Below are 130,585 nucleotides of genomic sequence, written 5' to 3'. Positions count from 1 at the left end.
ATGGATTACATGTCTAAGAGTTTTGAACACAGTTGCTTTCAAACTAGACAGGAGCAGAATTCCAGATCTGAAATTGAATCTAGTAAATACTGTACTTAGTACAGTACTTAAACTTAACACAAACACTTATAAATGCTAGCAACCATGTTTGTTTGTATGGCTAGTGTGTGAAAAGGTAACCTTGTAATCTCTAAAAACAACTTCTTGAGTATATGGAGGCCCAAAGCGTTCATAAAAATGGTCTAGTAGGCCTTGAGCCAGTAAAGCTTTGAATATACCTTTAAGTATACCCCCGTGACCTTAATTGCTTTCTCCAGACTCAAGTGAAGAAAATCTTTTTCATTTATCGTAAGAAAATTTTGCAGTGCTTAGTTTTATACAGTGATTGATCTGTATATGCTTTACGACTTCATTCCACCTCCTCATTGGTGTAAGCAACAGTATGACTACTCCCTCACCCTTTATGCTTACCTCCACAGTAGATTATTAGTTAAATAAACTCACATTGTCTGAGTTTCATGTGTCTAATTTATGCATTAAGGTTGTTTCTGAGAATAGGAAGCAAATGAGGGCAGACACAGGGTTGTCATCAGCCAGACACCTTGGAATTAAATTTGAATTATCAGTATTGCTACATCCCAACTATCATTCACCAAAACTCCTCTTAACTAATGCTCAAGTAGGACACGTGCTCACATCCTAATCATACTTTCCTGCAAGGTATGTCCTGACAAAGCCATTTTAAGTTTTTGTCATAATCAGAATTTATCTCTCATAGTGCCTGTCTTTAAGATAGTAATTAAAGATGTTTATTACATATATTCTGTGTTATATAATGTAATTTTTATTGGAGTAAAATTTCTTATTATCCATACAGAAATAAGCAAATGTAAAAAACCCCTTAAATACAGAAATGCCTTGGTCTTATAAATTGTTACGGGAGACACTGAAAGTATAAGCACATAAATAAAGAAAATACAGTGTGCTGTCTTGTGTTTTAAGAATGTTACATTTTTTATTTCATTATTGTAGCTATCATGTTAAAACAACAGAATATTGCCTCTGGTATTGGGAAGTTCTGTAGGTCTTAGAATATCTTCAGAGATAAGGGTCATATTCCCTTAATTTCCAATAGAAATCCTTAAAACTACTATAAAATAATGCTTTGAATTCTCAATAAGTTTCTACTTTCTGGTTTTCCTTTATGATTATGCTTGCTGTTGCATATTTTATTTTCCGTTTCTGAGAAGTCATAATAGAACCTGAATCCTTTCACTAACACAGAAATGTTTACAACTGTTGTCTAGTGAAATCTAGGACAAAATATGAAGAAAATTAGTTATCCAGTAATGTGATCTGCAGCTAATTCAAATTACTTCCTTTCATCAGATCCCATACCCTCTAAAGAACAAATGCTCACTTCTATAGACATCGTGTGTCTAGTACAAAAGATTTTCTAGTTAATTAGTCCTTTCTCTAATGTTTACATCTGAGATAATTAAAGAATAATGCCATAAAGAGATATCCGTGAAGATGATGGATTTTCTAAAGCAATGTTTTTACAGACAGTAACATAAAATGAAGAATTTTCTGTCCATGTTTGCTTGAAAAGATGCACTTGTATGTAAAGGAATTTACAGCCATGAGGTTTTAAAATGCTGATCATAGGTGTATCATTATAGCAAATGAAACTTCCTTCTTTGTTTTAATGTTTTAAGATAGATCCAGTTTCTCCTATTTATAACATTAAATACTACTAGAATGCAATTTCTACTGGAAATGCAATACTGCTTGTCAGGGACAGAAAACATCATTAGTAATTTGAGTCTCCAGTGCCTCCTCCCTTTGAAGGCCAGGGAGCAAAGATGCAGTCCCACAGTCCCAGTCCTGCAAGCCTTGCTTGGTGCTTTGCTTCTCCCCATCTGTTCTGTGTACAGGAAGAGAAGATGACTGAGCAAAAGCAGACTGGAATTAAGACATTTTAGCAAGTTTCCACAGGCAAGATGCATATAGACATGAGGGCAGGTCCTGGAGAATATTTGAACCATTGCTGTGCTGCTGTAGCCCAGTATTAATGGCCTAAGTGTCCACCACCAGGAACAGCCAGAGTGTAGCAGTAGTCAGGGTATGTTCACCTTAAGCAGCAGTTGGTTTCTGTGGAGTAAGCTGGCAAATATCGGCTACATGATCCTTACAAAGTTATATATGGCCATTTCTACTGACTTTACGTTCTGTTTATAGATCATATCATAATTTATGCCACTGATTGGGCAAAGCAGTGGATTGTGTCAGTGAAGATATTTTTGGAGATTAAAAATAGTATAAATAAGGAAAAACAAAATGTTTAACAACCCAGAAGTATGAGAGAGTAACAAAAAGTATTTCTGCCTAAGGAAAGTTTATTTTTAAAACGGTAATCTAAAAAATCATAATGAACTCTTATGACTGAAGCTAGTGAAACCACTAAAATGTAATCACTGCCTAGGGAGGCACAATTAAGCTGTGCAAAACCAAGGTAGGGTGTTTCTAATTGTCTTTGTGTTGTGTGCCTGGATATATTTTCCATATTATATGATTTACCGTTACCAAAATTTTAGATAAAAACACAAAACATATAATTTAGAATTCTGATCATATGTGTGGTAGAAAGAGATATCATACTGATTAAGATGCTGATTTGAGTTATATATATTATATAAATAGCATTCTTTCTACTAGCTGTAACTATTTACATCATATATAGATTTATAATTTGTAAGATAAATCGGTATGGAGTTGCTTTGAAATAGCACCTTAAGAAACAAGGTGGTATAAAAATAGTATTAGAAGTATATGACTGAAACTGCCTAGTTTTTTAAATGCTCTTTTTCATTAAAATACAAAATACAAAAAATATTTTAACAATATTTATAGTTCTACAGAAGAAAATCTTATTACATCATTTATTATTTTCAAGGAAGGTGGTTCTGTGTCTCAGTTATAATGAAAGGATCATCCCAGGGCTGATTGAACAGCAGAACCATTCTTGAAAGACTCCTACTAGACCCTCCCTAGGCAGGGTTTATATTTGAGTGGTTTCATTAGTTTCAGTCAACGTATATGCTGGGTTTGCCTTTCCTCATCACTTCAGTATAATTTCACTCCCCTACCTCCATCAGCCTCCATATGCTGTTCCTCAACAAGCATCTTCATGACATTCATTTTGCAGCAGGGAAGAGGAGCAGCATATTCTGTGTATTACAGCATTTGGACTCAGAAGTTTATCTTCAGGATCTAGTCCAGATATTGTAAGTAATTTCTAAAGAACAGCAAGGCCTGTTCTATCCTTGCTTGAATACTGCAAACATTACATAGCTTGCAATGCTGTCATTCCCAGAGAACTTGAAACAATGGAAGCTTCTAAGTTACTTCCGTTCAAAGCTGTGTACTGACTCCTAGCTAAAGGGCAGAATGTCATTGCGAAGTATGCTCAGAATATGGTGATCAGGGAGAAATTTTACATCACATTCATAATAGAAGAGCCTTGTCAATCAAACTTGAAGTAATTTGTTTGTTTGTTTGTTTTCTTTTTGCTGTCTTGAGAACACAAAGTGAAATTGTAATATTTTAGAGTTTGGATTGAAATCATGTTGCTTGGAAAAAGACTGCATTAAACCTCAAAGGAGCTTCTGCCTTTAAACACATTGCTGAACTTTGCAGTTTGGCAAAATGTGCTTACTCACTTCAGTTAAAAAAGACAGCTAAAAATAGTTAATACAGTCTGAATATGCATAAAATAGCTTTAAGTTGTCAAGCTATCATCTCTGTTGGATGAGAACTGAAATGTAAGCTAAAAATGTTAAAGGCCAGACTATGATGCCCTTCCTAATTTTGCAAAGTATTGTCGGTTAGTGGTTTCTGAATTCTGGGATTTGTCCCACCTGTGTGTAGCTATATGAAAGTTAGTCTATCTAGTCCAAGAACATTAGCTAGACTCTGTACATACCAACTGAGATGTTTGTCCCATCCCAAGAGATTCACATGAGTACAGGAAGCTGCAAGTTGGATGAATAAAGTCAGGTGGGGAGGAATCACAGCCTACATACTTTTTACTGTGGGTCAATTCACTAACTACAAAAATGTGCACAAAATTGATGTCAGTTCAAATGAAAAATCTGTTGTGAAGTCTTTCAGATGCAGAAATTTCTTTTAGGTAAACAGATGATAGAACACCCCAGATTCCCAGCGAGATGATAATTTGGGAGCCAGGGCATCTGTATAAGATGCAGATGAACAGCATGCAAGTCTGAGGCCCAAGTGCTTGTTAAATATTTATTTGTCTAGGTAAGATCAGAAGCTTGATGCCAGAACCCCTTTATTTTGTGTGAGTACCTTATCTGTTAGGTTAATGACTTTCTGGATGGCAGAATCTTGGAAAAAGAAATCTGGGAGACCCTCGAGGCAGAATAAATTATAGTTGTGTAGTTCCTGACAAATGTTTGTGTAACCTGTTTATAAAATCCTCTAGTGACAGCTATACCATGACTACCCCAGGCAATTAATTTCACTGTTCCTTCGTCGCTACCAGTATGGTTTCTCAATCTCTAAACTGATTTGTTAGTGTAGTTTAAGCCCATTACTCTTTCACTTATCTACTGTAACTATTGAGTTGAAACATTCTCAGTTCTTTCAGTTTTTCCTTTGTTATGTTTCCTAAATCTCTGGTTATCAACCTTGGTTTGTCCAATGTCCTTGCTAACACACAGTTGCCGCAGTTGACAGCTTCATTTGCTTTGCTGAATCAGTAGTAGTCTTGCTAAAGCCTTGGCAATGGTGGCTGGAGTAGAACCATTATGACAAGGATTTTTCACATTATTTATTGTGTGTATGTATAAGTTTATGCTTACATGCTATGGTTTATATGTTAGATATATAGGTTTTTATGTCATATATGCCTATTAAAACAGGCACAAACATTTATAACATTTATTTTGTTATATGTTTGTAATGGCATGATATTACTGTTTCATGCGTCACTTGTGAACAAATTTAAGTCTGTTTTTAAACTTTATCTATTTAGTTTCAGATTGTTTTTCAGTTTGTCAAGATCAGTGTGAATTCTAGACCTCTCCTCCAATGTACACAGGGTCTTTCTTATTTTGGTGTGAGCTGCGTATTTAATAAACGTTTTCTCTTCCTTTATCTAGGGTAATAATGAAAATATTGAATAGAACCAGACCTATGCATAGGCTTCTGTATCTCCAATGAGTATATTTTACGATTTTGGTGGTAGATTATGATTAACAAGCACATTTATCCCAGTAATTTTTGTATGGGATTCCCTGGTGCATCTATTAGAACATGTTTAGTCAGAAGCTCTACTAAAATTGAAATACACAAGATTTCTTCCTCATTCACATGATCTGTTGCTCTGTCAGAGAAGAAAATTAGAAAATTAGTTTGACTTGACTTGTCCTGGACCAATCCGTGTTAGCTCTTAGGCATAACAGTATTATTTTTCAGATGCCTGGTTATTTATGATCAATTTGGGGGTGGGGGGAAAATTAAATTATTTCAATTATACTTCTGTAGCTGACTGGTTTATGTTTCCGGTATTCCCTTTTAATTATAAACACTGAATTTTACCTTTTTGGGTTTCAATTCCTCACAGGTATCTAATGAGCTTTAATATGTCTGAATTGTTGCAGCTAGTTCAGTAAATTAATCGTTCAGTATCATTAGCTGAATTGTTTTAACCTTTTTTCTTTTTATTCCAAGCTGAGATTTTTCTACAGTGTTAATTGTCCTAACCAGGTGCTTGCAGTTAACATTTTAAAGCAAAAACATCATACAGAATGTGAGCAGTTCTGGCATTCTGATAGCTTTCCTTCTCCAAGCAGTACTAGACTGACACTTCACTTATCTTACTGCTAACATCTGCCATGATTTCTTGTTGTCTTTGATTTCCTGGCTGGCTTCTTTCCACCTTATGTTTTGACCTTTATAATTTTCTTTCTACACAATCTTCCTGTATTTTTAGGATAGTTGACCTATTTCCACTTTCTCTGTGCTTCCTTCTTTTGCTTGACAGTGGTGAGGAGCTTCTGACTTAGTTATTTTCAGCTTCTGTATTGGGACAGTTTGTTCTTGTTCTTACACCAGTAATATTGTTTGTGGAACTGCCACTCTTTGTAATTCCTTTTTTCCTGTCATATGAGCTCTTACCTAGGGATTTGTTGAACCTATTGAACTCAGTTTTCTTAAAGTCTATTTGTTTCCATTCTGCTATCCAGCTTCCTTCCTTTCCTAATTTTCATTAAATCTTGCCATACCATGATCATTGTCATCCAAGCTGCATTTCACCATGGCCTATGGAAATTCCTCTCTACTCATTAAACATACAACAACCTTTGCCCTGATTGCTTTTTGCTGCCTCCTGTAGGTACATCTGTAATATTTATCTCTACCATAACTTCTGTATTAATCCATGTTGTACTGCATTAGTTCTCTTTTTAAAGATTGCCTGGGTAGTGTAAATCTCCATTATTACCTTGTGTTGTGCCTTGGATAATTGTGGTATTTGTCCACAAAAGTTCTTTCCACTGCACCCACCCCACCAGTTCTCTCCCCCATTCCCTGGGCAGGGGAGGGTGAGTGAGCGGCTGTGTGGTGCTTGGCTGCTGTCTGGGTTTAAACTGCAAAAATAATTTAATCATCTGAGATGGACACTAACGTCTTTAACACCCATGTTCAAGTTCCCAGACTTCTGGCAAGGATAACTTCCCAAATTTGGATCTCAAAACAAGTGTCATATGTGAACATGATAGCCTTTTTCATTGCAGTAAAGTGTCTACTTTAGTAAACTTCTGTAGTGCTAGTCATTAAGTGCTTATTAAGAATTCTTATTCAGCTTCTCTTGTTTCTTCCCCACACTTCTTGCATTAACATAGAGGTTTCCAAAGCATCGGGAAGATTGAGCCATCACTTGTCTCATTTCCTTCATATAGCATTTCCAAGCTTCTGGGTTTTATGTTTACACGTTTTTATCTTCATTATTGCAATCAGGACTATGGTAACCAAAGATGAATTTGAAAAATTTTCTGGTGAAAATCTCTGTAAGAAGTTTTGATTCCAGCATAAAAAAATATTGTCATAAATCTCCTATTTTCTGTCTTTACTTCTGGACTTCACTAATAAAGGGCAGTGTCCAGAAGCAGGTTCAGTCTTTGTTGAAACATAAAAGAGGGAGAGACTGTTCATGCACAACGGTATTACATGATGTAAGATTACACCTTGTACTAGCTGAATTTACATGGTGGTAGTGGGAGAGAAGAGGGAGTTTTTATTCATCTTTTTTAGACTACTGCTTTAAATCTGTGCCTGCATCCTTGGACTTTCAGAACAGCGCTACTTTTAGTGCTGCTTTGTAGTTACATTATGTTATCATTCAAAGTGAAGTAGACATTTTCCAAAAGGAAGGAGAAATACGTCCCTAGAACCACACAGTGCTCAATTTATCTTTATAGATGTATGCATGAATTTTGATTTTGTATATAATTTTCATTTGCCATATGTGCAAGCCTGGTTAATCATCAGTTCATATTATGTGTTGTCGTAAACAGGTCTCTATTAACATGCTTTTCGTCTTGCAAATATGTGCTTTTCTCTACTGTTTCAGTCCAGAAAAAGTAGTCATCTTAGCACTTTCTTCAGCGAACATCACCAATTTAAAATAGTTAGTTAGTGCACCACAGTGTGACAAATGCAGTATTGCTTTGCTTTAACAAAGACATTAAGTGACTTGGAAAATATAGATACAATATGAACAGCAGAGCTAATTCTGTAATTTTGAAGACATGGAATAAACTTAAACTGCACTGTGTCTGTAAGTATTTACACTCCAGCGTGGTATGAGAGCCAAAAACCAGGCTGGAGTTACAGAAAAGAGAAAAACACTTAGAACTGGAGAATCAAAGCGTGGCTGAGTTCGGTGAGGACCCCTGGGGATCATCTAGTCATAAACCCCTGCTCAAAGCAGGATCAATTAAGCAGGTTGCCCACAATTGTGTCCAGTTGGGTTGTGAATATCTCCAAGAACTGAGAAGCCACAGCCTCTCTGGGCAACCTGTTCCAGTGTGTAATTAACCTCACATATATTTAAAGAGAATTTCTTGTATTTCCATTTGTGCCCATTTCCTCTTGTCCTATCACTGGATATTGCTGGAAAGAATCCATCTCTGCCTCCTTTACACCATCCCACCAGGTATTTACACACACTGATAAGATCCCTCTGAGCCTTCTCTTGCCAGGCTGAACAGTCCCAGCTCTCTCAGCCTCTCCCTGGATGTAACATGCTTCAAGCCCTTCAGGATCTTAATGGTCCTTCGCTGGACTTGCTCTAGTAAGTCCAAGTCTCTCATGTATCAGGGAGCCCCACACTGAACCCAGCACTTCAGCTGTGTCTCAAGTGGTGAGCAGAGGAGGAAGATCACCTCCTTTATCCTGCTGGCAGTTCTAATGCAGCACAAGATGCTGTTGGCCTGCTTTGCTCCAAGGACATCTTCCTAGCTTTTAGTCAACTTGTTGCCCACCAGGACCCCAAGTGTTTTTTACACAGCTGCTTTCAAGGTGTTTGACCCCCAGCCTGTACTGATGCATGGGGTATTCCTCCCCAGGGGCAGGACTTGGCACTTCCCTTTGTTGAACTGCATGAGGTTCCTGTTGGCCAATTTATCCAATCTTTAGAGGTCCCTCTGTATGGCTATGCACACATCTGGTGTATCAACCATTTCTCCCAGTTTTAAATCCTCTAATAAATAGAAAGGGAGCCACATAAGCACAGTGAGATTCATATATATATATATGTTTTCAGACTATGTGTACCAAAGAAAATCCAGCTGCACAGATACTCTGCTGTTTTGACAAGATTCTGGATCTTCTGAAATGGAGAAGACAGTGAAGGTCACTGTCCAGGTGACAAACTCCCCAGGGAAACACTCCCAGTATCTTAAGGGCTCGAGAAGAAACCCCTCTGTGCTCTGCTGTTCTGACTATTAGATCTGGTTGCTTTCAGACAGCACTCTTTTGTCCCTGATCTAGTGAATAATGTCCCTGCCCATAGCAGGGAGGTTGGACTAGATGATCTTTAAAGGTCCTTTCCAACCCAAACCTGTCTACGATTTTATGACTGGGGACAGACTTGTTAGTAGGGCCTGTAGTGATACGACAAGGTGTAATGGCTTTAAACTAAAAGAGGGTAGATTCAGACTAGATATAAGGAAGAAATTTTTTACCATGAGGGTGGTGAAGCACTGGAACAGATTGCCTAGAGAGGCTGTGTATGCCCCATCCCTGGAAACATTCAAGGTCAGGTTGGATGGGGCTTTGAGCAACTTGATCTAGTTCAAGATGTCCCTGCTAACTGCAGGAGGACTCGACTAGATGACCTTTAAAGGTCCATCCCAACCCAAACTATTTTATGATTCCTGTGGGAAATCCTATTAAATGCTTCCTAATAGATAAAATTAAATTTTGCATTGGTTCTCATGCTGAGCATATTTAGATAGCATGGGTTATAATAGGTCCAACATGACACTGTGGTTAAAAATAATCCCAGTTATGATGATGCTGGGTATAGATTTTCCCCGTATCTTCTTTACTGATATTTAATTCTCACCTGGGAGAGAGTATGACATTCCCTGGATATTTCATAGCACATTTTTTGACTTGATGCATACTGTAAACTCAGCAGCTAGTGTTAGAGTCATATGTAGTTCCACCTGAGCGTATCGAGGCCCTTATTCATCAAAAATTGTCTTTCCAGTTAACAACTACAGTGACTGGTGTAAGTGAAATAAGAGAGAAAAAGGGAAAGTATGCTGTGAAGGGGTGTACTTTTTGTCATATGCTTAAATTGGAAAATCCATTTGTAGCTTGTGAGAAATTAAAATTTAAAAAAATAGGGACAGAGTGATACAGTTTTTAGATTACAAATAATTTCTAGGAAGAAATTCACACTAACTCAGATGAACAGTACAGAAGAGAACAAGACAATATTCAAGGACATCTAGGTTTAACAAAGCTTCAGGGTAGGGTTAATTGGTACAGGTGGGAAGTCTTCCTATCAGATTTAAGCACTGAGCACATCTAAATAATGTTGAGAAAATTGAGTTAGAGCGTGTACATGCAATATTTAGGTACCATGACAATTGCGTTTCTGCTTAAATGGGAGATCTAGCTAATAGAAATAATTTTCCCATTTATTCATGTGTGCATGAAGAAAAGGACATCTAGAATTAAACCCAAAGGAAAGTCTGGAGCCTTCAACTTTAATAAGAGAACTGGCCCCTCAGAATTTCTGGGCTGCTTATGGTCCTGGATTATTCTGACTATTAAGAGAATTCTTTGTGGCTTTGCCTGATAAAGCAAAAAATAGAAGCCTTGGTAACTCTGACTTATTAGGGTTGTTTTATTTTATTTTAAATGATCAGTATTTTTATTTACATTAGATTTTTGATAACTGCTTTAACAGCAACCCTTTGACATATATTTTATGAAAATGAATACTTTAAATCATAGCTGTAAAGCACTATTTTATAATTTTTAACTACATATAGCACACAAAACCATCATTATCCAACAATTAAGGTACATGAATTATTAATTTTTAATAAAAAGTAAACTACTTGCTTTCTAATTAACTCTGTAATCAAGATTGTTCCAGTGTATCATTATATCTCTTAAGATTTCAAATCCTAACTGGGTTTAAATTGGCATAGTATTAAAATAAATTGTTTCTCTGGAATGTATAATTAATAAATGTGCAGGTTTTTATTGTGATTGTTTTCCATTAGCTGACTATACAAAAAAGTATATCAAGGTATATGAAGAGCTCAGTCCAAGATATTTTTAGATTTGTAGAACTTTCTCTACTGATTAGTGAAAAACAGACCCTGGATCATCCTTTATTCTCTATTGGTATGCATGAGCTCTTGTGAAGCTTTGAAGAGATTTGCCCCTTGGCCAAGACATTATTAAGCTCACCACTGGGATTTCTTTAGAACAGCCTCATATGAATCATAGCAGAGGGATTTTTCTGTGGAAATTGATGGAGTTAATCCTCTAAACCCCACTGAGTGTCATTGAGTGCAATGGATGCATAAATTCCGTATCTGTTTTTGGAAATTCTCCTGAATAGATTCTAAAAATCTGAGGATAGTAATGAAAAAACTGTGGTGGATGCTGAGATATGTGTTCACATTGATTCCTTTCCATTTTCAAATTCCACTCTGCCAGCCAGTGGTATACAAAATACATGTATGTATATATGTGTGTGTGTGTGTGTGTATGTATATAAAAATACATGCACATGTATGTGTGTGAATCTGTGTATGTATATGCATACAAATATATATATGCACACACACACCCCCCGCCTACATAGTTAACTCCCACCTCACATATCCACAGTCATCAAACAGATGTTTCTTCTACAGGTTTTAGTAGAAAGCTCCTTTGTAAATGGACCGTTTGTAAATAGCAGTCAGGAAAATTTATCAGACATGCAAATAGAGTAACCTAATTACTTGCAGACACTTTGAATTTAACATAAATAATACAATGTTTTTTAATATTATTTTTGGACAGCTCTAGGTAATCTTGAATGGTCAGTTTCTCCAAAAGTTTAAATTAAAAAAATATGTGCTTGTAGCTGTAAAAGTGTTGGTTACTTATTAGACCTGATATAAACATACCATCCAGTGCAAACAGACAAAATACACAACAGGAGGCATCCTAGTGACTATCCATGTGCTTATATCCCACTTATGAGTGTGTATATTTAAGAAAGTAAACAAAATATATGGGGAGTAATGGTTATCAACAGTCTTAATTCCTCCAAAACACGTATCTTGTGCATTATATGTGGCCAAGCAAACACAAAAAATCCCAAATGGGCTTCATATTAAATGTACTAAACAGAACAGAAGGAACTCTGAATTAGAAACTATAACTGGTTAGCCAGACTTTTAAATGCAGAGATTTATGACAATTTCTTAAACATTCAGTATTGTGGATATTGAAATAAAATACATATAAATTCATAATTTATTTTGAATCTACTAAATTAGATTTAAGCTCATATCATACCATCTAGCAGCAAAATTGATCATAGCTCACTGCATACGTATGTACATGCATACATATTTATTTTTTTCCTCTGCTTTCATGGATAGTAAAATTTATTTAATGAAGGTAAACAGAATCTGGCACTTGGAAGCAGGAGGAGTAATATACAGAATTACTGTTCAAACACAGAGTTATACTGTTTTCCCTGGATTCTTTTACATGAATGTCTTGTCCTGATGCCAGTGCCAACTCTTTGCCAAGGGACAGCATATGGCTGGTATTCTGAAGGCTGGCTTCTACACGGACGAGAAAGCAGTGACATGAAGTCTCTGTGTACTTACAATACACAGAGTTTATATTTGAAATATAAATTATTTAATATCTCCTGGGAGAGGACCTTCAAAACTACCCAGAGTATTTTCTTTGAAAAGCTCAGCCCCATAGGATCCCAAGGAGACATTCTTCATTAAGCTGTATATAAGAACAATGCACAATAGTAATTGCAAAGCTGAATATTTGCCACAAATGAAGAAAACAATAATGTGGAAAGAAATGTGCAGCAGCACTGTGCTGGACACCAGCGTTATAACACTACATTATGCAAAGAAATGTGTACAAAGTATGATTTGGAATTAAGTTGTCTTTGAAGAAGGAATAACCACCACACAGTTCTCACTCTCTGGTGCAAACATCTGAGGAAAATCAGGGAACTACGGACTGTTTAGTTCATTTATATCTTATACTTCAGTTGTACCTTCTACCCTGGCTTTTTCCGGTATTAAGGCAGAAATATTAGCCTCGTTATTTTCAAATGGAACCCCAATCCTTATCAGAAATTCTGAAACTGAATTTTATAGGAGTCTCCAGTGTCTCTAAGTGGTTTTGGGGAAATGGCTGTGGATGAACCACAGTTATATGAACCTGTGTCCCCAACCTCATAAGCTGGGTGAGTCAGCTCATGGCTTATCCCAAGGATGAGTTTTGGTATCTGTCATCCTGCCTTCAAGCTGTCTTAAAGTTTTCTACCCCGCTCCTTCTGTTTTATTGCACCAGTTACCTAATAAAAGAATGTAGGGTTTCCCACTGTGAGGAATTTTTGTTATTTTTGTGGATTCATGATTGAGTTTTTTTATGTAACTGCCAGTGCCCCTCTTCAGACTGGCTAATACATAAATTTCTCTTGAGACCAAGTGGAACACCTTTTTTTTGTTTATGGTTTGTACATAGTGTGATGGTAATATTTTTAACACATTATTCAAACGGTGTGGACAAGTTACAGGTATGAACTATCATTATTCTTCTTTGTTGCTTCCATGGTTTGTAAATCTATGTCAGTAGAATATTAAATATATCTGTATCTATATCTCAAAATACTTTCACAGTAGTGGTTGCTACATTATGTTTTGGATTCTCCCACTAGAGTTACACTTTGCAAGATTGTTGGTCTGTACTTCCTGTAATACGGATTTCCTCTACATGCCACTTGACCGCTCTGTTTTAGTACTCACATATCTAACTAGAAATATTCTCCATATAGATGATTTCGTGGAAGGCTAGCTTGAAACCATTAATACTTGAAGAAAGATTGTACTGGCAGTGCCACACTAATTTGTTTATGAAATGCGTAGCCACATAGACAAAAATGAAAACATTATATAATCACTTTTTTTTAGTGAAAGGACATTCTGTTTTACATGTATCTGTACATCATATGCAAAATAGTAAGAAGAACTGCTTAAGAGCTTAAAAGTATTTAAAATTACTCTCTACACTTTCTCTCTTTAAAGTTTAAATTGCACTTTAAGTAAGACCATTCTAATTTAGGAATTTGGAACTAGAACTTTCACTGAAGAATGGATGAATCAATTTTTAATCAGCTCCACTAAGTTCATATTGTGCTGTAATTAAAAAGTAAAATTAATGGAGACAATTTAAAATTCATTAACATTCAGCAAAAAAAATTTCAATATAATCACAAGCAAAATTACCATTTTGTTTGTTTGCCAAGTTGTGCGACACTGCATTTGGAAAAAAACACTTTGCTGGCTAATATGTTAGAAGATCATAAATAAGTCTTTGCATACCCTCTTCCTGCAATGTTGACGAACCAGCGTTAGCATTAAAGTGCTTCCATAATTTTAATTCATGAAAGTAAAAAATGTACGTGAGTATGTTTTGCATAAAACTGAATTGTTTTGACACTGTGTGATCTTGTGTTTGCTTCATTGTCATGGGATTACTATAAATATACATAATATATACCTTTAGATAGTCATGCCTGTGAAAAGATTAGAAAGTTCAGTCCTGAAGTGTAGTACTGACGGTTTGTTATTACAGCTCTTGAGCTGTAATAATATAAGACAATATATTTCATAATTTGCTATTTTTGCCATTATACAATGGATAGAGTTAACAGTGGAACATGTGAAACTCCTGTTATGTCCTCTGTGCTAGAGAAGACTTTGTTCAGGCAACTCAGACTTTAGCTGTACTTTATTAGTTTAGTGTTAATAAGTTAGAAGGTTATCAGAAGCTAAGATATGAAACATTAGCAAGGTTTCTACCTACTTTTCCTTTTTGATTTAAAGAACCCCATAGGGGTAAATGCATGTGATATGACTTCTCTAAGGTCTATGTGAATGGACTGTTTTCTAGGGAAAGTGATGCTAAGCAAAAGGACTAGACATTTTATTATTCTTGGATAATGTCAGTTAGGTCAGATTTAATACATGTCTATAAAAAATCCAAAAGGTAAGTCTTCCTTTTCTCTGCTTTCATGATTAACTCAGACTTTTTAGGTTTGCTGGTGCCTGCTCTTCCATAAGTTCATGTTCTCTTTTGGTTTGAACTTTTAACATCTTTTTCACTAATAAGGTGAGAAACTTTCTCAAAGTTCTTTAGTATTCGGTACTTTTTGACCTTTTAACCATTTCTAAGTCTAGTCAATGCTAAAGGAAGCCAGAATGAAACAGGAAGCTAACATCGTAATTTGTGCTTTACTTTTTGATTGACTGTGTTAAGTCAATATAGATTTTTAAGTTAATAAAATTTTATCTGTTCAGTAGGTACATAAATAATTTTCCATTATACTGAAAATTCAAAGTGGGTTTTAGCAGCTTTTAAACAGAGAATGGTACTGATTCAGCTTACACTGATACTGATGTGCGTACAGAAATCAGTTGGAGTGGGATGTTTGAAGTCTCAGGGAATGTGAAAATTGAAAGTGTAACCAGGGTGTTTAGTGCTTAGTATTTTGAATGCATTGTCAGCCATAGCACATGTTCCAAACATGCTGAAAGCTCTCCTAAGATAGTGTCTCTATAAGATGTATCATGTGTTGACATCTACATGTCCTATATGTAGCTCTGGTTGGAAGTGGAAAAGACTGTCCAGTTTACAAATTCTAATATTTCCCATGGGAAGCACAGTCAGGGCAGTTTATTTCAGCTGTAAGTTTATGAGGACGCAACAGTATCACACTGAACCTGTGATACCAACGTAATAGGGAAATTGAAAGGTGTAACCCTATGGTGTTCAACATAAATCTTCCTTTAATTTGTTCTGTCAGCTCTCTTTTGTACCTTGAAAGGATTCTCTCTCCCACTCTGGATTATTAGTCTCTGTAGCTGTGCTCTTCACTTGGATTCTCATTATCTGCTCGAATTTGGATGCAACAAGTCTGCTTAGATTAAGGCAGTTCTTTATGAACACAAGGGTAAACCCTATCTTGAATGAACGAATGATCCCCTTACAATAAGCATTCAAGACAACAAAGCAATTGGAAGGACATATTAATAAAATGAGTCATTGAGAATGTAATGAACTGCAAAGTCATGGTGCCTTAGAAGCTGAATTTCCCAAATTCATGTTTGGTAATTAGAGAATAAGTCCCTTCTTCTGTTATTATTACCACATGGCATTTCTGATCTCACTAGATTTTTTCATAGTGCTTATATTTCCTGAGTAATGCTCAAAACTCATACCAGATTAGCACTGCCAGCTAATCTATTAAGTACTGCCTTTTGTTCTTGGTAACATTTGTCTCAGCAGGATAATGAATAACCAAAATAATTAGCTCATACTTTTGACTTTGCCAGTAAACCCAGCATGATATCTACCCCATTCAGAGGGAATATGCATAAAAATGAATGAACTTGACTTAATGGGAGGAAAGAGCAACTGCAACCTGGTATGGTCAGCTTTCCTGACCATATGAGCTGCATAGCAAAATAAGTATTTCTGGGAATGGTTCACAGGAGAGGTTACTGTGGCTCCCCAGCCCTCTAGTGCAGGATATGGCCTGGCTGAAGGCACGGCTGGGCTCCCCAGGATGGTGCAGTGCTGCAGGTCTCAGTACTCTGTGTGATTGGGGTTTTGGAGCTACAGCAGCCCCTCACACACAGTACTATGTGAATTAGGAGTGAGAACAATTAACTTCTACCTAAGTGTAGCAACAATTTTTTCCTAACATTAGATAACTATTGTGGCTTGAAGGAAGAAGACAAGAGATGATTCAAGGAGACAAACCACTAAGTGAATAAAAAAAATGGAGGGGGGGAAGATGATCTTTCCAAAAAGTCTGTAACCCTGTACACACAAGTACAGAACAGGGATCTGTCTCTGAAGCATCTGGAATTGGAAAGATATACTGCACTAGATATATTAGATGGTGATGTGTAAGGAGTAATTTCAATGTTAAAGAAATATCTAAAGAAAAAGCAGGAAAAAACCCCAAACCCGAGGCTGTTTTATTAGAAGTTTTTCCTTACGACCCTGCATTCTGGAGTAGATCACTCAAAGAATCTGATATAAATGAAGTACAAGATGAAGTATTGTTGAGCAGGAATCTACGATAAGATTAATACTTCAGAATGGGAGGTAAGTTAGGATTAATTCTTAGAAATTGTCGTAAATGCCTGGATGAATTAGCAAATTCCAAATGACTCATTTTGTGGAAGTGAATGACAAGAAAAATTCAAAAATTTCAAGATCCCCGGTTTCTTTCTTTTCAGTATGGCATTCTTCTTGTAGTAATATCCTCCTGTGTTATATTTAAGGTAGTATTATATACATATTTTGGAACAAATCTAAAGAAAGCCAATTAACTGAGGGATTAATTAGCAGTTAGTGCTAGGGATGAGAGACTTTAGACATGATAAGAGACTTTTAAGTTCTAGTTTCATAGGTAAATCTATGCCTGCATGCAGTATCACTTTCGCAGCAAACGAGCCTATTACTCTCTGTGCACCTGGAACAATTTCTAGTTGTTTATATTATTCATCCATGAATTTCAAATTACCTGAAAAAGCTATAAAGCTTGCTCTGAAAAGACCTGGTTTCTTCCTACAGTTCCCTATTTAGCTGTTTGGGGAATTATTCTTTTGTTGCATCCATCCCTTCAAGGACATTCTTTGAGGAATCTGTGTACCAAAAAATGAAAGCTGTCATGGAGGATTGCTGAGAAGAAACACAGGCAGACGTTTTGCAGCATGAGATCTGGGAAGCAAATGCAGGTGAACAGGCAGGCATTATTGTGCTCCATGCAGATGGCTCCTTCAGGGAGAGCTGTTTTCCTGGGATATGATTGATAATTCCATGTATGAATTAATTAATTCAGTGGGCAATGAGACTATTTCCCATTTGTGCAGTAGTAGAACGGGTCACTTCTCGAACCACCAGATTAGTGGACTATTGGCTGCCTCTGAAATAGTGCTCTAAAACCTTTTTGATCTGAAAAGATGTGCTTATTATTTATGCTTCTCAGCCAGCATATCCATCACTGGTGCCAATGTATTCATGCTTTATTTCATTCACTACTGCTCCTGCCTATTTAATTCACTATGGCTCCTGCTATATATTCCTTCTGTCCACGATTTCTTGCCTGATCACTGAGGGATGGGCTGGTGACCAAACATCTGTGTACATATCTCTTAAAAGCCATTGGCTCAGGTGTGGCAGAAATCAACGTTATTAATATGCACAGTGAGTCACACTACAGTTTGTATGTATAGGACCTGAAAAAAAAAACCTCACAGGCAAAATAGTATCTTGGACAAAGTGCAGATGAGTGGCTACGGTCTTGGGTCTTGTCAATATTAACAGGTAACAGGTTTGTGTAACAACTGTTACAGAAGCAGAGCATAATGAGAACAGCTAAACTGGAAATAACCTCTTTGAAAAGGTGTTGAAAGACATAGTGGTGGCCAAAATCAAGACAACATATCACTAGGCAACAACACTGTGTTAAATGGTGCTTCTGACATAATCCTGGTGCTGAAGAGGTTATGTTGGGAGGTTCTCCATACTTTTCACATAAACTTGAGAATTTTTGTAATGGTATTCTTGTCCTGAAGCTGAGAAGAAAGAGAGCAGTGTAACTGCATCAGTGGGTGATGGATGGATAGCTATAAAGACCAGAGCCTTCAGCCCATACACTCAGATGCTTTGTAGTACTGGTGGCTGAAAAATGTGGGAGTGCCAAGTTTTCAGCAGGTGTTTTCAGCAGTTTTCACCTACTTCTTTTACCCACCATCAGGCATACATGTATCAAGAAATCTTTAGAAAAGCAGCAGGCAATATAATTCCTGAGCAGCAGATATGAGTTCTAATTGGAGACATATAATATGTGTACATCTGAATGCCAGCTTCCACAGAAATGTGCTCGGAGCATTGCAGAGGACAACAGCAAAACCTTCTGAGAATGTATGGAGAAATGAATGGGACCACCCAACTGCTGGGGAGGAGGATTTGTTTCTGTCAGCAGTGAAAAGTTCAAGTTATGTTTGGAAGGTGGCGGCTGTATGCATAGAAGTATCCATTCACCCTTTAATTTTCTTCACTTTCAGTATGGAAGGCAACAGTAAGCTCTTTAACAGGTCTTGGGGTTGGCTTTTGTTTTTGTTTTTTTTTTTTTGTTTGTTTGTTTTTTTTCACTAATATGTTTATGTTTAATACACAGAGTATATATTTCCAGTCAATATTTTCATGGCACACCATTGAAAAAACGTTGACTGCAGAGAAAACACACGTCTTTGTCTCTTCTTATGTTCTTTCCTTCCAAAGTACCTGCGAAAACCAGGACTCAATTGCTCTTTCTGGCACTGCACAGTGTCTCAGGTAGCTTTTCCATATGCAAATTCCCACCCAAAATCAAAGTATTGTGTGCTTTGTTCATGTTGGGTTGAAAAGCTCAGGAAGCCATGAAGAAGCATCCTCCCCTTGCTAGATGTATTCCCTTTATCTTTGCGGAATTCCAAATTATGTCAAAAAGCAAGGTTTTTCTTTCTCTTTTCAGTAGTTTTTGTTTTTTTTTTTTTTTCTTTTTCATTATTGCTGTTAGCATACTAGGCAGAGGGAGTAATTTGGCAGGATAGCATCTTTTTTCTAACCTCAGTACCATGTTCCTTTTTCCAACTTAATAGCAGAAGAATCACTTTCTCTGCTTGACAGCTGTAACTAACTAAGGTGTCATTACTTTTATCTGTGGATATTCAGTCAAGGTACAAGTATTACTACAGACTAAATTTGGGTTTACTTAAGTTTTGGAGGCATTAGGAGTTTTTTTTTAATGTGCGTGTTTGTTTTTCCCTGCGAAAGAAGTCCTTCAAAATAGAGGAGACAATGCACTAACTCAAAAATGATTAGTCAAAATGCCTATTGACCAGCTTCTCCTTCATGGATAAAACTCTTAAACAGCGATGCTAATGTGTTATTAGTGCACAGCTGACTTCTCTCAAATCTATTCTTTCAGCACACTGTCATGTGGTTTTTCTAGTCATGTGGCACTTTTCTAGTTTCCTCTCTCCCCCCAACTCAGGAGTCACAAATGTGCCTTCATTAATTCATCTTAATTTCTGCAGTATTCCTGAGTTTATGATTAGTGTGATTGTTAGAAATTGTAATACTTCTGGCAGAAGTTTTTAATACTTTTCCCCTTAATATCTACAGTTGGCTTTTATCAGAGACAATGTACTCAGGAAGATGTGTCTTTGGACTGATCAGGTATGGCAGTTCTTTTATATTACTTTCTCAAACTTGAAGAATAATTCAGGTTCTGGGGTTTTTTAAGTTGCTTTCCAAATGAACATACTTTCCTTTTGTCTTTCTGTTTCCTAGAAATAAAGCCAAAATCATGTTCATGTTTGAAAAAATATTCTTCTTTCTTGTTATCCATTCGAGGGAAGGGTTTTGTAATTCAAATGGCATGTACCTGTAGACCAGCTGATCCTCTCCTTCTTTGGCTGATGGCAAACCTTTGAGCACCAAACATCATAAACTGTGACAATAATTTCTAAGGTTGTTATTCGGCTAATTACCAATGGCAAGCTATATAGTAATTTCAATATATTATTTTTTAAAGTTCTTTTAATAACAATTTATATTTCGTTTATGTTTTATAGATATCTATATTTTTTAAACTGGTGAATATATTTTTTATCTTCTGTAATTCTCTGTGACTACAAACACATTGTAAAAAGTAAGGTTGATGTAGCATAAAAGATGCAAAATTTGCTTAGAGGTATTGTGAAGCGTGAAAACAAGAATGTCCAATAGAAAACTATTTAATACCTATGAAACACATTTATACTTGATAAGTAGAAAATAATTGTTTCCTCAGTGAGTCACTCTTCTTCACAAGTATGCGGGTGCCAGAAGTTTCACAGTTACAATGTGAAATCCAGAAGCCTTCAAACCATTTGCTACAAAAGAGGAAATTCTGCACCTCAGTTTTTTCCAGTGTAGTTATCAGTAGCACACCATTCAGTTATCATGGGCATTATATAAAATGATTACTTTCTCAGAACTATTTTGAGTACAGATTCAATAAGTTCTCTGGAAAGAAAAGACACATTTTAAAAATTGAATTGTTCAATTTTGTGAATGAGAAGGAAGCCTTGGGGAGTAAAAATACCTGCTTTCAAAGATCTAGTCTCAAATCTACTCGTACAGCTTAGTCTAACCCCTAGTGAAGTCAACAGGAATTCTCTGATTGAGACTTAGGAAGAATTAGATACAACAGTACACAACAGTGTGCATCTCTCAACTAAGTGTTTCTGCAAAAGAGGTAGATAGTGTGGATAAAAAGTAGAATAGGTACTATAGAGGGAAGGCAATGAGGTGCTAAAGAACAAAATGTCATATGACGAAATACCAAAACAACTGCAAAATTTCAGACATATGTTGCAGGTCACTGCATCCTGTCTGTTCCCTTTAGGCTGCCTGGGCTTGACTTCGTCATCTATACCATTTCACTTAGTGGCAAGTGGCATTAGGCATCTTGTATCTTGGTCATTTTTTCATATTGACAATAGCTGAGCAATGTTTTCTTAAGGGTTGGTAGGAGATTTAGAAGTTGAGGCGAGCACAAGATGACTACCTGTCCTTACAGCAGGTATGGGTACTCTCCACAGCACATACTGCGTAACCCCTAAGGGACATCGTAGACATTACATATTGTGGATGGAAAGGACCTCAGACACAGCCTAAACAATGTGTTAACCAAGAGGTACAGAGAATTTTATATAAATTCTGTGTGTTGGCCAAGTGATTTGAGTGACCTGCATGTTGCCCAGTTTACCTGTATGAGTAGGCCTCAGGCTAATCCTGCCTATGTTGAACAGCAGCTTCTAATTAGACATAAAAATTAAATGGTTATATTTTCTGACATTCCTAGGCAAGACAATTAACTCACATCCCTGAGTGGGACTCTATGGAAAACCAGACTATATGCCCTATTTTCTAATTGTTGATCTGAGTGACAGGTAAGATAAAGGTCTGAACTTGCTTGCTCTTATTTCTTACATTGTAATGAAACTGAAAATGCAGATGTTTTCAGTTTTCATCCTTGAAGTTTAAACTAACAGGTCAATAACTTGAACTTCCTCCATCTCCTTTTTCTCTGTTATCACTTAGTCACTTTGAAGACAATCAATTCTTGTAGTAGAAACCCTAGTCTTAGTGTGATGACTGGCACTGAAAAATTTCTTAGGAAAATAATATTACTGAGCTAAATGGTCAACTTGTATTTCTCTTATCCTTTACACAGGCAAATGCTTGCTGACCCACTTAATCTGGCCTTGTATCAGGGAAAACCATGCTCAGTAAAGACAAAGTTGGTTTACATTCCTGGGTACATGTCAGCTTTTTACAATTCTGTCTCCACGAGAGGCTTCCTTTAGAGATGTTTTGAAATAAGTTGCTACTAAAATGGGGTCTAGCTTTGCCTTCAGAAAAGTTGCAGCTTTTAAAATGAAAACTATTGGATCATAAATGTTTAGGACATGAAAGGAAGTTGACACAAAAAGTGTTTTGTGCATTAGAAGTCTAAACCTTTGCAAGCATTTAGTGGAAATTTTTACACACTTTCTTGATTATAATATATGAAAACTCATGCTTTTTAATATATTTGCTGGGACAAAACACTTCTTTAATTAGGATTTTAAGATATAATGCTACACATTTGAGGTTATTAAAAAAAATTCTGGCAAATATTGATCGACTAGAAAATTGAGATAAATGATGTCACCTTTAATGAGTGCATTCCAAAATGTAAAGAAATAGCCATACAATTGATTCAGTCAAGCTTTTCCAATATAATGGTGTTTTTAAAAAGATTTGAGGGCCTAAAATTGACATAGTTGTAATTAAAATTCTGCATGCTGATCTACTGTGGCATGCACACATCTCTCTTATTAAGTCTGCTCTACCAAAAAGCTGAAGAAATACACTCTAAAATGTATTTTTAAAAAAACCTAAGTATATTTATTCCAAGTAGGGATATCAGCACTCAGACAGTTCCTGCAGTGACTGTGACTGGAGTCAGCAAATTAAAGAAAGTACCTAAATTTTTAATTGTTTAATTTGTCAGCCTACTGAAGTGATCATTCACCTGTATGTTTGGTTTTTTCTGTTGCATTTATAAAGCTCTGATTGATGTGGTATAAAATTATATTCTGGAAAATATGGTATCTGAAAAAAAAAATAGTGCTTATAGTTTGATTACATTTCTTTATGTAATCGTTTTACAACTTTCTACCCTCTTATCTCATTCCCTGGTTTGCAGAAACATAGTTTCTGCTCTGTCCCCTTTCATTTCACATTTTCTCTACTATATCTGTTTTCTTATACAGCATAAGTAATCATTTTGATCTACAGTCATCTAACTTAGTTTATATTAGGAATTAATACAATATACCACAGGCTGTCTTTTCACTAGGCAGAACAAAAAAGGAGACTGGCTTCAGCTCCTAATAAATTATTCTTTTTTGGGGGAAATAAAAAGTGCAGTTCACTGAAATTCCATTAAAATCTTAGATATCCATTAAAAGTGCAAGTGTAATATGTTTAAATGCAGAATAGAAGACAAACTGGGCATATGAAAAATGAATGAGCACTTAGAAAAATGATTGTGCTTATTTCAAAAACTCTGAAGATTAGTCTGGAAGAACTCCAAATGTTGTGATCACAACCTCCTCTTAATTTTCAATACTGTGGCCTGTCATGGTCATGAACTTCAAATGGGGAAACTCACTTTTATGATGACACCATTGTAGCCTGAGTATTGCATTGCCATAGATTCTTCTGCATGGTGGTCTTTGTTCCAGTTTTGCCATTTCAGTGTTACCTCTAACTTGCTCTATGTATGTCTGTACTATATATACTATTTTAGTATAATTTTTAAGCTTTAAAGATTATTTTTAGCTGAAAAAAAATCTGAATTATCAGTTCTACATGTTTCCCTGTTTGAAAGCATCAGACCGGTTACTTTTATTTCTCTGCATTCATTTATAGTTTTTTCGCCTTATAATAGATTATGTAATAACTAGCCAAAACTCTCTAGGATGTACTGGTAAGACTTCAGCTTGCCCTTCCATATGGCAATAAATTTGTTCGTTTACAACTGGAATCTTAGTCTTTCATTCAACGTGGAGCTTTTAATATTCTAAGCTATTAATTTAAACAATAACCAGACTGCTAGTCTCTTTCTGAGTCCCTTACAGCTGCTCAGGAAATTTTTGATGACTCTGAGAGAGGAAAATGAAGGGACAAAATGCTGATCAGTTGGGCAGGAATTTGTCTGAAAAGGCAATGAAGAAAAAGATTTGTTTTGTTTTGTTTTGTCTTGTTTTAATTTTGATAGATTTAGTCCAAAAGTATCGAACAAATTTCTTTCTGTCAATCCTGTCAATGACAAGTGTCTGCAAATTACTGTAATTTGGCAGTCGTCATGTCTTCAGGAGTTTTTACAGGATATGTATAATGCAATAAGCTATTCAACATTCATTCGTATAATTTTAAGTTGCAAGATGAAATGCTCTATTTGTCAAAAGAAAGGCTCATCTCTAGTGGTAAAGTAGAAAAGAAGACCAACATTTCTAGGCCCAGATTCATCCCATGCTGACACAGAGGTCTAAAACAGTTCAGATGAATCATGACCACTAGAGCACATGAATTCCTTGTGGTATCTTTCAGTATCAGATTGCATACAACTAAATTTAGATGTCTAAATGTAAGAAAGCAACTAAAATGCCTTGCCATGTCTTCAGCCTTCCTCTCCTTTGCTCCAGAGTGGCAGCAATCTGCTACTGGGCCATATAAATTGTGTTTTCCATCCCTGCTGCCCTAGTACCAGTTCAGAGTTGTAAGAATGAAAGGCTCAAGGCACCACAGCAGCCTTCCCAACGTGCACGTCTCCTACTCAGGGATAAGCCACTGCCAGCTTGGTACGACCCTGCGCTGAGGCATAAACCTCGTGCTTATCCCACAGCACGCACACTTTATTCCCTGTACAGATATTGAATGTGAAGGAAGGTTGACAGGAAGGACAGTGGTTGGCCATGTCACAGTGAGCAGCAGTTGGGCGGCGGCCATGTCACAGCAGGTGGTGGCACCAGAGCAGGTATACAGAGGGCTTTGGGGCAGGGGCAGGTGAAGTGAGTGTAGAGGATGAGAGGGGAGGACAGGAGGGAAAGGGATGCCACCTCCCTTCAGGGGCTGGGCCTGGGCCCTGCTCTAGCCCTACTGAGCTGCAGGGCTGTCGACCCCGTGTCTCCTGGCCATAAGGACCTGTGGGGATCAACAGCCTTTGCCTGTGGCTACACTCACCTCATCCTGCTTCCCCAGGGTCATCTTCAGGAGATACTCCGGTGCTGCTGGAGCCATGGGTTTTGGGAGTGCTTACCATTGACCTGCATTGTGTCCACCATGAAGCAGAAGGTGCCGGACATGAGAGAGGCTGGTGAGAAAGAGCAAAGTACCCACACAGCTGCCTGGCGGGAAGCGAGGAGCCCCAGCGAGAAGGGGGGTAAGTGGAGTAGAAAGGAGAGGGGGAGGCGAGGGCAGGGCCTGGACTCTCCTCATCCATTACTGCCTGAGCTTCCCCCAGAGCTGTGGCCGTGGACAGGCCACTTCTCTGCTACTAGTTGTACACCGAATAATGTGAAATGTTCAAAATCTGTTTAAAGAAAATAATCAGCTTTATCAATGCACAAGAACAGAAAATAATGAAATAATCTCCTTCTTTGTTCTGGAGACAAAATTTGGTTTTTATACAGGACCTTGTTATTTCTACGTGACATTTTAATCAAACATGCTAAAGTTGGAAATGGAAAGATTTCAAATAATCATGTTTAATTACTTAAGCATCATTTAATCAAAATAATCTTCAATGGTAGTAATTACATTGTCAGTCCTTTTCTCACACATACTTAGATATATTAATATCAACCTTGATTACTATACTTATTGAAAACTACATTCTAATTTTCTATTTTAAATCAGCAGTAAACCTCAGGTAAATTCAGAAGCATCTTTAATCCTTTATATTTACGGTTATATCTTCAGTAAATGTTATAAACAACCATAAACCTTCTAGCTTCATAAATCAATTCAGTGTTTCAACGTATTGTTGATGATTTAATGACCAGTAATTGGTCAATACATTAATGTATATGCATTAATCTCTCATACATACTATCTTTTCAGTTAAAGTTTTTAAACCCAACTAAGTCAATGTGTAAGTCTTCAAGGGGTTTGAGACTCCTTTTAAAAGTTGGGTTCATGATGAGCTTATAATAAATACTACCTTTTATCTATAATTCAGCTAATATTTAGATCTGCTAACGATTTATAATACATTAAATTTTATGAATTGGCTCTCTCCAATTACGCCTGCATTGCAGCTGCTGAAACAGTGCTATCTGAACAGCTTGAAATGGGTATTGGAAGCCAGCAAGATGCTGGAAGCATGGTGGTTTGTTTGGGTTAATATAATCTGTTAAGAAGCATGATAAATTAGTCCATGTGGAGTTTTGTGCTATCACAGTTTGACTGCTTTGGGAACCTGAGCTAGTGTGTTTTAAGTTATCCTTGGCTGGTGAGATGCAGAGTTAATATATCTCTGTAATTCCAGGTCTGGAATAATTCCTCAAGAATGAGCAGAGCTGTTTAGATATAAAGACGAAATAAACAGTGGTAGTGAGGAACCCATTCAGTTCAGTCTTAAGGAAGATTGTTGAAACAACTCTCAGACAGCACAGCTGAACACTGTCTTCAAAACAGAAGCAATGTTTGGGTCATGACACTTCCTACATCTCCTAGCTTTGATCCCACTCTGAGCTCTACATCTGGAGTTTGCATGACTTCCAAGGTTCTGAGACCTTCAAGAAAAGGGTAGCACAGACACGAAATTGAATTTTGATTTTGATCATGCTGACACAAATCATTATTAAGATGGCATAGTGATACCAGTTATTGTTTAAAGTTCAGGCTCCTGACAAACAGAACTTGATTTTATATTTTTTCAACGTGGAAAAACAGTGCAAGCAGGGACTAGGCAGAATTACAGGGTGATGTATACAGGAGTGTTAGTCCCTTTTTAATCTTATTCTGGAGTGCACATACAAGATAGATTGCCATGTTCACATCCAGTTTTGAAACATAAGACTTAGATTTAAGGTCAAAAGAAAATAGCACAGCTGAGGCTTTATCCCCTCTTGATTCAAAATGAATCCCAAAACTTTGCTAGAGAAAACTGGAGTTTGGACTTGAAGCATTATTTGTTATTCAACAATACATTCCTTAAGCATGTAAAATTGAAAGCTGTATTTAACTGCATCATCTCGGGTAATGTATTTATTTGTCACTGATGCTGCATTAGACACCTAACAGATATGATCAGCAAGGGAGATAGGACTAATTGGAAATTTAAAGTCCTGGCTATTTCTCTGCAGATAAAAATAATAATAAACACTGACTTTCTCTCAGATATCACATAGTATAAGTTTGTAAAGGTTGTGGCTACTAGTGGAAAAATTGACCCAAAGTATCTGTATTAGTGTCAAAGTTAACTCTCACTGCAGTAAAATAGAACACTGACAGACTACTGATGTCAACAAAATGACCTTCTATGAAAATAGAGTCCAAACAACTTGTATTCTTATTTTCTAAAATTGCAGATATATCTGGTGTGTCATTCTGTGACCTGAAAGTTTCCTCAGAACCTTCCAGAACACAGGCTGCTTCACTGCACTGACTCTTATTTGATTTGTTCTGTCTCCAGTGCACATGTGAAGTGGTTTCCTGATCAACAGTCAGGCCTTCCACTCCATGGAGGATAATTAGTCTGAAGTTTTCACACACAAATCTGATTTTGTATGAATTTTTTGCAAACCTTTATTCACAATTTACATAGTTCTTGATCATTTGCAAATTGTTAGAAATAATAACCCAAGTTTTCACTGAACCCTCTCCCTGGTGCCAGATGTGGTCCATTTACCATACTAATGTCCAGTAACAATAATCAAGTGGTATTTTGAGGGGTAAGGAAAAAGTAAGGGTAAAATTCAGAGTTTATCAAACAGAATTTAAGATACAGTGTCATTTCTACCAATCTGGGTCTCATGCCTGATGACTTTCAGTGTGCTGACCATGCTGTGGATCTCTTTTGTTTATCAAGGCAGTAATACCTCATTGTGAGATATTTGCCTTCCCATTTTCCTTCAGATCTAGTGATTGGTAGAATTTCATCCTGCAGTCTCTATCACAGAAGACAAATTTGCTATTTTGGACTTCAAATATGTTTTGACTTGATCAAGTTTCCCCACAACTACCCTATTTTCTACAGTGACTTCTTTACCTATGTGAAAATACTCTTTATGTGTTGTGTATCCGTTTTCTGATCCTGAATGATATGTCATAGTGCCACAGTGGTATCTCTTCATATCTGCATTTTAAGTTAATAAGAATTGTTGTATAGCTTTTTGCTAGATACCTGTTTACCGATAAATATTTTTAAATGAAGTTTGGAAGTAGTACAAATATAGTCTGGCCTAGTAACATGTATATTAGTATAACATTATCCAAATTATCTTAAACATCAGAAAAGACAATTTTCTGATAATACTATAGACCATATAATTATGCATTAATATTAATCCTCAGCACTTTAATATCAAGCTTTTCAAGAAGTCAAACAGAAGACAAAAGGCTGCAAGTTATGATTTCCCAGATAATGAGAATAATCGGTTTTGATTAGACTCATACAAATAGTTCATATTCAAGTAAGTAATAAAACAGTCATTCAGTTTTCTATGAAATTTTGTTAGCTGAGAAAATGGACAAAAGCAACTACATTTCTGTAGTAGATTGCCATATAAATAGTACATTTCCATAGGGTGACCTTCCTCACTTATTGGAATATAAAATGATGGCATGAGCTCATTTAAAATTATGCAGTGATCCCAAAGAAAAGAAACTTTATTAAGGTGAATTACTAACTTTTTGGAAAACACTGAAAAAGACCATTTCAGTAAATGCATCCTACATTAATTGCCACTTCGAAGAAACATCAGTGACATAAAAGCCTAGAAGTCTAAAGTTAATTTTTTTTCGTAAGGCTAAAAAATGAAATTTTATAGCACATTAAAATAGTCAAAGATAAAATAAGACTGTAAATAACATATTGGCAGTAATGTTTAATACAGTGGAGATCAGTAAAAGGCATGTTCTCCAGCCACATGGCACTGGTAAGGAGCAGCCCAAATCTTGTCACAGTTTACTGGCTGCTTACATGGGCTGGAGGTTGCAGGGCCTCCCTTTATGTGGGAACACCTAAAGTCAATGAGCTAGGGCACTAAACAGGAAATGCTGATAAAAGATTTGGAGATTGGTCTTGATGGTCTCAGGAGGGTCCTGTCCAGCCTAACTGATTCTGTGATGAATGGGGTGGTTGAAGACTTTAGGGCCTGGGCTTTGCTTAGTAAATTTATATGTAGTGATGAGTGCTAGCACAGTGACCATGCTAGCTACACAGACCTGTCAGTGTATCCTCCTCTCAAAATCTGCTATTCCCACTACAGGAGACTGGCAGTCCTTACTTAGAGAGTGAAAACAGAATGATGTGGAAAGGGAGACAGGGTAACAGGAAAGCAGACTGTTGTCTGCTGAAATTGTGATAGCATATGCGTGGAAACATCAAAAAGCACTTCTAAGGTTGCTAAAGCTCAAATGCTTGTGACTATTCAATAGCATAGATAGATTTTAAGATGGGGAACAGCGAATTCTGGACACCATCAAGGTGCTTCAGGAATAAGAATCACTGACTTTTAGGTAGAGGAGGAGGCTGAGGGAAGCAGCTGGCCTCTACTTTGGTGCAAAACAGTCTTGTCCTCTACTGGCTGAGAAGCAGAAAGTTTGGTTTCTGACCTAGGAGCTGTAGCAGATCACCATACGTCCACTCTGTTTCTTTGAGGAGGTGTCCAACTCCCCACCATCTCCCCTTCTCCTGACTGTTTCGTGCATACTCAACCAGCACTAAATCCCCAGTGGTGGGCAGGTTAAGCCTGCATTCCACTCTGCTTCCCAGCAGCTTTACCAGGTTAGTACTTAATTTCAGACAGTTCTCATAAAAATATCACCATAAAAGGGTGTAGTCATTCAACAGAGAAGGAAGAATATACAGTAATTTCCTTGGAGCAGCTTTTTATATTAGAGCTGTCAAGATTCATTGGCATGAATGGAATGATGGTGGTTCAGGTCTCCACTAGATGAGAATAGTAATAGCAGCAGAAAAACAAATTATGCCTCTTTTTTCCTTCGTGTGTATTTTAAAGAAAAGAGGAAAGAAATAACACAAACATCCTGAAATGGTCCTTGCTTCTGAGGATGGCTGAGTTTAGAATACTTAGGTGCTTTTAATCTCTTCCCAGTATGTATTAAGATCAACAAATTCAGAATTAACACTAGTTCAGAGAAATCAAATACCTGATGTAATCTTCCTATCTGTTCCATGACTATGGTTGCTAGTTTATTCTCGTATTTTGTGTACTTTTTTGCTATTTGTATTCTAGAGATTTCCAGCCTCTAAAAGGAAACATTTCTTTAACATTCAGGAAAAGAAGAGGTTAAAAACCAAAAAATACACCCAAGAGATTCATTCATGTACCAACAGTCCTTGTTGATTCCAGTCACGTCAGGTCCCTTTTAGAGTTGCAAGGGTCGTCACTCACTCTGTGCTGCAGCCTGGCTTTTGAAAGCTTCTAGCTTGCCTTTTGACATCTCCCACTCTGTTTGAATTGTTCAGCTTTTTTTCCTTCACACTAGTATGTGGTCCTGAAGAACCCAGTCTTTTTCTACCTCTGTTCAAATTAAGCCATTTAAGCTCTGATTTTCTGTGAAATTTGGTGCATTTTATTCTCTGTGATGAAGCATTATTTTCACATCTGAGGATTTCAACATTATAATAATAATAAACATTTTGAAACATGTTAGTAGAAAACAGTAGGATTCTTTCAGTTTTCCCTACAATGCCATCTTAAATGGGAAGTCTTATTGTACAACCTTGCTTAGATTATGCTAGTGAAAATGGATTCTCCAGTAAAATATGCATTTTCTAAATTACCAGGCAGAAGCATTCTGTATGAAGCAGTTTGTTTTCTTTCATTTTAATGTAATTGGAGCTTGGTCAAAACTGTTTGAAGTTGAAGACTCTCTGCCCAGCAATAACTTAATTAAAAAACAAATTAAGAGTAGGACAATATGGAAGATGCAAAAATGGAAGATGTTTAGTTCTCAGGGAAAAAAAGAGAAACAGGCAAGTACAGTAAGGAGGAGAGAAAAAGAAAATACAGTGTGTGCTGCTGTTTGGATTCTTTGATGAACATTTCCTTTTCTGACTTTTGATGCAAGGGTTGACTTGCATAAAAAACTCTCTGGATTTCCACTGGCCTCTTTTCCTTATCCTTTGAAGGTTAAATGCTTTTGGGTTGTAGCTCTATACCTGTTTGGCAAGGATGCTTCAAGGCAGCAGCTACAGTGGACTCCAATCAAGGAGGGTAACAGGAGGTCATATAAAGGGTATGAGTTGAGAGATCAGGACACAAAGGAAAAATCGTGGATATTTCTGGAGTTTGGCCTCTTCTGTTAACTTCTTAGGGCAAGAACTGATTTGATCCCTCTCACCCCCCAAGATAGGAGAGGTCTGGATGGATAACAAGGAACCTTACGGGGCATCATGGACAGCCAATTTGAATATGTAATTTAGAAGCATAGTTGCCTACACATTTTCAGTATTCAATGAATAAAGACACTTTTCCAGTGGACAATTCAATGTAGGAACTTTATTTTTCTCTCTTTCTGTCTCACATGTAAGAAATCCATAAAGACTCAGAACCTGAGATGAGGTAGGATGGAGAGTTCATCTAATCTCAGCATAGCTATTGGCACTTTGCTTTTCTGAGCCATTTCTATGAATTTTGATACTACTATATTCTTGTGAACATACAGGTAGTCATCAGATTGGTAAACACAAACTGCAATTATTAAGTCACATATGGTTTACTGAGTTTACCAGGATTTAACAGGTCATAGAGAATAAAAGTGAATTGCTAGACAAACAATTAGGAAGTAAATTCTTCTAGATAGTTGACAGCAGAATTGTGCTTTATAGATGCAGAGCCTACTGTGAACCTTATGGACTAGATTTATATTTCAGTGTGAAGTCAAATGAAGTAATTATTTAAATCTATTGGACTGCTTACCATATTAGCATAGATAGCTACTGTATACATTTATGCAGTCTGTTACCCTTCCCAACTGAACAAAAAGGAACTAAAGTTCCTCCTTTGATCACATAAGGAGAGGTGGTTTCCCAGGAGGTCTCATTAGACTGGATTGTTTCAGCATTAGTCACTCATTTCTTTAGCAGGTCTTTTGCTGGTTGTAGAAATGTCAGTGACAACAGACAGACCAAACTAGAGGAGATTTCAGCAATACTTATGCCTACTTAATTAATCTTAGTTGGTGTTCTGGAATTGCATAGCTGCTAGGGTAATAATAAGAATAAGCACAAAGTTTTTGTGCAGAAAATACCCATCCACAAATATCTCAGAATGTCTAATGCAATATAACTAGACTCTGAAAAGGCTATAAATAACATGGTAATTGAGCCAATATGAAAGTGAACAGGAACAATATGAAACCATAAGATAATGATTTTATGCCATCAACTCCAGATTTTTGACATAATACTCTATTTTATAGAGTTATGTTAGCCAGAGAGAACACCAGAGCCTGCAAGGATGCAGATGTGTATGTTAGCTTAAAGTACTCATAGGCATTAGTGCCTGGAAGGCCCGTCTGAGACAGCCTGGCACCGTATAAACACATGTAAGAAATGATCTGTTTCTTTACAAAAGAATATGACCCCAGTTTTTTGAGGATTTCATCAAGAATTTATATTATTATATAAAGGCCTGTAATAGTTTAAAAGCTAATAATTGAAAAAGGAGGATCTGAAGGCACACTTATTTCCTACAGGCAGCAGACTGCAAACCTTTTCCATTCATAAATGCTGTGCCTGTCTGAACAAGATTTCTGGCTTTCTGTAGTTGGGGTAGTGTTTCTTCTACCCACAGCTGGTAAGCTACCAAAAGCAATTTGAATCAATTAGTCTGCTTTTCTGTATGACATATTTGAATTTCATGTGCTAGTTTCTGAACCAAAGCCAATCTATGATTTATTTGAACTAAATCACTGTTCCCTCAACTTCCTTTATAGGCCCTTGAATAGTTTCCAGAGCAGTTGCTGACACTTAAGTAGGAATTTAGGATGTGGCAATGAGATTGTTCTTAGTTTGGAATAAACCACAAAGCTGGGGTTTGAGCTCAAAGGAAGGACATGTTGATTTGTAGAATTTCCTTTACAAATTTTTCAGTTAAATTGCTTATTGGTGTGCTAAAGAGGTAAAGTCTTTTTGTTTCATTTTCCAGGATGCTGTGTGTTGACATACTTACATATGCAGATAATGTGACTCCTTGCATTTAGTGTGTAAGATCACTTAGTGGATCACATCTACTGGGTCAGCCCAGGTGCTCTGAATTTTACGATCTGTGCAAGCCCCTGCACACCAGGTAGCTTTTGCTTTTTCTGTTTATCTGCTATCTGTGAGAGTTCAAGCATGGGTCTGTGTTACTTCAGTATTCACTCTACAGGGCAGAGAAAACCCAGTTGTCCAGTTTAGTTGTTAAGGATGCTTTGCAGAAGTGTGACGAGGGAGCGCAACTAATTTACCTTTTTTCATGAGCAAAAGTAAAAAGATTCTGGTTGTATCATCTTCTAGTATTTCAAAGTCTAAAACATATTGTAATATTAGAATATTACATTCCTTTATTACATGGGCGAATGACAATCTGCTTTAACAGCTGTCATTCAGAACGGTTTTAAGACCTCCCTCATCTTACTAAGATACATAAATACGGGAGCAAAAAAGTAATATATAGACAAAGCTCTTGCACGTCAAGCTAAGAAAGAATTGAAAATAGATCAAAATAGATTTCTCTCAAGCAAAAGGATCAATATGCTTGTGATCTAGACCCTTTCCTTTGTGGCTGTTCAACCCCAACTGACTTTTGTTCTTGACAATTATCTTATAGCAGGAAGAGCTGAGGTGCTTTTATGCACATAGGCGATAAAGTGTACAGGTGCTGACCTGCAAGGACAAATGACGGTTGATTGCTTATGAGTCTCTCAGATGGTACCCCTAGACTTAAGCAGGCAGTGCTGACATAGTTTTGAGCTGAAACTTCTTACTGTGTCCACAGAAACAATTAACAAGTAATGCTTATGGATAGAAAGAGAGGCTCCTCTTCTGGGTCAGGAATTGCCCAGAAGAGGTAAATGTGTTTAATTTTGTGCCTGAAGCCTATGACAATGATATGGTATTAAACATGAAGTTAATAAAAAGAAATCCCTTTAAAATGGGAAGAAAAGGCTATGTGGTATAAATACCTTTTAATTTTAGTTGGGTATGTCTGTGTCCCAAATTAAGGGACTGCTGTTAGTTCAATACCTGTACTAGTTGAAGATGACACCTTTCAGACTGCATCTCAATTGATGCCATTACAGTATGCTGGCTAGCCTGATGTTTCTTGCTGATTGGCACCATTTGAAGCTTCAGTAAGAGCGATTAGGGTCCAGATTCTCTAAAGTGTTTAGCATCTTGCAGGCTTTTATTGTTCCTCTGAGTGGTTTTGGAAGCCTGCTCTCAGTATGCAATTCTGACAGCTTGCTTTCTGTATCTCCACTAGTGGGGCTGTGAAGGCCTAATGAGCAGAAGTGCTATTTTTTCTTGGGGGGGTGGGGATCAAGATTATAATGTTTTGGGGGAATTTCCCCTCTCTGCTTCTAAGATGCTAGTGTAACATTTACTTGCTTTGAGAGAGAAGACAGACCTTCAGGTTATATTTGCACTGTAAATCACTGAGAATATTTGTCAGAATATATCTGACAGAAGCAATCTGTGTTGCTAAGTTAAAGCAAAGAACAGTTTAGGGAATGGCAAGTAGGTAAACTGAAGACTGAGTAAGTGTTTCCAGCTGAGAGTTAATATTAGCTGAAGATCTAGTGCCATGAAAGACTAGAGAAATGCAACATTCAGAGCAGCAAAAGATAACACTTTAATTCATTGAGGTCTGTATTCAGACCTTATCTGATCTGGGAGCATTCTGTCCCCTAAAGAATGTAAACCACTAGAGAGGGATGAAGCCATGGTGGAAAAGCATACAGTGTTAAGGCATATGGTTGGAAGAAAATCTAGTTATACTTCATCTAGCACTGAAACAGCTGCAATAATGAGAAAGAGTGAACAGACTGAAGAATCTTGCAAGATACATGTATATACTCTCTTCTTTTATACCTGTCTATATTGTATATACTTACATATAAAAGATATATAAGATAATATGTATACAATCTGTCACCTTTAAAGGTGACAGACACTATACTACAAGTATGGCTGCTAAGTTTCAATACAACGTTCCTCTTTGTAGAATAGATACTATCCTAAGAACAGGAATTATGATCTAGAGCATGAACATTCATTTGCCTGAAAATAACAGTGTTAGTGGATTTATTAATGATAAATAAAACCATATTACCTTTTTCATTTGCACAGCATCATAAAATATTATTTACTTTGACTACGGTAAGGAGCAACTCATGGATCAACTCATGCAACTCCAGACATAACATATTATTTATTAACATATTTAATAGAACAGTCAGTTTTATTTCTTATATTCCAGAGCCTTGTATCTCAAAGTTTGTCTAAGAAGGAGTGCTATCAACTTCCATTCTGCTATTAATTTGGAGGAAAAAAAACCACCTTTCAGAAATGTCAAGTAGGTTTTAGTAACCATGCATTGATAATGACTAAATAAGTTTGAAAATAACCAAGTGAAAGAGGTCCTTAAAGGGCTTTTCAGAGAATGGCATTATCTTCTTGTTCAAAATGGGGACTCAAATATTCTTGTGTTTCTTCTGCAGAGAGGATTGAGAGGAAACTATTATGATAGTTGTGACTAGCTGGACAAAATGTTTGATTCTGTGAACAGATCTTTGCATGACCATGATTTTAATCTGTCACTGTCAAACGTCTTAAGATATGAACAGGGTGTCCTTAGAAAAGCTTTAGCTGTTGCAGTCAGAATTTACTGTAATGAACTCCAAGAACTTGTAACACTGGTCATCCTTCCTACCTGTCAGTGAGGTTTTCTAAGATTTTATTCCTATTTGATACCATTGAAGGGGTTTTGTCTAATGTGAAAAGAAAAATGAATGCTTTTTCATCTCATGCTCTGAGGAACTTCCCATCATTGATTCCAGCTGTCAAAATTTGGCTGATGTTAGATTATCAGTTTTCTCCAGTGTGTTCATCTCAGTGTATTTTTGAGAAGAATAAAATACTCTTAAGGATAAGCCAACTAGGAAATGTCACTACATTTATAGTTTAGAGAAAAGTTCTCAACACAACTGAGGAATAGGAGGTTAAAAATGTAATGCATTCTTTTTAAGGTTATTATGAGAAATGAGCATTTCAGTAGTGGACAGAAGAGTGCAGTTTTCCCTTTTTCAGACAGGCAATTTAATTCCACAAGGACTCACTGAGTACCAGCTGGTGTTACTGTGATTTTATAACATCTGAGGAACTAGTTCTGTTGGTTTACAGTCAGTCACTGTTTCAATAGTGACTCTCAGCCTTGAAATCATCCCTCAGTTCATATGCTTATTAATTAAGAACGATTTTGAGAGTGCTACCTTCATTGTGGCAGCTCAGCTGGTCAAGGAGGTGTTCTCTCTTCAGTCATATCTCCCTTCCTCAGAAAGACAGGATGAAAAAAGTTTATATTAAAACTGCTTTTGTTTCCTTTCTCTTCCTTCAGAACCAAAGGTGAAAAACTAGTTTTCATTAATGGGTAGGATTGTTCCAGGTAGCTGGAAGACACATGAGTTGCTAGGTGCCTTTGTCAAGCTATTTAACTCCTTTTAATCTCAGCCAGCTAGTCCCCCTCTAAAAGAGCAGGGTAGCGGTCAGGAGCTTTTTTTTTTTTCTTTGTTTTCCTTAATGTGAAATTAAAAAAAATCACGCACATAGAAGATGGCTCAAAGGCAGTGTGGAGTGGAGAGCCTGGGGATGGCTCTGTATGACGACTCAGCATGTGGAAGAAGCTGCTGAACTGTGGTTCTCGGGAAACAATCAGGCTGAAAATTAAGCAACCAAATAGCTTCTCAGCCATGGAACCAGAGAGAGAAAGGGTCAGGCCTCAAATAATACTGAAATTTAATAAGAACATAAAACATGCATCATTTTTCCTGCTGTATCTATCAAGACTTCTTTCCTACTTATTTGCATTTAATGGGCACAGCCTTAGAAATATTACAGCATAAAACCCAAGACACCTTCAGTCCCAAGGTAATTAAATGTTCATTAACAAATCTGTATCTTATCCTAATTCACTGTTGCCATGCATGAGCAGCAGCTGAATGTATCATCTGGCTTGTTATGATACTATTTAAAAGAAATGTCTCATCTACTTTTTAAATAATTTTTCTCATTAGGTTTTGAGTACAAATGAAGTATTATGCTTGGCTGCAACACTTTGTGGGGAGAAGCAGTGGAAGAAGTTAGGTGAATTTTCAAGCCAATTCCAGCTTGCTGCAGGCTCTAAAACTGAACAAAAGGGGGAAGTGAATAAAAATTCCCTTATTTTATGAAGTTCATCAGTCTAGCTGGTGAAGTCAGCATGTAGTAAGTGAGAGGCTGTATTGCATTTTACTTCCTATATTATAGGAATCACGATATGCAGTTGTAGGAACTCCCTGGTTCCTGGAAGTGCTTAGTGTGCACTGTGCATGGGATGTAATTTACTTTGCTTGTAGTGCTCAGACAGCATCACAGTATCACTCATCTCCTTCTCCTGGATGATCCATCATTTACCTGGTACTCACTAAAGATTGATTGAGGTGGATGAGACTGAATAATTGAACTTAGGGCTCTCAGCCACAGAAATCTTAAAATGAGGCTGTTTGTTGTGGGATGTTGCTGCTAATTTGTCTGGTGAGGGTAAGACACCAAGGCAGCAATGGCAGCATCTTGCTGCTTCAGTGCTGGTGGAAGGCTACTTCTTGGACCCTATTAAAATCGTAGGTAGTAACACCTCTGAGGATAGGACAGGTACAAGGAAAGGCCTTGATAGGAAGGTTATTAATTTAAATTGTGTTATAGTGGACCAGATCAAGAAAAGTTGTCCTGGATGGAGGATAAGCAGCTGCAGGTATATGCTGAAAGTTTAAAATAAATGGTGTTCAGCAAATCATAACTGAAAGTGCTGGACTGTGCAGCAGACAAGCTTGGTAACTCAAACTCTTGTCCCTTTACTTCATTCCTACCCCCTACTCAATAGTAACAGCTTTGTTAAATCATCAAAAATCCCAGAGTCCAACAGTAAGGAGGCAAAACCTGGTAAGAGGAATTTTTTCTATGTTCTTTGTGTTAGACTTCAGTAGGCATCCAAATAAAATCCCTGAGGCCCTTACAAGAAAATCTACACATGAATCTTGGCTTTACCAAACCCTTGTGCTGCTAAAACTGATGCAGGCCACAGAGGTCAATGCTTCATCTTTCCTGTTTATATCCAAATTTTTGGCATAATTAAATCCTCAAGTCTCTGTTTTTGCCATGGAACCGTGGCAATTGCCTTTGGTTTATATTGTCTTAGGACCACATATAAAATAAATCATGGAGTATAAGGTAGCATCATAAATTTCAATATCACCAATATATAGTAATGGCATAAAATATGAGTGGCACCAAGGAGATATGTATTCCTCAGTTTGCAAGATGCCCCAGTGCTTAAAGGAAATAGATATGTTGCAGAAATACTGAAATTAATAGGAGAGAGAAAGATTTGAAAAAAATTAGACAAATGTAGAATGAGAATAGAGTATAAGATTATTTTAAATAAATGTTAATCCTTGTAAATTTGTGCAGCAAAAGACTAGATTTAAAAAAAAAAAAAAAAAAAAACAACTCAGCAACAACAAAAAACCCCAAACCTAAATGTTCCTTGGTATGCATAAATTATTATTTGAAAAATCCAAGCAGACATTGGCATATAGGAAACTGACTTCTGAGAATATTGTCTTGGCTTAATTTACTTGTGTTATATCTGTAATTAAAACGAGGAGGATGAACTTCACATACTAATTCCCTGAAGGGCCCATAACAAATGCAATTACTCAGTTTCAAAATTATCCATTAATGTAAGTTTGTAGCACTGTCTTGAGATGACATTGGTTGTTAATTATCTGTCTAGTATAATACAGGTATAAATTTTAACTGTACTGGAAATAATGATCAGTATTCTTCCATTCATTTTTTTGTAATTTCTCTAGACAAAATATTTTAACATGAGCATCTGAAACTTTAAAAGACAATTAAAAAATCATTTTCAAAGATCCTACATTTAGCCTGAAATTTTGGAAACTCACGACACACTTACTGTCCTGAGGCATACAAACTGATTCAGCAATAGAACAGGAAAGTTCTTTAAACATTAGATTTAATTATTATGTATGCACAGAAGACATTTAACAAATTGTTTAATTATGTTTTATTTGTTCCAAGTAGAAAATTTTGACTTTTGCAGTTTTTTACAGAGTCTGTGCTGCTGGAGTTGCAAATAGGTATTGCTGCTGATATAAACCAATGAGCCATGCCAGTTAACGTACTGATAAATCTTCTGTATCTTTACATTTTTTACTACATGTTAACACTTAGAATAATAACTCTTTCTAAAAACAAATACTAATTAATTGTATCCTTGTGGGGGGTTTATCAAAAGTATACTTAATGGAAATATGCCCAAAGTGAATGTAGAAATGCAGAATAACCTAACTTCTGAGTTCCAGGTGATAGTGCATGGAGGCAACCCTTTACGTCTGAGTACTTGCATTCACAAACACAAATTTTCCTCTCTATGCACATAAGAAAGATTCCACTGCTCGCTCTCTTCCAAGTGGTGAAGAGCTCCTTGCGAGCGGGCGCCCTTGTATTGCGTGTTGCAGAGCTGCCGGCCGATGCCCCAGGGCTGCTGGTGGTACCCAAGTCAAAGGTTGATGCTTTACTGGGCGATCTGTGGGGCTGGAAGGTGCAGAGCTGCAGCCAGCAGTGCCATGGCTGGCAGCAGATGGCATCCATGCAGGTGACCTCACTGCTCATCTTTCCCTAGAAGAGAAGGGGAAAAACAAGAAAACTAGAAATTCATATTTATATGCTCTAAAGTGATATCTAAACAGAGCACTTTTTTCTGCATTTGTGAGATCATGTATATTGTTCATGCAGCACATAAACAATCACTTCTTTCACCTGTCATGGTACAATGTCTGGGCAATCTAGGTGCTTTGTCCTGGGACTTAGAGCTACTAAATTGAATACTGAAAGATCTAAAAGGACATACAAATCATTCTTTAAATACTCTGAAATGCTGTCATTTTGTCAACTTATTTGTCAGAAGTTCACATGCAGTCAGCACCTATGGAGAAGATGGGAATTGAACTCTGTCGCACAATTTAACACAATCTGTATGAAAGCAATGTGACTTCACAAATCCCTGCAACAGGCAAATTTTTATCATCTTTTACTTTTATTGATGTCCTAGTGGTGGAGCTCATTCTTTGCAAATTTTTAGATGGAAGCTTTAAACAATCTCTAAGTAATGATGACGTGAACATTTTTCAGTGAGTCCTCTTCCTCCATTGACATGTTTTTATATGTGGTTGTGGGGTTTTTTTGCAGGTGAACTTCTGTGGTATGGTTCCATTTCAGTGGAATTCTCTATTTCACTGGAGAATATAATAATGTTCTCATAATTCTCATATTAATTTCATTTCATTGCTTTCTGTAAGCCTCCTGGAAGCACCTGATAAAACTTGTACTTCCAGGTCTTGTGAGGTCCAGGTTTTCCTTGAGGAGCCATCTGTGCATCTAGAGTACATGTCCCATGACGTATTTATGTTCTTTTATGGCTAAAATCCTGTAGTATATCATGGGAAATGAACTATAAGTAGAGTGTTCAGTCTCTAGGGTGGAAGAGGGCTAAAGATACTGAACGTACAATTCCCACAGATTCATATCCTATTGCTTCCTGATCATATTTAGAAAAACAATCGAAACGAGATGGATTTGAATGAAATTTAAAAACTTGGGTGCAGAATAGGAGCAAGATTTGGGTGCAGAGATGCTTCACTTTGCATCAACCAAAGTACTTACACACTAGGTAGCTAAGTTGCTAGTTCTGTCCAGTCTTTGCTTTCCGTGCAGGCTGTCAAAAAGAAATTGCAATGTCAGATTTCATGAAGCTTTTCTGTGGTTAAATCTCTCTCTCAAAAATGTTTCCTATTCTAAGATTAGGGTAAGATAGGAGCATATCAACCCATCTTTAGGTTATTTGTGTGGTAAATCAAAACAAAGGATGATAGTGGAAGCCATTTGTTTTAAGTTTAAAGCGTGTTTGCTTTTTATACTAGTATGGCATTAGTTGTTATCTTTAAATACGTATCATAATCATTTCTTGCCTAATAATCCCTGATTGCACTTGACTTTTAAACTTACTTTTCCTGATTAGAAAGCCAGCTTCATCAAGTCAAAAATAGGAGCCAGGAACAAAATTATCATAAAGTTAATTTATTTAGAGGAAGGGAGAAGGTGTGGTGCGTGTGGAAAAGAGGAAAACCTGAGACGGTCCTTAATGGATGCTTGTGAAAAGAGCTCCATTTTCCTGATGCCTAACATTTCTCAGAGGCAGTAGGGAGCAAAATTATCTGGTTTGTACTGAGTTTATGTGGCTGAAAAAGGTAAATCTACTTTTTTAGTTGTTTATTTAATAAATTTCTGTAATATGTTCCAAAAATATATGCATATAACTCCTTGAAAGCATTTTAAAATTGAATTAAAACAGAGTCAATACATTATCAAGAGGTAGATATTAAGGGTCAAACTGCCAACTGTGAGAAGTCTTTAAAAAAGCACTAAAAAAAAAAACCCCATCCTGTATTTTTCCTTGGACTTGCAAAAGCTGTTTTGAACAACATCTCCTCTAGCAGATGTTCTGACATTCACATAAAGTTTGTTCATATTAAGTGAGTAGAGTTATTTAACTAAAATGTATGGACTATCTATTTGCCATTCTCCAGCAATTGTCTAAAATAAATATACCTGCCTTCCACTCTTCCTAAACATGTTTTTTCTCCAACTGGAGAGGGACTTATTGAAAGAGAATAAATTACTTCGGGGGAAAAAAAAAAAAGCGCCCAGCAGCATTTATTATGGCACCTGAAAGTCAGTAGTGCATACTATTTTTCTGAAAGTTAATGAAACATATAATTAGAATTCTCTTTCTGATGTTTTTTTGGGGGTTTTAACTATGGAGTGTATGCACTGTGCAAGCAGAACAATTAAGCAGAACTGTATCACTACTCAGAATTAGAGTAATTAGCATGCTAAGGAGCACATGTACTTTTAGGTCATTGCTGTTTCAGAATGTGTGTATCCAAATCTGTCTTCTTTGATGCTAAACAGTGCTTTCGTTTGAGATTACTTAAGTTTTAAGATGGACACTATTGGCATTTTATTTTTCCTTTATTTCTTCCTCTCCTATTACAAGAATGAAGAAACCAGAATATTTTATAAGTAGACTGAACATAATTTGTTCTGCTTGATATTCTTTTATTTTTATCTGTAAGTTCATATACAGCTAAAAAAATTAATTTTTAAAACTTACTATGTAAAACCTCCCTTCAATGAAATTATTATATTATAGGGGTATCTATGTTAATGAACATGTTAAGGTAGTGCAGACTTTGAGAGACAGAAAGAATAAATCCCATCTTGCAGCATCCCCTTGAAAACATGGCAGATGAGTGAAACAAAACAGATGTCCACAGAGATCTTCATATGTGGTTGCAGTATAAGGATTACCAAAGATAGTTCAAACATGTATATATTAAAATCCAGTTCTTTTGGAAACCAGAATCATTTCACAAAAGGATGACAGATAGCCTAAATTGTCAAAATTTGCTTTTATAGCTGTTGCTATTGATGAAAGAATCTGTATTGATAATTACATCTGCTTTGGCAAGGCTTTGTGATTCGTATGAGCATCAGAAGGTGCTTAAACATTTGTGATCAGATAGATCACAATATGTAAAGTCTGAGAAGAGAAGGTGATATCTGTCCAGGTGCTGTGAGAATGGCTATACAAGAAGTCTGTTCTTCAAGTCAGATGTTTCACCTGAATTCCATCAGGCTTAAACAAGAAAAGAAAGTGAATAATTACTTTCATGCAGATAAAAGGGATCTGAGGTTGAGAAAGTTATATAAACTGAGTGGTAAAGAGACTGTACTGTCTCTGGTGTAGGGCTTCCAGGATGTTAGTGTATTTTGCTCTAAGGCTACATAAGAGTAGTGTATGAATGGAAAGATTGTGTGCCTGAAACAGGTGACTGAATTTAGTTGAGGAGCCAAGTGTAATATTGATTGGAGAGGCAGTAGGTGTGCCTTAAGGTCAAGAAGGAGCTGTGGAGGAAGAAGGGAAGCAAAAGTGTCTAGAAAAGGCTTAGTAAGAGTACAGGGTTTGGGTTAATGCTGCTAACTTTTTTTCAGGGCCAACCCTCGGAGTTCCTTACTGGAGACTAGTAGGTATTTACGAACTATTCAGTTGGTAGCATGTGTGTCTTTGTTTAAAGGGATTTCTGTATGTTACAATGTTGAATAATTGGCCAAAATGGGTACTGGGTTGCCAGGTTCATGAGGAAAGCCTGTGCCTCTACTGTTCAGGCCTACTGGCATGGGTCATTCCAATTAGCAAAAAAGAACCTAAATTTGAGTCATTTCTGCATAACAATGCTTTAATAGGAATTTTGTGACAATGTGAAGTGCAAGAAAATTTGGATCTGCAGCTGCAAGATTCCTGAATCAAATAAGGCTAGTCCCATATATTGTCCAGCCAGACATTTACGTGGATTATGTGGATGTTCAGAGTTAGGAGAAAGTACTTAATAAACCTCAGAGCAATTTTCCCAGGTGTTACGAAGGAATGCTTCAGTACTTCCTGATGTCAAATGTTCCCCACTGTGGTTGGGATAGGACAATTTTCTATTTTTTATTTTCTATTGTATACTTAGAGGAGGTGAACCTATTCCAAGCTATTAGAATATAAGTATATATATAAACTATGGTTGTATAGTCTTAGCAAATCCACATGGGGACAGTTTTCATTTTGCATCTTTAAGAGGCAGAAGAAACATTCTTTTCCCCATTTATTAATCTATTGAAGGTGATTATTTCAGTGCTAACTCAAAGCACTCTTTGCGGATGTCTGCTACTGCAGCCCTGTGGTCTTTCTCCAGGAGCTGGCAGGATGTAGGAGTGGGATACTTCAGCTGTGTCCTGTACTGTTGCATTACTTTGTCTCAAATAATTTTGATTAACCTTCCCAAGTAGTGTTACTGTAAGACATATTGAAGGCAGAAGTCTATCACCTATTGCTCCTTTTTGGCTGCCCATCCTGTTACGCTTATTAATTTCTAAATAAGGAGAGCCAGATGGCAATCTCATATTGTTATTACTTTTTTGATGTCTACTTAGAGTTTTAGCTTTTTATAAAAATTGGAAACTTGGCTATAATCTTGTTCTTGTCCTCAGGAATTGTTGTTTTTAATTTTAAAATGTGGTATGTGCCAGTCTTTGATTTTAAGTTTTGGTGACTTTTGGCTGCAATACCATGTTTCAGGTTGGATTAAATTTGCTAGTTTTGAGGTATCTAACCTAGCAGATGTTTTCTGAGATTATGCCCTTTTCAGTGTTTATACAAACAGAACTTAAGTCAAGTTATGATGGAAAGGAATTGGAAAGGGTTTCCTTCAGTGTCTTCCTCTGCCCCATCTCTCTTTCAGAGATGTTTGCCACAGTGGTAATATGTATGGCTGGCCTTGATTAACCATAGGGAAATCTAGTTTGTTTAAAAGTCAAATAAATGTATGTGTTGACAAACTGATTCTGCTACCCATTGGGTAAGCCACAATGCATTATGTTGTGTCATGAAGAGAACCATAAATGAATGAAATGCTCTTACCATGTAATGTTAGGCCATCAAAAGGACTGAATTTTCCATATGCACTAACTGGTCACAAATAACTTGATGGCATTTTATGTAAATATTGAAGAAAGAAAATCCTATGTCAGCCCCATAGAAGGACCAGGCTTAACCCCTGGGCAGGAATAGGAAAGGGAGCACTTCAAAGTACTCAACAGCATGTTTCTGGGCTCCTCTTAGAAAAGATGGGTTGTGTGATGATAGGTGATGTATTCCTTAGTGAGCTTTTACTAGCAAATTCAAGCTACAGGGTTACGAGCAGGTTGAGAACGTGTTTAGACTTGTCAGGATGAATCTCTGAGCTAAAAGAGTCAATTAGACATCTGATAGATGTTCATATTCATCAACCCTCAAAATATTCTTGGCTCTAGCATTGCCTTTAACTTCATCATAGCTGTTCTACAAGACAGAGTCTCATGGGAATTTTGGTGTTTGACTTGCCATAGAGCATATGCTCCTCAGAAACCATCCAGCTAAAAAAGGCACATACTCATAGTCTGTTATAGCAATTTCTTTGAAGAAATAATCCAAATTCATAATGTAACTTACTAGCATCTCAAATGATAGTATTCTTTTCTTGGTGCAGAAAAGGTGGCATTCAAAAAGCAGCTTCCAAAATGATTTTTTTAATTGATATCTATTACAGGTCACCATATAGATTTTGAAAGTACTATTGTGCATTTGACTGAGTTCAGGATTTTGGATATTTTTGAGGAATAGCTGTACTGGTGGTTTATATTCCAGAGACTAACAGTGTTTGGACACAACTCATTAGTGATTACTTGCCAGTTGGGACAAGAAGCCTCTTCAGAAGGGTGACCAACAAGTCAGTCTGTATATAAATGGAAAAGCTTAATTTCCCAAGAAAGCAAATACTTGGGTAGAAATCCTCAGGGCTACTTTTGATTTCCATTGCTAAAACTTTGCTTTTTGCAATTATGTTCATACAAGGTGAATCAGCCCATTAAATCTTAGTTTCTAGAGAAGTAAATTGTACTTCTAATCAGAAAATCAAAACTATATCAAGGCTTTTATTTTGTTGTCTCATTATGTTAGATCTAGTCTAGATACCAGTGAGTAAACAAAGGCAAAGATCAGTCCTGTGGTACTCATTGCCCTTTGTCTATATAAGAGATTCTAATTTCTATGGTTAATGTTTTCTAAAGTGATCATGGCACTAAAAAAAAAAAAAATGTACTGGACTTGCAGTAAGGCTGTGCTCCTAGAAATGTTGCTATGCATTAGATTTACCATTTCTCACAGCCCTAATTAAAAAAAACAACAAATCATTAATATATTTCCAATCATTGATTAGTTTCTTTCTTTTACTTTTCCTCCATTGGAGTATTTTATCCTTAATATTTTATCTATGCCTTTGAATAAAGTAATAAAACTTCTGAAAGTCACATACCTTATTCAATTTTTATTTTTTTTTCATACTGAAAAAGATTATTAGCCTACATGGCTCCTCAGTAATAGTCAATTATTGTTAAAAGTTAGCTTTCTTTTTAACTGGACTTTGTCCAAAATCTGTGTCCTTCAACTGCTATTTCAAATGCCTCAGCTAATTTTGCAGCCATCTATGCTGCATGCCAACAAACACTTAGTAATTTTCAATGGCGAAGTCCCTCATAATCATTCCTGTGTCATCTTAAATTATTTGAACTGCTGCTTAGCATTGTGTCATCAGCAATTTTGTACCTCTTTTCATTGATTCTATCAGCTAGATTGTTTCTATAGAGAGCATCAGGACATAAAATAGACTTGAAATACAAACCAACTTAAGAGTGTTACCTAAACACTCATCCCTAAAGACTTACGTACAGGTTTCATAATGCCTTTGGTATAGATTAACTGCAAATCTTTATAGCATTTCCAAGCATATGTTTTGAAGGGCAGAAGCAACTCAAGCACCCTTCAGAAATTTATCGTTATGATATACCAGTGATTAGACAGTAGAGTCGCTATTGCAAGATGCCTGCAATATGCAGCAAAGTACCTCCTGTCACCTCTAGGTTAATATGTCTGAGCAATTTAGTGTGAACAATATTCAGTGTTGCGTGTTATTGTTCTATTCAAAATTTCCTTGGGAATTGATGCTGATTTTTCACAAGTATAGAGAGTATTTTAAGTGCTCACAAAAATGTATCTGCTGTATTGTCCAACAATAGCTGTGGCATTTTGCTAGCTTAAGTTGTACCTGAAGATTATATTTTTCTCCTGTGGCCTCAAAGTTTTTGGAGAAGAAGAGCTAATGCAGTATGGAGCACTAACAGTTAAATATAAGCATGTTTTATATGAGAGAAGGTGGATAGCAATACTTGAATAAAGCTGAAGCCCCCTCTCTCCCAAAATTAAAGAGTCGTGATTGAGAAGTTATTCAGAGAAGGACATTTTCAAAATAATGCCTTTGAGGAAACCCAAGAAAAACTTCCTTTGCAAGCTCTTGGGCTGCTGGGAGTTGCAGCAACAAGCCTAATGGATTGCCACAGAGCTGGGACTGCATCTCACCAACTCCTTTTGAGGCAAGCTGCCAGAGCAAAACTTAGAGATGTTATTGTTTATAAGCACTGTTATGCAGTATCCAACCATCTCAAAGAGGAAACATGATGTGGTGTTCTGAAATGTGAGCTCCTTTATCCCTTTTCTTAAGGAATGGTGAAATTGCAGATAAATTTGAGGTCTACATAATGTCAAAGGGCATGCCCTTACCATCAGATAATTTATAATAGACTTCAGCTACTTTTAGCTATTTCAGCTACTTTTTTCTTTTTTCTTCCCAAAGATGTGCAATGTACTAGGGATTTGCTGTATTTGGACACCCTTCTCATCAGATGCCCTTTGAAATATCTGTGGCTACCTGCAAGCTACTAATCTAGAAATAATTTACACCACACTCTCCACCTTTTCTAATTTTATTTTCAAGTCTGTTGCTCTAATTTCTAGTCAGGGTAAGAAAAAATTAGAAAATGTAGCAAGAGGTCTGAGCAGCAACAAACTTCCAAGGATCAGTACTACTGAGACTATAGTGCATAAAATGACAACTTTATTAAGGAATGAATTGAAGTAATATGATGTTTCTGAGAGTTGCATCTAATTTGTAGTTTTGTAGTATGTTATAAAAGGTGTCTGCAGTCTCTAAACTTAATTCAGTGTGTCTAACAGCAAATGAAAAGGAAAAATAAGTATTTCTGGAATAAAGTATATTTGAACTCAGTGGTGTTTTTTCTATATTCTCCATTTACCTGAGTTAATTTCTAGTGTAAAGTAGGCAAGTATGGCTTAAGATAGCATCAACTCGTGCTCTTGTTTCTTACAGGAATTAAGTACCAAAGAAAAGGCAAAAATGAAATCTTTCCTTTTGCCACTTTAGAGCGACTAAGCCATTTTCTATTTCACATACTGTTGATTCCAATAGAGTAATACAGGGCTAACTCTGGGAAGTATCTAAGTTTCAAAGAAACACCATAGTTAAACGTTTCATGGTTCATTCATCCGTTGGCCTTTGGGTTAAAACAGTCAGTAAGGAGGCACATTAGTGTCGGTGATATCTGAGTGTTTTCCACTATAAGAAATCTTTCATACTTGAGTTTTCCCTGGGTATACCTTATTGACTTTCTCAAGTAAATGCCATTTAATGTAGGCCAAGGGAAACAGCTTTTAGCTATAAAACATCTGTACTAGTATTAAGAATTAGCTGCCCAGTTCCTAAACTGAGAAACGGAATGAAAGAAGAGACTGACTTGGATACATGTGTTTAATCTTCTCAGATATTACATGCAGTTAGAGTCTTTCAATTGTTTCAGATTGAGAGTTTATTTATTAATATTACAGTTCATGTTGGGCTTAGCTTTAAGATGTGTTTTTGTTTAGTTTTATTTTGGTTTAAATCTCATATGAAAGCCTAAGGGGTTTTAAAGCGGTTCTAATGCTTCCTGTGGGATAGGGACCTAAATTTTTTTGAATCGGTAGCCAATGGCAAGAAAATTTTTTCAAATAATATCAGTTCCAGCTTTCAGGCAAAAGTAAGGTCTGGGTATTGTAACTTAGTGTTACTACTCCAAACCCCTGTCTCTAAACAGCTCTCAGCTGCTGCAGTATAGGTGTCTTCCATGACTGAACTCCACTGAAGGAAGAAATGCAAGGGACAAATGTGCACTTTTCAGACTTCCTTTGAAGTTCTTTCCAGATTTTTTTGTTGCATTTCTAGTTATATTCTTTCTGCTAAACAAACTGAACTCTGGTTGAAGGATTGGGGTTTTTTACTACTGACTCAACAGATCCCAACGTGTAGCAGGATGAAGAAGTAAGGGTAAGATCCTGCAGACACAATTTATATGCATACTTATGTTATATGTAGGCCATGGTTAATGTAACATGTGACATGGTTTGATAGCACTGGCTCTAGAAAACAAAACAGGTGGTGTGAGAACCCATGTAACTTTATACATGTTGGAGGATCTTACCTTGACCTAGATCTCATCTGTGTCATGAACTGCACGTGTGTTAGCTGCGGTGTGTATTCCTCTAGGCTTGTCTTCCCATTTAGTTTTCTGCAAAAGAAATCCAGCACACTGCAGTGCTCACCAGAGCATGCTAGCTTGCAATAACCAGGAGTTTTTCCTTCAGAAGTGCATTTCTGAGCCAAACTAAAATAGTAGTGTGAATCCAGCAATGGATTTGGTGTATACATGGTGGTGTTTGTGCTCTGAGGTTGTTTGTTTTGTTCCAATAAGATTACCTTTCTGTGAACATTACTGCTCTGTTTCTTACGTATCACAGCTTTATCTGACAAGATACTTTATGCTCTTGGTTCTTAAGGTCTTTGCTCAAATTCTCCTGTGGACTCATTTTGTTTGACAAAATTCAGTTCATTGCTTACAGTCCAATGTGTGTCATCAGTCACAGGATGGTAAACTAACCAGATGTGAAATGCTACATGCTTTAGGCAGTCTTCTTTATTTTCTGTTGTGCTCTTGAATTCTATTCTCCTATGACAGCTTAACTCTGAAGTATGCATTTAAAAAAAATGCTCCTTTAATTAAATTAGAGTTAGTTTTGACAGAATTCATGAAAGAGAGTGTGAGGCTTTTAATTGGTTTTGGTGGGATTTGGTCAGAATCTCAGACTCTTAACTTCTGTGTCTTACATAGTTTCCCTGTTTTGGAGAAGTTATGTATTCAGAGTCTGCAAACTTGTACTCTGATAACCCTGCTGTATATGTTCTCTTACCCGTTAATACTATCTCATTCACTCTAGTTAAACTAAAATATCAGTTTATATGACTAGAGATAGAAAAATGACCTGTTAACTATTGGCTGCTTTTCCTGTATAGCACCTTCTTTCTTGTTTCTTATCTTTTTGTAGCATTTTGTACTTCCATCTCTGAACAGCTGTCTGAAAAGTAACTAATCTGAATTTCTTTTAAATTTCAAAAACCACAGGAACAAAGTGTCATGCAGTTCACAGGATACCTTTCCAGTCTGTAAATACTTTGATATGGAATTAGACAGTTTTTATTCTTAGATTAATGATCCCTCACATAGAATCTCAGCACAAATATTGTTGCTTGTTTCTGTCCAGTTCACTTTTTACTGGCCAAGTGTTGCTGTGGAGTAACTGTCAGTTTCTAGTTGTCTTGTCTGTTTCTTATTCATTAAATCATTTGATGGACTATTAGTTTACTTCCTATGTTTTACTTGATATTTTGTCATCTTAAGCAGTTAATAAAAAATGTTATTTCTCTTCCTTGGTGCAGTATATTTTGTTTTAGAATACCAAAAGCACACATAGAAATATTATCATTTCAACAATTAACTTGTTTTACAAAAAAATTTTTCTTACAGAAGTAATAGTGGCTAGGGTAAACATAATTCTTTCTAATTTAGTGCATGTTAAAAATTACCTGAATGCTCAAAAAACACATTTGGCCACAGCCCTAGAAGCCTAAAGTGCTGTGTCAACCAACTGGAGCAATAAAGAAACTGGAGTAATGAGGAATTTGGATTTATCACTGTCTGTCATGTAATTTTATTTTATTTTTTTGACACGGGGTGAGTCAGTGAGTCTGTACCTTTGCTTAATTGAAGTGCTTACCTTACAAGTGCTTATTATTCAAGCTGCATGTGTTATCTTTATTAATTGCATTAATTAACTTTCTAAGCACTCAGTAAGCTTACCTTTCTCAAAATATGTTTAGACAGAGAGCTAGGAGTTCTTGAATCACTGGTTTTGTTTTAGGAGGAGACTTTATAAAGCAAGTGGGATTTGAGATCATTTTTGTTCTCATTTTGGGGTTTATTTTTAAATTTAAATATAAACTCTGGGTGAAGAGGCGTCTGCAACTACTCTGGCTGATTACTTGTACCCTCAGCCCATGCTGCTACATGGCTTTTGAAGGAGAAGTGACTTCCCTCAGCAGCATCTGCTGCATAGGTGTGCAGTTCTGTTATGGGGTAGCATGCTTTCTAGAGAGGCAGAAAAAAATGTAGCTTTTGGTCTGGTGCCGAAGCTAGATGAGAAGAGACCATTAGCTCATTGTTGCAACTGAGTGTCAGCCAGTCCATGCCTGGTGCCCTTCTGAGGACATGATCAGATGAGCAGGGGGAGCAGTAACAGCTCAGGAACTTGGTGCTGCCAACTGTGTTTATGGGACCCCAACAGTCTAATAATAGCTAGTAGAAACAGAGATACTTTAATGTATTTTTCCAAGAAATGTCATGCTATCCTATGTTTATCCTATAGGCTGGCAATTCTATACAATTCCAGGAACGGAATTGTCTGCTCCTTTCTACAGTACCTAGTACAACAGGAACCTAACCTGTTGCTGGGACCCTAAAAATTGTCTTAGTACAAGTAAGAATATAATAATGCAACTGTTCTCTAGGCTTGCTGAGATGGCTTAATCACCAAACTCATCTGGGCTGCATAAGAAGGAAGTGGGTGGTAGCTTCTTTCAACACGGAAGAATACTTACTTTATGTTTTTGTGGGAAGTAACTTCCCCCTACATTTACATAAAAAAGATAAGTCTGATGGAAATGTTTATTTGAAGTTCTTCTGCCTTGTTAGGACTGATGATAGGCTGTGTAAGACAAACTGAATTAAAGAATAATATCCCTATAGTATTAAATCAGTAGAGACAATTAATTTATTAGCATTTTTTTCATATCTGCAGCTGCTGTCTCTGTATAGGCTGCTCTGTCTATATCTGTCAACCCAGCAAATAGAGTATTAAATATATGTCCGGTAGACAGGAACATTTGCCAGTGCCATACTGTTTTCATCTGTCAACTTTCTAGCTTGTGTTTACTACTTTTGACCATATGTTAATGTGTTTTGTTCTTCTTTTACATAGAAAACTTCCCAACTCAAGGATATTGTCTCTGTATCGTAACACACTACATTCTGATCCTTGGCAGTGGTTATGAGAAGGCAGACTGAGTACTTTTTGAATGTATGGAACTGATTTAAGGAACTTTATCTTTTTAGGTACCATGGCAGTAATTTATACTATTAATGATTCAGTATAGGGAAATAAGTTTCCCAACTTGTAGTTGGAAAGCAAGAGGAAATTGTCTCCTCAAGATCTTTTAATAGACCAGTTATCAGATTAGCAATCTGTTAGCAGCCTGGACTGTCATGAGCAGGAACCTACGCACAATATGAGCTGTCATTTATTTTTAGAAACAAAGGGAAAATGAAGAAAATTGAGAATTTTTGATGTCTCAAGCAGTATTAAAGTTACCTTATAATACTGGAACTATACTCCGTCAACTCCAGTATCCAGCCTTCAGCAAAGGATATAGGAAAATGCACTGTAAGAAGAGGAAGAACTGAAACAAAAAGTAGCCAAAAGGCAATCCAACAGAAAGACTGTAACAGAACAAAAAAAGAACCCTTTCCTAAGGCATATCCATAAGCTCCTGTAGAGAAAACAAAACAAACAGTATATAATAGATGTTAGTCATGTAACATGTTGGGCTTTCTGAGACATAAGGTCCTGAATAGTATCAGACAGAACAGAGTGGTGAAGTAGCAAGGAATTTTTTAATTTTTATTTAGTTGACAGCATGTGAAATACAGACACCTTGCTGTGAGCACAACACTGCCTTTCAAGGTAGTATCTTATTTTCCAGGTTTTTAATTTTTTTTTTCCAATGGTGCTTCTGAATCCCTGATGTTGCTTTTACATCACATTGTGGTATGACTTGGGTAGAACATGCAGTTATACTGATTAATTCTGGGGAAATCATTCAAACTGTATCTTCAGCAGGTGAATCATGCTGGTATATTGCCAGATATCTGAAGTACCTGATATAGCCACTGAACAGGAGTTGGAGACTCCCAGCAGACTCCCCTGCATTGTTTATTTCTGACTTAATTATCTCTATAAAATGAGCAGACGTTTAGTAATAACTTTTAATATCTCAAAAGTTATCTTTGATTTCTATTTCTACAGATTGCATCTCACAAGCCCTCTTACATTTTATTCAAACTACCCAGTCTTGGCTATTCCCTGCAGACAGAAAAATGTAGGTAAGCTGCACTTATAGAATACTTCCTTTTTCTACTGCTACATAATTATTGTGAGAAATCAGTTTATTAACTACTTACAGAGGTATTATGAAAGGCTTTTACAGAATCTACAGTTTGAAATGGTTAACTTTGAGAGTGACTTTTGATCTGCTGGAAGAACTGTATTAGGTCTACATTTTTGATAGCTATGAGAAGTATTCCCATAGATGGTGTGATTGATCATTCTTTCTTTCTATTTCCTTACCTGATAGGTGAGATTATTTTAACATAAAGCAATTGTGGGAACTGTAAAAGCTGCAAAGATTGTAAGAAACTTAAAGAACATCTACAAGAAGTTGTTTGTTTGTTTTTCAAACTCTTTATTGCCTATATGCTATCACTCATGTTCCCCCAGCACATGGCAGAAGAACATTTCCTTCAACAGTATGTCGGTGTTGCTGGTTTGCTTCTGAGCAATGGTCAGATTTGGTGTGCAGTGACACGGGTGATCATATGCAGCTATGTGTGCAGTTGAGCAATGTCTAGAAAGTCAATTTGCAATGATAGCTTCCAGCGGGATGATTTTCCTATATTTATGGAAACAACTGATATGATAAAATAGGACTGAAATTAAGTGGTGTATATTAATACTTAAATCTTTCTTCTTTCTTCAGCCTCCCATGGGGGTTTTCATGTCAAGTTTGTTGTTTTCTAAGCTGTACTTTGACAAAAACTGCAAACAATAATTTGAGATGGATTGCTATGGACTGGGAATGAATTAGACATCTGACTATCCTTTTAAAAACAGATGTGGCTAAGATATGTGATTGAAAATCAAGGGAGATGAAACATTTGTGGACTGTTTCATTTCATGACGAACAGAGCTTGGAGGATAAAAGTTATTTTAAAAGTATTCACTTGCATTTAAAATCAATATAGTAAGACAAAGTTTTGTTCCTTTTTGTTGCTGTTCTGAAAAGTTGTTTTTTTCCAAGGACAACTTCAGGAAAATAGAGCAGTTTATACTTTATATTTCTATGGAAAATAAGTTTCCATAAAAAAATATTGTGTAATACAAAATATGTCGTGGTGTGGCATAGAACCACTAGGCAAGGGATACGCAAATGAACAGACGAGGCTATGGTACTTGATAATAACTCAGATCACTTGAAATAACCAGTTCTTGTGAGAGTTTTGGCATTTACTTAATGGGCCAGGATTTCCTTCTTGCTTTGTAATTCAACAGCTGCACTTGAGCTTTGCAAGGGCAGTAAACTCTGCTGTTCTTACGCTGTTTTTTTTCTCAAGCCCCTAAATAAATACAAGGTATTTCAAACAACAAGTATTTCTAAGTGATAAATAAACTACTGCAAAGAACACATCTGCTCTTTTGTTTATTAAACTCCTATAGGTTATGAAAATGTATAAAACACTTTGCTGCAGAGATCTTTATGTCAAGTTTAGCCTACCATGAATACTACAGTTGAATTATAAACCCCTGAAAAACGGGATGTATCTTGTGGCAAGATAACATTTACTCCAGGAATGCAAATGCTTATCAGGGTAATACTTCATGATTACGATCATATTCATTTTGTCAATGTACCCAACTGTCCCTTCTAAAATTATGGGGAAAATCAATCTCAGTGTGCACGAACAGATTGATGCCAAGGGCTGAGGGACAGAGACAGTAATTCTGATGCCTGCTGATCTTTTTAATGTAAAGCAATAGTAGAAGGAAGCTGCTTCTCTGTACTTCTAGCTGTCAAGTAGCAAAGACAGTGTCATAGCATGTGATCAAATGAGGAGGAAGTTACAGTGCTGGTCTATTTCTGTGTGACAAAGCTTTGAGTTGTGTTATATTACTGTGAATTGGTTCATTTTTTGTTCCATCACTTTGTCAGCCAGAAGTCCCCAGATGATTATAAAGTCCAAGGAGGACCAAGAAATTGGTGTTCTGCTGGGTTAGAGGCTGAACATTCAGTGCATTTGCTTTCCAAAGCAATGCTCATCTGGTGTCATATCAAAAGGTCTGAAGGGATTGACATATTTTATGTGGTGGTTTAATGACTGCTAAATCCTTCACTGAAGGTCAATATGGAAAATCTTGACTGGGGGGGAACTGATTAAGCACCAGTACAATTCTGCTATGTTGCTTCTAGCAACAGTGTTAGCCATTTTTGTGACTGACAATTTAATTATAATACTAATGACTTCTTTTCCCAGAATTAGGATATCATTTTGATCATGAATGGCTATATATAATATTTGATAAAATATCACATATTGTAAGCCTTTGCACTGAGAATTTAGTTGCTGTAAGTTAGTGTAAGTTTATGAAATAAGATATAGCAGAGAAATAGTGTGCATATGTGTGTTTTTATAGAAATAAGCTACTGTTTTTGAGATGGTTACATTATTCTCAAGCTATATTTTCTCTATTTTGGTAAGAAATACATTTAGAGGTATCTTAAGAAAATAGACATATAACGTACTGACAGCCGTATACCTTTGTGAATTATAATGTACCTGCTGACAGAATTTTTCAAAACCACTTACTCTCATTTTTTCCTATATGAAATAATAGTACTCACTAATTGTACCTTTTCTGCACATTAGTGTTATTTGTTAAATGAAATAAAATACTTTCCAGCAAAAATGTTATTCTGGAAACAAAACGAACAAAAAAGCTTTAAAATAAACACCCAAGCATGAGGTAAGTTAGACAAAATGCCTGTTTTCAGTGAAAACATTTCCTCTGAAACTGGTGAGGAACTGGACAGAGGTTTGGACCCAAATAGATCAAGGGCCTTAACTAAAATAAGAAGCTGTAGCTTCTCAATATATGTCTGTATACCTTTCAGTTTTGTACAAGTTTATTTGAATACATTACTTAAGAATTTCACCAGTTAGTGAATCACTGTAAATTTTGGATTGAACTGCTTCTATACTGCCTAATAACATATAAACCAATTGTAATGCAATCAAATTATGTGCAAATAGGGAGTGAACAGATTGTTTGTATGTAAAAACTTACTTTTTCTTGATCTGATCATAACTTATATTCTGTACATTTTACTCTCTCTTATCACTTGGTGTATGACAGAGAGCAAAAATTTCACATAGAATGGAAACAATCCCCTTCAAGAATATTAATATAGCCATTAAAGGAATTCTTTTTGTACGGTTGTCTTGATTTTTATTGTAGGAAGAACAATTAAGAATCAAAATCATGGAGTTGAAACAAAATCTTTCAACTATAACAGAATTATTTTGTGGGTTTTTTCACTGTAAAAATATCAACAGATTTAATACATTCCTGTGAAACATTCATTTTCATGAAGTCAGCATTTCTTCCAAAAAATTTATTTTTTAACATGTCAAAGAATTGTGCTTTTCCACACGTACCATAGAAGATATTCAGATCAGACAGACATGCAGTAATAGGACTGTCAAATTGCTGCATGCTCAGTCTCTGGCCTCTTAACCTCAAAATATGTAATCATTTTAGACAGGTAGCTAAATTACCCCATAAGGGCACTAGAATGTGATAACATTTTTAAATTAATTTCAAACTAGGTAACTCAGTATTGGCAAAAGTGTAGCCACAGTGGTACATTGTTCACATATTTAATATGTCACTGCAGTGCAGACATAACTGAGACTGTTAAATTGTGTCCCTAATCTTAGTTTCTTGATGCTTGTGCTTTGAGGAAAGCCTTGGTATCTCTTGAACATGTACTTAGGAAAACCTCACGAGTGATTACTTTTTCATATTTTTAACTAATGTTGACTGATGTTTACTGAACAACAAAAGCATTTAGAAGTAACATGTTTGGAAGAGGAATATAACAATGTATTTTATACTAAGTATTTCTTTGGAGTTGTCTTCTGGGTCAGAAATTGTGATTCGTCTTTACCTCGTGTCAATCCATTGAGCAAATTAAAACTTTCAAAAAAAATGCATGAGTAAATATTTCAAAATGGATGGAGTACTTTGGATTGTAGAAAAGGAATGAAATGGACTCCTTTAAATTGACATACCTGTAATGCCTCTAACAGGAAAACTAGAGCAAACAGCTGACATTCTGGGGTGTGGTGATACATAATGGTTGAAGTTGATGCCCAGAGTATTCAACCCTCTTTCTAGTGTTTGGAAATATTGCATTTCCCAGTGCAAAAAGGAAAAAACCACTTCCCTTGAATTGCTTCTTGCAGGAAGCCATTTGATTAATGTATTCATTTCCAGTTAGCTGTTAGATAACTGAGTAAATTCTCTTGGTAAATATTTTTCAAACTTTTATGGTTATTACAATTCAGTCATTCAGTGACTGAAAAATTCTGGCAGTAAGCTCATTTCATTACTGTAGGCTTAGAAGAAATTAAATGAGAGATGTCAGGCTTTCATCAAAACGTGTAAAATATGCATGTGCCTACTGAATTCAGTAAGTATGAGAAGTTAACCAAGTCAAACTGAAATAGCATGTTGTGATGTTTGTTTCAATGGTCCTTAAGTGCATTCATGTGTGGCATTGATTTTATGGTAGTCAGAGTGTCATACACACTGTAAAACATAGAGTTCATGATTATATGCTTCTAAAATGTGACTCATTTTGTTAAACTTCTCAATGATTTTTTTTGTTTTGGGCACTATGAGTAATAAAGTTCTGTTTAGTATTGGTAAAACCACTTTGTTCTCCTCCTGTTTGATATTATCATGATGGGTAAATTTATTTCATTATCTGTAAACAGTTCTAATACTTATGGGAGATATCTGCCAAACTTTTACTCCTTGTTTATAGCATTTTAAGTGTCCTTGAGGCAGGTCAGTAAGAGGCTCCTGCTGAGGATGGCAATGTGACTGTTAAGTTGCCAGTGTCAGGATCCGTCTCCAACCAGGACTGCAAACTATTGTCTATACTCAGTAACTATGCAAAAAGGGTGCAGTAACTGCACTCAAATGGGAAAACAGAAAAACAAAAAAAAAACAAAAAAACAAACAAACAACAAAAAAAAAAACAACAACAAAAAAACAACAACAACAACAACAACAAAAAAAAAAAAACAAAAAAACAAAAACAACCCAAAAGAAAACCCAAACAACAACAACAACAGCAAAAAAACCCAAATCTGCTCTGTGCATTATAGTTAAAACCTACATCTCTTTCTTAAAGAGTCTGTGGTAGAGAAGAGTGGCAGGAAGAGTCTGTTGATTCCTCCTATTAGCAATGAAGACAGTGAACGATAAGTTATTTCACCCAAGGTAGAGCTTACAGTGGCCAGCTAGGACCAATATTTAGTTTATCAGTTTATCCAGAGCATCTCCTAGTGTAGCATTTCAACAAAGTCAGTGGTGTTCCACTCTGAGGCAGCTGACTTGAATTATACATACCTTAGAATATATAACATACTGTATTTATGAGCTGATGGTGTAGAAGACAGAAAGTAGGTGTTGTCAGGTCATTCAGCTGCAAACCATACATATAATAAGTGATCCTTTACCAGACAACTGCTATTTTATCTACTGACTGGATATTCATTTAAATGTTTTCAAGTGTTTTTTCTGCAAGCAGATGAGCAAGAAAATAAATGAAGAGTGAAATACAGATGTTCAAATATATATGGCTCATTAATTAGGTATATAGCAACAGCTTTCAGTGGGTCTCAGATGTGCAAATAACAATTTAAAATTAGGATTATAATTCAAAACAAAGTTTCCCGTTCTTTAAACGTGACAGTTTTATGTTCTAGATCATTTAATTCAGTAATCAGAAATCTACATTTTAAAAATAGTTGCTCTTCTCACTTCCCATGAGTAGAATGCATGAATTCTTTTTCCATTTAAATGATTTAATAAGCTCTATTGCAAATGTAATATTGCGCTTTGATTCCAAATTAACTGATCCCTGTATTATACCAACTTTTAATTACAAGGTACTCTGTGATTTTGACATGAAAATTTGAGTATGCATGTCAGCTTGAAGAAGAATAAAGAAAGATTATATGGAAAGGTCCGAGTAAACTCATTAAGTTTCTCATTAAGTCGTGAAGGCTGAAACACTGACTAGGTTTAACGTTCCTGAGTTTGGTTATAAAATACCCAACCATACTAGGTGGGTCAAAATGTACTTTCAAGATCAGAAGCAACTGCACATTTCTGATCATAAGTGGGTTTATCTATGTACCATGTACCTTTCAGTTGCTCTTCAAAGGCAGAAAGAAGGAAAACAGGAGCCTACTGTACTAGAATTGCACAGGGCTTGTCTCTCACCATAGCACTGACACTGAAAGGATTTAATAATGTCACTATTGATAGTGTTGATGTTTTTCCAGTTGCTGTATTCTCAATAATAGCATAGTCTTTTATAATACATCTGTTACTTTGGATGTGTCTCGGTATGTGGGTATATACTTGTTTAATACAGGAAATGCCTGTATTATGGAAATTACTTTTATTCCAGCAGATAAGCATCACTATTGTTACATTACTTAATTCATTTTTATCTCTCTAAATAATGAGGGGGAAAGTTTTTAGAGGAGCTTACGGCATTTGCTATCAAAACACACACTGTATAGAAATCAACTTTTTCAGCTGTTGCTACTGTAATTGAAGCTTCAACCATATTAAATAAGCATTTTTTTAAAAACAACCCTATGAAGACCAAAATGATAAAAGCCCACTTGTATTAAAAAAGAGTAGGAAAAAAACCCAGCTGTATATATTAAAAAAAAGTAAAAAAAGAACCCTAGTATCAAAATGACAAACTGCTTAAAAAACCCAGCCATCTAAAACCCCAGTCTTGTTAAGAAAAACAGCTGTCTAAAAAGCAAACACATTCAGAAGCACAGGACAAAACTCCAGTGGTCTAAAAAAACCCAACCTTCTCTAACAAAAAAAATGTTAACCATATTAGATGCAACCATCTCAAACTGCAACCACACTAGAAACGATCTGTGTAAAGACCAACTTTATTTGAAAAGAAGTATTAAAGCCAACAGTATACATACCAAACATATGAAACAGGCATAAAAGGCATAAAAACCCAACCATATGAAACAACTGAAGTAAAACAAGCCAACCATATAAAAAACTAACCATACCAGATAGCAACTGTATTAAAACCATATAAAACCCAACCATGTTAAAAACAAGTATAAAAACTCCACCATATTAAAAACCAACTGTGGAAAAAAGGGTAATAGAACAACTGTAATTAAAACAACCCATATTAAAACCGAGCATATCAAAAATCAACCCAGTGAAAAACCTTGTAAAAACAGAACCAACCGTGTAAAAAACAGCTGTATAAATCCAACTGTCTTAAAACCAACCTTATAAAAATCAAGTGTGTTAGAACCAGCTCTGTAAAAACCAAACCATACTTTAACCAGCCATGCAAAAGCCAATAGTGTAAAAGACCAAGTTTGCAAAAAACAACTGGGGGAAAAAAGTTATCTAAAATCCAACCATATAAAATCCCAACCATATGAAAAGCCAGCAGTATAAAAACTGTGTTACAAAACCAAGGTGCAAAACCCCAACTGTATTAAACAACCAAAATATAATAAACTAACTGCATAAAATAACTAACTCTATCAAACCACAACCACATTAAAACCAGTCTTGTAAAAAAATTGTAAAAAACAACTTTCTTAAAAGAAAATGCACAAAAACAAACCGTGTAGAAAACCCAACTGTATTAAAACCAACTGTGTAAAAAACAACTGTATAAAAACCTAACTGGACAAAAACCCAATTGTATGAAAAACTAACAGTATAAAACCTAACTGTATTACAAAATGAAGGCATAAATAATCGACCATATTAAACAATCAAAGTATAATAAACCAACTGTATAAAGAAGCCTGACCATATTAAAAACCAGTCACATAAAACCCCAAAGTATAGAACACTAACCATAGAAATACCAACCCGATCCCAAAAGAAATCTAATAAGAAACCCCAACTTTATTAAAAACTAATCACTTCAAAAAACAACCAAACAACTAGCTGTATAAAAGCAGTTAAATGCACTAAAAACTAATAATAATAAAAAAACATTTTAAAACCTAATATAAATACTATTAAACAACCAGCGTCAAAAAAACAGCCAGATAAAAACCCAACCCTATTAAAAAGAATAGTAGAAAAAAAGGTATAAAAACCCCCCATCACATAAGCAACCAGCCATATCAAAACAAACTGCATCACAACTAGCCACTTCTAGTCATTAACAAACATTAAAAACCAATTGCAGTGAAAACTATACATATAAAAAACTGTAACAAAAACCAATTGTATGAGAACTAGTTGTATAAAACCCAAGCATGTTAAAAGCCAACTGTATTAACAACAAAAGTATCAAAAATCCAAGCCACAACCAACTGTCTAAAAAACTATGCATCTATGATAACTGTCTAAAAAACAACTGCATACAAACCAACCATTTAGAGCACATATAAAAAAGTAGAAAAACGAGTGAAGAACCATAAAAAAAATTCTGAAAAACTCTAAAAATCCTACCACATTAAAAAGCAACTGTATAAAAACAAACAGTATAAACCCCAACTGTTTTAAATAACCAAGGTATAAAAGCACAACCATCTTTAAGAGCCAAAGTATAATAAACAAAATGTTTAAAAACACAACCATATTAAAACCAACCACACCCAAAGAGCAACTATAATAAAAACCAGTGTAAAAAAAAAAAAAAACATTAGAAGTAAGAGTCATATAAAAAACCCCACCAAAGTAAACCCAACTGTATAAGTGTAGAAGTAATTGTGTAATAAACAAAAGTTTAAAAATAAACCACATAGAAAAGTATAAAAGCTTAGCAGTATTCAACACCACCATAGAATCAACTGTATAAAAACCTACTGTATAAAAAGTATTAAAATAATACACAAAAACAGAGTATAAGATATCAACTGTAGAAACAAATGCAAAGTATAAAAAACAAATCATATAAATATCCCAGTGTATAAAACCCAAACCGTATAGATCAGTACTGAAAAAAATATATAAAACCTAACTCTACCTAACTTGAACCATTAAAAAATGAACCATATAAAAGCCTGACTGTATAAAACCCAGAAGCATTAGATTAATATTAAATTAAACCTTATTAAAAACCCAACAACAACAGCAAAAATATTCATTTTCTGGTGCTCTCCTCCTGCCTGTGAATTTTCCAGGTCAGAAATTAAAATTAAAGGTGTGTTAATTTGACATTCAGCTCGTGGTTTTCAGTAGGCTTTTAAAAATCCATTCACAGCCCATTGGATTCTCTAAATTCAATCTGTCCTGTCAAGCCTTGTTCTGTTGTTAGATTATTGTTTAATCAGTGATGACTCACCTCCCCTGTGCAAAAGAAATGCAAAAGCCTATGTAGAAAATTGGTTGTGTGTATCAATTAATGTATAGCCTAGACTTCAATATTTATTTACAGTATTAATAGTATCTAATATAGTCAAATATTTAGTTACAGTATTAATATGTCAGCATATTTATGCCAGAAATGACAAAAACTGACAAAACAGAAGTGTAGCTGTGGCGGTTGTGAGGGCTTTTTGGCTCACTGCTATATTGGTTTAACACTGATTTAACCCTTTGAATTCAGCCTAGTTGCATTGATTATACAGATGTTAGTGAGATCTGAGGAAGACATCATTAATGAATTGGATTTCCAACACTTTTAAAATGGTATGCAAACTCTAAACTGTATCTTTTCAGAGACATGCATTGTCAGTCTGTGATCCATTTTTGAGTCATGGCAGAGAGGAAACTGTGACAGAGCTATCATTTTATTTCTGAAAATGCTGATCCAGTTTATCTGTGTGATCAGAACAGAATCTGAATGTGATCCTACTATTGATATATTGCTACACTCCCTAGCTGAACTAGTGTATGACCTTAATCTGTAGAAATATTATAATTAACAACATTTAATACAAGATTCTCTTGTGCATATTCAAAAGCTCTGAATGTGTGCAGGTGTCAGATGGATGCTATTTTCTGACTTGGGCATTACCAACAGAAGTGGTCCTCACTGACCAAAGAGGAGGATTAATCTGGAGTTGTGAGTCAGAGCAGAAGTCTTTACTGAATCATGCTGTTAGGGTTATTAGGGCACTTGGTTGATTACAAAGGAAGATTAGAGATAGAGCCTCACTAAGCTATGGTTAATGTTTATGAATATGTTTCTAAATTCCTATTAAATTGCTCTTCTTCAGCCTCACATTATTCCCAGCTGCAGTTGTGGAAATGCAGCAAGGGCTTGCCCAGCTGCAGCTGAGCTGTGGGGTGGTGGTGATGGTGGTGTGAGGACTGGGCTGACCTCTCAGGCAGAGTCTCAGCTTTCAAGGAAAATTTCTTGACTGTCAGTTAAAATGAAGTTGGACGCTGAGGGAAAAGCAATTATCTCGAACTTGAGCAAATATGATGCAAGTCAGTCATCACAATGTCATGTAGAAACCTGATACCAGTTTTATAAAGTAGCTTCTTAGCAGAGCCATACTTTACAAAAAAAGTCACTTCTTAAGACATAAGCAGGACATGTAATTTCAGCTGATGTAATATACTGTAACATCTAATTTAACTTTTAAAACTCATGTAGCATCATTGCAATATATCAGGACACTAACCCTTCACATTAATGGGCTTGGGAAAGAGAAGTAAAGGTGTCTCCACCAGCAAAAACTGAATGTGTGGGGAATAAGTTCTGTAGTGACCTTTCATGCAACTCAGTAATGTCAAATATATAATTTTCCTTACCACACTATGACAGTAATTTAGAAGCTAATAGAGAGTATCAGAAATAAAGCACAGTCACCTGTCCCTATTTTAGCAGCCCTGCTTCCATACTGCTGACATAATGGGAATGATCTAACTTTTGCAGGGATTGTGTGTTGGGAATAGGCAGAGGTACAGACTACACATTTTATGTCATGTCATGTCACTTTCTTTAAAAATACTTATATTTATTTCATTGCTGTATAATTGCATTCAGTGAGAGAAAAGTCTGATTTCTTTCCCAGTGTACAAAAGCCTCTGTTTTCTACAAGTCCCAGGCAGACTATTCTCTGATTATATGAATATATAAAATGTCCCTGTGGAAAGAAAAAGTGACTTTGTCAAAACAGTCATGTGATGATGCGTAGTATTCTCCCTCTATCATATCCATACTAAGTTCTTTCAGTTTGCTAATCACGTAAGTTCAGTTAGTCTACTTCATGCTATAAATGCCATCTTTGTTTCTATAATTCTCTCAATTTTCTAATGCATCATATAATAGGACAGTGGGGGCTCTGAGCAGTTTTGGAACGGTTTGGCCTGGAGAGGTTGCAGTGTCTAGATCAATGGAGATATCCAGAACCCAGCTGGACACCCCATTGGTATGGTGCTGTTTCTGCTTGAGCAGATGGTGGTAGGGGATTTCCAGAGGTCTCTGCCAACCTCAACCATTTTGTGATTCTGGTTTTATATCACGTTTTTGTTAGATTGGGTTCCTCTCAAAGCCTCATGACCTTAACTTTAGATCTAATGAAATAGCCAGCTGAAGTTGTGAAACTTTGCTGAATTTTTTTTTGGCATATTTTTTCAATGGAAGTTTTCCTCAGAAGTGCAATTTTAGTTATGAAATAAAGCTTCTGTGATCCTTGTCTGTATGGGAAAAGATATTTACAAAAATTTGTTCATGAGCAGATTCAGGTTTTTGGAATATTTTGTGTTGAGGGGTTGAACACTAGTAGTCCAGGTTCAGGAGTGCTACTAACTATGTGGTAGCAGTCTCCTTTTTCACATACATGGTTCTCCTCACCCTCCTCCAGTCTTGGAAGTTTGGAGTAATCCCAAACTTTGCAAACCAGGATTCTAGTTTCCAGGACAATCCTAGCAGTTAGGCATACTCTGTAAAGCCTCACCCATTGACTAAGTCATGATGCCTCACCTAAGACATAAGAAGGTGCCCTTTCACCTTTCCATCCAAGCAGATGTAAGTCTTGCATGCATATACCCACCTTCCTTCATTTCCATTCAACTCAAGATGATCACTCACATTTTTTTCCATGCTAAGAGTCACTAATCTGCAGTTATTTTCCAAATAAAGTCTTCCTTCTAAAACCATTTTCGTGCACTGAAAAGGAGTGGGAGTCTGCCTAAGTGTTAAGACTTTGTAATTACCAAGGGAAAATAAAAGCATTGAGCAGTTTTACCACATTTTGCCGAAGAATAGGTTTCGGTTTAGAACAATGCATGCTTCTTGATATTTTACACCTAGCTAAAGTGTGTATATAGTCCTGATATACCATAATGAAAGAGAATTTATTTTCTTTTTTCTCATGTTCTTGTAGTAGTGTCATGGGCCTGATAAATCTTATCTGCTACCCTCAAAAAGGCAATAATTGAGACAGATAAAGCTGACACATTTGTTCTTCACCTGGAGATGGTAGTAGAGCAGATCAGAAGGAAAGCTGTGCAGCATATACAAGACCATAGTAATAGCTGAGTTTAGAAAAAATATTATCACCACCTACACACCAAAATTAATCTTTTTTTATGGAAGGTTTAAGATTACTTTAATCTGTATATGGCTAATGGTTTACATTGTATAAAAATGGCAATTATTATAATGCAGAGCATGAAATTTTGCTAGAGTAAAAGTAACATTATGCTGTGTGCTTTAAATGTTGTATTCTGAACAAGTCCAGTGCTCTCTGGTACATTCAATTTGTGCTTCAATATAGGAGTTCTACTCTACAGAAGGCATGCTTTATCAAGGTGTGAAAAATGTTTGCTTCAAAAGAAATTACTTCAGAATTAAATTAAATATGATAAAAACTCAATTTACCATGATACAGTTTGTCAGTGACTCAGTGATAAGGGCAGCGGCTGCAAGAAGGTAGATGAGCATTTGTGGAGCACTGTGTTACTGTATGAGACAGTATTAGGAGAATGGCTTTATGCACTGAAGCTGCAAGATGAAACAGAAATGCCTAGATAATGCTGATAATGAAGTGCTGTAGAAAAAATAAAAACGTTTATTCAATACAGACTGGCCAAATTCATCTAGAGCATAGTTCTTGTCTGGATTATAAAAAAATTAGCACTGTATTGTTGGGGAAATTAAGAAAACCACTTTTGGAAAGTTCATTGAGAATTTGGGGGTTTTGTTTTAAATTTCAACATACTCTAAAAGAACAATAAGTAGGTTTGGGATCTGTAAATATTTATTTAAAGATCAAGAAAATACTTAAGCGAGAGCAAACTTGAGTCATATGCTTAAACCTGACTCAATTAAGAAGACAGGAGAATAGCTTTCAAATTAGACATATGCTGAAGTGCTACTCTGGCTCTTCTCAAAACAAAAAAGATTAAAATCAGGCCTAAAACTGCCCATACAACCACAGCCTTTACAAAATTTCACTCACAAATAATTCAAATTGTGAGTACAATCTCTCATCTTCTGACTGGCATTTAGAGGAAAAGGCAAAAGCAGTTATTTCAGCTCTCACTTGGGTAAATTTGATAACTGAATTGGGGAATCAGAGGAATGTGTATTTCCAGTGATGTGTTCACAAAGTCTGTTTCAGAGTAAAAAAACCCTTTTTGAAAGCTTGAATGTAACTTTCCTGAACATAAGTATTCACTGAGGTACATGAAGACATTCAAAAAGAGGGATATAATAATCATCAAAAATAAGTTCATTTCACTGAATTGGAAGCTGTCATGTCTGGCCACTGTTTTGTGCCAGCCTGAGTCAGTGTTGACTTGGATTTTTCAGAATTCTGATGCCTCTGATACACTTTGTAAATAAGTAGATTAATCTAGTTTCAGTGGGCAAATAGCCATCACAAAAGTTATCAGCTGTAAGAAGTAATTGCTAGTCATATGGCAACTTCACTGCACAGGGAAAAAAAGTGAATAGAAATGGAGATCGAGATATTCTTTCAGCTGAAAAGGTGTTAGTTACAGTTTATACTTCAGGTATGCTGAAACCAGTCTCAGGATAAATAGTTTGCAGAGTTCCCATGGGCTGTAAATTCACTCTGAAAAACAGATTAGATGAGTTACATGAGAGGAAGGGGGACAGTACACAGCAAACAGCACTGCATGACCTGAGCTGATGAAGGCGGAGGTTGATAACTTACCTTGAGGAGCCATCCATAAGAGCAGGCAGAGATACGACGTAAAAGTGAAAGTCACCTCTGGACTGAATTGAGATTTGTTTCACTCCCTTTGAGAATAAGATGAAAAAAAATTAGTCATAGGTGGGTAAGCGCTCCTGGGAGGTATTTGAACCTTACAGCAAGGTAAGAGCCTAAGTTGAATAGAAACAAGTAGTTAGACTTATTGGACTATTTTCTGACTTGTAAGAAAAAAGACTAAATTGATGAATAACATCAGTTTTACATTGCATTAGAATAAGTTATAAAGTGTTTTTTTGTTCTCTAAATAGTATCATTGTGTTTCTGCTGAGAATGACTGTAAATGTCCTTTCTCCTCCCTTCTCTTTAATTGTCCAGTTGTCCAAATAATGATATTGTGCTTTAGAGGTGGAAATGATGGGAGGCATTGCACAGGTACCAGAAGTTTCCTAAACACCAGTAGTCATTACAGGGTCTTTATTTATAGACCATACAGTCCTCTGAATATTCTGCCAGTGACACTAGTAGTCTTACTGAGGGCAGCAAACCCTAAAGTCTTTATACATAGTCCCAAAAGAGTGTTTTAGGGATAAATACTTGTCATACCTAAAAAACAAGTGTAGTTTACTCTCCTGTTGGGCTTTGGCCAGTTGGCCTCACAACAGTGTTGCTGAGCATCACCAGCGATTTCTACCTATCTCTGCCTCTGAGGCAGGGTTAATCAAGATTATCTTTTTCTGGGACAATGTGTGCCAAGGTTTGTAGCGCAAAGGCACTGGAGTAGCTTTTAAACCCCACTTAACTCTTCTGGGAATCTCCTAATTGCACATATGGTCCTTCTTAAAAATGACATTTATTTACAGGTCAAACTGTTTTCTTCTGAATGCTCAGAAACCATATGTTGCAAAACAAGTATTATAGAATGTTTTAGAAGGCCATGACTTCCCATGGGAATATGCCTGAAACTAGACCATGCATTTCTCTACTTTCCCTTAGCTGCCCCTCACACTGCAAACATACCTGGTAGATAATTGCCTACTAACCATTAAGACCTAGTCTTTTTCTTTGCTGGAATATTACACTGTTAATTTATCTTTCTATTCAGTGTGTAACTCTTGATAGTATCTTGTGAAAGTTGCAATTTTGAGAAAAGGGATAAAAAGAATGTAGTTTAAGCACAGTTCTCATTATTACATTATTGTTCTTGTTAATACTAGCTGTGCAGTTTTGTGGCAATTTGTTGTGGATGTTTCTAAAATCCTCTTGATCTGAGCACATATAGAGAACATAAGAAAGATTTTCTGAAGCACAGAAGATACTCAATTTTTATCTAGCACTACATCTACTGTCTTAATAAATAAGCCTAATAATTGGTCTATTAGAATTCCCTGTAAAATTCTAACTTAATTTTGCTTCCGAATTACCAAGGGTGGAAAAAGACTGTCATTTATATCAAAATAGTATAATTTTCATTTTCAACTGTAAAATAAAATTAATTTAATTCCACTTCATTTCTTCATGTAATTTTCTTTGACATATAAACTCATTTTTAATTACAAAAGAAAAATATCTAGTAAAAACACACATGGCAGTTAATCTCATGCCATCATATGGCTGTTCGTCAAAATTTTCATTAACTTAATCAGTCTTTGATGATGCAAAATTATTTTTCTCTAGTTGGTTGGTTTTGCAGCCTTGTGATTGTACAGAAATATCTATGGTATGTTTGCAAGACTAACTTCTTGGCACAGAAAACTTATTTATTTAACAAATTAATGACTAAGTAGAGCCTTTTCCTTGAGGAAAAGGGCAAGGGGGAAGATTAATATGTTTCCCTTGTGAAAAGTAAGGGAAAATCTAGTGAATTAGATATAGAGATGCTAGAAAAAGGTGAAATAGGTTTAAAAACATGCAGTTTATTTGCTTTCAAGAACTTTGAAACTGAAAAGATCCCTCATCAAACTCTATATTTAGAATGGGTTGAGAAGGGTAAAACCATGTGTCTTCTGAGGGGACCTGGCACTGAACGTGCCATTGTAGTAAGAGACCTTGTGGCCTTTCCTGGATAAGCCTCAGCCACCCATATTCGAAGAGCGAGGACTGTTGCTACCTGCCAAGGGTAGCTGCCATCTTTAGGCTAAAAATTTTTTTGGTGATAGTGTAATCTCCATCAGATTTTACTAAACTATGAACTGATAACCATTGGTTTCTTTCTCTAATGTGTGTATTGTAGTCTGCTGAAATAACAGCTGGATGCATGATGCTCTTACAGCACCAAGCTTCATCTCACATAAAGGCAAAGGGCACTTTAATACAAATACTGGGGTACTGTGACATGTGTAAAAGAAAATTTTTCCCACTGAAAATTAGAGTCAGTCATTAAAACATTACCCCATAATGTCCTTTGATCTGGTTCACAAAATCTTCACTGGTTTCTGGAGTTCATGCTGTAGCTTCCATGAAAAGCAAGTGCAGCTCTAAGTTAATTGCCACTGAGTCTGTTTAAGCACCATCATGTGGATTTTATAACATGTTTCTATATATTTAACTTGGCATACGCTTGGGAACGTTGCTGAGCACATCCAAATGGTTTAGAGAAAACATGACAACTGCAATCAATAGCTTTTCTTAATTTACTCTTCTGTGGTTTTGTAATAATACTTTCCAAGCAGAGAAGGAGGAGAATTCCAAGTGTTGCTACTGTTACCTACATTAGAGCCCAGAGGGTTTGCCTGAGTCAGGGCAGGCATTACATTAAACTTCATACAAACATAGATGTGCAAGAAGACCCTGCTGTCAAGAGGTTCCAACCTCAATCTGTAAAAAATGACATACTATTACCTACTTCTTGGCACTTGCAATTGTGTGGTTCAGTTATTTTTCTCACGGTATTGAGGAAATCTCTATGAGAGGCAGGATTTAAGTTCAGTTCTGCTTTAGTGTCACAATCTAGAGCCTCAATGCTGGTGTATGTTTTCACATATTGAATATGGCCTGCAGGTGGATCCACTGAACAAAGTGAAATTCAGTGTAAATTAAAATCCTACACTTTGTAAGATTCAGTACTGTGGCAGATTACATTCCCGTATTATGTCTGTGCTTTCTGTAATCTCAGTCTTAAAAAAAAAAAAAAAAAAAAAAATTAATTGAATAATGTTTACTTTCAGAAAAAGCCATTCTTTTAATATCAAACCTCATACCCTATGCCAGAAAATAAAAGTGAACTCCTATAAAAGTGAATATCTTTGTACTTCTGATGTCACAGGGATTTATTTTCTTGGTTTCAATAATCCTTTTGCCTAAAATTTTTCCTGTTTTTTCTTCATTTGGCAAGACACCAAGATGTTTTTTCTCAATGAGCCAGAAATAGAGTAGGACAGATGCACTGACCATGTGAATGCAAAGGGGATGATTTCTCTAATGAAAGATAATGTACTTGGGAGAAAGAGTATTTGAATAATGTGAATAGCAAATGTTTTGGCAGTGTTCACTTTTAAGCATACCTGTGTCTGTTGAGAGATTGCTTCCCAAGAAGAAATATTACCAGCTGGCCATGACCATTATGAAAATGGCAACAACATTTCCAAGTAAGAAAAGCTAGTAAGTTCATGATTTTTCCAAATCTTGATGTGGCCTCCTTGGAGCTATTTAATCCCAACTTCATGTTCAGCACCACCCAACTATAGTAATCATACATGGTTTAGAACACTTTTGTCAGAGAAAATATCATTAAGCTAAGTGATCCAATGATTTTCAGACTGTAGGCTGTGAACTGCTGATGGTCCAAAGTTGAAATTTGAACCTTGTAAATTTATTACCACTTAACAAATCCACTGCACTTTGCTGTCTGTGAACAGTTAGCAACGTCCATATTTGCTTTGAAGAAGCAACATATTAGTATTAGTATAAGCAAGAATGATAGCATCTTTTAATATAGATAGTAATTTTTTTCAGGATATGTTAGTATTAGTACTAATAGAAGCAGTGTTATATCTTGGTGTGTAAGAAAGGTGAACTATTTTCTAGAAAGTCTCTGACAACTGAGAACTTGCCATTCACTTGAAGGTCATATCACTCATTTATTTGTTTATTTGTGGTAATTATTGTTGTGTAAAGAAATGAGAGATGAATAATTCTTATTGAGAAAGGCTAAGATTTTTCAAGCTTTATTTATGAATCTGATAAATATATTTTTATGGAATAAGGATTTACAGTACTCCTCCTAAACAAGTCAACAATATATTTAAATATATCTTTATCTTACTTATTTATAGATAAATATATATATAAATATATATTTAAAGGATTCTGAACAGAATATGTAAATGTTTTTCTTTTCTAGGTTACCATATTGTAATAAACAGAGAAACTGCACACTTCTTATGACCTAAGTAATGACCTAAGTAAATGAGTAATCTTTAAAGTGCAGGACATACAGCTGCAGATTAACTAATGAAAGGACATTAACACCACACGTGTATACTCAGATTGGACATGGTGGGGGCTGCGAATCCAAGAAAACATTTCTGACAGTGTTTTCATCTTCTAGTGTAGTCACTGTATTGTTTTAGCCTGTTGTTTGTTTTTTTTTTTGAAGCTGCAGATTGCTAACACACCCACCAAAAAATTTCTCTTCAGATGCTCACACACTTGCACAAAGTGCCATCTCAGGTGTAATTCTGCAGTGGTAGGGGTGTGTTTGAACACAGGCGTGAGCTGTGCAGGTGGTTTGCACAGCCTCAGGCCTCCAGCGGAGCAGAGCTGTAGGGGAGAGCGAGCCCCCCGGGCTGCACTGCTCCCCACCCCGCTCCCTCTGCATCCCCAGAGCTGCCCGGCAAGCACAGGCAGGCACCGGGAGAACCTCAGTTCAGCCCTCCTTTCCCTCCTAGAAGCAGAGAAGGCTTTGTAGCTTTTTTTTAAAACAGAGATAATGTTTAATTTCTTGATTTTGTCTCTGTTAGGTGTATATATGTCTCTTTGCTTGCCTGCATTCCCATTGAAATACATACCCCTGTGTATGCTATTATCATTGTTTGTGAACTGCTTTCAATATTTTATATAGGAACAACATCCTAGAATGCCTTCAGGCATAAGCATATAAAACATTTAAAAGTTTCACTGATGCAAACACATATTCTAATATAACGGGACAGGGAAGATAGATTAATATGGATATGGAAAAGGGACATAAGATGTTTTCAATAAAAGGTAGCAGGACTGATTAGTGAGCATAAAACTGAAGCAAGAATCAATAAATACCTGGCAAGATCCTTCTTAGGTAAGTGATGGAACATATTATAAAAATATTTTCTTGCTGCATCTTCTAAAGCATACTATAAGTTTACAGTGTTGAAGCAAAGATAATAAGCTTATTTATATAGAGGGCAGTGTAGTCCACATAAAACAAGAATGGTGAGTAGAATAAGAAAAACAAAACCCATGCAAACTCTCAAAGGATTTCTCCCACACAGATGTTTTTGCTTTTCAGTTGAAAAAACAATGTGCAGCAATTGAAAATTTTACACTCTCACTTTCTCCCTGTTTAAATCTTGTATCCACTTTTTCAATGCATGCAAGTCTTGCTGGGGAATATGACCCTCATGGAGTCACTGAGCAAAGTAACTTCTTTAGTCATTAAAAGACCATTAACCCTAGGAATCCTCCTGTTCCAAGGAGAATTTGAAGAAATTAGGTCAGAGCAGCCAAAAAGTGGCGGGGTGGTGTATGTGTTGGAAATTGAGAACAGTGTGCAGTGTTATAAATATCAGCAGAGACATGCAGGAAGTGACAGAGGTGAAACAGGTGATAAAATTCAAAACTTGTTCACAAGTACTTAAGTTATTACTTGTTCAGGTTTGGCAGGAAAATACTGCACCATCTTCTGTCCTACCGAATGGCTTTAGTGAAGACTTAACTATCTAGATAAATGGGTCACTACCAGATTTTACCACTCATCAAGCATATTTCCAGTAATCTTTTAGAGACTTGGATACAGCTGCTACCTAGTTGCAATTAAAAGCTCCTTCTTTTATAGGTGCTTCAATTGTATGCTCTTTCTAGTCAGGAAAATATTTCCCATATTCTATGCCTAGCAGAAGTCAGTCTAAGTATTTCTGTTTTATGCGCTGCCCAAAGAATCCTAATAATTTAGTATAATTGTTGCTCTGGCTGTTTTGTTGTTTGTGCTGTTCTAATAACAGATTTATTGCTTATGTCAGTCTTGTAAGGTTTTCATTAGATCAGCTCTAGCTTCTTAGCACACAAACCTTTCCTCATATTCCTGTCATTCTCATTTTTATTATCATCTATGGAGAGGAAGGAAAAATGGGGTCACATTGCAGAATGTCATTTGTGTAAAAACAGAGGTTTCTGCATATAAACAGGATCCCACTTCCCTACAGGCAAACTTGGGGTCTAAATAAATAACACTCTTCTTGAAGCATGATGTATAAATCTGTCCATTCTGTCCTTTTGCTGCGATACTTCTGGATGGTGAAACACCTTTTTTCTTTCTAAAGTAGGTCCTCTCTCTATATTTCTTCTACCCTGTAGTTATTCTCCTGTCATTATACCTGACAAGCTGTTTCCAGCTCCCTTGATTCAAGGCTCATCTCATCCAGACGTGTCATCATCAACATCAGAGTATCTGTGTTTCAACCTCTGGCTTGTGTTCAGCTATTTCCTTCACCCTGTGTCCCACCAAGTGTGTTCCCTCCCCTTTTGGTGAAAGGGCAGGATGCTCCTTATTGCACACCAAAGGTAATCACTACAGAACTCAGATTTTGTTGTCAGCCCAATCTTGACAATATCAGCATTCAAACAAGTAAAACATGGTACATCTCCCAGATATGCACACTGGTTTTGATGGATTGTGTGCTCACACCTTATAAAATGCTCTTGGAACATAAGGTGATGATTTGACTGAGAGAATTTTTGTAAAATCTTAGATTTACTGAAAGTTGTTGTGTTACCTTAATCCATCTGAAAAAACACAATTCTTTTAAGAAGCAATTTTCCTGTGTCACAAATTTCCTGGAAAATGTTTCAAGCTTTGTTCTTAAAAAAAGTCACAGAGAATGAAATGTTATGATTTTCTTTATAATGTGTATTTAGATTTTTTTTTACAGCATTACTGCTTATACATCACTATAAAGCAAATATAGAAAAATAAAACCTGTTGATTTAGAAGTATAATGTCAACACCAGTACAATTTGCCAAATGTTTAATCCCATACTTTTCACTTCTTTCTCAAGTAACCTTTTTGAAGGCAAGGGAATTATTCACCTAATAGAAACTAAGAATAATAGTCAGTTGTAAGTGTGTTTGAAATTTCAGGATAAAATATACTGGAATATACTGTGAGGTTCAGTATTATAAAAGAGCAATTTCTATCTCATTCTAGATACTTAATTTTTTTTCTTCTTATTTCTAAATAGCGTATTTTGTAAACATGAACCTTAGCCAAGTGCTCAGATGTCTGCAGAAACTGTCCTCAATCTTATACAGGTATCACAGTGCTTATTTTTAGAAAATGCTTCTCTGTAGTGTTTTTCCTGTTCTCTTCACTGTTTTTCCTGCTCCTTTCACTCATGTGGCATCCCAGTGTGTAAGGTCAGACATAACGAGAAGATGAAGCTTTTAATTTCTTTTCTCCTTTCTTTTTTCTCATGCCTCTGCTTCCTATACCTCATCTTAAGAGCTTCCTGTTTATAAACTTCCTATAGAAGATGAGAGATTAAAATAAGTGAAAAATTATCAATCTGTCTCAATTTCATACCTCTTCTAATAGGCATACTGCAAGAAATCATGCTACTGATAGAATACGCATGGGTAACTTCTTGCTGCAATAGCCTGACACTTAGCACATGTTTTGAAGCAAAAGTTGTGGTCACTAGGAAACTACACAAATTCTGCTGTCTTCTAATTAACTGGGCTTGGATGAATTTTCAGATAGATGACAGAGGCCACAAAGATCAAATGCACACTGAAACAGTACTTTTTGATGTAGGAAGGCCAGTGGCATACTGAAGACCTTGCCACTATCAATATCAGAATGCATCAGTAATGAAATTGTAGGTATTTTAAAATTTTGATTGTTTTATTTTGAAAAATAGATTTCCAAAAGATTGTTGCTGTACCACTCATTACAGAATACAGCAAATTTGGGTGCTTCAGTTGTTCCAGTAATTTTCTGTTTCACTCATTCTTGCACAATAAGCGTTGCTGTATATAATCCTTTAAACATGCTTCATTTCTAACACAAGTAATCAAAACTGCTCCACATGCTCCTCTCTGGCCTCTCAGGCTTTGGTATTCTTTTCTAAACCCTTTCCTTCTCAGTAAGAGTTGCATTTCAGAAGGGAGTTAACAAAAAATACAACCTGAGATGCTACAAGTGACATGTTGCTCCAGCGCTGATGTTTTTGGAAAGAGCAGGGCTGAGGCTGTTCTGTTTTGTAGGACTGTCATTGTCAGTCTGTCTGCTTTCCCTAAAATGACACATTTAAAACTGAAGAATTTATCACAACTTTGTTGAGATTTTTTGCACATTACTTAAGAATTGAATCTGTCTCAGCAGAAGGCTTGCAGCCTATCCCTTTCACTGAAGGATGTGAAAATGTTTAGTAATTGTAGTTATTCACTGAAAACATAGGATGAAAACGTTGCAAATATAAAAGCATCACCAGGAGGTCCTGGAGGTATTTAGTATTCCTCTATTTCTTTTTAATTTCAGGGACAGCTGACCTACCACTGTTTTTAATGTCTGTAAAGTGTCAGAACTTTATTGGTATGAGTTCCTGATGGCTTCTTCATTTTCATTTTCCTGTGTGGCTGCGTTGTTTATCTTCTACCTTGTTTCCATGCTAAATTGAGGTTTTGCTGAAGCAATGAATTTATCCCTACTTTTGACTCAATAGAATGATGCAAGCTCTGTTTCACTTCAGCGTGTTGTACAACACAGATTGATTGAATGACGTGGTTCCTTGGGGAAGCACAAACACTGTGTTTCAACCTCATTTAAGGAAAATCTTTTATTTTTCACATTCTTTTTCAAAAGCAAGTTGTTCTGTGAAATGAAACCTGCTTTCTAATGCCTTTGTGGTCCAGCCTTTATATCGTACAGTCACATTCTCTGATGTCTAATAAAATTAAAACTTCTATTTAAATTTTCTCTGTATCAGGCACTCCTAATGTCTGTTTTCAGTGCAGATCCATTTGTGCTTAGGAAAAGGTGTTCTTGAGTTTCAGCCTTTGAAAGGATAACTCTGATAATTCTATCATTTCCTCTCCTCTACCTGGCTACCTGTTTTAATAAATCATGAGAAAGTTACTAGCCTTAGGACTTATTGCTATACTGAACTCAATTGAAAACAGCTAACAGGATCATAAGGGGGCATCTAATAGAGACACATAGAGGCAATATGATCATATAAGCCTCCTTGTCTTAGAAAAGTAGGTAAGAAATGCTTTTCAGAGGGAGGAAAATTTGTAATGCTGGGTCTCTCAGCCATCAACAGAGAATTTATCCACATAGTGCTATTAATACCAGCCAAAGGGGAAAAGAGAAGAATTATGTTAAAATATGGAGTTGAGAATTGTCATCAAATCTTTAAAACTATGATTTTATATATTTAAGTTCTTTGGAGCTATATATTGCGTGGGTGGACTCAGTCTCTAGAGAAGTCTGTGAGCAGGAATCCTAGGAGATCAAGTTTTTAGGAGTCTTACAGTGCAGTGATTTTTACAGATGAGCACTCCTGAAAGTGCTTTGTAGGAAAAAAAATGATTTACTGAGAGAAAGTTATATGAGTTGTATATAAATCTGGACTGTTTTGGGACTCAGTTTTGGTTCTGACAAGGTTTAAATCTTTAACAACCTTTGGGGGCGGTCTCAGAGAAGCACCCGTTGCTTTCCATGGTGTGGTCAACAGAAGGAGGAGAAAGAGATAAAAAAGCAAAGGAATTATGCACAGATGTTTGGCTCTAAAAAGTTAGACTTTTCTTGTGTCTGTTCCTTTCATGTAGTTTTCTCAGGTGCAAAAATATTGTTATTTTCATTTTAAAGGCAGAAAAACTGAATTACAGAGTAAAACAGCAGTAGAGCTGGAGATAAAACAGAGATCTGATTTGTTGGATGTCCTATCCACTAGCTATCACTATCCACACAATATCTGACTACTGTATTCTATTAAATGTAAAAAAAACCAAATGATCAAGAGGTACATGTTGTAAATTGCTAATAGAATTTCACTGTAATTTGAAGACTTTTAGAAAGGATTAGTCTGAAATCGAAGATTATTTGATGGTAAGAGAACACAAACACATTTTTTTTCCTCAATAAAATCCTATATGTTCTATGTGAAAATACTACTGTGCTTCTCCAGAGTAGCTGCTTCTCATACGCATCAAGTTCACTTTCTGTCCTGAGAACCACTTCCATCATGTATTGCCTCCCTTTTGCAAGAATGCATATCTCTTGATAAAGCAATAATGATAGATGTTTTAGAGCAAGCATTGAATATATACTCTTTGGCTCCTCAGTCTGTTTTCTCACTTTCACTTTTACTGTCTCCAATTTATGCTTCTAAAAGTATATTTAAAATTTTCTTGCACTAGTAGTATCAATGTTCAGAAGTGACCTTTAAGACCATTAAAAAATACTCAAGCAATGAATTAGTCAGTGTCCTAAGGAACAAGAAAAAGACAAAGTATTAGAGCAAGAACAAGCAAAAGATGAATTATTAGAAAGTTGGGGACTTTTCAGAGGGAACAACAAAACAATTATGGTATCAAAATGAAAGCAGGAAACAGCATGTTCTTCCATGGTATCAGCTCTGTGAACCAAATAGTCACAACTACAGAGTATTTTCTGGTCATTCAATCCAAAAAGCCTATGAAGACACCAACTAATTAGTTGTTCTATGAGGTTTTTTTTAAATAAAAAGCCTAAATAATCCTTTGCTAATACTTTCGAGGCTCTAGAACAATTCCAAATTTACTTGGTTTTTAAGTATTTTGGATTTAATTCAGCTAAGCATTCATGAGGGACTTTTCAATCTTTAAATAATTCATGAGTAGTTATAAAATGTTTCTAATTGATCCAGCTGTAAGCAGAAGAGGAAATATTCAAAGTTAGTTAGTAGATAACTCAATTATTGGAGTACTGTGTTTTATGTCTAAAAAAACAAAAACAAAAAACAATCAAACAACCAAAAACAAAAGAAACACAAAAAAAAAACACACAAAAAAACCAAAACAAAACAACAAAAAAACCCAAACAAAACAAGACTCAAAAGGAACTGTGGGTTAATGAAGTTGTTATTCTAGAAACTGTTACAATGTGTTTGAGTTTTATGCTGTGTACATTCCAAACCAATATGAAAACCATTTCTATGTCTACACAGCTGTTGTCAAACTCAGTAACCACTATTCTGCCTCTAATTCTTTTGGAGAAAACAGAAGATGGCATTCATGAAGAACAGATAAAATACAGTGAGTTGTGCTGACATTCAGAAAACCAACAGCAAACAGAGGTTGCGTACAGTCAGTACGCAGTTGTCTTCTCATAACTGTGGGCAGTGTTGGCTATCTACAACTCTGGTTTATAAAGCTTTAATTGTATGAATGGCTGCCTATTAGAGTTCAACCAAGGTCTTCACATGGGATGGAAAAGCTGCTGAATCCAAAAATACCTTATAAACTGTCATGGCATTGCATCCTGCTAATCTAGAGTCAACCTGTAGCAATTCCCCAGACTTTTATCCATAACTTTTGTTAATCCTGAGCTTGCTTAAACTAAGGTAATTAAAAGGGAAATTTACATTCTTTTAGTCATCCATAGAGAACCTTTGCAGGCACCAAGGCAGAATTTACTAAACTGCATCAGTCAGTAAAATGGAAGATAATGTGCACCTAGGAGATTTTAAGAATAAAAATGTTAAATTGCTGGTGCGGTCAGTGAAAACAACACTGCCTCCCAACAAGGTTCAAAGAGCCATTGTTCTAATAATAATGAAGGTAAAAGTGAAGAGTTTATTTTGTTGTTTTAATGGCTGCTTTACATTCTTTATAGAGACCTCAGTAGCCCTGGGAAAGTCCACTGCAAAAGGGCCAAACAAAGGCAATGATGGAGGCAGAGTGGAAGATAAAGATGTGAACCAGGGGTGGGAAATGGGCATTACTCAGCTGAGTTGTTTGGCTCCTGAAGGCTAACAGGAGTTGTAGCTTAAAGGACAGCAGCATTAAGATCGCTGTAATTTCATGGTTACTCCTCATAGAGTGTCCCACTGAGCCCATGAAGAACTTCCCTCTGACGCATTTGGTAATTGCCTTTCATGTCTTCAGTAATGGATTAACTCTCTCTATATATATAGTGCACTGTTCAATATTCACAAATGAGAACAATTTAGTGGGTTTTCCTCCTTTCCTTTCAAATGTAGCTGAATGACTGTATTTTTCACAAAACCCCTCCAAGCATCTCTGGCAGAAATGTAACCTTTTCTAGCCAGCACCTCCACTGTCAATTGTCTGTTTTCTCCAATAATTCTAGCTAAGAACACTTGCAATGTCTGCTAGACACCACCGCAGCCAAGTGAAATAACTCTTCCCATTTGGCCAGTAGGCATATTTTAGTTGTGTTTCTAGTAGTCTGTTGTTTTGCAGTCTGGTGACATATTGTGGGGGTCAGCATGAGGACAAACAAATATAAATCTTTCCCATTTACCATTAAACTCAGTTTTTAGCAATCTCTTCTCGAGAAACCTATTGCACTTGGCAGCTTCTTTGTTTCACTCCATGTTATGAATGGAAATAATCACAGCATCATACATGCTCTGAAATTGCTTAGGAGTACCTGTTGTTTTATGTTACAGGGTTTGCAGATTTATATGTAATCATAGTACTAGATGCTACAGGATGACAATTTCCACTGTCTGAAATCGTGCTTGTGGCAGACGCTGCTAGCACCGAAGATGGCTCCTGACCCCTGTGAGGCTCCCTCCTGGGAGCCGTGTCCTTCCTGACAGTTCTGGCACGAAACATCTCTGTTGCCGATATGCAGATAGGCTGATCTGAGGTTCTTTAGTTACAAGGTGAAATCAAAAATCTAAGTATAGGCTTATTAGCAGCTATAAGTAAAAGTACCAGAAAGATGATTCGCCAGTCAGTGCTAGCTATTGCTGAAGGTGTTCAATATAGAAAATGCCTTAAAAAGAAAGATTTGTTTGTGTGACATTGATTTAAAAAAAAAAAAAAAAAAAAAAAAAGTGCTAACAACTGGAATCTTCCTGGATTCACACTAAGAAAAAAGCAGCATACAGAATAAATATGAGAGTTTTTCTGTTTTCATGTTTGTGTGTTGAACATCTGGAAATTCAACTAGATATTTTGGTTCTGAATGAAAAAACTGTGCCTGCACTTTCTCTTGGTTTCATTATACACTTCCAAGACATAATCTGCAACCCTTTACGTGTCATGTCATTCTCAACACTATGTGATTGGCCAGTTGCTGTTGTTCTTCCAGGTACTGCTCTGAGACCATTTCTATTCACTAGAAAACCTTGATCATATTTGCTGTTACTTCTTCTCATGATTTTCATTGTTCATTATTAATTTATATATATATGGCACCAGAAATATATTTAAAACTTACCAGGCAAATACAAGAAGCAACTACTGCTGATGAGGGATCTTGCCTTAAAATCAGATGCTACTTGAAAAATTACTAATGTAAACAGTAAGGGAAACGAAGTGTCTCAAAACCAGGAGTATGAATCCTGAGAGGAACTGCCTTTACTGTATGATGATAAAATAATATGAAAATACAGAGAATGTTTATATGCTCTGTTTGACAAATGACCTCACCCACCCACCTTAGGATTTTCTGTTTTCTTGTCTAAGTTTATAAAAACCCTGGAAAAGCCATTCAAGAGCAGTATCATATCAGCCTTTATTTTAGGTCATTTATCATATGTTAATTTGTAATGAAGTTATGTACTCCTGAATGACTTTCAGTTTTTTATGAGCATTTTAGGAGACAGTCCAGCAACTCAGTGCTGTGAAGGAAACCTTCACCTCCAGGCAGCGTTACACCCCTCTGTCCACCCTGTTAGCTCCCCCTTCCTTCCACACATACACATACTCATTAGCCTACTGGACCTCTCGCTGCACCATCATAGGAATTAATTTCAGCCAGTGAGTCACTGTAGTGGACTGAGTGTTAATGGTTATTAGCAGCTGAAAGATAACCACTTGATAAGGATCCTGAATTACTGAGAATGATGGATGCCTACATGATTTACATAGAGATACGACAATGTCCTACCTTTAGACCTGTATGCTACGTGGAAGGAGATCCTTGTAAAACAGAAGAACACAACTCTTTTCCTTCTGCTGTTGATTTGTGCATCTGACTGTTATGTGCCTCACCTTTGAAACCATTGTATGCTAATTGACTGGAGAAAACATGTTTCTATTCTCAAATATTTTGTTGTACAAAATCAGGGAGTTTGCTGATAATTTCAAGTCATGCAGTCACAGAGCGGATCCCCTCCTTGGGTAGGAATGGGATATGGTTCTGGCTGTTGGGGAAGGGTAATGCAATCTAACACTGAAGTATATTGCCAAAGAACATAGAACTACATTATAAGCTCCTTCACAGTTTATGGGAATGATAATATGTGGCAGGCAGGATTAAGCAGAACACTGAAGTAGCAAGACAAAGATATTAGACACCCAAAGATGTTAACAATTCTTGTTAGCTGCAATCAGTGTGCCATTTAATTCACCCACTATTTTTCTGTACCATCTTTGGAGGGTGATTTTATAATTTAGACTAATCTCATCGGCTTGTCTCTTCATAGAATTAATTATCTAGTCAATAAAATAAATCAGATTTAGCTGGACTCCTGCATTAGATTAACTGGAGACTTTGGGGATTAACAGCAGTATTTATGAGATGGGTACAGAGCTAGTTTGACCAAGCTTTGTGTCCAAGGCTGAGCTACTGCAGCTCTTCAGGAACCTGTGTGGGAACTATCTTATAATGTTTCTGTTGTGCTAGAAAAAGGAGGAGTGTTCTCCTGAAGTTTGGCAATAGCACATACATTATCGGGTACTGCCAGCCCGTGAGGCCTGCCTGGAATATCACACACAGCAAGCACTGCCTAACTTTCACCTACTCTACTAGATATAAGGTAGAAACACATTATTTCATTCCACCACTTGAGAAGGTAATAGAATCTTCATCACTCTGAACAATTTCATACTAAATGGGGGTTTTGTTAGACCTGTAGTAAACTGAAGAAAGATACAACTGCTAGCTTCTCCGATACTTTTAAACAATCAGGCAGGAGTAATTAGAAAAGTTAGACATGACTGTAAAGTGTTTGGTGTCCATATTCATATGTTGCTTATCTTGCAAAACTATCAGCCAGAATAAATGAGTATTTTCCTATGATTGAAAAAAAATATTGTTAAAAATCTAAATACAAATACAAAAATCTGTTCACCTCAAAACTGTCCCTGGTTTCAGTGTGGATTTTCATTCATCCTCTCTGTCCCATGTGTTTTGAAGTATACACAAATTATTTATCAGCTTTCTGGTTTTGCTTTACACCAACATATATGTGAGAGTAAATTAGTGTTGTTTAGTCCAGAGTTTGATATCAATCAGAACAAAAGAGAGGAGGAGGCAAAGAATGAGGAGGAGAATAAGTGAAAGAGACTGGTTAAGTTAAACAGAAATAACTGAAATAAGAAATACAACTGCACTGCATGCATAATCAGATGGCATATAGTAACCGGTTAAGATTTTCTTTTCTGTATTTTAGACCCCTTGGTGATATTGTTTTAAACTGGGGCTTTATTCTAGTTCCACACCAATGTATGTATGGATAAAATAATTACATGTACCTGTCTGAAGTAAATTAATGATACAAGGGTATTGGTGAAGTCAATTAATCTCCTAGGAGCTCCTAGTTAATTTCTGATTTCTTGAATTTTCTAGCAGCAGACACTTTTTTCATTTTCCTTTCCCAGTTCATTCTTTTCTAATTTATACCACCTGGGACAGATCCAACAGTCATTCTGTTCAAACGTATAAAACTCAGATATGTTTCCCATATCGAAGCTGTGAGGCCGTATGTTCAATTTTAATACGTAACTTAACCAAGGGTTTAGAATACTGAGTCTGTATCCTATGCAGCATCCTTTGTAAAATGTAGCCCATTGAGCTGAAAAATGAGAAACAAATTCATAGTTATTCCTCTATCTTCACCTCACATATTTTAGCTAATCTTATCAGACTTACATTCGATTTCCAGCAGAAATGCTTTCTGAATGTGCTTGTACTTATCAATGCTGTTTTTTACATCAAAATGCCAGTCTTCCATATCTTGATGTGTCTGTTGAGGTTATTTATATTCATTTGGTGTACCATTTTGGGTCTGACTAGGTTGGCTTGATTTTCTTCTGGTAAAAAATTTTGAAATTTAGAAGCCATTTATTCATTAGCAAGCTTTGCTAATGACTTCAGTACTGTGCAGTTCTTACTTGAGAACAGCATGTATAGAAGTAGACTAGAATAAAAGCTTAAAATATACTCATTACATGTTTTTAACCACATAATGACTTCAGGTCATCTACTTTTAATATTGGAAATCAATGCTTAGCATTTTCTCTTGAAAAGGATTAATGTACTTTCCTGAAGAAAGATCTGGAGACTTCTAACACATTCTGAAAATTTAATAGCACTTACTTTTAGGGTTGTTTTCCAGGTATTGTAACATTCATCTTGCAGCCATACAATAACTCTATCCATGTTTTACAACTCTTCAAATGTCTAGTTGATCTCACTGAAAAACCTTGGATTTAAATATAAGTGTGCACAATTGCATGCTTAGAGGCAGATGCGGCTTCTTTGCCCATTGAACATTGGCGCTCAGGAAACCAAAGCTTATAATTATCCTGTTATGGAGCTAAAAAAGTATTTCTGAAGGCTGGCAGTCTGGGCATGCCAGTGATTCTGGTGACAGAATTATTGATAGCAGAATTCTGGTGACTCACTTAGGAGCATCAATTCATTTTTCATCATGCTACTATGTCACTAAAATTTCCTACAGTGGAGTATCGCACTGGCATTATACACCATGTTTTTATAATGGTGATGCACACCTACTCCAGTGTGGTCAAAGTTTTATTTAGTTCAAGGAAATCCTTGGAAAACTGGATATGCATGGCTCTTGTTTCTGGTGGCGTTTAATTTATGGGAGATGACATGGAGCCTGACAATACAAAATGAGTTCACAGCACGTGAGTGTTCAGATTCTGGATGACCTTCATTTGCAGAAGTAATCATTCACTAATTGTGTTACTCATTTTTTCCTCTGGGTGTGGAAGCTTAGTGCAAGATCTTAGATTTAGATGTTAACTTGCAAAGTAACCTGCTGCTTTTGAGACACATAGTGTTTGCTGAACATAGAATGAAGCCTCATGGGTTTCTTTAACTTTTTCAGAAAATCACTTTGTATTCCTGTCTATGTAGCAGCCTCTGCAAATTGATTAGTGGAAAATGTTCCATTAAGAAATACTTAGGAAATGACCCACTGTTTCTCTCTTCCCCCACGTTTAGACCCTGAATTTTAGTTTCATAAAAGGTCAGTGACTTTTTAAAGCTTGTTGGCACTAACTGCCTGAACCTTGCACCCCAGCCCTTGTGGAAGTCAGGGCTCTAGACTTCTGTCCATTTAAAGACCTTTGTGAGAACAAGAATTACACACAAGTGTTGTTTATTAAATGTTCCTGGTTTTCAACATACTCTACCAGCAGGTAGAACAGTGTTAGCAATAGAAATATGCCCTTTCCTTTGCCTTTCACTCCTGCACAAAATGACACTTTATTCTAAGGGAGACACAGGCTGCACCTCCCTGCAGAGGCATCTCTGAGTGTCCATCACCAAACTGCTGGTTTGCAATAAAGTTGGAAATGCTTCCTGACGGAAGAGGGTTTACTTTGGCTTGCATTTTGAAAATGTGTTACACATGCATTTAATTTCTTTGCCGCCAGTTTGGTCTGGGAATAGCAGCTGTGTGGTTTTAAAACTACATTTTGTGATATTTAATTAATTGCCATAAAATTTTAAGTGATTACATTGTTCATATTAAATTACAACCTCTGTCCAGAATATTATAAAAATATAGGTCTAGTAGCCATCTCAATAAGAACACACAGTCCTGAGCCCTGCTCTGAGTGAAAGTACCTAGATCATAACTTGTAATCTAGTTTAAAAATCTCCACAGTCTAGGCTAAAATATATAATGAACCTTTCATAATGATCCTTATTGATATATTTTCCCTATTGAATTTCATCTTGCTAATTTAGAACTATTTATTAATATAATTTTGACATCTGATACTGTCTTCCAAAGTACTTTCATTCCTTCTCATATTGGTATATATAAAATGCACATATTTCTTGTGTGCTCTTTTATGAATATATCTGCATCACAGGCTAAGAGGGAATGTTCAACAGAATTGGTCTTGGGGCAGACACTGTGGCATGCTACCTTAAGTGTCCAGTTTGCTTGCAAATCATTGATAACTGTTCTTTAAGTGCTGCTTTTCATCCAGTTGAATATTCATATTATAGTGAGTTCTTCTAGCCTTTTTTTACAAATATGCTTATTAGATGTATTAGACTGTGCTTATTACCATACCAACATATAAAACATCTAACACTTTTCCATATTCCAGTAGAGCAGTTACCCCAGAGACAATTAAATCTATTTGATATAGTTTGTCCTTGTCACATTCATGTCAGCTGCATTTTTTATTCCCTCATTATTTCTCTTTGCCTCAGAATTTATAATTATATTTTCTAGTACCTTTCATATATTGTGGCTGCAGTAACTGATCACTAATTTCCAGGGGCCTCTATTTTCCTTTTCAGGATAAACATTATATGTCACATTCTGCAGCCTTCTGGGCTGTCCTACATTCTGTATATATCCTCTTGGATGGTATAAGGATGGTTTTGCTAGTCTCTTATGTATTCTATACTGAAATACATGCCATGCTGCCAAGGTGAATATTTCTACATTTTATATTCTTTATACATTTTTGATATTCTTTTTCTGGTTCCTTCCCTGTTTTAGGCTAATGTCTTGTTAAATTAGGTTGTATTTATGATCACTAATTAGTTTATTGGGAAAACTGAAGCAAATAAGGCATAGCTTTCCATATGTGATCCCTGATTTCCTCTGCTACTTTGTTAGGTAACATCTGTACTTTCTTTTGACCTTTCCTTTTAATGTGTTGTAGGGCTTAGCCTTGCTACTTTCTGTCTCTTGGTAGCTGGTACTTGTTTTGCATCTTAAAGTTACTGATGTTGCCTTACATCTGGGTGCTGGTTTCTTATATTTGTCTTTAATCATGAATTTGCTTTCTATTTTTGTACTCTTTCTTTCCTGGTTTTCAATTCATCAGGAGGCCCCAGTGCTGCCTTCCCAGCCTGTTGCAATGCCTCACTAGTACTTTCCTGCCAGTGCAATTGTGCTCAAGATCATTTGCTTGGTCATTGCTCCTTCATCCCAACTGTTTCTAGCAAGTCAAAGCTAGGACATTGTTAGAGGTGTCTGTGTTCAGGGTCCTTTCTCTACCCTATCTTGTCAATTCCTTCATCAAATAGGCAGAAAAAAAGCAGTAAGAAAACATGGAAGTGTTTTATTTTCCATTTCTGATAAGTGTTTTTGAGGTTCTCAGAACAGTAGAAGAATAATTAGTGCCCACATGCTACATATTGCTGAAAAATTCTTCTATTTCCAGTCCTAAAACTCAAGTTACCTTTGTCTCTTCAACTAAAAGTTAAATGTATGAACAGAGAAATGAAGCATCTTTTATGTTATGAATTAGTAGGTTAGTAGAAAAAACCCCCACATTGCTCTCATTTTTTGGAAGTTTACACAAGATGTAAAATGCTTTATACCTGTGCATAAAATAAATAAAAACGTACTCTGTTACAAAGCAGAATAACACACATTGGCATGTATGTTGTCATCTGCACCAGTCAAAGCTTGGTGTGTAAGATCTAGTTCCACAGATGTTCAAACCTAACCAGTTTGCCAGAAATTGTATTAGAAGAACTAATTGACAACAGATTCCTGTGTGATGAATAATGAGAACACTTTCACATCTCTGAGATTAGTGAGCACCACTTAGGTGCACTTCATGTGCTACATTGCACTGACAAAGTTTAAGGTATTAAAATGTTTCGGTATTACTGAAGAGTTTGTGTTATCTAGTTGACACAAAATTTCTAGGCCTAGGCTCTGTGATTTGCATGATACATTCTACTTCAAATTTTAGTTTGGTTAAACATTTCGTAAATTTTAAATGATCTGTTATTTAGTGAGCAGCAATTGTTATGTCTTGGCATCATGACATTGATATGCATATACTACTGCTTTTCCCATCATGTTTGTGTGCAACTTAGAGTTGACAACTTCTGTTACAAACTACTGTTGGCGAACAACTCAGAAAGGCAGAGGGAAGAGATTATATTGATGATGTGCAATTAAAAGGAAGAAAAAGTACCATCGATATATCTCTAAGAGCTGCCTCCTATAATTAGGAGTTTGTATGCTATCTACTGCAGCTACATCTTGAGATTTCTCAAAGCATTTTGCATAAATTTTCTGACAGTTTATGCATTTTCCAAGACATAAAAAACACTGAACATTGACTCCTTAGGCATAGCAGATATTTAGCAGACACATTTTATCTACAGATTTGTTTTCTGCAATGCAGTCTATTTTGGGGTTGATGTATGAAACGTTTAGGAAGACAGATTATTTTTTATGAATTCTACTGCCTCAACAATGCCAAAAAGAGAAGAAAATGAGTCTTTCTTTCCACAAATGAGCTGAACTCGTCATCAATACCATAAAGAGAATAAATGAATTGAGAACACTATTCATCATTATTGTTTCTTTTTGTTTACCTAAAATACTAATTTAGAAATTGTAGGTTAAGGAGATATTTTTTTACAACCATTTATGGTCTAATATTTTAAGAAACTTTTGGGTAGACTGTTAGAATTCAGATTTCAAAACATTTTTGTTTAATTCTGGTTTTCACATATTTGTAGCAAGCATAAAATGTGTTCTGGCCTAAAGGCTTTTTTTCTGGTTATTTGTTTGATGTTGAGTCTCTTGGAATACTTTGATCAAACTTCTCTAGCTAATTTTGAGTTCCAAGAAGGTTAAAACATATTTTCTTTCTTTAGAAGATTCTTTCCCATTTTTTTCTCTTCTACTTAGATGACTTCTGGATGCTTCATTTTCCATGGAACAGCTGATCCAACTATTGACTGGATAAAGCTGAAAGTACTTGTAATTGGCTCTACACATGCTGTGAATGTTGCCAAGAAAGCAAGTTTGCCCTGAGAACATCTAGTGCCTTTGAAATGCAAGTTTGTTCAGGCTCTACTTCCTTATTTCACAGACACATATTAAGTCTACACTTTTCAATATAGATATTGTGATCAAGAATAAGTTTTAAGAACAATATGGGGAATTTCTACCATTCCCTTAGGGGTTTTAGGTCATGCAAGTGATGGAAGGAGGCTTTGGATGAGAAATGTAAGCTATTCATGGCCACATAAAGTTCTTAATTTTCTTTGAGAAATGAGGTCTGAGCTGTATATGGGTTGTACCACAGTGGAACAAGGGATGACAATGTGCATGCACACACCAGGCTATTTTCACGGCTGGCACAGGCAGCTGTGGTTGAGAATATGACAGTAACGGTGCGTTTACAAGAAGACTTGGGTTTGCTGGAGTAAATGTGTCGTGTTGGTAGATTGCCCTTTAGCAGGTATAGTACCAAGATTCATTCCTTTGTGCAGCTATCATTGTTTTGTTTGGTTGGAATTTTTTCCCCCTTTGCTTTCAAGTATGTACTCTTTAATGTATCTTACAGCTACTACATGGTATCTACTATAAAATGGCTTAAGTGCTTAGGCTGCCTTAAAGCCCAGATTTAGATCTCTCTCACATTTGAGCAACTGAGTTTCAGAAAAGTAAATCGAATAGTACCGTGAAAAGAGTTATAGAAAGCAGAATCAACACTAATCAGCTAAGGTGTATTAAAAGATTATGGGTCAGTACTCTAAGTGTGGATCAGCAGCATTTCATTGAAGATAATGAATCTTCTGTGTTGGACTGGCTGAAGATTTGGCCCTAGGTCACACAAAAATTTGATATATGCGTATTCTGCCTGAAGAATTTACACTGCTTTGAAGCTTTATACTGCAAAAGATTTTAGGTGGTTTATCAGTAAGTACTTTTTCACCATGAATATTGCAGTGGTTTGAAAGTTCATGACATCTTCCAGTATCTTAACTTGCTTTGATATGCTCCACATTTCAGAAAATTCTTTTTACTTATTTTAAAAAAAGGAAATCTGTTTTTGAAAACAAAAGAATATGAACAAGAGAAAACTTGTCTCATAATTGTCAAGATTATGACAATCTTGACATGTCTCAAATCCAATCCGGAAGTTAACAACTCAAGGTTTCAATAGCTTTGGTAGTCTGGCAATATTGCACAATATTCTTGTCTCTTCCTTCCTTTCTTGTCAATTGTGACACTGTAATGCGAAATATGCTATGCAGGTCATGCTATACAAAGTTAAATATGGGAAAATTCTGTTAAACCTCAAAATTTATTGATCTTGTAGCCATAGTAGGATTTTAAATACTACCATACTATTCCCTGTGTGCATGTTTTAGGAAAGCATAGATTCACCAAATAGTTCATTTAAGTATATATAATTTACTATAATTAGTCAGTCTTCTGTGAGTATATTTTGAAAGAGAATTTAGACGATGTTTTATAACTGGCAAAGCTGGACATAACTGGTTGTGTTTATTTTTCTCTGAATATGACAGAAGTCAATGCAATTGCTTACAGTGGGGCCACTGCAAGGCTTTGAGAACTTGTGGGATCTGTTTAACATTGTCAGCCTTTACTATTGGCTATATTTTTGTTATTTTCACTCACAGCTTGATCTACTAGTCTGCTAAACCTCCGTGGAAAGTTTAAGCAGAAGAGAGGGGGAGGCAGAAGGGACTCCTTTCATCTCAGTCAGGAAATGTTATTCATTGAGCCAGCCTTGACAGCTATAAAATCTGAGATGGAGATGTAGACAATTGATGGTCTGAATGTTATATAAGGAATGATATCAGGAAATGTTTCCTACTTGTGTTCCTAGTGTTTACTAATGTACTTTCTAGAGTACTGTCTACCGAAGACAATGTTTATAAACCAGAGGGGAAAGGAAATACAAATTAATGCATACCAACTGAATCACAGTAAGTATATTGAAAATACAGTATACACCTACAATGTAAGCAGAGGGCTTGACCCAATCCTGTAGACACTGATGCATGGAATATGTGCTTAATACTGAAGGGCAACTGGTTATACCCCTGCTTCCATGTGCTAGGGGGACCAGTGCCCCCATGAAGCCCTGACGTTCCACTCCTTGCAGGATTCGGTATGTTCAAACTGTCCGTATATTACATGTGAATTCATAGACAGGGAGGTGAACCACCCTCAAAAAAGTCTCTAGTGCTGTCTTTCGGTCAAAATCAGTCATGTGATATTGTCATTAGGTGGAATCGTAGACCTGTGTATTGTATCTTACTTTTGTTTTCCATGATGGCTAAATTCCTGATCACTGTCTTTATGGTAGCAGAGCTATCTGAGTCATTTTATACAGATTTATTCCAGAGATGTTACATTTGGGAGTGGAGATTGAGTATTATCACAGAACTCAGTTTCTGCTCGCTCCTACCTTACTTAAATTAGACAACATTTACTCCAGGGGACTGGCTATCACAGAGCAGTCTGTAAAGCAGAGCACTTTGTGCGGGGCTGTTAATGATAGCTGTACATACTTTATTTAAATCTTGTATGGAACCATTTTCTTGAGATAAAACTCAGGCTGGAATTTGAATCTCTTATCTGAATAACTACTAGCATTCAATTTTGAAGCTAAAATCTATAATACATTTAGTATCAGAAGGCTGTTTGCAGTGAGATGTATGAAACTGTTTTGCATAGACTATCATGGAACAATTCCTCCATTATGTAGAGAACATATTTCTGCCATCTTCCTTGCTAGCCATTTCAAATTGTATTCATTTCAGTGAAATTAATATTAATGGTTCTACTGTATTTAATAAAGTTTGGTCCTGATTTATTTTTCCCTTCAAAATAATTTATCTTTTCATTTAATTAATTTATAGAGATTTTATTTCATGTAAGTTAATTGCAATTTTTTCTTTTTAAAGGGAAAAATTTTCAGACTATAAATGTTATTATTTTAACAAGTATAATAAGGGCACACAGCAGCTTGAAGATGAGTTTCTTTATCCTATTCTGTAAGTCTTGTGGGCAAGCCTCTTTTATATTGTAATACTCAAAATTTTCCATCAGCTAAGGTATGAGTTATTAGCATACCAAATAAATTTACATATCCTGATCTGGTGTCTCATGCACATTTAATGCAATAATGACTGCAGTAGAGACAAATATATCTTCTTTCTTAGGCTAAGTGTTTTTAGTTATTAAGGTCAATGAGAAAATGTTTATAAGTACTAAGATAAGAAGTATAATTACTGTGAATGTCAAGGGTATAAATGGTATTAAGTGTATTCTGAAATATATTTTCTTCATCTGTAGGAGATACCTAAAAATAACATAAATACATTGCAGCAACAATATGAAAAAAAGGTCTGAATATGTGAGTTTATAATCCCACAGAGGTGAAATGGAATTTTTAAAACAGTTTCAACCACTGGTGTAGATAAGCTAGATTCACATTAATGGTGCGAATGGTGACTTCATGGAAGACACATCTGTTTATCACAGAAGAACTATGGACATATAAAACAACAGTATAGTAATACAAATGACATGGGCAGTTAATAAGAAAAGCCTTTGAAATTGTCCTAAAAAATTCTGCTCAAGATAAGAGCTACGTCTTTTCTATTTCTGCATTATATGATTGCTGACATATTTTCAGAGTATTTGCTCCTCTTCCCAATAATAGTACCAACAGTGACAAAATCAGTAGCTTAAAACTAGCAAGACCTTGGAAGTGTGCAAATCAGGAATAGCTACTCTACTGTTATTGAGGCTGAAGTTAATTTTATGTAACTTCAGAACTGATTATCTACAGAACAGTGCAGGAGTTTTTGTTGCTTAGTAAGTATAAATCTCCTGAAGTTATTTTACCTGCATTTGTTGGCAGGCAGAAGGAGATATGGACAAAGGAAAAAAAAAAAAAAAAAAAAAAGTAGCATTTAATAGCTGTTTTATACTACAGGTATTAAACCCATTTTGTCTTCTTTTTGACAATAACCATATTCCCATGTTTTTCCTACAGTAACCTAGGGCATGTACATTGTGACTTTGTTTCAATTTAAGAAACAATGATCTAACAAAAAATGCCTATGTGAGGACAAATTCAAGTGTAGAGAGGGTTGATATGAGTTTCTACCAATAGAAATGACCTCAGCTTTGGGTGAGTGTAAGCTCCAAAATATAAATGATGGCTTTTCCTTGGGGTCTCCACTAATGTAGCTACATCAATACCTGACTGACAAATTCAGAATGAGAAGCAAGACCTGTGGTCTCAATCAATAAAATGCAAGCCTCTGTTGAAGATTAGAATGTTGTGAACAGTGAAAGTATACCCTCAAAACAAATAAAACTCTGAGCACAGGAAAGTAAAGTTTTAAGAAAATACAATGGTCTAGGTATTTCCAAAAGTGTCTTTATTTTTTTTCTGTGAAACGGAGACCTTTTATAACACAACCATTTTCTCCTTCTTTGAGAGATTGATTCTTCCTGGAATTTATAATATGTCACATCCTATTATTGTAGCTGTTATTTTTCTCCCCCTTTCCTTTCAGCTGTAGAAAATGATACCTTTTTTCTGTTAAATAGCTGCTTTGTAGCTACATACTGCAAAAGGATTTTTTTTCTGCAAAGCACTACAAGGCAGTACATGAAGCAAATATTCTTTCTCTCCCTAGTTTCACTATGCTGATGGTTCTATTCATGCTATAAAGGATGTTATTTAGGCAGCTGCTGTTTACAATTACCTATTAACTTGGAAACCAAAGTCTCCTTATTTAGTAGAAAATAGCTTTATTCTTTATGTACACACATTATTTTATTTGTTAAACACAATGTGAAGGCTATATTAGTGGCAGTAAAATTAAAGAGGATTTAAGATTTTGCTTTATCATAAGTCATGGGAATGGATCGTTGCTAAGTTCCCAAATTCTGCTGGTATTTTAGAATGGACTTCCTGCAGCATTAGCAATTAAAATATTCTTTCCAGCCCCACTTCTTTGTTTTGCTCTTTTTTTTTTTTTTTTTTTTTTTTTTTTTGTGCTTTTATATAGCCAAACTCTGCTATAAAGAGATGACAGAAAAGATTGTGTGTGCACAGATCAGCTGATAGGACGTGTTGCTGTTGGGCTCCTGCTGAGCTGCCAGACTGTGAGCTGTGACAGTGCGGTGGGATTCCTGCTGCTGGGAGGGTGGCAGGGCAGAGCCCTGACCCCCAGGCTACACCTAGCAGAGCTTGCAGCCCTGTCCTTCTGACTCAAATGGAGAAAACTCTCTCCCTTCAGCTCCCTGACCCTAACACACATGCAGCAAATCATCTTATTTTCCCAGAAGCACTTTTAAATATTTGGGAAGATACATGTTGAGGGCCGTGACCCCGAGGTTGCTGCACAACTGGCAGATGTTTTTGTAAGCCTGGAAATGGGCAACTGTTGTCCCCTATGGATTGTTTGCATATTTCGAAATGATGAGTAATCAGATAAATTACATGCTAAAATGTGTGAGAAGTAAAGGCAAGATAAACTGCCTGCATAAGTAAGCCCACTCACTCAAAGGAGAAGGGCAGTGTTTGAAGAGAAATTTAGGCCCAATCTGAAAATGGGACCTAGGACACTGTGACTGAGTTTTGCAATAGAGCTAAATCCTGGCTTCCTGTTGTGCACATTCCTGTTTCACTACACAGTGGGTGGGAAACACCTGGTATGTGCCCCGACTGCTAAACGCAAACACCAACACCTCGATTGAGGCACTGCCTCAAACCAACATGGAGATCAGTTTAAAGTGTTTTGGGAAGCTCCTGTCAAGGCTCTGGCTCCTTCAGTTCCCATCACAGCCAGCCACAGGAAAAGGCGGGGTTCAGAGGCACAGGTCAAATCCAGTCCTCACCCTCATCAGGAATACTTTACTCTGAGCAGCAGGGAGAAATTACTCTTTTGTTTTGGGCTGTTCTGTCATTCTGAACTTTGGGGGCTGGTGAGTGTAACTGGTGAGAAGCTGTGAAACAACCTGGCAAATGACAGGTGCTGGCGCTTGTCTTTCAATTGACTTTACATTTTTTTCAAAAAAAAACCCTCAAAACAAAACAAACCCACTGTTGTCTATTAAATAAGGCTTGAAAAGTGAGTTTTGGGGAGATAGGCCTCCTCTCCATAGCATTTATCAGGAGGTAATACTGGAATTTGCTTCCTTCCTCTGTATATGTATTGAATATAGATTCAAATTTCTCTTTCTCAGAGAATATCCTATATCCAGGATGTTACAGTTATCCTTAATTTAATTTACACATCATTAAAGCAGCAGAGCGTATAGTGACATACAGGTTAGGAAGAACCCAGACTTGATGGATTCAGGCACCTACTTTCTTTGCAATAATGATGGCAGAATAAATTGCTTTAGTGCCACAAATCTCCAGTATATTCTATATGATTCTTTTCTCCCCACAGTACTTCTATACTCATAGTTTAGCTGTATACTGCAGGTCTGACCTTAAAAATATGACAGCAAGTCTCTCAAATCAGATCCCATACACCAGCTTCTGTCACACACTCAGCAGTGCTTTCTCACATTTATGGAGCTGTACCATGACTGAATTCTGCTCCAAATCTAACATTGCAGACCATGTGGTCAGGATGGTCTGTGAATGAAGCTGAAAAAGTGATAACATGCTGCAGCTGGTGACTTGCCACTTAGCAGACATAATTCTAACTAAAGGAACATCACTAAAATTTACATTCCTCCCACACATCCAATCCAAGGTGTAAAGTTTCTTTCTGACAAAGACAAGTAACTTCAGAGATCTGCAGGACCTAGATGGCACATAGAACCATGTTGTTAAGACAAAAAGCCATTCTTCTATTTCAGACTGCAATTATATGTCTTCTCCCAAGAGTATTCATAGCCAAACAGTGCCACTTTGTCAGACTGGCTGGCCCAGGTACCCACTCAAACCCATGTGACAGATTACATGGTCAGGAGACCTGGTCAAGTGCTGTGTCATTTGGGGGGGGATGGGAAATGTGATCAAGGTATAACTATGCTTGATTAGCATAGATAAGCCTTGAACTATTTCAGTGCAGAACAGGAGAAGGCAGAGGCCAAATACTCATATGCCACAGAGGCAGATATGGGAAGACATTTGAGAACCACCTATACCTCTGTTATTTATTCTCTAGTCACACGGCGAAGCGGGCAGGTTATCAGTATGACTAAAACCTGGTCCTGGGCTTTTGCCTATAACTTCAGGCAGCTTCCAGTAGCCCAGGTTAACAGCAGAGTTGTATTCAGATCAGAGGTATCAGGTGAGAACAGCTGACGGGAGTCGAGACCTTCATGAGATCCTGGGTTATCTCTGACTCCAAGGTGTGTATATACATGGAGGAAGCTGAAGACCTCACAGATTCACTTCTTGGTTTATTGATGGGGCAAGGGAAGGGAGAGGCTGGGGAAAACACTGTTTGCCATGCACATTAATGCTTTAATTGTCTAGAGATCTAAGAGGCAGAGGGCTTAGAAACCTCATGAATAGTTGAGTGCAGTTGACCCCATTGGCTTTCATCTGCTAATCTGACATGTAGGAGATTTTCTGGAGGAGGGGATAAATCTTCTGAAAAAAAGAAATATGGGAGAGCAAAACAAAAACAGGCAAAATCAGTGATAAGGTTTTGTGAGTAGATATGATGGATTAGTGTGATTTCAAGTCACTGGGGGATGGTCAAGAAACGCATCAAATTCACTGCAAAGAAAATGGTCACCAGGAGCTCCAGCACTGACAAAGGTCACTATAGTTAGTATAAGATCAGTGTCAGTTTTAACATGTTTCTGTTCCTGTCCGCAATAGATAAACAGTGCGGAGCTGCAGGAATAGTGCTAGCTACACCAGCTTTTGGTAAAAGAACTGGTCTAAAAATTTTGCTAACCTCTATCATGCAGAATTAGACTGGTGATGTTGTCACAGACCTTCAAAGATTAAATAAAAAGGTCTGAGAAATTCTCCATACAGGCATAACTATGGTTTCTGTGAGGGAAGAGGGGAGAGTAGAGTAGAAAGTGAAAAATGCCATTTCACCTCTCTATGATTTTTGTAATGTTTCCTGGCATTCCAGTGATTTATAGAAACAGCTACAGTCATCAGAAATTGGCAAAAGTACAGGGAGAATAAGCCGATGAAAGATGAAATTAATAGCAGTCGTATATGCCTAACGGATCAATGATGTATTGGTGCTATTTCTTTTTCAATGTCACATGCTGTGCTAGTGCAGTAGGCCAGGTGATATCTAAAGACACTGACCTGTAACTCTCTCTGTTCCCTTAGTGTCTTGCTTATATTTTACTGAAGGTTCAACTATGCTGCAATGTAAAACAAAACTTTGCCGACTGCAGGAAAAAGATACAAAAGACAATTTCTGATGCTTTGTACAGAGAAAAAGAGGCTGCTGGATTTAATCATTACTCATAATCCTCTCAAACCAGTGGAGCTCGAAACAGCAGTGAGAGAAAATGACAGAGACCTTGCCTTGGTAAAGGATTATAGTCATCCCATTGTAGTGTATGCTCCCACTGAGCCAGCCCCGTCCCCTCACGTTCCTGCTGACCTGCGGAGGGAGGGCCCGTGTGCCACGGCAGAGGAAGGCGCAACACGTTCCGGGTAGGAGTCTGTGTGAGTGGTGTTTCACACTAATGGTGCTGCGTCCTCTACTCCATAGCGTCATGCATTTCCAGACCATTTTCAGTGCAGGAGACTCCACTCATCTTGTCAAATCAGATTAATTGCTTCTGTTGGGTTATCGCACTTCTTGCCAAAGAACTGTTCCTGGTTTTGGATCCTTTTCCTGCCTGAAGGGCTACATATGCTGTCTGATCTGAGCCCTGTCCAGTCAGCTACTCTTGCTATCTGATCCCACACTGCCCAGCCCTGCTGCTGTCAGATTCTGTTGGTTTTATAATCAATTGCTTTCTTTTCCACACTGTTTATGATATGCTATTTTCTATTTGTATTGCCTGGTCCCAGGGATCTCATACCATTGTTTGCTGCCTAATTTTGATGATGTCTAGTACTGCAGCTGCCCCATAGTTATGCTTGCTGAGTTCTTAGTGTCTTACTGTCTAAGCAAACAGCTGCATGGCCTCCTGTTTCTAAGTTCCAGCTGTCTGATCAGCTGTTTTTGCGAAGTTATCCTTTCTATGATCTAATCCTATTGTCTGGATCAGTAGCTGCAGGATCAGTTCTTTTTGCACAGATCTTCTGGTTGTGTAATTATATATTTCATATATCATCTAGTTAATACTTCATTTTGAGATTGTTCCAAATATCTGAATATCTTCCTCTCCCTTCTTGCCTTTCTCATGTTTAATTTCAGTGTGCCCTGATCACACTCCATTTATCCAACTAATTCCTCTTTCCTTTCTGATTCCTTATCAGCTGCTCTTTAACATCTATTTTTACTTTCACAGCTTCTGCTAGTCAAAGATTCTGATGTGTGAGTTGCTATTCCTGCAGCCCCAAGTCTACCACCATCCGTTTAATCATCTCTATTGTGTGCTGCTTCTGCTGTTCAATCAGCAGTGATTTTTTTTCTTTTGTGCAGGCCTGCAATGATTTGATCAGTTCTTTCTGTCATATGATTGCCCCTGGTTATCATTTCTACCAGTTAATCATCACAATGAACTCTGTTCTTGCACAGTCTTGGATAATCATCTGCTCATGCTGTTTTTGATGACTTTCTCGAGCTCACAGAGCAGAGTTATACAATTCTTAGAAGCACAATGCTTGGACTGTATACTGCAATGATGATATTGCTGGACTTTGTGGAGTTAGTATCCTGGAGTTAAATATATAAGTGGGTATTGTTAGCTAAAGGTTTTGCAAATAGCTGAATTTCACTGTGCAGCAGCCAATAAAAAGTTCCCATTCTCTCCCTTCTGTCTGTCATATTGTTCCCTTTCACATATTCCTCTATTTATATGGTAAATTTGTTAGGGTTCTTCATTAACTAAGAACATGTACATCAAGGCTATGATGTTCATCTTTCAACTCATGTTTCCTTCTAGGTCCTTATCCACCCAGCACTGCTAGACTGATCTCTAGTTCACTGATGTATTATAATATAAAATATAAAGACAATACCCAACTGATGTAAATTATCATAGTTCATTGACTTCAGTGGACCTCAGTAATTATGACAGTCAGCTCAAAGTCTCTGGAGGAGAAGACACATGCTGTGACTAAAGAGCACTGTCTGCTGTTGCTGGCTGAGAAAAGTAGATTGATTATCTTGCCTTTCCAGAAGAGGATTAAGAATTAGTTGAGAAGAACAAAAGCACATTATAGTTTTACTAAGAGCTTTAAAAGATATCAGACAGGGAGATGCATTTTTCACAGCCATGCAAAAATGTGTGAAGTTCTGTATAGGGACAATCCATCTTTCCTTCCTTAAAGAATTTTTTTTCCCCACATAGGAGAATGGCCAAGGTTGCATTTGGTGCTTCACCTCTTGAGGTCTAACTGCCTGAGTTACAATGCTGATTTATTCTTGGAAAGTTTAAATCAACTTGAATTGCTAAATTTGCCCTCTGCTCATCCCACATACAACTGGTATGCCATAACCTGTTTCATTCTGCAGCTGCATAGGGGGGAAGAAGTCAGAACTTTTCCAAATCTGGACAAATTTTCAAAGCTATCTGTGTAGAATCAGAAAGCATTCTGTCTGACTATTTCCTTAACAGTTTCAGTACTTGGGGAAGGCAAGCTAGGATTGAGAGACTTAACATCTGTTGAAATTAATTCATCTGTTGAAATAACTTGGAGAGATGTAAAAATTAGAGTTAGCAAGTTTTGCAGTGGGAGGGTGGATGAGAAACCTCCTGAAGTACCTTCTAGTCCCAGTTTTTATGATTGCCTTAAAACTGAGCAAACTGTGATTTATGAAGCTTTATAGAAAACTATTATTTTTTCAGGTAGCCTCCCACATGCTTATGTATTTACCCAATTCTTGCAGATTTATAAATTCTGCAAGATTAGAAGGATGTAAAAACAGGTAGAAAGTTACTTTATGCTGTATATTTCAGAATTTGAAGAAATATTTGAACTTGGGTGTTTTTTTTTTTTCCCAAATGCAAGTATAGTTAGAATAAAAACATTTATTTTAGCATTTAGAAATAGATAATTTTAGAATCTGTATCTGTGCAGCACTGTGAGATTTTTTAAAGAAAAAAAGAGATTTTGAAATACAAAATATGACTTTGTGTTATCAGTATCTTTTCATATTGAAGCAATAGATAACCTAAATATTCTAATATTCATAGAATCCTTCATGGCGTCAGAGAATGTCACCCCATGCTTGTTTTATCATTTGATAACAACTGACTTTGTCTATGACAACTACACTAAATATTGCATCCACTTACACAGATAGCCTTCAAATATATTTCTCAGATTCCAAAGCATACTACATCAGGAAATCTCCATCCTCTCCATCTGTTCTTCTTATGCAGTCTCAGCAGGTTATAGATGTTTCTTGGATACTTCTGGGTGCTGTTTTCTTATCAGATCAGCTCTGTTTAATACAATGTCTTAAACATATGTTTAAGTGCTCCTACAGTAGATTATTAAAAATTCTTGTAGCCTGTTTGTGTAAGGTATACATCAAGATTTTTTTCCAGTTCAATACTTAGATCCATTGGATGTGAACTTCTCATTGCAAAAACCTTAAAAGTGTTTTGATTTTACTTATACTCAGCATGATTCTAAGGCACAAAACCACATGATAACATGGAGCTCTCTCCTGCTCAGCTTGGTGATGTTCAAAATCTTGTTATTTTACACCCTTAAATTTACAGTTGTGATTTTTATGGCTCTTTAGGTAAAGATAAATATATCTTATGTGAAATTTATTAGAATTTGATCCAGCTAAGAATGTCGGTTCATACTGTCCATCTAGACTCTGGTAAAATACATCTGTTGTTAAAATCTGACAAAGGATGTAGATAATGTGCTCAACTGAACCATATAGTTCCTTCAGATACCAAAATTAAATGAAGAATCATCTTCGACAGATTTCTTCAAACATGTTAAAGGCATTCAGAATTCCAGAGAGAATCACAAAAGCATTTCAGATCTGACTGTGCCTGTAAGCATCTGTATCTTTCGTTATCTCTTTCAATTCTTGTTAGCCCATTGGGTGGCATGGGGAGCACTCTCAGCAGGATGCTATCTGCTCATACTGCTGATAGCCATGAACATTGAATGTGTTTGTGGAAGATTTCAGAGTTTTTCACTGAACAGTATTATACTTAATTATTACAAATACAGCATTCTGAACAAATCCATTTCTCTTTTTTTTTTTTTTTTTTTTTTTTTTTTTTTTTTTTTTTTACCCTGGCCTACCTTGGTTCTATTCATTTTTCATTAGATTGAAAACCAGTGAAACTGATGTAGTATAATGATAATGTTTAAGCTTTCAAGTTGCTTCATAAGCCTGTTCCAAAACTCTAAGCTGACCATGAGAACAGTGGATTTTTCCTTTGACTTCACTGAAGCCTTTGGAAAATTGATGGACCACCATAGAGCTGGCACTATCTTTTCCAACACATGCTTAGATACTAATTCATCAGAAGAGGAAAGCAATTTTTATCTGCTTATAAGAATATTTTGAAGAAAGTATTCTCTATTATAGAAGCCATTTACCAGTACAACGAAGAATAACATGCTATTTGTATTTAATAATCAGTTTACAATTGAATAAAACCAATGAGCCAAATACTGATCTCATTTAATCTCATTTACTCCTTTAGGAGTGGATACAGTTAAGTCAATATAATAATGCAGGAAAAATTGTTCCTTATGCAGTTTGGGTAAGCATTTGTTGGAATGTACCTTTAAATTTGTACAGCATTTTCTGATAGGCTTAGTATGTCTATGTTAGACCTAAATTTTTGCTTAATGCTCACTGAAATCACAATAGAAAGTAACGGTGAGGATTTATAGAACTCATTAGTAATTATAAATACTTAGCAGGCTAAAGTGAAAAGAACTCCACAGGTTTCTTTTGAGACTCTTCATGCTAAGTTCCTTATTAACAACAGGGGAAAAAATAAATAACAAACTTATATTTTCTCCTCTCTTTCTCTCTCTCTCTTTCTCTCTCTCAGCTAATTCAAAGTGAAGCTGTTAATTAACACCCAGAGTACAATCTTTAGTTACTGGATTAATTACAGAAGACTTGCTGTGGGTTTTAAATTCTCTTGGGATATTTTTAAATCTGGTGGGCAGTAATACTGCCATCTGTTTTGTGAGCCGATGGTTAGTTCTTACTGAAATCATTAAAATCTTGAAAACTACATTGCCTGCTATCAAGGTTCATAAATAAGTGGGTTTTTTTAATGTAAAATCTACTTGTACTCTACTGTTCACATCTGAAACAACATTCAGTGTACCTCCCACACGTCATGGGTAAACAGCTGGTCTGGGAAAGCAAAATGAACAACCTGTTTATCCAGATAGCTAAATGAAAGTTACAGCTGTACATCTTCATGTAACAGAAACTGTCCAGCAAATAAAAGTCTTTAAGTAACACTGTTCTAAGGAAGTCATCAATTTTCATCTGATGTTGGAAAAATAATTGATCAGAACTTGCTGCTGCTGTTAACTTGGCACTCTCTGTAGCCTGAGAGGCTCAGCTGCATTCAAATCTCTTATAAATAAAGCCAGATTTTATTGGGAATACTGTTGAACACATACTTACCAAGAATTGCCCTAAGGGGAAAAATTACCAAAATGTCGACTAATTGTAGACTACTCAGTCCTCTCTGATTATGAAATAGATGTCTTCTCATTTCTTTTTAAAACCCTATTGGATGAGGTTGTTTTCCATCTGTATTGCTGGCAGGAATCAGACAGCCTTGCAGAGATCCGAATCATTTCAGACAGATTTGCATGCAGAATTTAATTTAGTATTTTCAGTCAATAGAATTGCCCAGACCTGGCTGATGGTCCCTTTAAGTACAATTAGATCAAACCATGTTCTTGTTGGCTTGGGATTCTTTGTCTTTCTATTTCATGTCATGCACTTTTCAATGATCTCAATACTCTCCTATTTTTTCATCTTAGGACTCATGCCTCAGCTGCTGGCTGTTAAACATTTTGGCACATATCAAGTCAGAGTTTATAATTGTATGTTAATTATCTACTATGCCATGAAGGTATTGTTTCTTTAGTTCCTCCAAATTCAAATTTGGTTTATGCCCAAAGAATAAATTACCTTGTTTTTTAAGAAACAAAATCTTTCAAAGGTCCGCTAAAGTTAAAAAGTGTTACATGTTTCACAGTTGATTCATCTCTACTACCTACTGTATTGGTGTCTGTCAGTGAGGAAAATAAATTGGAATTTTACCCATAAAGAAGCAGAAAAGGCAAAAAGGTAAAAGATTATTCTATAGTCCTAAGGGGGGATGATCCTTTTTTTATGATAATGAGCAATTGTGAGGAAGATTGCCTGACTTCCTATGGACTGAGCAAACCCAGAGAATTGATTGAAGGGGTAAAGACATGCAGGAACTGCAGGAATTTAGTATTTTTAATGTGCAGGAATTTTAGTTCAGTATTTCATGAGATAACAAAGAAATATCTAGGAGTCAATATAGGCTAAGAAAAATAATAAGAGATGCTGAGAAAAGCATGATTCTAGTTCTCTAATCATACAGATTTTTAATATATCTGTTACATAAAATACAGAGTTTTTATTTCCATCACACTTGAAACAATACATCTTATGCACTGTTAAATTAGAGGAAGAAGATCAACTGCTCAGTACTGTAGCAGCTACTAAATGGCTGTCTTAGATCTTCAGCCCAATTTGTTGTTTTCATATTCCACTTGCAGGAACAACTCAGAATGAAATGTATCTTTTCTGGTGTATAATATTTCAGTACCACTGCTGCAGTGTGAACATACTTTGCCACCCTCACTAGAGAAAGATCTCCAAAGCTGCATTATATCAGCTGGTGTGCACAGTGCCCACTGACACAACTGAAAGAACTGCTGGTGAAAACAATTCGACTGAACATGAAGAAAAGAGAAATTAAAGTGATTTTCTCTCACTGTTTTGAGATTAATTTTGGATCTGACTTTCAAAAGCTTAAATATCTAAAGCGTATGTATTTTAGATTTCATTTGCGCAGGGTAGGAAAGTTGGTCTTAGTACATTTCCACTCAGAAGAGCTTTGCAGTTTCCCCATATCAAATCCCTGAATGTATTGATTGCCACTGAATCTGATCCTTCTCATCTCTGGGTAAAAAGCCAAACTTATTTTTCCTAAGGCAATTTCACCTACTATATGGATATGTGCCAGTAATACCAGCAGCTCATGAGTGTATTCTCATGCAATTACACTAGTGACTGTTAGGTAGAAATAAAGACCAATCAGCTAAATACTTATTCTTTAATGAGATTTTTTTTTCCAGTCTGTCAGGTAAAAATTATAAAAGTTAATATCTGTGCAGCAAGAATTAAGATATCAATTCATCACACTTTAGTTCAAATATAGTACAAGAATTCTTATGGCTAATAGCTATATAACACACACATCCCATTACAAAAAACATCACCTTTCCCTCATACTTACTTCAATGGTAGCACACTAATTTCACTATTATTTCCAGAATCCAAATACTTATACAATAAATGTTTGTCTATGCCTCCTCAAATCCCATTTTACTTTAGTATTGATAACCCACTAATGGTCTTGGTATAAAGAACATGAACTTGGTACAGGTCGGCATACTGCCTTGACACGGCGGCGCACAGCGCTGCTCTCACCCTCCCAGCGCTGCGCAGCCGTGTGCTCCACAGGGCCGTGCATTACAACTGACATCCTCAAGGCAGTGTCATCATACTAGAGTCAGTTCTCCAAACAACAGTGAACTTAGAGTTCCAAGCAATTAAGACTCCTTTCCTTTTGGTTACAGTATTACCCTTTATTTAATAAGAAAAAAAAAAAGAAGTGTTTTACTATGTGTATTAAGTGATTTTCTTTAATTTTTACCCCAAAGTACAAATCACTGACAAGCTGGATGGAGTAGGAAGAGAAGAATTTAGACCATGTCTTGACTTTTGAGCATTGTAGGGCAGATGACTAGCAAATGCTAGTTCTGTCCCCAGGAGATCTTTCTTTTTTTTTTTTTTTTTAATTCCCTAAATGTCAGGCTGGAGAGTGTTAGATAATGTCTTCATGTGAAAACTGTTATTTGAAATCAATATATACCCATGACACATTTTCTCAGTCACTTAATTAAATTTTTGCAACCAATTATACTAATTTAAAGAATTGCATGTGTTTCTTCTTTTCCCCATGTCTTCTCCCAGCTCATTTGTTACATCCCTGATTTATTTATCTTTTGTTTTTAAATCTTGCAGCTGTGATGGGCAGCAACATTACTAACATTTCCTCAAATGTTAACATTTGGAGTTATTGCTGCCCAATGCTAAAGTATCCTTAGACTAGATAACATCACTTTCAGCTTTCTTTTGAGGGGCTGCTAGTTTTGGAAGGGAGGCATTTTATGGGATTAAATAGAAAATCAATAGGATAAACAGCCCTTTAGCTAGCATGTTTATATTTATTTTCTGATTGTATCTCTCTTTCTGAGAATTGCCTGTGGCAGAAAATGTGAAGTTCTAAGATTAATGTTCCAGCTGCACTATAAATATTTTGCTAGGGCAAATTATAAAATAGTATGGAAATCACCGTCCCATTCTTATAATCTCAAAGTAATATCCATGTTTGGAACAGTTATTTTGTAACTCAATGGTATAAAGTCTAGTGTCTAGCCATGAAAAAAAAACCACAAATAATATCATTTATTTGAAAATTAGACTGAAATTAGTCCTCTTTTAGGTTTTGGATATAAACCATTCTAAACAAATCTGAGCAGCTGATTTATATTTAGTCAGCTGTTTTGGTAAATGGATGATTTCCTTTCAGCACAAATTATAGTTTGGAAATTTTCTTTGAGGCCTTTGGGAGTCACCTTGAGTAGGAAAGAAGTAAAAGGTAAGTCCTTTATTCTCCTCTCCTGTAGAGATACAAAAGTAAAGAGTGTGTCATTTTTTTAAACCTGGTTTTCTATCAGTGGGTTTTCTCCACAACAGAAATTTCATCTTCCCTTATTTGTATCTCTAAATCGCTAATTATTTTGCAAAAATGTTATTCTAGATGTGTAGGCTTGGTTTGTCCTCCAAGGGAACTAATCAGGAATTTCAGAAAAACGGTAGAATAGCTGTAGTATGATAACAGCGATGTCAGCTTCTTCACATATCCAAGACTGTAAGGACTTTTAAAGAAATAATGGAGTACCTATTTAGATTAGAGAAAACCTGTTAGGACATGTCTGTATTTCAGCTAAGGGCTTCTTTTCATGTTTTCTGCAACTTCTGTTGAGAGACATAAAGATTAGGGTATGGAGGTTTAAACTTCTTTGAAGCTCTCGTATTTGGTCCAAAAGTCAGAATAAAGCTATACTAAAATATCGGTATTTCTCATAAATTATATTCAATAATAATGTTTAAATAAATATTTATTGTAAGGGTTTTTCTATAATGTTAAATAACATAATGAAAAAATTAATACAAAAAGAGTGGTTGTTGTGGAAAATGGTTAACATAGATAAAGGTGCTAAGCCTGAGCTATCCACATACTACAAGAACATGCAAGTAAAGCAATACATCCAAAATTTGGGCTCATTCTTTTGTCTACGTGAGTATTTTTCATGCTGCTAAGAGCAATGGTATTTTAAGAATAACTCTGCAGATCCCATCTGTGGATCTGCATTGTATCCAGATATACAGTGTGTGTCTTGAAGAACAGAAGATTAGAATTATTGTGAAAAATCTTTGGAAGACCAAAAGCTCAGAATTTACGGGGCAGAGACATAAATCTTGACTATCAAGTCTGAATCTAGTATGCTGTGTAGATGCTATCCATATTAAGGGGGTGTGTGGAGCCCAGAGACAGGGAAGTGATTTAAGTTTTCAGTTTTGAGAAGACAGAAAGGTTCTGAAACCAAAGACTGAGTTGGAAGAAGTTGGCCAGATGTGTTTTCCTTCTCTGCAGTTTTAACACAGTGCTCTGAGAGGTACAAAACTCATCATGAACTTGACGGTTGCTGCAATAACTGCTAATTTCTTACTGTGTATTGCAGAACCGTAGTACTCTGTTGTAATTCAAGCTTTTTTTAGAGGCCTTTTCAAGATTCCTTATGAATTGAAATTGGGGGGCAGGGAGGGGGGTTGTTGTCTCAGGGCTTTTATTGTTTGAATTTTTTTCCACCATGTGCAAAGTATCTTTTTTTTTCTTCTGTCAGGTCATGATTCAGTCCTTTTCTTGCTTACAAATGTTTAGTGCTAGAGAAGCCAAATAATTCAAAATAAATATTTTATTAGGCAATGCTTGGCTTACTTTATTTGCCCTGTACATAACAAGCTCTCACACTGTTTATATTTCTTCAATGAAAAATTCTGCATGAGCCAGAGCCAGTGGGTTACTCACAAATGCAGCATGTTCATTATGTGCGACCTTATACTCAAGCTGTTGTAATGGGTCACCAGAGTCATATTGTTCCACTTTTATTGTTTCAGTTCCATGATTGGATGCCGTAAACTGTGTATGTTGCTTTTCCAAAAATGAGTTTTGTTTGGGGACTCATTTTATTATCCATACTCAGTAAAATCAGCTACTCCAGCTGCACGAGTTGGGGACTGTACCTGTGCCAGGGACTCCATCAGGGAGTCAGGACTTATTAGTTCAGGTAGAAAAGTGCACTAATATCTAATCAGCTTTGAGCCTAAATCTGGTTCTTATGCTTCAGCTAAAGCACTGTGGAGAGATTTCCGGCAAGAAATGACTTGAAAGTAATCAGATCCGTATCACCAAGTGTCCTCAGAGCAAACTATTATGCAGGGTGTCAGCAGTACTACTACAGTCAGAACCACACTGGCTCCTGAGAATCAGTCGGACTTAAACACATTTTCAAAATGGACACTTAATGACCACTTTCCATATGTGGCCATTGCTATTGTTTGAATTTGGCTATTATATATGTTTTCTCATAAAGGGAAAACAATGTGTTGCTTTTGTTAACTTCTTGTCCCAAATTCTGATCAGAAGGGCTTGGTATCATTTCCAAATGTATCATGTGTCAGGATGAGCCCTGAGTAAAACTATGTGTTTTTTGAAGTTGTAGAATCCATTTGGGAAATGTTAGTCCAGTTCATTCAATTGCCTAAGGAAAAAAAAAAAAAAAAACAAACAAACACTTATCTATATCTAAGAAGAATTTATGTAGTCTTGGCTTAAAATCCATTAAATGTAGAGTCTATTTCTTATTCTTCATGTCAAATTTTATGATCCTTCTAAAGACTGAGCTCTCCATATCCTCCTACATTTATCACTCAGTCTGAACTTAGAGCAGGCAACTGCTTGTCTTTTGTTGACACAATGACAAAAAACTCATTCATTTCCAAGGTTAACAACAATGAATATTGCTTGATGCAATAACTTGGGCAATTAGAATTCTAAATGATTACTAACACTTGGTGAAAGTGAATACTAAAACACAAATATGTGAGAGGGCTAATGAAAAAAAAACCCTAAATATAAGAGTTTTTCTATGTAGTTCTGTTAAATCAAATCAATACATTGTCAAAACTTATTGATAGTGTAAGAGCTTAGAGTCTGGGTATCCTACTTCAAGAAAGAATCCATGTATGCCCTCTTTACAAGTGATTTCTACCTGACCTGGAAAAATCTCTCTTAGCTTATTCCTTTATAAACTCTGTATTGTCTTGGTAGGCTGGACCTGAATTCAGGAAACCTAATTCCTACTTCTGTGTCTTTCAGCGGCCCTCAAGTTTCATTGAAATTACTGAAATCTAGAGAAATATGCACTTATACTCGTTCTGTTGACTATTCTTTTCTTGGAGACACAGGATATACTGGGTTGGATAGGATTTTAGAGAGAATCAATACAGTATTTTTATGATAGCAGATAATCTTCTCCTTCTGCCTCTGTTCCCCCATCTCTCAAAAAAACAAAATGATCAAGATCTCTTTTTAAAGGGCTTTCATATATATGAGCAAAGGTTACAAGAGTACCAGAATTTATTACTTGTTTAAAAAAGAAAGAGATATCTAAACTAAGAATACAAACAACTTAACTCTAGAAAGATATTACACAATGTTTCTAGCACTAATCAAACTAAATCTTTCTGTATTAGTCTTCGTATAACCAATTATTTTTTATGTAATCATGATTTTCCTAGTTAGTTTTGTTTTAAGCTTATTTTTTTAGTTAAATATTCCCAAGGTGTTTCCTTAAAATATTACTAAATATTTAGTAATCCCATTTTTTTTCTTTTACAGTCTGCATTCTCTAAAATTCTTGCTTATTAGTTGCAATATCTTTTATACATTTTTCACATACATCTGATAGCTAGAGGAAAGTTGTAAAGAGTTGTTATTTATGAAAAAAATCTATCATTTTATTGTGATGTAATATAGAAAGTTATAATCCTTTAGGAATGCAGCAGTCATATTCCTTGTAGAAGATACAATGAAGCAGGTAGTTAATTTTATTACTTCTTTATATCTATGTTGACATGGGATCTACACCTCCATTAATTGCCCATATTTTGTATTTAAAGGAAAGGGTTGTGATCATACGTTCCTTTGAAAATGGAATTTGTTTCTAATTAGAAGTGAATCTGTACAAATGTTCGAGGAAGTAAAAAACACTGGAGTTGTTTTGTACAGTTGTATGCAATGGACTAATATTTGCCTTAAACTGAATTTAATGAATGACATTGCACCAGCTTTAAAAGTTGTACAATAAAAGCTAGTACTGACGATAGATAAGAAAAAATTACATTATTCACATAGTGAATTCTACACAAGCTTTTGCAAACTTGAACAGGCAATCCAAAGACAGTAGAGAATAGTAAGAATAGTATATCTTTGAATTACTTTTATTTCAATTTTAAATAGATTTTATAGGTTATATAAATCCAGAATAAATAAATAGACATTTTCCATTGATTTTTGAGGCTACTCACTGAAAAATGCAGTGTCCTAATAATTTACTTAAAATACACTACCAGGTAAGTTGAATTTATCCACATTTCATTTAAGAATTCAATTCCTGAGGTTTTACGTTATGAACCTGGAAGATGAACAGCCTTCTGAATTGATATATTGATTTTTATTAGGTGTAGTCTTTTTGTGCTTTATACATGTTTCGGAGAGAGATTATGCACATTTGTTCTTTCATGAACTTTGAAATATTAATGGACATGTTCTGCCTGGAAAACATGGTAAGTAAGCTGAGTTATGATATAGTGATGAACAGATCAGTTCCTAAATGATGTAATAAATCATATGCTAATTATAGCTGCCTACATATGTATAAAGATATTGACTGGTCAATGCATACTTTGATATCTCGTCTTTTATTTTGGGAGGTGTCTCTAGCCTTAGCTAGAAAAAGTGGTGCTGCAAAGCTGTTCACTGCAGAAGGCAACGCTGAGCCAGTGAACAGACAATAGAATGATGTTCAGGCAGAGCAGGCACAGTAATAGCTTTATTCATAGCATTTATTCAACGCTGTATGATGCATTGTCTTTTTAGCATCTGTCATGAAATATTTATTTGCTGTAATGTTTCTCCAGAGAACAGACTTCTCTATAGTAACTCCCAGAATAACCTCAAGTTTTTGTTTGAATTTTTTTCCCCTTTTCCCACTTCTTGCACATTTTTTTCCACAATGGCCTTGTGACTTTTATGCACTCAGTGTTCTTTCTCATGAATGATGTAAGTGCAGTACTATATTTACAGTAGGTTTAGCCAGATACACATGAATGGACATGTGGGTCAGAAAGTATCTTTTATCTGACATAGATAAGCACAGATAGGTGCACCATGCTAAAATTCATCAGTGTAAGGAGAGTGCATAACATCTTTCTGCCTTCTTGTAGAACAGGGAACAAAACATGTCCAGAAGAGAAAACTTGGGATTTTTGCAAATGTTAAAGTAACAAAGAAATTGGTACATGCTTTCATGGGAAACAGCCTCTATTTTTCATTAAAAATCAACTCAAGGTGTAGTCGAGTTTAGATTCTGAATCCCACCCTCATCAAGTTGCAATTCTTAGTAATTAATGCTTAAAAGTTCTATAATTTAGAAAACAACTCTCCATGTTTTCTCTGTTATCAGTGAAAAGTAAAATTGATTTCCAGATCCAGGTCTTAGATGGGCTTTTCCTCTTGGGGAACTAGGTGTTTCAAGTGATGACAGAGGGTCTGAAATAACTTGGTCCTGAAATTAGCATGGAACCTCACTAAATTTGGTCTTATTTTAAATTTGCTGTTCAGATCAAGAGCACAGGTCCAGTTTACATCTCACACCTTTAATTAGTATGGATGCTGTTCTGCTTTGAGGGCTTAAGCCGCTACCTCACTTGGAATTACAGGAACACTTCTAGCATCACACGGTTTCACTCTCAGTTGGGTTTCTTGGTTCTCTGTCTACCCATCAGTTCAAACTGAGTTTCTCAACAGCAGCAGGTTACTGCAGGCTACTCATCACTGTCTTTCAACCCTCTAAGAAGTGTTACATATGAGGAACACAGATCTGGCTCAAAATCAAATTGTTATTCAAGTATATTTACACATTATCTTCCTTTATCATGCTTCTTTTTCCAATCAAAACACATAAATTAATAAATAAAACAGAAGCTGACCATGTAGGCATAAGATAGAAATTAATAAATGCTTGAAAATATGAATTTGACAGTGCTGTGTCCTTTGGAAGGGTCTGATTTTATTAGAATATCAAAGTTATAATGCATAAAAGGCATCTTGGAAATGTATTTATTGAAGTGACTTTTATGAGGTCTAATTTGTTAGACACATGTATGGAAAACTGGGTCCTTCAGGAATAGAACAATGTTGTTGAGTCCAAAAGTTTATACTTCACAAAGCTATGACACAGATTGGCTTGTTTGGCAGTTTTTACACAGGAAAAAGGCATGGGAAAATTAATGGGAGTGTTACGAGCAAACTGGAAAAGCTATGAAATATGGGCAATGATATGATCATTGCCTGCTCTGTATCTGGACTTAAGTCTAGAGTATATTCCATCCTGTTTCATTAGTATTAAACTCCTTCATGCACTTCGAGAATGAATTAGATGCAAGGAAGATAAACTTAACATACATTGCCCTTACTTGTTATAGTCAAAACCCACACGCAGTTCCACTATGATACATTTTCAGAGACCTATAGAAATACATTTTTGAGTGCGTTTCCCCTCAGAATGCTTAGAAATGCTTTATCAGCACTTTCTATCCATGCATAAAACACTGACATGAAAACACAGCATGGCACTCACTTATTCTAGCCAAGAAATAGCTTTGATTAAAAAACACACAAACAAACAAACAACCACTCCTTTTTTCTTGCTAGAATTCAATTCTGCAAAGGAAACATTGATCTATTAGGCTGGATACAATCTGAGGTACCACTGGGCTGGGAACAGTAGAAAGATGCAACCCTTATATGCAGTAAGCATCCTCTCTAGTTCTGGAAAGCAGTTGTTATTCACTATAAATGTACCAATAGCTGGTTCAAGTTGAATAATAAATACGTGATACATAGAAAGAGAAAATCCGCACGTGTTGGAAGTGATCTTCTGAATTACAGATGATGATTATGATGATGATAATGATGATTTTGCAAGTTCATTAACCAAAAAATTATCATGAAGATTCATTTTTTTGCCTTTTCCGTATTTTTTATTTCTGGATGTGCTGGCTGAAATTCTTAATTGTGGAGTTGTTCTAGTTAAGTAGCTATAAAGGATATAATTTGACAAGATTATGAGGTCCATTATATTTTGTTAATGTCAAAATCACTGGATTTCAGTGTAAAAACTTTGGGAAGTATAAAGTGTAGAAACAGCTGTAGATAAGACCAGAGTAGCAGCACAGACAATATGATTAAGTTCCAACAACTTAAACCTTGCACAACATAGTCACACTGACTTAAATGAAAGAAAATAATTTGGCATTTTTACAGACACCTTTCAAAAAAAGACTTAGCCCTGGCAATTATACAGGTTTATAGAAAGTCTAGGAAGTTATACAAATTGCCCTCAGGCTAGGCTGACTTGGACAGAAACTAATAAGGAAACATTATGTTTGTATAAAAGCAGATCTTCAGCTGAATCAACTTGGCCCAGAAGTCAGATTATCTTTATGAACTTCAGTGGTACAAACAAACATGAAAAGTAATTTTCCTGTTTTAAAAATTATTTTGAGTTAATTTTTGTATTAGGCAAAATTGCTTGTGTTGTTGTTTTTGAAATTGCTGAAAAAATTTTGAAAGAGAAAGCTGATTGAAGGCTAAACCTAGAAATTAGGCAGAGTTGATTTCAGGAAGTACAGGAATAGACTCTAATGTTTCTTTAGGTTCCTAAAATTCAGGATTTGGTATTAGGATTTGAAGTAATACTAACCTGAAATCTTTGTCTTTCTGTTGCATTCTTCCATCATCAACTCTAACTGAGCTTTTCATAGCTGTCCGCATGATGTTCAAAGACTTCTTCAACTTAAAAATTCTCACAGAAGCATAAATCACTACAAATGAAAAACAACTAAATATTGTACATTCTTGGGTGACTAGTACTATATAATTGCAGTGTTCATTTATTGGTTCTCATTATGCCTTCCCTACGAAGAGGCAGAATGCCAAATCTGAAGAAGGTCATATGGTCTCAAATTTTGGCCTTCTGGCATAATAAAAACTTCATTCTTTATAGTCTGACCTCTAAAATACAATGTATCTTTAAATAAAACCTGCATTTAACCTTTTATACCTTGGGTAGAAACACTTTATTTTTGTGTGTTTTGTTCTTTCATGGCTGCAAGGATTTAAATTGTTCTTTTTAAGCTTTGGGGACAGGAATTATATAGAACTTTTTTGTTATTGCATTTCTTGGCACTTGGGAAAATGTGTTGAGACTTCAGAAATGTGTGTCCTATGGGACTGAACTTACTAAAGAGCAGCACGTCACTTACTAGAAAATGTCTGCTAGTCCCTGAGGATCTTTTCCTATTACCTACCTCTAAATGAATGACTAACATAATGGATTAGTCTTTTCACCCTTGATACATGACTAGAAGACTTTATGAACTAGCAGGACTGTATTTTGATTTCACTAGTGTCCTTCCTCATCACTGCTGTTGAATTTCCAAATGCTTTTGGTACTCATCAGAATCCAGATGGAGAATTCTCTGACTTGTGGGGGGCTAACACTGTTTTGATTCTCTTTTTGCTTAACCTCCATGTGTCCCCTGCATAATTCTACCTTTTCCCAGCATCCAATCTGTGACAAAATAAGAAATGGATCTTGTCAGATAGCAAAGGTGTTCTCAGCTCAAAAGTACAACTAGAATTTTAACAAGAAAATTCAAAGCAAAAATTCTAAACATGTATATGCATAAATGAAGATAAATGTATTGGGTGGTGTTAAGATTTATACCATAAGCCTAGATATATCGATCTATGTGAGGATCCTCTATACTGATTTTGAAAAACTTGCCATGAAAGCAACGTGTATGGAGGATATCTTTCAGAGACCCCATTTTTAGGATATATGACCTGCAAGGGTGCATTTGAATATATCCAACATTTTTTTTTATTTGTATGTTACATTTAAAGCTATCTGTTACCATTCCACAGTTTGGATTTTGACTTAATTACTATGATCTCAGAGACTTAGTTATGATTGAGTATCTTTTAAATAAAGCTCTAAAATACCAATAGATGTATTTAAAATTATATATTATCCCCAGAAACTGAGGATTTGAGATAGTTTGGGGTAGCTCAATGCTCTGATCTCATCTGTATTGTCTCTAGTGCAGGTTAGAGTAACTTGTCTCAATTGCCACATTTTGTAGTGTGTTCTCTGTAGTCATTTCTTAAGTAACATCTCTGAAACATTTTTCATAATTTATATGCTGATCCAAGGCTGGTGGAAACCTGTTATGGTCAGTTCTGTATCAGGTGAGCATTTTGACCACTCACAGAATTGTCAGCCAGCCACATCTGACTGCATTTTTGTGAGCTCAAATTAGCCAACACATGATTTGATAGGTTACTGAAAGGTACTCAATTTCCTCGGAAAATGGTGGGTTTCAAGATCTAAATATGAGGCTTTTGAAGCCTTTAGACAAGCTTCCTGGAGGTCTGGCTATAGACGTAGAAAAGTAAAAGCATTATTATCTGTTTCCCTGTGTTTTAAGAGGATGCCGTCCACCTCTTTCTCTATGCCATACCTGACCAAAGAGCCTTTATTGGTTCTTGATCTTCTCCATCCTGAAGCTGGTTTCCAAGTTATTAGGCTGCTGGCTAAATGTTTTCTGTTACTTTTCTGTGAAAAACAGCTCAGCTTATCAGGTCCACTGCATCGGGTTCAGCTAATGTTTGCCACTGCCTTGTCTGCCCTCCAAAGAAAGAAGCCTCTGTCCCAGGTACTTTTCAAACACTCTGGTTCTGCCAATTTGCTCGTTGCTTGCATTGGGGCCTCTGTCTGTTTCTCCTTCTTTTCTGAGAGTATAAACTAATGATGGTATTATTTACTCCATCTTATTTTGTATTTCTCAAAGCTGTGGAAAATACTGGGTTGGTAATGCATCATAATCCTTCTCACTCCACTGGGGCACTGTCAGGAGTCAAATATACTGTGATGAACAAGTGTCTTCACAGACAAGAGTCTGCTTTGCTAGTAGCTGGATACCAATCACACTGTTTTTCTTTCTCTTAGCTATGCAGCTTTTTAACAGAAAACTAAATTATAAAGATGAGAAAAATGCTCAATGCAACAATACATGTGTGCTTTTATAAGAAAATTAATGCCACTGGGAGTTTTGGTAATGAACAGTTTCTGTGACTGTTGCCTATTTCTTAATTAATTGGTATGTAAACTGTATGATAATCCACATTAAAAGCCATAGCATATGCTGTGGAACTGTCTTTCACAGCCTCTAAACAGTCTGAGGGGAAATGAATCAGAGGTTAGCTGAAAAGTATGTTCTAGTCACTAAACAAACACTCTGCAATTAGAGGTTTGGGTGTTGGCTGTAAAAAGTCACCAAATAGGTCATTTGACATTCAGACTGTACAATAGAAAGAAATGCAGATGCCATCTTTAGAAACGAGACAAATCATAGTCTGATAGGTGCAGGGCAACTTTATACTATGCAGCGTTATTGCTCAGCAGAGATAAGCAAACTGTGAACTAAATAAATTGCAGCCAGTGTAAGTTATGCTTCACAAAGAGGGAACAAAGAGAAGATCAAAAGGCATGGAACTCTGCAAGATTAAAACAACTGAAATTGTTCTTTCTTCTCACAGTATCAGCTTTGCTTCATGTGGCACTGAGCAAGATCTTCGCAGTGCTTTCTGGGGAGAGCGTCTCTTCTGAGACAGTGCTCTCATCAAATACTGGAGTTTGTTGTTCTGTAAAATGACGATATGAAAACTAACAGGAGCATGCATACATTCCTACAGCATATGCTAGTAATTACAAAACATTATTTTAGAACAGAGTGACAGCACTAAAACAATACAGCTTTTGTTTTCACCAGGTATTCTTTTTTTCCTGTTGATTCTCCCCCATCACAAGTATTGTTGACAACACTAAAATTACATCTTTTTGAAAAGAAAAACAGTACTCAAGAAAAACAGAATTATTCCAGTCCTTTTATCCAGTTAAGATACTTTAAACCTAATTGTTGTTTTATCATCATTCATTTTATTGAAAACTGACAGATATTATTGTAGTTAAATGTCCAGTGTACCAGAATATCTATGTAATTTAATCTTCCAAACAAGTACCACCTTATGACTTCTAAACTCAGAACTCTGTCCACAGAGGAGAATAGGCACATAGAGCTGTCTCACCACAGCTTTATTGAACACTTACATAATGGAAATGCTGAATTTAAGTGTTGGATTTTAGTTCAAAACTATCAGATATTTCAGAATGGAATTTACTGGTAGGTGCTTGAGTTTTTTGTCTTGAAAAAGCAGGGTTTCCAGAGGGTGAGCACTGTTCATGAAAACCTTGTCTTGTTGAGGACCTAGTATATTTATGTTTCAGTAGAAAAACCAATAGTCGTCATTTTGTGTAAATCCCAGTACCATGAGATTCTGGTAAGATGAGAGTCCTATTGAGAATTCTACTTCCAGTTTAAGAACATAACAGAAAGCAGAAAATAAAATTCTTTTTTGCAAGTCACTGTACCTCCTTTCAGTCTGTTTTTCATAGATATATAAAAGAAGTGTCAGTAGATGAGTTTGTTGTGCTACAGGGCTGGAGCTATCATATAATAAAACTGTATGGCTTATATGAGTATTACACACTGTCAGTACAAAGTCCACAAATGTAGTTCCACTGAAGTCTGCAGAGATATAAAAGGGATAAATACAAACCAATAAAGAGCAACACTTGTGTTACCAACATACTATTTTAAATACTTGGCTATGATTAGTAGCAATCATAATTGATCAACATATCTGAAAATCGTGTACTTTTATCTATGTGCTTAAATATAACAGTATCTTTCATTGTATTGAAAGAACCTAGGCATCTGAATTTGCAGATAGGCTTTCAGTGTGATTTTCAGATGTGCTTATGTAGCGTTTATCTGCATATTTAAATGCCTAATACGTTTTTAAAAATTTAGCCTTTAATACGTAAGTTCAGGGATCTTAGCAAATCTCTAGGATAAAATCTCTGGTCTTTCGGCCAAAAATGAAAAAGAAGAGCCAGTCTGATCAATTCTAGTGTCGCTTCCCTATAGTTCTTACTTTTAACCTGTGTGTCTTCAAATAAAAATTATTTTGATTATTTAAAAGGTAAGAGGTAACTGTATTAACGAAAGATGACAAGGTTTGACCACAGTGTTCCTTGGAATCAGCATGTGATTGTGTAGGTGTGGACACAGATTTTATTCAATTCAGTATTAAAGGCAAAGAGGAAAGATTTCACTCCAGACTGAGGTGCTCCATTTTAAGAAACTGGGCATTTCTTTAAGGGTCTTGAATTATTTTGACTGTCTCACTAGATACCATAGAGCATGTTTGAGTGAAGTGACACAAGCAGCCATCTGCAGGGTGACCTGACAAAATAAAGGGATTGCTAAGCTACTTCTGAGCCTTGTCCCATCAGACCATTACAATCACTGAAGCGGATTGAGTGGTTACATAAAACAGTAGAACTAATGGAGTGATTTTATTTGTACTAGAAGTCCACCATTGCATGCCCTTTGACTGACTCTAAACATCTGTATAACCTTACAGGGTAAGACATTTTCTAGCCCTAAAAAAAGTCAAGTGCATCTCTCTTTTTTGCGCATTTTAATATCCAGGTTAATTTTTATTTCTTATGTTTCTTTTGATCTTTTGAGCAAATGGAAAGAGAGCTGTTCCTAAATTCTTTAAGTTCTAGTGAGTAGGGAAGAGACACTTGCAAAGGCATCCTGAGGAATTTTATTTTCATTTTCCAGAAGTAGGTATGAGGCTGGCACTCAAGACAGATTTCTGTGTATTTTTGAAACAAGCAGCACATTGGACATTGGCAGAACGATAAGCAGGTGGCAGAAGGACATCCATTCTAAGTCCAAAATGATATGGGAAGGGATAGCAATGCTGTTCTTTTTTATAGTTTTTCTCAAAATTTGCAGTCACCCACTAACTTCAGAAATTAGTTTTCCATTATATTGTTACAAAGACTGTAACTCTATTAAAACTCTGAAATCTCAGAAGATTTATTGTGAAACCTTTGAATCGTGATGTTTCTGACACTCGAGATACACAACTACCTAATGGGAGGGTACACAAAAGATAGAGCCAGACTTTTCTTAAAGGAGATAAAGTGATAAGTCAAGGGACATGTTGGAAAATTGTAAATTGTAATCAAATCTAAGAAAATACTTTTTTACCATAACGGTGGTCAAATATTGGAACAGGAGCTGATGGAATTTGTGGAATCTCCATCCTGGGATATATTCATAGCTTGACTGGACATGGCCCTGAGGAACCTGAACTAACTGGACCTGCCTCAGGCAGGAGATTGGACTAGAGACCTCCAGGGGTCCCTTATAAACTAAGCGGTTCACAGAGAACTGTTCCAGTTCAAGCAGACCCTCTGGGCCACATGCTGATGTTAGACTGAATATTTTACTGGCCCTAGAGAGGAATAAAGAAGGAGGTGGAGTTGGCAGTGACATAAAACTTGTTTTAGAACTTCATCTGGGCCTGAAGTCCAGACTTTGATGTAAAATGTTCCCTTGGATTTGGCATGTACTGAGACAGATTCCAATAATGAAACCCCTAAAAACCCTGACATATTATAAAAACATAGCAGAGGTACTGATTTTCTCCAGACACCAACAAGATTAAGGGGATTTGTGCAATCTAACTATGTCCTTTGAGTTGTGTTCATTTTTCAACAAGGTCAGCCATGCAGTTTCCACTGCTGGATTCTGCAACTGATGCAGGTTATAGTGGTTAGCAAGCACAAGAAAATCTGACTCCTACAATGATCAACAGTTCTTGAGCTAAAAAATAAAGTGAAAAAAATGCAACCTTCAGTTCCAGAGGGCAATAGGTATAATCAATTTCTGTGAGCTGTGAAAAGTGATTTTTCTTTTCTGCAAGTCCTGCCTGGAATGTCCTCCAGCACTCAGAGCTCTGGACTCTGAGTCCACCATCCCATACTTTACCTCTAGCGGGATGATGCCAGCTACTCTATCTCACTATAGTCACATTGTATGAATCACCTGTACACCTTCCAGATGCAAGTCTGCATTGTTAATCACTTGAAAGAATCGTAAGTCTATGAATATTTTAAACCATAATCCTTCTTCCATTTAAGTTACTTGAAATTTTGGTCATTGGAGCAAGTCTGGGTTCTTAAAGGGTCACAGTCAGGCTTCAGAGACCTGGCATTTACCTTGTAAAGGAAAATTCTCAGTCCCAGCCCTGAATCTGTGGATGCTTACAGTAGATTGCTCTTCCTGGTTACCTTTCTGTCGGGTACTACTTTTTCCAGGATATTTTCTGGACAATGTCTGACCTCTTGAGGGCATAGTTTTATGGGTGACTTTAAAAATTATTTTTCCTTATGGGTTGTCTCTGATGCATACAAGTATTCTCCAGTTTTTAAGGTGAGGTAATGTTAGATAAATACCTGTATAAGTAAGTTTAAAGTGTGGGGTTTTAGTATCCAGAATCCAAGTTGGTAACTGAACAATATTTATTACCAAGAAAAACAGTGAGTGGTTTCCGTGCTCATTTTTATGCAGGTCAATGTACTTATATATATAGTATCTGTATAATACACAGATGTTCCTTCTGTCTTTCTCTTACTAGTTCTTTTAATTACATTAGTGATTTTTTTTTTTTGCATTAGTAGGTTTTGTTGCTCTTTCAAAATGAACTGTTCTTGTCAGTGCTGTGAAACAGGGTGGGGGGTTTTCTGTGGGATAGGAGAGTATTGTTACTTTATTCTGTAATATTAAATCACAGGTTTTGGGGAAATCAAATTGTAGATGGATGAGTTTGCTTTTGATTGTTACAAAAATTTAGGTGGTACAGTCTTTGAATGTTAACCCATAAATATTAAGGGCAGAATTTTTATTAATTCCTAAGCTCTGTGAAGTGACTGTGAAAAAATATAGTAAACATTTGTGGAAGCAAAGCTTCTTGATATCTCATTAGAATGAAAAATATACCTTTTGGCTGGGAAAGATAACCTAATATATATATACATATGCACACTGGTGTTTTGAAGCTTAATTTGGACCATAAGACTAGCTCTGAATTTTGATATTTAAATTGAGAAGAATTTAATAGCAGGCTTATTAATGCCTAACAGCATGCACTGAAAAAGGCTTTATTTGCCTAACTCCATTCCAAATGCACTGCAGAAAAAGTTTGCCTACAAGTCAAGCAAGTGGATATCTGTACAGGTGTCAAATACTTTGGAAAACAACATTAATCAGCTGAAATTTAAGAGACATTTGCTTCTGTCCTTAAACTCCTTGGTCTGGAACAGACTGCTTTGGAAATCACTCAGGCTGAAGTCTTGAACTAATAGGGAGTTTGTGTGAACACAGTTACTGTACTGTGCAAATCTGTTTCAACATCCATTTTTTAAAGGATAGGCATAAATTTAATTTCTGTGAAGTTGTTCTTGTGTTAAATAGTGACCAGTTCATAAAGTGATTTTAGAAAGCAAGAGTGCTGATAAATATGAGTTTTTAGAAGCCTCCAGCCCGTGTCAAACATGTTAAGAACTACAGATAGTCCTTTTTATCACAAGGATAACTTCTAAGACTGATATTCCTTATTTAGCACACTGTAATCTGCAAATACACCAAGAGGAGAGATGAATTATTAAAATGAGTTGTTTCTTATTCATATTTAAGTATATTACTGATGTTGATTAGATGTCAAATCTTGGACAGTCTGTTCTCTAATGCTATGAACTTGGCAACATTTCTAGCAGAGAGTGGCATTTCAGCTTATTCCATTATTTAGACAGGGAAAGTGGAAAAAAAAAATCTTAACCTTTTAAAAATAAATTTTAATAATATTCTGAAATTTACAAAAGGCCATCAGGCCCTGTACCTGCTGTGTTGACCTCTGCTGACCACTTCCGACAGAGGAAAAATGCGCTTAGGTTACAAAAAAGAATGAAGAGCATTAAATAATTTAAGTGGGCGAGCTTGCTATTCTAAAAAGAGACAACTTCTGCATTTTCTCCCCAAAAGGAGCCAAAGCAGCAAATCTTTTAGCATCGCTGAAAGTAATAATAAATGAAAATGAATTTTCTTACTAGAAGGTAGCAAGTCTCCTCCTTGTTGCTGTGTACTGGCAAAGCTTTACCGACTTGGATAGTACAATGCCAATTTTTTACCATCTCAGAAGCTGGCTCGGCAATGGAGTGCAATGCAGTACGTTGAATCATCTATTCAAGGCTCTCTCATCAACATAGGGAGATTCCTTAAAATACCTAAATACAAAAAGGCTTCCTTCACTGCACACACCTAAGTAGTATGTATTTGGGTTCACATTCAAGGCTTGATGTTCTTACTCCTTTCTTGGGCAACTGGATTATTTTTCCTATGAACTGTAACGGGCTTTGTCTCTGTATTCATGAAATAGCCAAACTGGACTGAGAAGTATGCTGAATAAGGCTAAATGATGTAGAAATCAACTTTTATTTTGCACTTTTCTTATAATTTAATATGTTAAATTGTTAAGCCATTAAACTAAGACCACTTCAAAACTTTTGTCTAATGAAATTATTTTGATTTACATACCAAGTGTCTCTGAGAGCAATAATTATGCATTTACCAATGTGATAATCTAATTCTTCCTGCTGAAACATCTTTTTTCCTTTTTCTTGTTTCCTTTTTCTTGTTTCCTTTTTCTTGTTTCCTTTTTCTTGTTTCCTTTTTCTTGTTTCCTTTTTCTTGTTTCCTTTTTCTTGTTTCCTTTTTCTTGTTTCCTTTTTCTTGTTTCCTTTTTCTTGTTTCCTTTTTCGTTTCCTTTTTCTTGTTTCCTTTTTCTTGTTTCCTTTTTCTTGTTTCCTTTTTCTTGTTTCCTTTTTCTTGTTTCCTTTTTCTTGTTTCCTTTTTCTTGTTTCCTTTTTCTTGTTTCCTTTTTCTTGTTTCCTTTTTCTTGTTTCCTTTTTCTTGTTTCCTTTTTCTTGTTTCCTTTTTCTTGTTTCCTTTTTCTTGTTTCCTTTTTCTTGTTTCCTTTTTCTTGTTTCCTTTTTCTTGTTTCCTTTTTCTTGTTTCCTTTTTCTTGTTTCCTTTTTCTTGTTTCCTTTTTCTTGTTTCCTTTTTCTTGTTTCCTTTTTCTTGTTTCCTTTTTCTTGTTTCCTTTTTCTTGTTTCCTTTTTCTTGTTTCCTTTTTCTTGTTTCCTTTTTCTTGTTTCCTTTTTCTTGTTTCCTTTTTCTTGTTTCCTTTTTCTTGTTTCCTTTTTCTTGTTTCCTTTTTCTTGTTTCCTTTTTCTTGTTTCCTTTTCTTGTTTCCTTTTTCTTGTTTCCTTTTTCTTGTTTCCTTTTTCTTGTTTCCTTTTTCTTGTTTCCTTTTTCTTGTTTCCTTTTTCTTGTTTCCTTTTTCTTGTTTCCTTTTTCTTGTTTCCTTTTTCTTGTTTCCTTTTTCTTGTTTCCTTTTTCTTTTTTTTCTTTTTTCTTTTTTTTTCTTTTTTCTTTTTTCCTTTTTCTTTTTCTTGTTTCTTTTTTTTTATCTTTTTTTTTTTACTTTTTTTTTTTTTACTTTTTTTTTTTTTACTTTTTTTTTTTTTTTTAATATTTGTATGCTATATGTGCTTTTCATCCAAAATCATGAAAATAAATGATTAGGTGGAGAACAGGACTACCCAGAGATAATAGTATTTAGACATCAGAACATAGGTTAGGCAGTAAGTTAACGTCTTGAATTATTTAACACAGGTTTTATATATAAAGAGGTTGTTCCTTTATTTTATTCTATTTCAAATCCAAAAAGTAGGAATATGGATTTTGAAGTTGTGCATGACAGCTCACAGATGCAGATGGTTTATAACTAATTTTAGGCTGCATTTTCCATTCAGATTAACAGATTCTAATGTTAGAATCTTCATGATACATGAAGAGTTGTCTTGAGAAGCAAAAGTTATTTATAAGGATGTCGGTCTGCTTTGGATGGAAACTGCAAATGCATTATCTTTTCTCCATACTGATACCAACACGCTATGAAACAAGATGTTTCAATACCGATGCCACCAATCTGTACATCATGGAACACCTGTTTTTTACATGGTCTATTTGAAGATTAATTGCCTATTTTGCAGCAAAAGCTTCTTGTTGGGAAAACCCGGATATGAACACTGATTTTCTAGATCGTTACCCTTAATGTAACCACATATATAACACAATGATTATTGAGTAACCACATTTAAATACTGCATTTCCAAGTAAAAGAGAAAAAAAAAAAAGGCTCTACAAGGATACTATATTCATTATCATAGCTACAGTTGCCTGCTAAGGAAGTGTCTTTGCCCTTGATCCACCCCAGTTAGAGCTGAGGTACAAATTTTAAGAAAGATGAAATATAAGCTAAACACAAAGATCATTAACAGGTCCAGAACATTTTACCCAAAGAATACCATCATCTGGGAGGAAAACCAGGCAAATGATTATTTTATTTTTTGCATTTTGCAGATGCAGCATATGTCTAAGTGATATCATGGTTGCAGTACTCTTCATCACTCAGAAAGATTTTTCAGTGCCAGAAGTCTGAGAAGATGATGGGACTGAGATAAGAACAGAAAATTATTTTGATCAGAAAAAATTATGAAGATTTCAGAGCTTACCAAGAAAATGCAATTATTTTCTTGGACCGTGTCCTCTAAACTTCTTCCCACAGGAAAACTTTTGCAGCCTCAACCAACTCCACAAGCAGCAGGTGTCTGTGCATGTAGAAAAATCTTAACATGTGAACAACTTAGCGGAATGTAGTCTCTGTCTGAATGCTGGGAACCTTAACAAAGCAGAGCAGCACCCAATGGGAGAAAAGCACATGAAGCATTTTTATGTGTGCACATCTAACTGAAACTTTTTATTTAGTTTTTTATCTAGGCCAAGCACAAGAGAAGCAAACCTATGCTACCTGCAGTGTACTATATTAGTGTGATCACTGTGCCGGAAATGACCGATTTTTCTTTTACAATATTGGTCCTACAAGTTGGCTGCCAAAAAACATTAAAATTTTGCCAAATCTTCTGCCCAAATTTGTGTATAATCTGTGTTTGATATATGTACCAGCTTAGATTAACACCACTATATGCAGTGGTGACTGAATGTGTTTTTGTATGTGATGCCATACATATTAAACATCTTTGATAAGTTGTTGTCCTCCGCATTTAATAAAGACATGCAAATACTGAAGTTCCGTGTTTGTCCTTTTCTTCTCAGTGTTCAGGTCTAGTTAGTTATGCAACATTACACATCTCCAGTAAAGCACTTTATCAATGGTCAGAATTCAGTCAAATCAACCCTCATTTAAAAATGTCTTTTCCCCTACTGGTAAAACAACAGGTTCAGTACAGCTTGTGTGTTTACTGTGTAGTGGGTTAAGCTTGGTCTATGGCCATACCACCCTGAGAAGGGCCAGCTAGTTCAGCTGTAGAGCATAAAACTCTTATTAAATAAATTCCAGGGCTATGGGTTGGGCCCAGTATTGGGTGTCAAGTAGATGACTGTGGTGGGGTGACCTTGGCTGGCTGCCAGATGCTCACCCAACCACACTCTCACTCTCCAGTCTCAACATGATGGGGTGATAAAGTAAGATGAAAAAGCTTGAAGGTTGAGACAAAGACAAGGAGACCACTTGCCAATTACCATCACAGGAAAACAGACTTGATTTGGGGACAATTAATTTAATTTCTAATAAATTTGGATGGAAAGAAACAAAGACAAAATTAAAACAACAGCTTTGTCCGACTTTTTTCCCAGGGTCAACTTCACTCCATTCCCATCTCCTATACCCACCTCCAAGAGCAGGGCAGGGGGATGGGGAATGGGGTGCTGTGGCCAGTCCACAATGGCTCCTCTCTGCTGCTGCCTCCTCCTCACACTTTTCCCTGCTCCCGGGGGGGCTCTCCACGGGCTGCAGTTCCTTCAGAGCAAACCCACCCGCTCCAGCGTGGTGCCCACACGCTACCGGGGAGTCTCTGCTGCGGTGCCTGGGGCACCTCCTCCCCCTCCTCCTTCCCTCACCGTCGTGCTCTCAGGGGTGTTTCCCACACGTTTTTCCTCACTCCCAAGCTGCATTTTGCCCTTTCATAAATAAGTTCTCACAGAGGTGCCGCCAGAGCTGCTGGTCCCTGCGGCAGGGCTGTAGTGGCGCCGGCTGGAACTGGCCATGTCCGGCCCAGGGCAGCCGCGGCCTCACCTCACAGAGGTGCCTGCGGCCTCCACTGCCAACGCCTGGGCTCGACACCCGATACACACTGACAGAAATTGCGTTAGAAAGTTTAAGAATGGTTACATGACAATATTGCTTGTGTCAGAAGAGTGGAGTCAGAGTCTTGGGTAACCCTTTGCTATGCTATGCTATTTAGTAAGTCTGTCTAATTTTCATAACTAAGTGATAATTATAACGTATAGCACAAGCATGGTTTTGAAATCCAATATGTACCTTTATACTAGGTTTCACATTGTAAGCTCCTTTTATCAGCACTGTAGGACTCTTACTGTGTCTTAAGGGTGAAGAAAAACCTTCAGTAGTTTCTCATTAAAGAATTAATTCAAGCTGGTTACTTTTTAAAAATCTCTTTCCTTGTTTGTCTTCCTGACCCAAAGATGTTCAGTCATTTATAATAAATGAACTTTGCTGTGGACCTCTGTGTCAAACCAGTGCTACACTGTTAAATTGTGAATATGAAAGATTATCATCTTGGCTACTACATGATATTGCAATTAAAGTAATATTCAGCTGTTAGGTGCTTTTTCTTATCAAGTGGAAACATAGTATTTTACAGGCTGTTAATTCCCAGTTTTTTCTGCCATGTTCTAGCTCTAACGCTATGGTAAGTCAGAAGCACTGCAGGAAAAGTTATGCCCTCGGGCCTGGTATGAAGGTTAGACTCAACCTAAGTAAAGTTCCTAAATCATGGGAAAGTTTTGATTAAATTTGGACTATTATTCAGCACAGAAATTCAGCATTTAGGTTAGGATAGTCTATTGAGTGCAACTGCAAACACCTGACGTAGAGAACTGCCTAAACTGAGTCTCTCCTTTTCTGCTTAAGTCTCTGGCATGTGAGCTAGATGTCAAACACCTGTGATAAACAGTGACCGTACTCTGCTCAAGGTGCAGTACTAGGCTCATAAGAAGCTTTATTGTTAGAAAGGGAAGTGTAACAGCTCCAGTGTTGGGGAGAAGCTGTGTGGGCCCTTTTGGATTGCAATGTTGGACTTTGTGCCTGTATTTTGCTTAATTCCTGTCTTAAATCCTATTTCCAGGATACAGGTTGATTCCTCTCCCTCCAAGGGTCAGGGCCAATGACAGCATGGCAATTTAGTGAAGTAGAAGGTTCTGGGTTTGGTAAGTGGCACAGCTGAAAGTGATAGGTAATAAATGAAAACTAATTATGTTCAGACTGCAGTGGGGACAGCAGTTGTTTTACTTTATACAAAAGGAAATGAGTGCAAAGTATTTCTTTTGGGGGATGAATTTTATAAGTTGTTAAGAGTAAGAATTAGTTTGTAGGAGAAGCCGCATTTAGCAGGTAAGAAATTTTTTCTCTGTAACAGTAAAGAAAAAAAAATGATTAGTTAGTCATTGCTACTTCAGCTTTTCTTTTAGCTGTTTTACTTGTTCTTGGGAAAAAAGGTTTTTCTACTTCATAAATTCATTAGTATGGAGGAATGAAAAAGTTAGAAACTGTTTTATGAAAAGTAGAATGTATTGCCAAATGCATAGGTTTCAAAATGCCAAGTTTGAAAACAGAGAAAGTAAAAAAGCTCAATTTGCTAGTAGTGTGCACCAGGTAAGAGAGTTTTAACCCTTCATATAGTAAATAAGAATGGAACTAGTAGTTTCTGTTTAATCCAGTTTAAACATATGATTTCAGTTTTCTTTTTTTTTTTTTTTTTGGCTTTGGTTCAGCATATATTAGCGAACTAATGGGCTAATTTCTCTGTGATCTAGTAGTAGACTTTTTTCGTCTTTACTGTGATGATTAAGGAGAAATTTAAGGCTGTGTGTCAATAGACCCTTTTACACAGCAGTCTCTTTTTATTACAACCAAGATCTATGGGCTCGTGATTTTTAACAGCCAGAGGTTACTGTTAATAAGAAATATGTGGAGAAAGCATCTAGTGGCTTTTGTGTTCTGAATACTTGTACTGGTTAGAAATAGGTAGTACTGTTTAGAAATTAAAAATTTACTTATGTTTCTGACTTTTTTTTTTTTTTTTTTTTATAAAAACTTGTAACACCCCTTAGACTAATTAAGGGTATATATAAAGCAAATATTCTAGTTTTGTTGAAAGTTGCAGTGTTTCGTGTGAGATAATTGACGAGAGCTGTTATTATTTTTAGTGTCAAAATAATCGATATTTTTTGGAATGGTAATCATAGAATCAATAGGCAAGTGAAGGGTGTTTTACTTGTAAATTAAATGTTTACTTTTTAACTAGACTGTATAGAGTCTAGGTTTTTTCACCAGTAGGGCAAATACTGATATGATATTGTTAATATATGATTGATAAAGTAATTTCAAATAACATCATTTCTATCTTTTATTTATATTTCATAGGTAGATACAGCTGTTATCCTGTCTCAGCAATGACATTGTCTTTAGATTCTGGAGACTTATAAGGTATGATGCAACGCGAATACTTTATCAGTCTAAATCAAAGTTCATTCTTTTTTTAATTTAAATGTTATGAGCGCAATGACTGTAAAGCCCCTCAATTGAACTATAATAACACAAAGTTGAATAATAACACTTATAAAAGCTTCAGCTATCTACTGTGTTTATACAGTACCTGAAAGTGAATGCAAGTGACCTACATACCATAGCAAAACATAATTTTAAAAACATCATTTTAACTACTAAATTGTATAGTGAATAAAAAAAGGAATCCAATATGGGTTTTTAAGGCTGGAATAGAAGTTACGTATGAAAGAGACCTTTACAGCTTTAGGTGGTAAAAAGGTACATCTAGTTTTGCACTGGCCTGTCTATTAGTAGCAAGTTAATTTGGAGAGACTGAGCATCCACTAGATTGACAGAGTTATTTCCATAACCTATGTGAGTGTTTATAAGAATACTAGCATTCTAAGTTTACAGTTTTGAATACTGGCAGAGCAAATATGGTTTTGCATGTGTTAAGATTTACACTGGTTATGAAAAATTATATATGTCACAAATCTTTGCCTGCTGCAGTGTGCCTTGCACTGTCCAAATGCAGAGTGTTTCTAGGTGGTAAGTAGTTTTTTGGCTGAAACAAGAAACTGTGACATTAACTGTCTGTTGTAATGGGCACAAAAGATCCCTTTGTGTCAAAAACCAAAGCTGTATCAGATATCAACTAAGTGCAGCAAATGGTACAGGATCATTTAATGGGATAGACCACAGTGACCTTTGTGCTGCTGGAAAGTAAAAGGAGATGGGTGAAAAAAAGACATACACAACTTGCTAGTGATGGATGTCTGTCTTCAAGCATTGTTGTTAGATTACAGGATGTTTCTTTCTGCATTGTTGGAAACAAAAAAAAAAAATAATGTTAAAACCAGTCGATCTCTCCTCTGAAATCCCCATGTCATATTATTCTTCTGAGAGTTTTCTTCCCAAAATGTGCTGTGTCTTAGAAAATACTGTTCTTTCTAATATATTGTACAAATTGTAAGTAATGCAAATGAATCCAATCTAAGGAACAAAAATGTGAAAAGAACTGGTGCTTGCTTTTCTGGTAGCTAATGAATGAAACCAAGTTTTTTCTCAAATACTGAGTTCCTAAAATGAACTGGTTTATAATGGTGTATAGCAAGATGTCTAAGCATATGTATAAAGCATGTTAAATTGTTGGTCTTGAAGTATTATTAGTGACAAATGTTTGACTCAGGACAGTGTTTATCATTGCTTCTTTGGGGTCCAGATGCTGATTCCTGGAATCCTGCATTTGTGTACAGTGAACTGTTTCTTTATATATTTTCCAAAATCTTTTAACTGCACAAAACCTTTCTCATGATATTCCAGAAGGAAAAGCAGAATAGAAAATTTAATAAGACAAATTATGCTTGTTGTAAAGCAAAATGACAGCTGTGCTGTCATTAGTGGCATTAACACCTTCAGTTTTTCAGGAAAGGGTTGAGTCCTCTGAAAATCAAGTTTGAAAAGATAAGCTTCACTGGTTGTTACAAAGAGCCCTGCAGACATTGTCAAACAATACTTTTGTGATAGCTGGTTGTTTCAGTCATTCATTTCTTTTCCCTGTGGAGGTAAATTTGACAGCTCAGATGTTATTAGCAGGGCAAAAGGCTCTGAAAAATCCATAAGCATATGCACTTATCTTCTATGCTGTGAATGTGCATCTCTCATTCTAGCTCAAGTTTTTGATATAACTTATTTTTTCTAGTCTGTAACCTGTTTTAGACAGAAGTTCCTTAGCTCATTCAAAATTTGACAAAATAGATTAATGTTTAAACAAGTATTATTTTACCAGTTGTTGTTATTAGTCAGCATTACTACCAATTTATGTTCTAGGATTCAGAATCGATCTAAAACTTT

General features: G+C 36.1%; 1 long non-coding RNA gene across 1 annotated transcript; it reads left to right on the top strand.

Moving 5' to 3' along the window:
• The first annotated feature begins 25,234 nt into the window (after positions 1 to 25,234).
• On the top strand, positions 25,235 to 125,232 carry LOC116964934. The gene is made up of 3 exons (XR_004409039.2): positions 25,235 to 25,408; positions 53,553 to 53,629; positions 124,507 to 125,232. It is a non-coding gene; the product is annotated as an uncharacterized LOC116964934 (long non-coding RNA).
• Positions 125,233 to 130,585: the final 5,353 nt, after the last annotated feature.

Source organism: Tyto alba, unplaced genomic scaffold (assembly GCF_018691265.1).
Source record: "Tyto alba isolate M040663 unplaced genomic scaffold, T.alba_DEE_v4.0 Super-Scaffold_17, whole genome shotgun sequence".
Lineage (NCBI taxonomy): Eukaryota > Metazoa > Chordata > Aves > Strigiformes > Tytonidae > Tyto > Tyto alba.
Note: the sequence above shows the minus strand (reverse complement) of the source record. Positions and strands in the feature narration are given on the sequence as shown.